This window comes from Sebastes umbrosus, chromosome 2, assembly GCF_015220745.1.
Source record: "Sebastes umbrosus isolate fSebUmb1 chromosome 2, fSebUmb1.pri, whole genome shotgun sequence".
Classification (NCBI taxonomy): domain Eukaryota; kingdom Metazoa; phylum Chordata; class Actinopteri; order Perciformes; family Sebastidae; genus Sebastes; species Sebastes umbrosus.
This window is the reverse complement of record NC_051270.1, coordinates 115,722-257,902: the sequence shown is the minus strand read 5'-3', so window position 1 is coordinate 257,902 and position 142,181 is coordinate 115,722. Positions and strand designations below refer to the sequence as shown.

The window sequence follows — 142,181 nt, the reverse complement described above, 5'->3', positions numbered from 1 at the left end:
TGATGGACGTGGGGTCCTACGACGAGGTGGGTGTGACTTATTTTAAAGACACAGTACTCTCCATGATTTTGTTAAAGAGCACAAGTTTCTTTCCTCCTGTTAACGTGTCATCGGCTGCAGTGACAAATCTGTTTCCTGTTTCTGTACCTTTACTTCCTGTTTTCCAGGACTCCTCAGCAGCCTTGCAGCTGCAGGGTCGGGCCATGCGTTCATCTCGTCGCTGCATCCCCCACCAGCAGTCATGTCTGGGTTACCCGCTGCCCTGCTGCGACCCCTGTGACACCTGCTACTGCCGCTTCTTTAACGCCATCTGCTACTGCCGCCGGGTCGGCCACGCCTGCCCACCCAGACGAACCTGATGCCGGGACGCCGTGAGGAGATGCGTTCAACATGTTGACGCTCTTTCTGTTACTCGTTGGATAAAATGTGCTCTTTGTGTAATAAATGACTGCTGAGGAAAACGTATATTCAGATGCCAGATTAACGTGTTTTGTGACCGTATTGTGTTTACTGACAACATGTCAACATGGTTATTAATTAATTAAGAAACTATGGACAATAATAGGATTAATCACGATTAAATATTTTAATTGATTGACAGCCCTAAGAAAAATACAATAAACATAAAGCAAGTTGAGCCTTCCACATCTCCCGTTAGTCATTTTCTCTGAGTGGTAAAGAACTGTATCATCTGCATACAGACGGATTATGCACTTTGACAGCTGTGTTGGAAGGTTATTCATTTATATGCAACTGCATGGGGTGAGTTTGGACAGAACATGTTCAACGTGAACAAATTGACTTCTTCCTTGTAGACAGGATTTCGTTGTTACAGAGAGAAGTAATGCAGCAGTGACTGGCTGTCTATTTAAAAGGTACTATATGTAACAATTTACGTGTTTTAATCGCTTTATATTGCCAATGTCTCTATGGATTGTAAAGTAACTTAAAAACAAAGACCTTCCCCCAACTTTCTCGGTTGCCTATAACAGCCTGTGGACTGATTTCTATGAAAAGGACTCTGGACTGTTTTGCCGGAAAAATCCAATGAATATGCCGTTTATGCACGCTCCCGAGTGTCTCACCTCTCTTGAGCTCCCAGAAAGCGCCAACAGTGTGCAGCTAATATAGCAAAATGCTGTCTCGAGTGCTTAAGCTAAGGTTGGCCAGCTTGCAGTAACTTACAGTAGCTATGCAGTATGGATCTGCTTGGTTGCTTCATAACATTAGTTGATAATGTAATTTACTAGATGTAAGCTATAGTTATTATCATGGAGCCAATGGTCCAAATAAAATACGGGAACATTACAGAGCATTATGAAAGGGATAATGCCCGACGAGGTGTCCATTATCAGGAATTAATGAACGATGTGTAGAGACGTCAGGATGCTGACTGCAGTTCTCCTTACGGCCACAGGTGTCATTAATAACAAGCATCTTCTGAAAGTTACATATAGTACCTTTAAGGCTGATTTAAAATCTTTACACACTGCGGAAGCTGTAATATTAATTTATGTAACATGTTCAAGAAGACAACATGTCAACATGCTTGTCAGGAAACACACAGAAATGAGTTGATGAGCTTTAGAGGTGTTGGTAGGTGTATTCTGAACTTTGAGCAAGGCTGTTTCCCCCTGCCTTTCTTTATGCTAAGCTAGGCTAACACATCCTACATTTGAAGGTGTCACTTTCAGAGAGTATTTCTTTACATTCAGTATGAACCAACATGAACAAATATCAACGGAAGATCTGTTTCAGAGTTTCTGGGTTTTTATTGATGATCAGGTTGAAACTGCTCAGTTGGCAGCGATGGTCTGATCCATCCAGGCGCGGAGCTCGGTGACGCGGGCGTACACGCCGGGCATTGTGGGAGTGCAGGTTCCACTGCCCCAGGACACGATGCCGACCAGAGTCCAGGCTCCAGCCTTCTGACAGACCAGAGGACCGCCAGAGTCGCCCTGAACAAAAACAAACAACACAATATTAACAACCCGACCTCAGGATCAACACGATTAACATCTGATTTACGTCTGCACCACCACCCACCATGCAGGAGGAGGCTCCGGAGGCTCCGGCGCAGATCATCAGGTTGCTGATCTTGTTGCCCCAGAAACGACGGCACTGCTCATTGGTCAGCAGGGGGAGGGCGGCCTGCTGCAGCAGGGCGGGGGTGTTGGGAGCTGCAACACACAAACACTTCAAACATCAGTCTGAGCTGGAGCTCTGCATGCTGCCCCCCTTTGGTCAAAGTATGTCATGGTGGATCCATCGTGGTCTGAAACACAACATGTTGGCTTTGTTGTGATCTTCTTGTGACTGGATCCAGTAACACCTCTGAGCCGGATCCAGTGACATCTCTGAGCCGGATCCAGTGACACCCCTGAGCCGGACCCAGTGACCTCCCATGACTTCCTTCCTTCTGACTAAGAAACCAATTCAGAATCTGATACTGATAACCATCACTGTTAAAACGTCTCACTGCTGCTTCCCTCTATAAGCCCCGCCCCCGCTCTCCTCTGATTGGCCAGGTGCTCTCACCGTTGTGGCGGGTCAGGCCCCAGCCGCTGGTCACACACTTCATGCCTCCGGGGAAGTCGTCTCCGGTCTCGGCCGCACACACTGGGGAAACACGCACGTTCATCTGGGCGGGGCTGGCCAGCTTGATGAGCAGGATGTCGTTGTTGATGGTGAAGCCGTTATAGCGGGGGTGCTTGAACACCTGAAAAGAAAATGACATCGTTATGATTGGCGAACACACATGATGAAGACGCCGCCATGAGACCAGAAGCTGATGGTCACCCACCTTGCCGACCTTCATGACCTGGATGTTCTCAGCGTTGGAGGAGCGGTCGTGTTCTCCGAGGATCACGCGGTGGGACGTCCTGCAGGGAAAAGGACATAGAAATGAGGCGGCCATTTTGTAAAAAAAAAACCCTGAAAGAGCAGGTGAAAGATCTACTCACTTGACATTGCAGTGAGCGGCTGTCACCACCCAGTTTTCATTGATGAGAGAGCCACCACAGAAGTGGAAGCCGGTGTAATCCTGAAACAACAACAACAAGAGTGAGACCACAAGTTTATTATTAACACAATCTGTGCATGTGTGTGTGTGTGTGTTTGTGTGTGTGTATGTGTGTATGTGTTTACCTGCAGGGACACCTGCCAGGGCCAGGAGTGAGGCACCGCCTCCTCACCGTTCACGATACGAGAGTATCCGGTGATGACGGGAGGGATGGCGGGAGAGCCGCAACCTGGTGACATCATCATGAGATTATTAACAAAAAAAATAAAAAAACATGGAGTCTCTGGTTTGATCACACACGAATGAATATATATATATATATATATATATATATTAAAATGTTGTTGCCATACCATTAAAATAGGTCATAACATGACGTATAATACCACATATAAATAAAATCACAAATCTGCCTCAGAGATCTTTACAATCTGTCCAACATAAAGCACGAAAATGTAAAACTCAACCAAAAAAAACCTTCATGTTCGAAACAAAAACTAATCACTGCTACAGATCACACAGTGTTAATGTTCCTATAAAACATATTTTACACAGAAAATAATAAAAATATAATATATATATATAAAGCAAAGTTGAGCTTTCCTCATCTAGTAGTAAAGAACTGTATCATCTGCATACAGACGGATTATGCACTAATTCAAATGCAAATGTAAATCTCAACAACAAAAAAACAAGAATTTGTTATTGATTTAAAATGTGTCTTTAAGGATTAATAAAACAGAAATAAAACTGTAAACTTAGTCACTTATTATATACACGTTATTAAAAAGGTCCATGCAAAAAAGGGGAATATTGATGATATCAGTTTAAACTGTTCCTGATGCTAAACTAAAGATGTTCTATTGATATTTGGTCCAAACATATTATCTAATAAAATTTAACAGAACTTATTACCATAACTATCATAGCTAACTAACATAAGCATGCTTCACTTCCTCAGCTGTTAGTCAGAGTTTTCTCACCGTAGGCGGCGCCGGCGAAGGCGAGGCAGGAGAGGATCCACAGGAAGGCCATGGCTCGATCATGTCGGGTCTGTCTGAGCGAGGAGCTTTTATACAACCAGGGCAGTGACGGGATTGGACGGGACAGGAGAGGACAGGACAGGAGGGGACATCTTATCAGAGACGGTGGGAGTTTGGACAGGTGGAGCTGACGCAGAGTTTTCCACCTGAGCAGGCTGGAACATGAAGGTTAGAGAGACGTTGGAATGACTCTAACATGTTAGATTACGTAAAGGAAAGAAAAACTATTCACAGCTCATAGAGATTACTTCTATAATTATGAATCTCTAATGCACCTAATCAGCAAGAGACCAGAGGCACGTAAGGAGAGGAAGAGGCCATCACTGAGGAAGAGGAGGTCGCATGCAGTAAAAGGACAAAGAAGAATAAAACGAATGAAGAAAACTTTCTTAGAAAATGTCTCTTTTTTTAGCATTTCAACAGGGCATCTCAAACAAGTGTAATACGTGCAGGTGCAGCCGGGTTTGTTATCTCTAGTAAAATAATCTTTGGAGAAAAGAATTCAATCCAGGCTGTGATGCATGCTTGCCTTTTTTTGGCATCTACAATAACTACAGTATATGTAAAGTAAGCATGCATTTATAATAGAGCTGTCAATCGATTAAAATATTTAATCACGATTTATCGCAAATTAATGACACATTTTTGTATCTGTTCTAAATGAACCTTAAAGGGAGATTAGTCAAGTATTTAACACTCTTATCAACATGGGAGTGGACAAATATGCTGCTTTATACAAATCTACGTATTTATTTATTATTGTAAATCAATTATCAACACGAAAAAATGCCATCAAGAACTCCCAGCAAGCATGCTGATGCTGTGGGAACCAACGCACGGGCATCAATCACGGGAACGTCCCACACCAACATACATGGACGTACTGAGGAGAGATGCTGGACAGTGCTGGCAGCTAGCCAGATGAATGGAGGACTAAGACAGCTGGAAGCTCCGCTTGAAAGCCCGTCTGAGATGACCCAATGATATCAATTCCGATAGTTGTATTATCACTTTCTAACATCCACTGCTATTGATTTTTGTTATTAAAGCTTTAAAAGCCCCGAAAGATCAGTTGCGTTCAAGGAATTAGTGGCGTTGAAATGAATTTGTGTTAATGCGTTATTATCGCCCTGATTTATAAGCATTGAAGATTAAAACTGCTAATTGACTGGTTGATGCAACTTGCTGTTTGTTTTTAAGTCTGCTACTTGTTTCTGTCATTTGAAATTTCTTAAGTTGTTTTTAACTTTTTGTATTACTGATATGATACTGATATTTCAGAGCCGTGGTCGGGGCCATAGATTCTAACTTACTGATATTTCAGAGCCGTGGTCGGGGCCATAGATTCTAACTTACTGATATTTCAGAACCGTGGTCGGAGCCATAGATTCTAACTTACTGATATTTCAGAGCCGTGGTCGGGGCCATAGATTCTAACTTATTGATATTTCAGAGCCGTGGTCGGGACCATAGATTCTGACTTACTGATATTTCAGAGCCGTGGTCGGGGCCATAGATTCTAACTGACTGATATTTCAGAGCCGTGGTCGGGACAATAGATTCTAACTTATTGATATTTCAGAGTCGTGGTCGGGACAATAGATTCTAACTTATTGATATTTCAGAGCCATGGTCGGGATCATAGATTCTAACTTATTGATATTTCAGAGCCGTGGTCGGGGCCATAGATTCTAACTGACTGATATTTCAGAGCCGTGGTCGGGACAATAGATTCTAACTTATTGATATTTCAGAGCCGTGGTCGGGGCCATAGATTCTAACTTACTGATATTTCAGAGCCGTGGTCGGGGCCATAGATTCTAACTTACTGATATTTCAGAGCCGTGGTCGGGGCCATAGATTCTAACTTATTGATATTTCAGAGCCGTGGTCGGGACCATAGATTCTGACTTACTGATATTTCAGAGCCGTGGTCGGGGCCATAGATTCTAACTTACTGATATTTCAGAGCCGTGGTCGGGGCCATAGATTCTAACTTACTGATGTTTCAGAACCGTGGTCGGAGCCATAGATTCTCACTTACTGATATTTCAGAGCCGTGGTCGGGGCCATAGATTCTAACTTATTGATATTTCAGAGTCGTGGTCGGGACAATAGATTCTAACTTATTGATATTTCAGAGCCGTGGTCGGGATCATAGATTCTAACTTATTGATATTTCAGAGTCGTGGTCGGGGCCATAGATTCTAACCTAATGATATTTCAGAGCCGTGGTCGGGGCCATAGATTCTAACTTATTGATATTTCAGAGTCGTGGTCGGGGCCATAGATTCTAACTTAATGATATTTCAGAGCCGTGGTTGGGGCCATAGATTCTAACATACTAATATTTCAGAGCCATGGTCGGGCCATAGATTCTAACTTACTGGAGTAATGAAGGTGGACGACAGGTAACAGCAGGTGTGTTTTCTGCGTCCTACAGAGAGAAGCCACGCCCCCGACCCCGTGCATGACCCCGCCCTCTTACCTGTCGACTCAATGGAGGATCACTTCCTGATGGACGTGGGGTCCTACGACGAGGTGGGTGTGGCTTATTTAAAGACACAGTACTCTCCATGATTTTGTTAAAGAGCACAAGTTTCTTTCCTCCTGTTAACGTGTCATCGGCTGCAGTGACAAATCTGTTTCCTGTTTTTGTACCTTTACTTCCTGTTTTCCAGGACTCCTCAGCAGCCTTGCAGCTGCAGGGTCGGGCCATGCGTTCATCTCGTCGCTGCATCCCCCACCAGCAGTCATGTCTGGGTTACCCGCTGCCCTGCTGCGACCCCTGTGACACCTGCTACTGCCGCTTCTTTAACGCCATCTGCTACTGCCGCCGGGTCGGCCACGCCTGCCCACCCAGACGCACCTGATGCCGGTACGCCGTGAGGAGACGCGTTCAACATGTTGACGCTCTTTCTGTTACTCGTCGGATAAAATGTGCTCTTTGTGTAATAAACGACTGCTGAGGAAAACGTATATTCAGATGCCAGATTAACGTGTTTTGTGACCGTATTGTGATTACTGACAACATGTCAACATGGTTATTAATTAATTAAGAAACTATGGACAATAATAGGATTAATCACGATTAAATATTTTAATTGATTGACAGCCCTAAGAAAAATACAATAAACATAAAGCAAGTTGAGCCTTCCACATCTCCCGTTAGTCATTTTCTCTGAGTAGTAAAGAACTGTATCATCTGCATACAGACGGATTATGCACTTTGACAGCTGTGTTGGAAGGTTATTCATTTATATGCAACTGCATGGGGTGAGTTTGGACAGAACATGTTCAACGTGAACAAATTGACTTCTTCCTTGTAGACAGGATTTCATTGTTACAGAGAGAAGAAATGCAGCAGTGACTGGCTGTCTATTTAAAGGTACTATATGTAACAATTTACGTGTTTTAATCGCTTTATATTGCCAATGTCTGTAGAGATTGCCTATAACAGCCTGTGGACTGATTTCTATGAAAAGGACTCGGGATTGTTTTACCGGAAAAAATCCAATGAATATGCCGTTTATGCACGCTCCCGAGTGCCTCACCTCTCTTGAGCTCCCAGAAAGCGCCAACAGTGTGCAGCTAATATAGCAAAATGCTTTCTCGAGTGCTTAAGCTAAGGTTGGCCAGCTTGCTGTAACTTACAGTAGCTATGCAGTATGGATCTGCTTGGTTGCTTCATAACATTAGCTGATAATGTAATTTACTAGATGTAAGCTATAGTTATTATCATGGAGCCAATGGTCCAAATAAAATACGGGAACATTACAGAGCATTATGAAAGGGATAATGCCCGACGAGGTGTCCATTATCAGGAATTAATGAACGATGTGTAGAGACGTCAGGATGCTGACTGCAGTTCTCCTTACGGCCACAGGTGTCATTAATAACAAGCATCTTCTGAAAGTTACATATAGTACCTTTAAGGCTGATTTAAAATCTTTACACACTGCGGAAGCTGTAATATTAATTTATGTAACATGTTCAAGAAGACAACATGTCAACATGCTTGTCAGGAAACACACAGAAATGAGTTGATGAGCTTTAGAGGTGTTGGTAGGTGTATTCTGAACTTTGAGCAAGGCTGTTTCCCCCTGCCTTTCTTTATGCTAAGCTAGGCTAACACATCCTACATTTGAAGGTGTCACTTTCAGAGAGTATTTCTTTACATTCAGTATGAACCAACATGAACAAATATCAACGGAAGATCTGTTTCAGAGTTTCTGGGTTTTTATTGATGATCAGGTTGAAACTGCTCAGTTGGCAGCGATGGTCTGATCCATCCAGGCGCGGAGCTCGGTGACGCGGGCGTACACGCCGGGCATTGTGGGAGTGCAGGTTCCACTGCCCCAGGACACGATGCCGACCAGAGTCCAGGCTCCAGCCTTCTGACAGACCAGAGGACCGCCAGAGTCACCCTGAACAAAAACAAACAACACAATATTAACAACCCGACCTCAGGATCAACACGATTAACATCTGATTTACGTCTGCACCACCACCCACCATGCAGGAGGAGGCTCCGGAGGCTCCGGCGCAGATCATCAGGTTGCTGATCTTGTTGCCCCAGAAACGACGGCACTGCTCATTGGTCAGCAGGGGGAGGGCGGCCTGCTGCAGCAGGGCGGGGGTGTTGGGAGCTGCAACACACAAACACTTCAAACATCAGTCTGAGCTGGAGCTCTGCATGCTGCCCCCCTTTGGTCAAAGTATGTCATGGTGGATCCATCGTGGTCTGAAACACAACATGTTGGCTTTGTTGTGATCTTCTTGTGACTGGATCCAGTAACACCTCTGAGCCGGATCCAGTGACATCTCTGAGCCGGATCCAGTGACACCCCTGAGCCGGACCCAGTGACCTCCCATGACTTCCTTCCTTCTGACTAAGAAACCAATTCAGAATCTGATACTGATAACCATCACTGTTAAAACGTCTCACTGCTGCTTCCCTCTATAAGCCCCGCCCCCGCTCTCCTCTGATTGGCCAGGTGCTCTCACCGTTGTGGCGGGTCAGGCCCCAGCCGCTGGTCACACACTTCATGCCTCCGGGGAAGTCGTCTCCGGTCTCGGCCGCACACACTGGGGAAACACGCACGTTCATCTGGGCGGGGCTGGCCAGCTTGATGAGCAGGATGTCGTTGTTGATGGTGAAGCCGTTATAGCGGGGGTGCTTGAACACCTGAAAAGAAAATGACATCGTTATGATTGGCGAACACACATGATGAAGACGCCGCCATGAGACCAGAAGCTGATGGTCACCCACCTTGCCGACCTTCATGACCTGGATGTTCTCAGCGTTGGAGGAGCGGTCGTGTTCTCCGAGGATCACGCGGTGGGACGTCCTGCAGGGAAAAGGACATAGAAATGAGGCGGCCATTTTGTAAAAAAAAAACCCTGAAAGAGCAGGTGAAAGATCTACTCACTTGACATTGCAGTGAGCGGCTGTCACCACCCAGTTTTCATTGATGAGAGAGCCACCACAGAAGTGGAAGCCGGTGTAATCCTGAAACAACAACAACAAGAGTGAGACCACAAGTTTATTATTAACACAATCTGTGCATGTGTGTGTGTGTGTGTTTGTGTGTGTGTATGTGTGTATGTGTTTACCTGCAGGGACACCTGCCAGGGCCAGGAGTGAGGCACCGCCTCCTCACCGTTCACGATACGAGAGTATCCGGTGATGACGGGAGGGATGGCGGGAGAGCCGCAACCTGGTGACATCATCATGAGATTATTAACAAAAAAAACAAAAAAACATGGAGTCTCTGGTTTGATCACACACGAATGAATATATATATATATATGTATATATATATATATATTAAAATGTTGTTGCCATACCATTAAAATAGGTCATAACATGACGTATAATACCACATATAAATAAAATCACAAATCTGCCTCAGAGATCTTTACAATCTGTCCAACATAAAGCACGAAAATGTAAAACTCAACCAAAAAAAAACCTTCATGTTCGAAACAAAAACTAATCACTGCTACAGATCACACAGTGTTAATGTTCCTATAAAACATATTTTACACAGAAAATAATAAAAATATAATATATATATATAAAGCAAAGTTGAGCTTTCCTCATCTAGTAGTAAAGAACTGTATCATCTGCATACAGACGGATTATGCACTAATTCAAATGCAAATGTAAATCTCAACAACAAAAAAACAAGAATTTGTTATTGATTTAAAATGTGTCTTTAAGGATTAATAAAACAGAAATAAAACTGTAAACTTAGTCACTTATTATATACACGTTATTAAAAGGTCCATGTAAAGCAGGTAATATTCATGATATCAGTTTAAACTGTTCCCGATGCTAAACTAAAGATGTTCTATTGATATTTGGTCCAAACATATTATCTAATAAAACTTAACAGAACTTATTACCATAACTATCATAGCTAACTAACATAAGCATGCTTCACTTCCTCAGCTGTTAGTCAGAGTTTTCTCACCGTAGGCGGCGCCGGCGAAGGCGAGGCAGGAAAGGATCCACAGGAAGGCCATGGCTCGATCATGTCGGGTCTGTCTGAGCGAGGAGCTTTTATACAACCAGGGCAGTGACGGGATTGGACGGGACAGGAGAGGACAGGACAGGAGGGGACATCTTATCAGAGACGGTGGGAGTTTGGACAGGTGGAGCTGACGCAGAGTTTTCCACCTGAGCAGGCTGGAACATGAAGGTTAGAGAGACGTTGGAATGACTCTAACATGTTAGATTACGTAAAGGAAAGAAAAACTATTCACAGCTCATAGAGATTACTTTTATAATTATGAATCTCTAATGCACCTAATCAGCAAGAGACCAGAGGCACGTAAGGAGAGGAAGAGGCCATCACTGAGGAAGAGGAGGTCGCATGCAGTAAAAGGACAAAGAAGAATAAAACGAATGAAGAAAACTTTCTTAGAAAATGTCTCTTTTTTTAGCATTTCAACAGGGCATCTCAAACAAGTGTAATACGTGCAGGTGCAGCCGGGTTTGTTATCTCTAGTAAAATAATCTTTGGAGAAAAGAATTCAATCCAGGCTGTGATGCCTTTTTTTCGCACCTACAATAACTACAGTATATGTAAAGTAAGTATGCATTTATAATAGAGCTGTCAATCGATTAAAATATTTAATCACGATTAATTGCAAATGAATGGCACATTTTTTTATCTTTTCAAAATGAACCTTAAAGGGAGATTAGTCAAGTATTTAATACTCTTATCAACATGGGAGTGGACAAATATGCTGCTTTATGCAAATCTACGTATTTATTTATTATTGTAAATCAATTAACAACACAAAACAATGTCATCAAGAACTCCCAGTAAGCATGCTGATGCTGTGGGAACCAACGCACGGGCATCGATCACGGGAACGTCCCACACCAACATACACGAGGAGAGATGCTGGACAGTGCTGGCGAGCTAGCCAGATGTATGGTGGACTGAGACAGCTGGAAGCTCCGCTGGAAAGCCCGTCTGAGGACGACCCAATGATATCAATTCCGATAGTTGTATTATAACTCTCTAACATCCACTGCTATTGATTTTTGTTATTAGAGCTTTAAAAGCCCCGAATGATCAATTGCGTTAAAGGAATTAGTGGCGTTGAAATGAATTTGCGTTAATGCGTTATTATCGCCCTGATTTATAAGCATTGAAGATTAAAACTGCTAATTGACTGGTTGATGCAACTTGCTGTTTGTTTTTAAGTCTGCTACTTGTTTCTGTCATTTGAAATTTCTTAAGTTGTTTTTAACTTTTGCTGAGGTTTTTTTATTTATTTATTTTATAGTTTTTTATGATTGCAGAACACCTCTGCTAGCGTAGAGTTAGAGTAGCTAGACTACATATATATAATATGATATAATATAATATAATATAATATATCAACCAAACACAACACACAAGAGTCTGTTGTACAGCACATTGATGAAAATGTTTATTTCTCTCCACGTTGTAAACATCTGTCAGCACATCCATGACTGAAAATCACAACAAAACTCTTTCTAAATAGAAAAAACAGCAAAAAACAGCAAAAAACATTTGAGCAGACAAAAGAGAAAACATGAATCATGAATTACAGTTTCTTTCATTACTGTAATACACATTTAAAAAAAAAAAAACAGGCCTCTGGCTTCCATTGAACAGGTACTCACCTGTGGTCTACCTGTGTTTACATCCTGATTGATGAGCCGACAGGTGGTGCACACATCTCATTTTGAATGATTTTGAAATGACAAAGGTACAAAGCAGAAAATGTGTGTAGAGTTTTGGAAACTTGAGCTGAGGTTTGGCTCTCTGAGTGTCGGGTCGGGTTCACACCTAAAGGTCCGGTTTGCATTCACAAACACAAAACTCAAACGGTCCAGAAATTGTAAACAAAAGTCAGGTGGTGGAAATGTCATTGGATTATTGTTTTATTACAGTTGGCAGGTGAAGAGACAATAGAGGCAATATACCGCTCCTAATTTTCTAGCTTAATGTCGTAAATCACGGAGCACCGTCAGGTTCTGTTCATGTTGGTGTTGATCTGGAGCTCATATCAGCAAACTTTAGTAGAGACGGCGGGCATCTCGAGGAAGACGTCGTCATCATCTTCGTCGTGAGTCCTGGTTTGTCCCCCGCCACTCAACATTTTGCTAGCAAAACAGGAAAAGGAAACGTTCTTTTAACCCAGAAAATGACCCATTAAATGGTACGATTCCTGTGATTGGTTCGAATGGTGTTCACACCAGAAAGGAACCGCCCCAGAGTTCGGAGAGACTGAGACCACACCTTCGAGGCGGACCAGGGAGCGGTTGTTTTGTCCGCATCAGGGTTCGATTCCTGCGTTCACACCAACCCAAACGAACCGCATCAAGGAGGGTAAACGCTCCAGGGTTCGATTCCTCCGGACTAAACGAGGCTGGTGTGAACGCGTCCTCAGTTTCAATAATGTGCTTTATGTGTCATTTTAGTGTTTTGTGTTAGTAAATTGAAAAAAAAACTTTGAGTCTGTTGTTTGTGCTTTTATGTGAAACCTTTATGCTGCCGTCTCGGCTCCCTCAAAAAAAAAGAGATTTTAAATGTCAAAGGGAATATCTTGGTAAAATAAAGGTAAATAAATTTAAATGGCACTAAAGCATTAAGGTTGAACCGGTTCTTATGTGTGAAAGGTCAGTTTGGTGGAGACATGTGTGAGTTTCCCAGCAGCAGAGTGTTTATCAGCTGCAGCTACCTGAACGTTGCTGCATCATGACCTCGACCTGCTGAGAAACACATGAATATGGAAACTGTCTGGATATTTATGAATATATACTTTAAGCCGGTGACAGGAAACAAGAACTTGTTATTAATGTAAAATGTGTCTTTAAGAATTAATAAATCAGAAATAAAACAGTAAAACTGGAAACCTTTAGTCACTTATTATATACACATATTATTAACAGGTCCATGTAAAACAGGTTACAGCGTAATATTCATGATATCAGTCTAAACTGTTCTTGATGCTGAACTAAAGATGTTCTATCGATATTCGCTACAAACATATTATCTAATAAAACGTAACATAACTGACTAACTAATGGGCACGTCCAACTGGTAAGAGGCCCCGGGGTAGACCCAGAACACGCTGGTGAGATTATATATCTGGTCTGGCCTAGGAACGCCTCGGGGTCCCCCAGGAAGAGCTGGAACACCTTGCTGAGGAGAGGGACGTCTGGAATACCCTGCTGAGCCTGCTGCCCCCGAGACCCGGCCACGGATTAGAGGAAGGAAATGGATGGATAAATAACTATCATAACTAACACAACTAACATAAATAATATAATTAACACAAATAACACAACTAACTAACATAACTTACATAACTAGCATAACTAACACAACAAACACAACTATACCTAACGCAGCTAACCTAACTAATGAACATAATTAACATAACTAACTAACTTGCTTGATTTCATATAAAGATCTGGTGGTTCACAATTTTGATGTCTAAATGTAAAACAGATTGAACAAATCTGAAAATCTATTCAAATGAATTAAAAAACAAAGAAAGAAAACTGACTCAGCGGAATAAACATAATGAATATTATCCTGTTTGTTTCATATTTTGTGCAAAATGCTTTTATTGTGAAGATATTTGTAACTTTTGTTTTGAAAAGATATATGTATCTTCACTTACTTTAACACTGATAATTCGGTGATAGTTATCATGATATAATATTTGTCCATCTCGTCCCTCATTAGTGATAGTTTAACACCTTTCCTGTTAGGAAACCACATCTCTTCACAATAAAGGCCTCTCTTCTTAAAATCAAATAATGAAGTAAGAAAAACACTTTCTATGACGCCCATGTCAATAATGCATTATAAATATACTTTCAATGCATTATAATCTGATTATAACACTGTATAATCATAGTTATCAGTACTCATAAATATTCATAATGATTTATAACAATAATCGTAACACATTATGAAGCATTTTATAATGACTTTTAATGTCAAGTATTATAATACTCAGCTGGTCACTCACTGACATTGTTTTAGAAGGATAATAGTGTATTATAATTCCCAAAGTTGTAATACATCATAATGTTTTTATAACGTATTATAATCACTGATTATAAGTTACTCTAAGTGGTCGTTGTTTGCTTTAAGGAAGGTTTAGTGTGTTGTATAATGGTATTTTGTTTCACTTTACTTAAAGCAAACAATGAGCAGAGTATTTACATATTTATATGTTTATGTATTTATGTGTTTTGTTTTGTTGCTGTGTGGAGCCGAGTTTCTGTTTCCTGTAGTACATTTTTATTTATGTGTTTCACCCCTCCAAAATAAAAGCCCCATAGAGTAACTGCTTGTTAACAGGAAACTCAGGTTGAGATTTGTTTTTTTCAAAGTAAAAGCCCCAGACTCTCATTATAAGTTAACAGGAAATTAGTGATGGACCTAGTTTTTCAAAATAAAAGCCCCAGAAGGTAACTAAATTAACAGGGAACTCAGGACTGACTATCCATAATGCCTCATCTACTTTTTTTCATGCATTTACAACTCTTATCTACTGATTCATACTCCATTTAAACCTTCAAATATTCCACATCTTTCATACGTCATCGGTGCTATTCAGGTTTTAAATCCAGCAACGCGGCGTAGCGTCAGCTTTTCAACATCCAGCATTCACACCGCAATTTCTTCAGAAACTGAATTCTCTAGTTGAGTTTGTTGTTAAGTTCTGTGTTTATATAGAACACAACCAGAAGACTTATAACAGTTGTAATTATCAGCGGTGATGTGGCGGCAGCACGTCGACACAAATCAAAACGTCAAACACAGTCAGTGATGTTCAGTGATTTTATTATCATTCACTGTCAACACACTCTGAGGTGGGACTGGTGGTCGGGGGTCGGGGGTCGGGGTTGGGGGAGGTCAGAGGGTTTGTAGCCTCTGAGCGTTTAGTTGGCGGCGAGGATCTGGTCGACCCAGCCACGGAGCTCGGTGACGCGGGCGTAGACGGCGGGAGTGGAGGTGGAGCAACGGCTGCTTCCCCAGGAGACAATACCGACCAGAGTCCAGGCGTTGTCCTTCTGACAGACCAGAGGACCACCGGAGTCGCCCTGAAAATACAACAGGTCCATTAATAAACAACAAATAAACAACAAATAAACAACAAATAAACAACAAAGGACGTAATAAAGAAAAATCATGAAGTAAAACAGTGATGAAAAAGATCTGAAAAACAAAAGTCAACGACAAATCAATCGGTGAGAGAGGTGAGACAGGTGAGACAGGTGAGACAGGTGAGACAGGTGAGACAGGTAAGAGAGGTGAGAGAAGTGAGAGAGGTGAGAGAGGTGAGACAGATGAGACAGGTGAGACAGGTGAGAGATGTGAGACAGGTGAGAGAGGTGAGACAGGTGAGAAAGGTGAGAGAGGTTAGAGATGTGAGACAGGTGAGAGAGGTGAGACAGGTGAGACAGGTGAGAGAGGTGAGACAGGTGAGACAGATGAGACAGGTGAAAGAGGTGAGACAGGTGAGACAGATGAGACAGGTGAGAGAGGTGAGAGAGGTGAGAAATGGAGACAGGTGAGACAGGTGAGAGAGGTGAGACAGGTGAGAGAGGTGAGACAGGTGAGACAGGTGAGAGAGGTGAGACAGGTGAGACAGGTGAGACAGGTGAGAGAGGTGAGACAGGTGAGAGAGGTGAGACAGGTGAGAGAGGCGAGACAGGTGAGACAGGTGAGAGAGGTGAGACAGGTGAGACAGGGGAGAGAGGTGAGAGAGGTGAGACAGGTGAGACAGGTGAGACAGACAGGTAGGTGGGCGGGGCCTCACCATGCAGGAAGTGGCTCCAGCTCCTCCAGCACAGATCATGACGTCGGAGATGTTGCTGCCCCAGTGTCTCTTACACTGCTCGTTGGACAGCAGTGGCAGAGCAGCCTGCTGCAGCTTGTTGGGAGTACTGGGAGCTGTGGGAGACAGTCAACACACACTCAGACACACTTCCTCCTCCGCTTTCAGAGTAAAAGCATTCTTGTTGCAGAGTTTAAGAAGCAGAAGGGCCTCTATTGGAGGATGTGTCGTGTCTCACCGTTGTAGCGGGTCAGACCCCATCCGGAGGTGACGCAGGTCATGCCGGCGGCGAAGTTGTCGATGGACTCGGCGATACAGACGGGGGACACATTGGTGCTCAGGCGGGCGGGGGAGGCCAGCTTGATGAGGGAGATGTCGTTGTTGATGGTGCGGGGGTTCCAGGCTGGGTGGGTGAACACCTTGGCGGGCTTCAGCATCTGGACGTCCTCGTTGGAGCCGTAGCCCTTATCGTGCTCTCCAACGATCACGCGGTGGTAGGTCCTGACAGGAAACAGGAAGTGTTTCTTTAAAGGGCCAGTTCGCACAAATCACACAAGAAACATGGAGCTGAGAGACGCAGACAGGAAGTCGGACTGAGTCACGTTGCGTTGAACTGACCTGACGTTGCAGTGAGCGGCGGTCACCACCCAGTTCTCGTTGATCAGAGATCCGCCGCAGAAGTGGAAGCCGTTGGATTGCTGAGAGAAAAAACAAACTGAACTCAGTCACTGAACAACACAAGAAGAAGAAAAGAATAATAATAATACTAATAATGTTATTATCATTATTAATTATAATTATGGCTCTTTCTTATGGAATAACGTCCATGTGGACATCAGACAGTCTAATAATGCATCCCCCCACCCCTCCAAAATAAAAGCCCCATAGAGTACCTGTTTCTAAACAGGTCACTCAGGTTGAGACTTTTTCAAAATGAAAGCCCCAGGCTCTCACTGTATGTTAACAGGAAACTAGGGATGGACCTTGTTTTTCAAAATAAAAGCCCCAGATAAACCAGCAATACAGCGTAGCTTCAATTTTTCAACAAACCTTGAAATATTCGACTTCTTTCATTATTATTATTATTATATTATTATTATTATTATATTATTATTATTATTATTATTATTATTACTATTATTATATTATTATTATTATTATTATTATTATTATTATTATTATTATTATTATTATTATTATTATTATTATTATTGTTGTTATTATTATTATTATTATTATTATTGTTATTATGATTATTATTATTATTATAAAGAAACAGAGCAGTTTGTGTTGAGGTCAGCTTACTCACCTGCAAAGACACCTGCCAGGGCCAGGAGTGAGGCACCGCTTCCTCGCCGTTGACGATGCGGGCGTAGCCAGTCACCTGGGGGGGGACGGCGGGGGTGCCGCAGCCTGAGAGGACGACAGGTGACGGATTTTAAAGGACTATTCTGCTCATATATTGTCTCAACCCTTTGTGTGACGTCACCGTGACGCTCTGCGACTCTCAACGTGAACGTCTACGGTCTTTGTTTCAGTCCGGAGGCCAAACTACCACACAGATGTTTCCAGATGTTTACAGATGTTTCCAGAGAGCTCATTGGTTGAACTGAAGTCAGTCAGACGTTTGTTTCAGAGCTGTGATCTCTCGTTTATTATCAGAGAGTCACGGATTAATCTGAACACTCTTCTGCTGTTGTTCTATAAACTAAAATATTAAAGAAGTGAATTTATCAGCAAATTTAGAATCAAAGAAACGGATTCAAAGTTTGAGTCTCACCGTAAGCGGCGCTGACGAAGGCGAGGCAGGAGATGATCCAGAGGAAGGCCATGTTGACGACGATGAGGACGATGATGTGTTGAACGACCGAGCTGCTCTTTTATCCCTGAACCCTGCCGGGCCTCAGCCAATCAGAGACAGCGGCCGGCGGTTTGTCCAGCTCAGCTGTCAGCTGGTTATCAGACCCGAGGAGGCGGCGGCGTTCTCACGGGTCACACGCCCCAACCTCCTGCCTTCTTTTTGGTTGATGATGACTGCAGCACAGGAACCAGTCAGCACATGTTGTTTTTATCCAAACTGAACTTTATTTAAATTCAGACTTCAGACCTCAGTTTTATGCAAACATAAATGCAAACTAATAATAATAATAATATTATAAAATAACACTGGAGGAATCAGCATAAATATTCATTAAACTGTCAAAATAAAAGTAGACATTGATGATGTGCTCATTCTGTTGTTTTAGAGTTTCTGATCATTAGAGAGGTCCAAAAAAATTTAAAACATTTTTTTTAAAAAAAGTTTTAAAAAGTTTTTAAAAAGGTTTTTAAAAAAGTTTAAAAACTGCTTAAAAAAGTTTTTTAAAAAAGTTTTAAAAAAGTCAAATAAAAAGTAAGAAAAATGCCCAAAAAAGAAAGAAAATTGTCCAAAAAAGTCAGAAAAAGGAAATAACAAGTCAGAAAATTGTCCAAAAAAAGGCAGAAAAATGTCAAAAAAGTAAGAAAAATGTCAAAAAAGTAAAAAATAAATTGTCCAAAAGTCAGTAAAAAAAAAAAAAATCAAAAAGTCAGTAAAAAGTAAATTAAAAAAAGTCAGAAAATCGTTCAAAAAAGCAAGAAAAAAAGTCTAGAAACGTCAGAAAAATGTCGAAAGAAAGTCAGAAAAATTTCCAAAAAAGTCAGGAAAATGTCCAAAAAAAGTCCAAAAAAAGATTAAAAATTTTTTTAAAAAAGATTAAAAAAAGTTTTAAAAAAGTTTTAAAAAAGTTTTAAAAAAGTTTAAAAAACTAAAAAAAAAGTCAAATAAAAATTAAGAAAATGGTCCAAAAAAAGCCAGAAATAAAGTCTAAAAAAGTCAGAAAAAGTCCAAAAAAGTAAGAAAAAAGTAAAAAGAAAAAATTGTCCAAAAGTCAGAGAAAAAAAAAAAAAGTCAGAAAATTGTCCAAAAAAGCCAAAAGTCTAAAAAAGTCAGAAAAAAGTAAAGAAAAAAAGTCAAACAAATGTCCAAAAAAAGTCAGAGAAATGTCAAGAAAATAAGAAAATTTTCTAAGAAAGTCAGAAAAATGGCAAAAGAAAGTCCAAAAAAAGTAAAAAAAAAAAAGTTTTAAAAAAGTTTAAAAAATAGTTTAAAAAACATTTAAAAAAAAATAAAAAGTTTAAAAAAAGTTATAAAAAAAGTCAGAAAATTATCCAAAAAAGCAAGAAAAAAAGTTTAAAAACGTCAGAAAAATGTCGAAAGAAAATGTCCAAAATAAGTTCAAGTTAAAAAAAGTTTTAAAAATGTTTAAAAAAAGTGTACATTTTTTTTAAAAAGTAAAAAAAGTTTTAAAAAAGTTTAAAAATCAGTTTTAAAAAAATAAAAAGTTTAAAAAAAGTTAAAAAAAAAAGTCAGAAGATTGTCCAAAAAAGCAAGTAAAAAAGTCTAAAAAAGTCAGAAAAAAGTCAAAAGAAAGTCCAAAAAACGTAAAAAAAAGTTTTAAAACAGTTTAAAATACAGTTTAAAAAACAGTTTAAAAAAAATAAAAAGTTTAAAAAAAGTAAAAGAAATAGTCAGAAAACTGTCCAAAAAAGTAAGAAAAATGTCAAAAAAAATCAGAAAATGGTCCAAAAAAAGCCAGAAAGAAAGTCTAAAAAAGTCAGAAAAAGTAAGAAAAAGTCCAAAAAATTAAAAAGAAAAAATTGTCCAAAAGTCAGAGAAAAAAAAAAGTCAGAATATTGTCCAAAAAAGCCAAAAGTTTAAAAAAGTCAGAAAAAAGTCAAACAAATGTCCAAAAAAAGTCAGAGAAATGTCAAAGAAAGTCAGAAAAAAAGTCAGAAAAATGTCAAAGAAAGTAAGAAAAATGTCAAAAAAATCAGAAAATGGTCCAAAAAAAGCCAGAAAGAAAGTCTAAAAAAGTCAGAAAAAGTAAGAAAAAAGTCCAAAAAAATAAAAAGAAAAAATTGTCCAAAAGTCAGAGAAAAAAAAAAGTCAGAAAATTGTCCAAAAAAGCCCAAAGTTTAAAAAAGTCAGAAAGAAGTAAAGAAAAAAAGTCAAAAAAAAAATGTCCAAAAAAAGTCAGAGAAATGTCAAAGAAAGTAAGAAAAAAGTAAAAAAAAGTAAAAAAAAAAAAAATTGTCCAAAAGTCAGTAAAAAGTAAATTAAAAAAAAGTCTGAAAATTGTCCAAAAAAGCCAGAAAAAAAGTCAGAAAAATGTCCAAAAAAATGTCCAAAAAAGTCAGAAAAAAGTCAAAAAAGTCAAAAAAAGAAGTCAGAAAAATGTCCAAAGAAAATTTTAAATAATCAGAAAAATGCAGAAAGCAGCATATGTGTCCACTCCCATGTTGATAAGAAGATTAAATACTTGACTAATCTCCCTTTAATAGTGTATTATAATTCCCAAATTTGTAATACATCATAATGTTTTTATAACGTATTATAATCACTGATTATAAGTTACTCTAAGTGGTCGTTGTTTGCTTTAAGGAAGGTTTAGTGTGTTATATAATGGTATTTTGTTTCACTTTACTTAAAGCAAACAATGAGCAGAGTATTTATATATTTATACGTTTATGTATTTATGTGTTTTGTTTTGTTGCTGTGTGGAGCCAAGTTTCTGTTTCCTGTAGTCAATTTTATTAATATGTTTTATGTAATAAACGTGTGTAGGCTACGTTGTTGTGTTTGGAGCAACCACAGCTTTTTGTCGTCAAGGAAACTAAAAAAACATTAGGCTGGTGATGTCATCAATCATGTGATGATGTTAAAAATTATGTTAATTAACGAGGTCAAAGGTCATGGCTCTCTGCTGTTTGTAATAAACAGCTGCAGCCCGTGCATGTGATACGAGCACACGGCACAAGCATCCTCGCGGGGGAGCATTTCTACTCTACGTCCCTGTTGACATCAGAGAGTCGAATTATGCCTCCCCTCCAAAATAAAAGCCCCAGACTCTCATTGTATGTTTACAGGAAACTAGGGATTTCAAAATTATAACCCCAGAAGGTAACTTTATCGACAGGGAACTCAGGACTAACTATTCATAATGCTTCATCTGCTTTTTCCATGCATTTACAAATCACCCACCCCTCCAAAATAAAAGCCCCATAGAGTAACTGCTTGTTAACAGGAAACTCAGGTTGAGACTTGTTTTTTTTCAAAGTAAAAGCCGCAGACTCTCATTATAAGTTAACAGGAAATTAGTGATGGACCTAGTTTTTCAAAATAAAAGCCCCAGAAGGTAACTAAATTAACAGGGAACTCAGGATTGATTATCCATAATGCTTCATCTGCTTTGTTCATGCATTTACAACTCTTATCTACTGATTCATACTCCATTTAAACCTTCAAATATTCCACATCTTTCATACGTCATCGGTGCTATTCAGGTTTTAAATCCAGCAACGCGGCGTAGCGTCAGCTTTTCAACATCCAGCATTCACACCGCAATTTCTTCAGAAACTGAATTCTCTAGTTGAGTTTGTTGTTAAGTTCTGTGTTTATATAGAACACAACCAGAAGACTTATAACAGTTGTAATTATCAGCGGTGATGTGGCGGCAGCACGTCGACACAAATCAAAACGTCAAACACAGTCAGTGATGTTCAGTGATTTTATTATCATTCACTGTCAACACACTCTGAGGTGGGACTGGGGGTCGGGGGTCGGGGGTCGGGGTTGGGGGAGGTCAGAGGGTTTGTAGCCTCTGAGCGTTTAGTTGGCGGCGAGGATCTGGTCGACCCAGCCACGGAGCTCGGTGACGCGGGCGTAGACGGCGGGAGTGGAGGTGGAGCAACGGCTGCTTCCCCAGGAGACAATACCGACCAGAGTCCAGGCGTTGTCCTTCTGACAGACCAGAGGACCACCGGAGTCGCCCTGAAAATACAACAGGTCCATTAATAAACAACAAATAAACAACAAATAAACAACAAATAAAGAACAAAGGACGTAATAAAGAAAAATCATGAAGTAAAACAGTGATGAAAAAGATCTGAAAAACAAAAGTCAACGACAAATCAATCGGTGAGAGAGGTGAGACAGGTGAGACAGGTGAGAGAGGTGAGACAGGTGAGACAGGTGAGACAGGTGAGAGAGGTGAGACAGGTGAGACAGGTGAGAGAGGTGAGACAGGTGAGAGAGGTGAGACAGGGGAGAGAGGTGAGAGATGGAGACAGGTGAGAGAGGTGAGAGAGGTGAGACAGGTGAGACAGGTGAGACAGACAGGTAGGTGGGCGGAGCCTCACCATGCAGGAAGTGGCTCCAGCTCCTCCAGCACAGATCATGACGTCGGAGATGTTGCTGCCCCAGTGTCTCTTACACTGCTCGTTGGACAGTAGTGGCAGAGCAGCCTGCTGCAGCTTGTTGGGAGTACTGGGAGCTGTGGGAGACAGTCAACACACACTCAGACACACTTCCTCCTCCGCTTTCAGAGTAAAAGCATTCTTGTTGCAGAGTTTAAGAAGCAGAAGGGCCTCTATTGGAGGATGTGTCGTGTCTCACCGTTGTAGCGGGTCAGACCCCATCCGGAGGTGACGCAGGTCATGCCGGCGGCGAAGTTGTCGATGGACTCGGCGATACAGACGGGGGACACATTGGTGCTCAGGCGGGCGGGGGAGGCCAGCTTGATGAGGGAGATGTCGTTGTTGATGGTGCGGGGGTTCCAGGCTGGGTGGGTGAACACCTTGGCGGGCTTCAGCATCTGGACGTCCTCGTTGGAGCCGTAGCCCTTATCGTGCTCTCCAACGATCACGCGGTGGTAGGTCCTGACAGGAAACAGGAAGTGTTTCTTTAAAGGGCCAGTTCGCACAAATCACACAAGAAACATGGAGCTGAGAGACGCAGACAGGAAGTCGGACTGAGTCACGTTGCGTTGAACTGACCTGACGTTGCAGTGAGCGGCGGTCACCACCCAGTTCTCGTTGATCAGAGATCCGCCGCAGAAGTGGAAGCCGTTGGATTGCTGAGAGAAAAAACAAACTGAACTCAGTCACTGAACAACACAAGAAGAAGAAAAGAATAATAATAATACTAATAATGTTATTATCATTATTAATTATAATTATGGCTCTTTCTTATGGAATAACGTCCATGTGGACATCAGACAGTCTAATAATGCATCCCCCCACCCCTCCAAAATAAAAGCCCCATAGAGTACCTGTTTCTAAACAGGTCACTCAGGTTGAGACTTTTTCAAAATGAAAGCCCCAGGCTCTCACTGTATGTTAACAGGAAACTAGGGATGGACCTTGTTTTTCAAAATAAAAGCCCCAGATAAACCAGCAATACAGCGTAGCTTCAATTTTTCAACAGACCTTGAAATATTCAACATCTTTCATAATTATTATTATTATATTATTATTATTATTATTATTATTATTATTATTATTATTATATTATTATTATTATTATTATTATTATTATTATTATTATTATTATTATTATTATTGTTATTATTATTATTATTATTATTATTGTTATTATTATTATTATTATTATTATTATTATTATTATTATATTATTATTATTATGATTATTATTATTATAATAAAGAAACAGAGCAGTTTGTGTTGAGGTCAGCTTACTCACCTGCAAAGACACCTGCCAGGGCCAGGAGTGAGGCACCGCCTCCTCGCCGTTGACGATGCGGGCGTAGCCAGTCACCTGGGGGGGGACGGCGGGGGTGCCGCAGCCTGAGAGGACGACAGGTGACGGATTTTAAAGGACTATTCTGCTCATATATTGTCTCAACCCTTTGTGTGACGTCACCGTGACGCTCTGCGACTCTCAACGTGAACGTCTACGGTCTTTGTTTCAGTCCGGAGGCCAAACTACCACACAGATGTTTCCAGATGTTTACAGATGTTTCCAGAGAGCTCATTGGTTGAACTGAAGTCAGTCAGACGTTTGTTTCAGAGCTGTGATCTCTCGTTTATTATCAGAGAGTCACGGATTAATCTGAACACTCTTCTGCTGTTGTTCTATAAACTAAAATATTAAAGAAGTGAATTTATCAGCAAATTTAGAATCAAAGAAACGGATTCAAAGTTTGAGTCTCACCGTAAGCGGCGCTGACGAAGGCGAGGCAGGAGATGATCCAGAGGAAGGCCATGTTGACGACGATGAGGACGATGATGTGTTGAACGACCGAGCTGCTCTTTTATCCCTGAACCCTGCCGGGCCTCAGCCAATCAGAGACAGCGGCCGGCGGTTTGTCCAGCTCAGCTGTCAGCTGGTTATCAGACCCGAGGAGGCGGCGGCGTTCTCACGGGTCACACACCCCGACCTCCTGCCTTCTGATTGGTTGATGATGACTGCAGCACAGGAACCAGTCAGCACATGTTGTTTTTATCCAAACTGAACTTTATTTAAATTCAGACTTCAGACCTCAGTTTTATGCAAACATAAATGCAAACTAATAATAATAATAATATTATAAAATAACACTGGAGGAATCAGCATAAATATTCATTAAACTGTCAAAATAAAAGTAGACATTGATGATGTGCTCATTCTGTTGTTTTAGAGTTTCCGATCATTAGAGAGGTCCAAAAAAAAGTCAAAAAAAAGTCTAAAAAAAGTTTAAAAAATGCCCCAAAAAAGTAATAAAAATTTCAAAAAAGTAATAAAAATGTCTAGAAAAAGTTTAAAAAAGTCAGAAAAATGCAGAAAGCAGCATATGTGTCCACTCCCATGTTGATAAGAGTATTAAATACTTGACAAATCTCCCTTTAAGGTTCATGTAGAACAGATAAAAAATGGGTGATTAATCGCGATTAAATATTTTAATCGATTGACAGTCCTGTATATATACATATATATATATATATATATATATATATATATATATAGATATAGTATGTATATCTATATATATAAACAGTATATATATAAAATCTGCAGTGCAATGCTTGATGAATATATACACAGTGTTATTACCAATCTAGACATAAATAAATAATTACAAAATTATATGATTTAATAAAATTTATGGAACATTTTATGAGTCTAAACCGCTTTTCTTCATCGCCCACAACTATGAGATATGACATTATTTCAAATGGAATTGTTTCATATACACATTACTGTACACCATATTAACATTATTTATTTATATATGTATATATATTGTTATTATACTGTGTATTCGTGGCTGTGTGTGTCCTTGTGTGTTACTGTGTGACATGTTGACACACTGATAACACACTGTTACAGTCAGCAGCCTGTTTGAATGTCGACATATGAAACATGAACAATGATCTGTACATAAATACATAAACATAAATACACAAAGAACTCATTCTTTTCAAAATAAAACATTTCTACAGTTTCAGTTAACAATGTAAAATGTGATTGTTCTAATAAAAAGACACTAAAGTTGTCACAATTATTAGAATTGATATTAGATTAAATTTAGATACAGAGGAGCTGTTTGTGTGTGTATATTATCAATCATTCATCTCTATTAACTTTTAAAGAAACTCAAGAAACGTTCATAATCTTCAGCTTTAGTTGCGGTTTGTGTCGGTGTCTGATTATTTATTAACAGAACTCCTGATACTTCAAGAGATTTATTCTTTATGTCGTTTATCTGCTTTGTTTAGAGGAGATCTCTCATATGTTATTATATTATTATTATTATTAATATTATATTATTATTAATAATAATTATCAGTCTGACGAGTGTGTTAGGTTAATACACCACAGCGTCTGAAACATGTTAAAACATTGAACACACTGAAGTTAGTGAAGCTTTAAAGTTTCTTTAAACAACAACTGTGATGCCTTCTGGGAAACTCTGCAGCTGACAGGTGGAGCTCAGCGGAGCCTTGTGATTGGTCAGTGATTGGTCAGTGATTGCTCAGTGATTGGTCAGTGATTGGTCAGTGATTGCTCAGTGATTGGTCAGTGATTGGTCAGTGATTGGTCAGTGTGAGGTTTCAGCTGCACTGAAAAGGAAAAATAAAAATGTTATAAAACTTTGTGACTGAGTTTACTTCCAGCTGCTCGTTAGTCTCATTTTTCAGTGAGTAATTTCATTAGTTGAGCAGTTTCCTCCGTTTCAGGAAGTGTAGAAATGGATGTGAGAGAAGAAGAAGGCGGATCGCTGAACCAACAAATGACACCGACATTTAATTTGCGGTGGAAACAAGTGAAGCGAGCTCACTCCACTGACACATTTCTTTGTCTTGTTTAAAAAAAATCAATGATGATTTCTACCACAGAACAGAGATGACACACCGACTCAAACTTCACTGAACAAACTCCACATTAAACATGTCATCTGATATTCAGCCCTATAATCTGGGCCGGATCAGGGCTTCGGCACAGAACGGACAGCCAGCGGACCGTGACGAGATATTTGCTGAATCTGACACAGAGTGTACTGGATTAGAATCACTGACTGCAACTTTAAGTTAAGTCAGGTCAAAGTTTGTTTTGTCTCTTGTGTGTGAAGATACTGGTATCATATGAAAATATAAAACCTGATGAATCCATCGGTACCAACCATGTCATACTAGCTGGTCATGAAGGAGGTTAAATAACACTCCAAACTTACACTAGATGTTGGCCTTTTAGTCTCCGCCCCCCGCTGCTGCCGCCTGATCTCATCTACTTTCCAGGCGAGGAGCAGTTCATCTCCAACCAGCTCCTTTACTCAGCTACATGGATGCACCTGGTACATAATCACCTGACCAACATGCTTACGATCAAACAGAAACTCCATCAATCATCCAACTATTTTCAGGCATCAAGAAGTGGAGATCTGGCTCCATCACTTATCCTGTAAGCACCGAGACAAATGAAGTCCATTCAATAAAATAATGACTAATATTTATTCCTCCGATAAGTTGCTAAGACGGCAGATTTAAAGTTGATCACAACAACTGCAGACGGAGATTGAAGCTACCGATCTTCTGTTTTTCCACTGTGTATACTCGGAGGCATTCTGGGAGGATTTGCAGAACTGGCTGTCAACCAGAATCCAACGACTTGCTCCTCTCACAGGAGAAAATATAGTGTTTGGTGTCAACATGAAGGACATTAAGAGTGACTTGATATTGAACAATCTGATACTGCTGGTGAAATGTTTCATCCAAATGGAGAAAAATGAAACCCCTGTTTTCTGTTTTCAGAAGGGACCTTGTGGACATCATCTCAGTGCTTTAAGACTAATGAAAGGACAACATGCAAAGCGTCTCCTCAGAGCTGATGAAGAACTGAACATATATGATGATGACCCCTAGAGCTATACTATGGAAGAGTGTAGTCGTATTGTTATTTATTGTTATTTATTTTTTCCTTTAATAATTTTCTACCCTCTTTTATTTTTGTTATAATATTATTTTTTATAATTTAACTTATCTGTCCTATCCTATTGTGCCTTGTATGTTAAGAAGTATTATTAAGTATGATGCCTTAATGTTTGTAAATGAATTATCTTCAATAAAAAAAAATTAATTACCCAGCTACAGTGATGTTTCACGTCTTCGTCCACATGAATTGTGGATTCACATTTATTTCTTATTCAAACTGTCTTCTCTGAGCCACAGCCTCACCAGCCCCCCCCCAACTTCAGCATCCGTCTTCATCATCCTCGTTCTCTCTCTGTTTTTTATTTCGTGGGAGTGTACAATAATCAGCAGTCTCCACTGGTAGAACATACAAACAGAACAGTACACTACAGCTTAGGGATGTCACGAGAACCGATACTCCGGTACCAACCCGGTACCAAAATTCAAAAAATGTGATGGTACTCGTTTTCTTCAGTACCGAACGATGCCTATAATGGTCTTTTGGTACCGGAGCGGAGGTACTGGAGATGCGATTCTTGCGGCTCTAATGGGGTCAGTATACGCTTACAAGTGTTCTCAAAGGAAGGAAGAAGAAGAACGCCGTAACAGCGCGGGAAAAAACAACAACACGAGACGTGAAAGATAGCAGCTGCTGCAACGCTACCGCCGCCTCAGAAACAAATAGCAAAAGTCGGGTATGGAAGAACTTTGCATTCAAGGCGGATTTACAAGGAGTAATAATAGATTTGCAAAAACCAGTAACGGTGCAGTAACGGTGCAGTAACGGTGCCGTCGTACTTTTCTTTCCAAAGGAGGAAATACTTCCGAATTAGCAAAGCAACTCAAAGACAGACATGGTATCGACTACTAGATTTCTGGTACCGTGACATCCCTACTACAGCTGCATGTTAATTCCAGATTTTTTGCCTCCTCGCTCCTCGCTCCTCGCTCCTCGCTCCTCGATCCTCCGTCTTGTGACCTGGAAATCGATGTCAGCGCTCCATCTTGGAGGACATCCCAGTTCCTAAAATGCATCTCGAGGAGTGAGGAGGCTTGCCGGAGGAGCCATTAGCGAGGATACACCGGTATATCCTTCACAGAAGTTTTCTTACCGACCGACACGCCTCCTTATTGGATATCACTTATTGATTGGACGCTGCTGCTTTTTGTTGTCCAGAGAAAGAGCTCCGCCGTCGGTCCAGTAGGTGGAGAGGAGGCTCAGGATTATCCATGATGGATAACAGTTTGTTCAAAGGAGGTTTGCAGCCAATTACAGATGCAGCCTTCTGACAGTTTTTCTTTTGCGATTGCTTACACACTTAATGCAGAATTTGGCTCATTGTGTCAAAACTCTGCACACAAGAAGCCAAATAAGACTCAACATTTGGAGATAAACATCTCACTTCTACGTCAGAATGAAAGTCTGCAATCTAAACCTCACAATCCTTCATCAATAACGACACACATGAACCATTTTAATGACTCTCAGAAAGCAGCAACACACGGATGTATGAACTCTGCTGCCTTTAGTACTTTGTTTACCTTTTTATTGTTCTGTGCAGTACAATACATACATTATACAATACATACATTATACAATACATACATTATACAATACATACATTATACAATACATACATAATACAATATATACATTATACAATACATACATTATACAATACATACATTATACAATACATACATTATACAATACATACATTATACAATACATACATAATACAATATATACATTATACAATACATACATTATACAATACATACATTATACAATACATACATTATACAATACATACATTATACAATACATACATTATACAATACATACATAATACAATATATACATTATACAATACATACATTATACAATACATACATTATACAATACATACATTATACAATACATACATTATACAATACATACATAATACAATATATACATTATACAATACATACATTATACAATACATACATTATACAATACATACATAATACAATACATACATAATACAATACATACATTATACAATACATACATTATACAATACATACATTATACAATACATACATTATACAATACATACATTATACAATACATACATTATACAATACATACATTATACAATACATACATAGTACAATATATACATTATACAATGACAGATTGTGTGGTTCTCATGTTCTGGTTCCTCATTTAAATCTGAGAGTCAATAAAGTGGTTTTACTTTGAAATCCCCTGACAGGAAATAGATCACAGTGTTTCAGCCAACTCTGTCTCAACTGTCTCCAGCAGTCTGCAGAGTCCAGACTCCGCTGCTGTGCGTCTTTGAACTGGATCATGGAACTGGTCTTTCAGTCAGTCTGCCGCGGTCTCCTCCAGCTCCTCCACCCTATGCTCTGCTCTAACCCTCCAGCTCCTCCACCCTATGCTCTGCTCTAACCCTCCAGCTCCTCCACCCTCTGCTCTGCTCTAACCCTCCAGCTCCTCCACCCTGTGCTCGGCTCTAACCCTCCAGCTCCTCCACCCTGTGCTCGGCTCTAACCCTCCAGCTCCTCCACCCTCTGCTCTAACCCTCCAGCTCCTCCACCCTCTGCTCTGCTCTAACCCTCCAGCTCCTCCACCCTCTGCTCTAACCCTCCAGCTCCTCCACCCTCTGCTCTGCTCTAACCCTCCAGCTCCTCCACCCTCTGCTCTGCTCTAACCCTCCAGCTCCTCCACCCTCTGCTCTAACCCTCCAGCTCCTCCACCCTCTGCTCTGCTCTAACCCTCCAGCTCCTCCACCCTGTGCTCGGCTCTAACCCTCCAGCTCCTCCACCCTGTGCTCGGCTCTAACCCTCCAGCTCCTCCACCCTCTGCTCTAACCCTCCAGCTCCTCCACCCTCTGCTCTGCTCTAACCCTCCAGCTCCTCCACCCTCTGCTCTAACCCTCCAGCTCCTCCACCCTCTGCTCTGCTCTAACCCTCCAGCTCCTCCACCCTCTGCTCTGCTCTAACCCTCCAGCTCCTCCACCCTCTGCTCTAACCCTCCAGCTCCTCCACCCTCTGCTCTGCTCTAACCCTCCAGCTCCTCCACCCTCTGCTCTGCTCTAACCCTCCAGCTCCTCCACCCTCTGCTCTAACCCTCCAGCTCCTCCACCCTCTGCTCGGCTCTAACCCTCCAGCTCCAACATGCTGCTGCTGGGAAACGACTCCTCCGGCTGGGCTGAACTCCCGGAGTCCAACCGGTCTGAGGCGGCGGGCGGTGGGTCCGGACCCGGACCGGAGGCGGTGGTCGTGCCGGTGGTGTTCGGGCTGATCTTTGTGGTGGGGGTGGTGGGGAACTCTCTGGTGATGGTGGTGATCGGGAAGGTGAAGTACAGCGGTGGAGGAGGAGGAGGAGGAGGAGGAGTAGGAGGGAGGCGCTCCGGCAGCCAGACCAACATCTTCATCCTGAACCTGAGCCTGGCGGACCTCCTCTTCCTCATCTTCTGCGTCCCCTTCCAGGCCACCATCTACTCTCTGCCGGACTGGGTGTTCGGAGCTTTCCTCTGCAGGTTCGGACACTACTTCTCCTCCGTCAGCATGCTGGTGAGCATCTTCACGCTGGTGCTCGTGTCCGTGGACCGCTACATCGCCGTGGTGCGCTCCAAGAACTCTCCGTGCGTCCGGAACCGCAGGAACGCGCTGGCCGGGGTGTGCGCCATCTGGGCGCTGTCCCTGCTGGTCTCGGTGCCGGTGGCCCAGCATCAGGTCCTCACCGACCACCCCAGCGCCCCCAACAGAACCTTCTGCTGGGAGCAGTGGTCCGGAGCCTCCAGACACACCTACAAGGTGACCGTCCTGCTGCTCGGATACCTGCTGCCGCTGCTGCTCATCAGCTGCTGCTACTCCAAGGTCAGTTACACCAAGGTCAAAGGTCAGTTACTCCAAGGTCAGTTAAACCAAGGTCAGTTAACAACAGGCTCATGTAACAGGATCATGTTGGACTCACAGCTGCTGTAAAACACGGACTGATAACAGAATAACAGAGCAGAGGGACCAAAGGGCGCACACGGAGTCCTGATGCTCATAAAACCTGTGCGTAAAAACCTGCTGCAGGCGCGCGGAGACCAACACTGACACACCGGTGGGAAGTTTCAAAATAAACTTACTATACTAGCTGCTTATAAAGTGATTCAAGAGTTGTACAGGTTCATATATATATATATATACAAATATATATATGTATATATATATACAGTATATATATATATACAGACTGAAAGCTGAGTGTACACAGTGAGTAGTGAGTTTTTATTATGTAGATGTAAGTAGGTTAGTTTTCGTGTAGAGCTCGGTGATATCGGTGATGATTGATTATCAGAAAACATTTTCAGAATACTCTTTTTTATTTTTTCTTGCACGTCTTTCTGACGGACAAATGATCAGAAGTATTACATATACTGTATATACAAATTGACAGGGACATTTGTGGTGCTGCTCGGCTCTGTCTCCCTGGCAACAAGGCTTTTTAGTTCCAGAAATAAAGGCTGCATCAGTTCTTCTTCTCTCTATGTGCTAGACTATCAGAATAAAAGTCTGAAGAGTCCTGTTCCTCCGTGCTTTCATTCTGAAAGGCATTCCTGACTTCCTGTGTCTCTAACTGTTGGACAACAACGCCCTCTGGACTTCTGTTCAGACAGACGCTGTCAGTCATCGTCTGTTATCGTCAGTCATCGTCAGTCATCGTCAGTCATCGTCAGTCATCTTCTGTTATCGTCAGTTGGTGTCAGTTATTGTCAGTTATCGTCAGCTATCGTCAGTTATCGTCAGTTTTTGTCAGTCATCGTCAGTTGGTGTCAGTCATTGTCAGTTGGTGTCCGTCATCTTCTGTTATCGCCAGTTATCGTCAGTTTTTGTCAGTCATCGTCAGTTGGTGTCAGTCATCGTCAGTTATCGTCAGTCATCGTCAGTTATCATCGTTAGTTATCGTCAGTTATCGTCAGCTATCGTCAGTTGGTGTCAGTTATTGTCAGTTATCGTCAGTCATCGTCAGTTATCATCGTTAGTTATCGTCAGCTATCGTCAGTCATCGTCAGTTATCGTCAGTTATCGTCAGTTGGTGTCAGTCATCGTCAGTTGGTGTCAGTCATCGTCAGTTATCGTCAGTTGGTGTCAGTTATCGTCAGTTGGTGTCAGTCATCGTCAGTTATCGTCAGTCATCGTCAGTTATCGTCAGTTGGTGTCAGTCATCGTCAGTTGGTGTCAGTTGGTGTCAGTTATCGTCAGTTGGTGTCAGTCATCGTCAGTTATCGTCAGTTGGTGTCAGTTATCGTCAGTTGGTGTCAGTCATCGTCAGTTATCGTCAGTCATCGTCAGTTATCGTCAGTTGGTGTCAGTCATCGTCAGTTATCGTCAGTAATCGTCAGTTATCATTAGTCATCATCAGTTATCGTCAGCTATCGTTAGTTTTTATCAGTTATCGTCAGTTGATGTCAGTTATTGTCAGTTATCGTCAGACATCGTCAGATATCATCAGCTATTGTCAGTTGGTGTCAGTCATCGTCAGTTATCGTCAGTTGGTGTCAGTCATTGTCAGTTATCATTAGTCATCATCAGTTATCATCAGTTATCGTCAGTTATCGTCAGCTATCGTCAGTTTTTGTCAGTCATCGTCAGTTGGTGTCAGTCATCTTCTGTTATCGTCAGTTATCGTCAGCTGTCGTCAGTTATCGTCAGTTGTTGTCAGTCATCGTCAGTCATCGTCAGTTGGTGTCAGTCATCTTCTGTTATCGTCAGCTGTCGTCAGTTATCGTCAGTTGTTGTCAGTCATCGTCAGTTATCGTCAGTTGGTGTCAGTTATCGTCAGTTGGTGTCAGTCATCGTCAGTTATCGTCAGTCATCGTCAGTTATCATTAGTCATCATCAGTTATCGTCAGCTATCGTTAGTTTTTATCAGTTATCGTCAGTTGATGTCAGTTATTGTCAGTTATCGTCAGACATCGTCAGATATCATCAGCTATCGTCAGTTGGTGTCAGTTATTGTCAGTTATCGTCAGTTGGTGTCAGTCATCGTCAGTTATCGTCAGTTGGTGTCAGTCATTGTCAGTTATCATTAGTCATCATCAGTTATCATCAGCTGTCGTCAGTTATCGTCAGCTATCGTCAGTTGGTGTCAGTCATCTTCTGTTATCATCAGTTATTATCAGTTATCATCAGTTATTGTCAGTTATTGTCAGTTATTCACTCTGTTGATTTGTATTTTTTTCAGGTTTTGTTTCATCTTTATAAAAAGATGAAGAACATGTCCAAGAAGTCTGAGCGCTCCAAAAGAAAGGTGCACTCTTCCTCCTCCTCTTCCTCAATATCCTCCTTCTCCTCTTCCTCTTCCTGCTGCTGTTTGTTGTTGTGCAGTGTCTGCTGTTGATGATGATGAAGATGATGATGAAGATGATGATGATGATGATGATGATGATGAAGGTGATGATGATTATGATGATGATGATGATGATGAAAGTGATGATGATGATGATGATGATGATGATGAAGATGAAAGTGATGATGGTGATGATGATGATGATGAAGGTGAGGACCTGTGAGGGGGTTTCTGAATGATCGAGTAATTGATCAAACAGCTGCTGCTCACAGGAAACATCCACACCCATCACAGCCAGCCCTCACTGAGTACTCTGAATCATAGTACTCTGGACTGTCTGGACTCTGAATCGTAGTACTCTGGACGGTCTGTACTCTGAATCGTAGTACTCTGGACAGTCTTTACTCTGAATAATAGTACTCTGGACAGTCTGTACTCTGAATCGTAGTACTCTGGACAGTCCGTACTCTGAATCGTTGTACTCTGGACGGTCTGTACTCTGAATCGTAGTACTCTGGACAGTCCGTACTCTGAATCGTTGTACTCTGGACAGTCCGTACTCTGAATCGTTGTACTCTGGACAGTCCGTACTCTGAATCGTAGTACTCTGGACGGTCTGTACTCTGAATCGTAGTACTCTGGACAGTCCGTGCTCTGAATCGTAGTACTCTGGAAGGTCTGCACTCTGAATCGTAGTACTCTGGATGGTCTGTACTCTGGACGGTCTGTACTCTGAATCGTAGTACTCTGGATGGTCTGTACTCTGGACGGTCTGTACTCTGAATCGTAGTACTCTGGATGGTCTGTACTCTGGACGGTCTGTACTCTGAATCGTAGTACTCTGGATGGTCTGTACTCTGGAAGGTCTGTACTCTGAATCGTAGTACTCTGGATGGTCTGTACTCTGGAAGGTCTGTACTCTGAATCGTTGTACTCTGGACGGTCTGTACTCTGAATCGTTGTACTCTGGACGGTCTGTACTCTGAATCGTTGTACTCTGGACAGTCCGTGCTCTGAATCATAGTACTCTGGACGGTCTGTACTCTGAATCGTAGTACTCTGGACGGTCAGGCCACCCTGCTTGACAGTGTGCAGGCGTCCTGTAACAGCAGACCTCAGATCAGTTGGCAGCAGCTCCTCGGGTCAGTGGAGCAGCAACAAAGGCTGCTGGGTAAATATTTAGACAGCGGGACTAAGAATAGAGGAGATTCCGTAAGAGTCTGAAGATACATTAACGTCGGTAGCTCTTCGTCGTCCTCCAGCAGCGTCTCCTGACAGTCCTGATGATGGTCGTTATGGTTCTTTATGACGCTGCCACATCACGTAAAAACACCAAACTGATGCTGAAGGTGAGTCCAGGTACAGTCACATGAAATAACACGTTGATTTAGTGTCTAAACCTGTGAATTCATCATGTGAGACTCCACACCATCAATATTTTACCCACTTTTATTTAGAAATATCCTGAAAGCAGCTGTAATATATTTTTACTAGGTCTGTCAAAATAACGCGTTAACGCAAATTTGTTTTAACGCCACTAATTTCTTTAACGCATTAACACAACTGGTGATTTTTAGGACTGAAACCTCTGAAGTGATGAACAGTTTATTTTTGTACTTCAGTCTGAAGTGTTGTCAGTGAACGCAGCACGAGTCTTTCTGCTCTCTGTTTGTAGTTCTGAAGTGGACGGACTCTCGTCCTCCTCGTCTCCTCCTTCCTCTGTTTGGTTTATGAACCTCTGAGTCATTCCTCGTCATCCATCAGACCACAGATCCACCAGCAGTTAAACCCGAGTCACACTCCTATATGACAGTATTGGAGGCAGGTGGCTCCACCCACTCCCATATGACAGTTTAGAAGGCAGGTGGCTCCACCCACTCCCATATGACAGTTTAGAAGGCAGGTGGCTCCACCCACTCCCATATGACAGTATTGGAGGCAGGTGGCTCCACCCACTCCCATATGACAGTTTAGAAGGCAGGTGGCTCCACCCACTCCCATATGACAGTATTGGAGGCAGGTGGCTTCACCCACTCCTATATGACAGTATTGGAGGCAGGTGGCTCCACCCACTCCCATATGACAGTATTGGAGGCAGTTGGCTTCACCCACTCCCATATGACAGTATTGGAGGCAGGTGGCTCCAACCACTCCTATATGACAGTATTGGAGGCAGGTGGCTCCAACCACTCCCATATGACAGTATTGGAGGCAGGTGGCTTCACCCACTCCTATATGACAGTATTGGAGGCAGGTGGCTTCACCCACTCCTATATGACAGTATTGGAGGCAGGTGGCTCCAACCACTCCCATATGACAGTATTGGAGGCAGGTGGCTTCACCCACTCCTATATGACAGTATTGGAGGCAGGTGGCTTCACCCACTCCCATATGACAGTATTGGAGGCAGGTGGCTCCAACCACTCCCATATGACAGTATTGGAGGCAGGTGGCTTCACCCACTCCTATATGACAGTATTGGAGGCAGGTGGCTCCAACCACTCCCATATGACAGTATTGGAGGCAGGTGGCTTCACCCACTCCTATATGACAGTATTGGAGGCAGGTGGCTTCACCCACTCCCATATGACAGTATTGGAGGCAGGTGGCTTCACCCACTCCTATATGACAGTATTGGAGGCAGGTGGCTTCACCCACTCCTATATGACAGTATTGGAGGCAGGTGGCTCCAACCACTCCCATATGACAGTATTGGAGGCAGGTGACTCCACCCACTCCCATATGACAGTATTGGAGGCAGTTGGCTCCAACCACTCCCATATGACAGTATTGGAGGCAGTAATTTCGTGGTAAACCGAGTTGTTCATCATAGTTGCCATGTGCCTCTTGTCTGTGTTTTCTAGTATCTGTAACCTGTAGCCTGTAAACTGGCTTCTGGAATGGGTTACTTGCCTGTTTGAACCTCTACCTGCCTGCATCTTTGATTGGTTTGATTGTTTGGACTGCCTCCCCGGTTTTGACCCTTTCCTGCATCATGATTCCTGTATATATACCTTCATGCCTTCCCTTGTTGCCCAGCTGGTTTTTATAGCGTTTCTTTTAAAGTGACGTAAACAGAGCGGTTGGAGGATTTGAGAGGTTTTGAGTGCTGAGAAACGTTTGTTTTGCTGCTGAGTGGAAGTTTGGAGCCTGAAGTCTCAGCTGTTTGTGTAGGAAGAAGAGTCTCTTTTTTAAACAGATTAAATATAAACGTGGACACAGACTGTGGATAAGTGGTGCAGTCGGGTCCAGAGTCTGTGGGTGGAAATGTGACGGTGTAAAAGTTGGATGTGGGGAGTTTGAGTCACAGTGAAGACAAAAGCAAACTCTTTTATTCCACAAATAGTCAAAGCTGTTTATGGACACAACCAATAAACTCACTGCCTGAAGCAAAGGTTCCAGGTTTCCTCATTCTTTATTTTATTATCATTATTCTAATGGAATTATTAAAAGTCACTTATTTTTAGCGTCTGACATGTTGGACAGAAGTTTACTGTATAGTTTTTCTAAAAATAAAAGTACACATTTAATGCCCAGAAAAGGATAGCAGCGCCCACCACAGTATTTTTGAATTATTATTGTCACACGGAGGAATTTTAACAATGAAACTGTGAAACTGCAGTGACACACTGTGTTTACTGATGTTGTGTTTTCATGAGAGCAGGCAGGAGAAGTCAAGGTATTTGTTAGAAAGGTCACACAGTTTAGACTTCATCCTCAGAAAAGAGGAAAACTTTGATCCTCGTTAGATTCCTGAGTGTAACCTGAAAAAATAAAACCTAAAAATAGGGACCTTTTGTCTGTGTAATAGTGTGTGATGGTGAAGTGAGCTGAACTATATATCCTGTTTATGTTTGGTTTCACTTCATTTCTGTAAAATTCAACCTGCTGCGGAGACGTGATCCATCACAGAGTTTAGTCAATTGTTTGCACAAGTTACTTTATCATCGTGTGGTGAGGCTGAAATATTTAGAAAAAAGAAAACAGAAAGCTCTTTTCTGTTCCTTTGATTCATAACGTGACAGTATAAAATGAATGTTGTCATTTCACTGGGGAATAGTTACGAATATTTGAGGAGTATTTGGGGAGTATCCAGGCAGTACTTTTGGATTATTCTGGCGATATTTGGGTAGTATTCGGGCAGTGTTTGGGGAGTATTCGGGCAGTGTTTGGGGAGTATTCGGGCAGTGTTTGGGGAGTATTCGGGCAGTGTTTGGGGAGTATTCGGGCAGTGTTTGGGGAGTATTCAGGCAGTGTTTGGGGAGTATCCGGGCAGTGTTTGGGGAGTATTCGGGCAGTGTTTGGGGAGTATTCGGGCAGTGTTTGGGGAGTATTCGGGCAGTGTTTGGGGAGTATTCGTGCAGTGTTTGGGGAGTATTCGGGCAGTGTTTGGGGAGTATCCGGGCAGTGTTTGGGGAGTATTCAGGCAGTGTTTGGGGAGTATCCGGGCAGTGTTTGGGGAGTATTCGTGCAGTGTTTGGGGAGTATTCGGGCAGTGTTTGGGGAGTATCCGGGCAGTGTTTGGGGAGTATTTGGGCAGTGTTTGGGGAGTATCCGGGCAGTGTTTGGGGAGTATCTGGGCAGTGTTTGGGGAGTATTCGGGCAGTGTTTGGGGATTATCTGGGCATTGTTTGGACAGTATTTAGGGAGGATCTCTGCAGTATTTGGGAAGTGCCCGTGCAGTGTTTGGGGAGTATCCGGGCAGTGTTTGGGGAGTATTCGTGCAGTGTTTGGGGAGTATTCGGGCAGTGTTTGGGGAGTATCCGGGCAGTGTTTGGGGAGTATCCGGGCAGTGTTTGGGGAGTATTCGGGCAGTGTTTGGGGAGTATCCGGGCAGTGTTTGGGGAGTATCCGGGCAGTGTTTGGGGAGTATTCAGGCAGTGTTTGGGGAGTATCCGGGCAGTGTTTGGGGAGTATTCAGGCAGTGTTTGGGGAGTATCCGGGCAGTGTTTGGGGAGTATTCGTGCAGCGTTTGGGGAGTATTCGTGCAGTGTTTGGGGAGTATTCGGGCAGTATTTGGGGAGTATTCGGGCAGTGTTTGGGGAGTATTCGGGCAGTGTTTGGGGAGTATTCGTGCAGTGTTTGGGGAGTATTCGGGCAGTGTTTGGGGAGTATTCAGGCAGTGTTTGGGGAGTATCCGGGCAGTGTTTGGGGAGTATTCGGGCAGTGTTTGGGGAGTATTCGGGCAGTGTTTGGGGAGTATCCGGGCAGTGTTTGGGGAGTATCCGGGCAGTGTTTGGGGAGTATTCAGGCAGTGTTTGGGGAGTATTCAGGCAGTGTTTGGGGAGTATTCATGCAGTGTTTGGGGAGTATTCGGGCAGTGTTTGGGGAGTATTCGGGCAGTGTTTGGGGAGTATTCAGGCAGTGTTTGGGGAGTATCCGGGCAGTGTTTGGGGAGTATTCGGGCAGTGTTTGGGGAGTATTCGGGCAGTGTTTGGGGAGTATTCAGGCAGTATTTAGGAAGTATCCAGGCTGCAGATTCGGACTGATCTTTCCTCTCTGTTGTATTGCAGACGGCTCAGACGGTCCTCCTGGTCGTCACTGCTTTCACCATCTGCTGGATGCCCCACCACATCATCGCCATGTGGGTGGAGTTCGGCACCTTTCCCCTGAATGACGCCTCCTTTGCCTTTCGTATCGTTTCTCACTGTCTATCTTACGGAAACTCCTGTGTCAACCCCGTCCTCTATGCCTTCCTGTCCGAGAACTTCCGTACGTCCTGCCGCCAGGTCTTCGCCTGTCGCTTCCTGTACCCGCCGCCACCCACGAGCAAGGTGGTTCGTTTCCGCATGGAGAACTTCTCCACCACGCACTCCACCACCAACATATTGATAACTGAGGAACGTGATCGGACACATAACAAGAACACGGTGATTTCCTGCAGTTGAAACAAAAGGGAGATCTATGTCTGAACAGATCAGAGGCTGATGGAGGAGTTTTCATTCGGTCACATGACAACATGACAGCATGTGATTGGCTGCTGACTGTACCTGAGGGCAGCCTGCACTCGTCTGGTTGTAGTAGAACAGAAAACGGAGGTTCATTATTGACAGAGTTACTAACTGAACAGAAAACTGCAGGACACATTGATTTGTGGACAAAGTCAGGATTTTAGAAATGAAAATATCAGCCCTGTTTTCAGTTTTGTTATAAACAGATTTATTCTCTTTTGAGAAATGGAAAATCATAGCTGCATTATTTTTATGGTTTTTATATAGTCAATTTGATCCACCCCGTAAAGAAAAACATACCATGTGAGGGGTTTAGCATATGTTTTACTTTATTTGTTATATGTTTAGTATATTTTTATTATGTTTTATATTCAAATCTGTGTGTTTTCTGTATTTCACCTGCTGAAAGACAGATTTCTCACGTTGATGGTTTTCACTGGACAGAAACGGATTGCTCCGTTCACGAGTCCACGTTCCAAAGCACAACAGTTTTAATTTCAGTGTGTATTTTCTTTGTATTTTCTGGGCAGTGAGGGTCTAAAGACGTCCTGATAGACTACATCAATTTGAGTACATTTACACATTTAATAACAAGTATGGAGGACCAAACCTGACTGATTGCACATAAATACATCAATGATCAAGTTAATTATTAGCATAAAAAAGTATAATACACACAAAGAAATTAAAATACATCATTAAAATGCACAAGTTCAGTTTTAAATTGACATGTTTATTTTTATTATAAAAGTGAAAGTGTCACCTCATTTATTTCCATTATATTTATTCATTTTTATGTAATAATGATGATTTCACAGATATTTAATGATTTTATTCAGTTTTTGTTTTTTTTCCTATTTCAGGGATAGAAACACTCGATCACAGACTGATCAATACGTTATCTAACTTCATATTAACCTTTCCAAAAATAATAATGGGAATTAGTTTAGTCGTCAGTCAGTGATGTGTTTGAAAACTACGTGATGTCTAAATATTTATCAGTTTAATTCACATTATATTAAATATTTATCTGTAACTGTGTCAATGAAATTATGTGAACTTCAGTTCTGATGAATGAATCTGTTCACTCAGGTTTTGTCATCCACAGTTAGTCCTCAATATTTTAATTAAAATATTAAATAAACTGCTTCATTCATCAGAAATTAGCACTTTAAACATGTATTTTTTTTTTTTAACAGATGGACGTTTTTGTATGAGTGATGATGAGAGAAAAGGTTTAATTACTCCACATTACCACATATAGACGGCTTCTTTGTGAATAAAACATTAAATAACTGTATTTTCTTGTGATCAACTGATTTTTATATTGTTTTTTATATAATAAACACAGGGAGACACATGCAAATAGAAATAGAATAGAATAGACCACCCGCAGGTCCAAAATATCTCTAGGATCTCACTGACATCAAGAGGACGTAACATCAGAACAACATGAAATATGAGCGCTATTTTCATTTTTGCTGCAGTAATCAATCTAAACACAGAGTACAGCTGAGGCTGATGGAATATGTCTTTAGTTCTGAAGCTATAAACCAAAGTATTGGACACATTAAAAGGTTGACCTGATGATGGTGCTAGATATTACAATTCATTTCATTTCATCACAATCCATCCGGTTAAAAAATTGTTAAGATGTTTCAGACAGATAAACATCCACAGAGACGTAATGCTAATATGGCTAACAATTAGGGCTGTCAATCCATTAAAATAGTTAATCGCAAATTAATCACACATTCTTTTATCTGTTCTAAATGAACCTTAAAGGGAGATTAGTCCAGTATTTAATCCTCTTATCAACATGGGAGTGGACAAATATGCTGCTTTATGTAAATGTATGTATATATTTATTATTGTAAATCAATTAACAACACAAAACAATGACAGATATTGTCCAGAAACCCTCACAGGTACTGCGTTTCGCATAAAGTAATGACTATGACTTGCCCCAAACTGCATGTGATTATCATAAAGTGGGCATGTCTGTAAAGGGGAGACTCGTGGGTACCCATAGATACCAGTATCTTCACTCTAGCTTTTAAACTGAGCCGCTACAACCTAAAATCACAAGTTGCGATAATGCGTTAAAGAAATTAGTGGCATTAAAATGAATATGCGAATAATCGTGATTAAATATTCTAAGCGATAGACAGCCCTAATAATTAGTATAATATAGGAAAGTGTATTGATTGTTTAGTTACTGCTATGATAATGAGTATAGTATATAGTATAGATTATGCTGTATACAGTTAATAGTGTGTACTTTAGACACACTGAGAGAGATTAATATCCAGGTGACTGCACTGCTGTCTGATATTCTTCATCCGGCCACCAGATGGAACCAAAGTAAAGACATAAATCCAACAGGAAGTTAACATCAGTGCTGTCTGCAGTCACAAGCGTGCTGTGTTGCACCTGTACTAGACATTCTGTTTAGTTTCACCCTCCATTCCAGGCATAACTATGGAGAACCCCTGTGTAGAGTATTTTATTTCCTCCCTAGCACAGGGCCTAAATCCTGGCTGCCCTGAACTCATCAGCAGGTTGAGTTTCAGTGAGTGCAGGAAAGAAATAGAATCGCTCCTCACTGACAGGTGTGATGCGCAGACCGCATCCAAAGACTCATTGTGGAAATGCTTGTCTCCTCCGTGTAGTTCAGACAGCTAACAAGAAAGCCATGCGTTACTTAGAAGACTTGCATTCAGCAGAGTCAGATGTTAGGGCTTAGATTAGAACATCTTTCCCCACCACAGTCTGTCAGCCATTGTGATTCTGGTTACTCAGATTCACTCTCCTCACTTGATGAGAGGTTAACTCCCTCTAATTGTGACATTTTACAGTGTAAAAATGAACTTGTCAGCGCTCTCTGCTGGACAAAGTCTTTACTGGTGACACTGTCTCAAAATTAAATTAATATCAGCTTGTCCTGCTTTAGCTCCAGACAGTTTAAGAAAAAAACAAAACAAGTTAGAAAGCTGTCCTCAATAATCACGTAACTGAGTGACGTGTGTCGTCTCTGACTCTGACTGGGTTCCTGAGGCTGGTTAGACCGGTTCTGACGTCACTCTGAAGTTCTGAGGATGTGACGGCGTCCTCAGATCAAATGTTCACAGACACCAGGACTGACGAGGAAGATGTGAGCAGCTCTCCTTCTCTCCCAGTGTTTCCTCGACACATGAAGGTGGAACATCTCTGTAACTTGACCTGAAGTGAGTTCAGCAGGTGAGAATCCTACCAGAGGAATCTGTCAGTGTTTGATGAACAGGATCACTTTGTGTTGTATCACTGTTTGACTGTAGAAATGTTTCTGCATCTGTTTCACAACATCTGTTTTATAACATCTGTTTTCTTAATAGTTTCTATCTGAGTTAAAGGAGAGCGGTTAGAGAATGATCTGCATGTCTTACTGTTAGTAGTTCTCAGGTAGAACAACAGTAGATTATAATCAGTGAAAAATGAGTGTCAGATCTGGTCGGACAGCTTGGATCAACTTGGCTGTGGCGCATTTGATCCAAAACCAAACCGTCCTCCACCACTGAGACAGACTTGGTTTGACTGAAAGCTGTTTGTCTCAGTCCATGTGTCAACTGTCCCAGAGGCTCCGAGTCCTCAGATGGACCAGCTCAGTGTGTCTGATGGAAAGAGAGCTGATTCTGTGTTTTCTACAGGATGTGGAATCAGAACTAATGTGTCCTGTGATGAACAGCTTGTTGTAGTGACAGAGTGCATGTCTCCCAGCAGGTGTGGACTCTGCTATGAATCAGTGTGAGGACAGAGAGGAGGGAGTCCCTCCCTCTAAAACCACTCAGACCAAAGCTCAGAGGTGAGATGAGGATCTCTAATCGTCCACGACTCTTCTCCATGTCAAATCATTATTCACATTCAAAGCTCTGTGTGTGTTGTGTCAGCACGTTCTCATTCACAGGGCGGCAAAAACACTTTGAGAAAGTGCGCAGTGTGGTGATGTTGGGGGTGTAACGATTCATCTACTACAACGATGTATTGATTTATATTCCTACGATCCAACTACATCGATAGGTACTCATTGAGTTGTCCTTCACGGGGGACGTATATCGATCTGCAAGATAAATAATATATTGTTTCGATACTAAGGACTTGCACCTTGTATTTAAGCACATCAAACGTTATCTGGATGTATTTTTTTAGCACTTTTAATGGTTAAACAATGTTAAATGTTACTCCGGTTCACCCACGCTCCCCGTGTATCACGTCATTGACATGCGTCAACAGTGCATCTCAGAAAGACGACAACAAAACAAAGCATGGCTGATGGCGAGGAAGAGCCAGACGAGCGTTTGAGGTCACTGTTTGCCGAATAGGGGCGTGATGCCAACGCCATGGGGCGTGATGCCAACGCCATGGGGCGTGACGCCAAGGCCAAGGGGCATGACGCCAAGGCCAAGGGGCGGGCTAATCCTTGGTTCCGCACGAAGAATCTGAATCTCTCAACAGTCTCGTTAACTTTTGGATTACAGTGTCCGTCAAATAGCGCCATCATTGAACTCACTGTTCTCCTCGCCGACGTGTTATCGCTCGTCAGCGTGTCCAGGAGCTCTCTTCCACTCTCTCCGATGAGGCAATAAAACAGCTTGACGTTTGTACTTTCCTCAGCATCGGGCACGGTAAGGTCCGTGTACAGTGAAAACTCCTCCTTCCAACTCTTCCATATCTTTGCAAGGTTGTTGGAGTCCAAAATCAGTATAGACGGAGGTTTCAGTCCTTCCATCCCGACGTCAGCTATGTTTCTCCGCTCACCGTGTTCGGTTAGCCAGTCGACTCTTCTAAGCCAATCTGCTAGCCAGCAGTACTCGTCTTCATTTAACGGCTACTAAACTTTAGCACCGCTGCCACCATGTTTCAATCTGTTCCGTTCTTCAGTAACCATACAGACTGGACGGTTAAAGCATTACAGCTGCTTACTTGTGACTTTATTCAGTACGACAGTCCACATGTTACTTCAGCTATAGCTAGCGTTACTTTGTCTGTGTCACACTCTAACTAAGGGGTGTCCAAACTACGGCCCGCGGGCCAACTGCGGCCCGTGGTCCATTTTTAACTGGCCCGCAGCAAATTCTAAAAATATAATGGAATGTGGCCCACACATGAAACTTGCACTTGAGTGTATTGTAGTTCTTAGTTTCACCACTAGATGGAGCTACTGCCTCCAACAAGGCAGATTCTCTGCAAAACACCATTAATCAAAGAAAAGGTTTGCCACGGATGACCAAAAATGTCAGAACCAAAGAAACGCCAGATAGCAAGTGAGTGCACAAAACTTCAGACACGGTGGGAAAATGCATATTTGTTCATAGAAGTCAAAGGGAAGTGTGTTTGTTTGATTTACAATGACACTGTTTCAGTGATGAAAGAGTATAATGTACGAAGACACTACGAAACCAAACATCAGACCTCCACGTCCTACACTGGTGCTGAGCGAGAAGAGAAAGTAAAGCTAATGGCAGCTAGCCTGCTAGCTCAACAACAGTATTTTATCCGCGCTAATAAAACTCAAGAAAAAGCTACAATAGCCAGCTACGAAGTAGCTCAACTCATCGCGCGACACGGGAAACCTTTCTCAGATGGGGACTTCATAAAACAGTGCCTCACTAAAGTCGCAGGAATAATGCGCCCAGAAAAGAATCATGATTTCAACAACGTGAGCGCGTCCAGAAACACAGTTGTGCGGCGAATCGAAGACTTGTCAGCTAACTTAAAGCATCAAGTGTCACATAAAGCTTGTGCTTTTCATTTTTATTGCATGTGATGAGATTACAGATGCCACAGACACCGCACAGCTGTTCATGTTTTTGCGGGGAGATGATGATAACATCTGCATTACGGAGGAGCTGCTTGATCTCAAGGGTCTCAAGGGCACAACAACGGGTAAGGACATGTTTGAAGCTGTGTCAGATGCAATTGAGAAGATGGGACTTAAATGGGACAAGCTGTGTGGAGTTACAACCGATGGGGCTCCAGCTATGACGGAAGAGCGCAAAGGAATGGCCTCTATGGTTTGCACCAAGGTGCGAGAGAGTGGAGGTGAGGCTGTTAAAATGCACCGTATCATCCACCAAGAAGCCCTCTGTGCCGAGACAGTCCAGCTTGGCGATGTGATGAACACAGTTGTGAAAACTGTCAACATAATTCGAGCACGAGGGCTCCACCACAGAGAATATCAAGCTTTCCTATCTGATGTCGATGCTGAATACGGGGACCTACTTTATCATTCTGACGTGCGCTGGCTCAGTCGCGGCTCCGTGCTGCAGGACCGACCTCTTCATGAACTGAGTGACCCTCTATGGTTGGCAGACCTGGCATTTCTAGTTGATCTTACTGGTCATCTCAACACACTGAACAAGAGCCTGCAAGGCAAAGACCAGCCTTCTGTGTGAAGCTTCGTCTCTTTGAGACACAACTACGTAACTTCAATGTTATGCACTTCCCCACGCTGTCCGAAATCAAAGCTGTTTTTCCAGAGGTCAACCTTTCTGCTAGAAAGGGGAAATATGTGTCTGTCATCACATCTCTCGTGACAGAATTCAGTCAGCGCTTCCAAGATTTTTCTGCCATTGAGAAAGAAATCAAGCTGTTCTCCACTCCCTTCCTGATGGATGCAGAAGAAGTGGAAGAGAGTCTGCAATTAGAACTTATCCAAATGCAGTGTGATGATTCTCTGAAGAATCAGCATCAGCTTCTCTCCCTACCTGACTTCTACCGGAGCTTGGAAGAGGCCAAGTTTCCTCTGATGCGACGCCACGCAAAACGAATGATGAGTCTGTTCGGCTCAACATACATATGTGAGCAAACATTTTCTCTGTTAACTCTGAACAAAAGCAGACTGAGAACCAAAATGACCGACAGCCATCTCTGTGATGTCCTCCGCATCTCAACCACCAAACTTACTCCTGACCTGCCAGCCATCCTTCAGTCCAAAGCGCAGCCTCACTGCTCCCACTAAGTGCAGTGCTGTTCCCATTATAGGTGAGTTCAAATATATTACACAGTATTCATGTGTTCACAAGCCCAATTACTTAATAAATTCAGTCAATTAAAGTTGATAACATTTTATCACAAACGTTAGTTGATTTGTGTCATGTTATCTGATTGGCAGCTTAGTGTTTCCTTGTGTTTCCTTTGTTTCCCTGCCCTTGTGTCTCCTGTTTATGTTTCCCTGTTTGTCTAGTCTGTCTGTGTGTTGAGAGGTGTGGCCTTCTGTCTCCTCCTCCTACTCCTCCTCTGGGCGGGCATGCAGGAGCAGCTGAAATCAATCACCACAATCACCAGCAGTATATCTACCCCGGTCTTCCTACAACTCATCGCCAGATCGTTCCGTCACCCACAGTGGTACATTCACTAAATCAGGCTCCTAGATTTTTGTACTCTTGTCTTTGCGGTTGCTCTTGTGTTTTCTTGGACTTGTTTGGACTAAAACCTCGTTTTTGTTGCTCTGTACTCAGGTCTGTTCTCCTGTCAGCTGTGGCTGCTTCCAGACCTGCCTGCTCACTCCTGCTCTCTGCTCCTGGATCAACCTGGAACCTTTTTTTGTTAAAATAAATATTCTTTTGTTCATACTTTAAAACGTCTCGTTGTGTGCTGCATTTGAGTCCATGCTGTTGTTTAATCCAGAACATAACAATTTGTTAACAACCCCAATAACTTATTATTAATATACCCGTCCCCTTGTCCCCTTATTGTCCCCCTGTATACAGGGCTGTGAAGGGGGATCACCATCCTGACTAAGAAGCTGTCTCAGGCTGATGTTAGGAGAATGAGCTGCCAACCCTTTTTGTAACAAAATAAATGAAAACACATTAATGGAAAGTTGTGATGTAGGATGTTTTTTTTCTTTAATCATATTCAAATATCAAGCATAATTTACCTCATTTGATTATTTGTGTTAACTTTAAAACACTAGAGGTGAGGCGATATACCTCACCTCTAGGGAGTGGCCCTCAGTGAAGAAAGTTTGGACATCCCTGCTCTAACAGTTCCCCGGAACAACAACTAGGAACCAACAATCCTATTGTTACACTGTTGACCTGCTATCTCCCCTAAAGACCCCCTGGCCCGCCTAAAGACCCCCTGGACCACCTAAAGACCCCCTGGACTCCCTAAAGAAGATTAAAACGGGTCTACTGGGGGTCTCAGAGGGTTAATTCAGCCTGTTCAAGCCAAGAGAGATTCTTATGAACACATCATGTTGATCTGTGACTGAAGACTGAAGCAGGGTGAGTGTTAATCCAACATTGTATTACTTCACTCTTAAAGTGTCTGAGTCAGTTTCCTCCCTGTGGACTGTAGAGGAGAGAAATGTTAGAATGAACTCAACAGTTTGATTCATCTGAGAACACAAAGTCATGACTGGCTGAATAATCCTCATTAAAGCTGCTGTAAGCCAAGAAAACAAGCAGAGAGGTAAAGAGAAGTGACCAGGTGGAGCGCTGGCTGCTTTATTATACTGTATAATGTGTGTGTGTGTGTGTGTGTGTGTGCGTGTGCGTGTGCGTGTGCGTGCGTGCGTGCGTGCGTGTGTGTGTGTGTGTGTGTGTGTGTGTGTGTGTGTGTGTGTGTGTGTGGGTGTGTGATAGAGAGAGAGGGTGTGTGTTACTTCTTGTTCTCTCAGTCTCGTCTGTGACTGAGAGAACAAACTTGTTTGTCTTGATTCTTGTGTTCTGAGCTCACAGTCAGTGTCCCTGTGTTACCTCTCAGACTGACTTCAGATCAGAAGATGATTGACTGTGAGGAGGAAGATGAGGACGGAGCAGAGTCTCTAGTCTCCGGTCGTCTGTCTATGAAGAGTGACGGGTCCATGTGGATTCCTCCAGGCTTCAGTAATGAACCTGGACCCTCAGAGTCAAAGTAAGAGAGCTGCTACTAACTCATTTATAGACTCATTTTTAGTTACCTCTGACAATACCATGTTTTCTGTTGATTTTGTTTTTGTATATTCAAATTTCTACACAAATGTATTTGCAGACTAAAATTTAACAGACTTTATGAAATAAGCTCGTCCTCTTAGTGTCTGTGACAGCTGTATGAAATAAGCTCGTCCTCTTAGTGTCTGTGACAGCTGTCAGTCAGCTAGAGAAGATGGAATCTAATCTACGAAAACAGCTACAAACTTTTAACCCTCGTTATCGTTGACAGTAAGGATGTTAATAATTAACCGTTTAACCGTTAACCGTCATTAAGCGTTTTAACCGATTAACGATATCGGTTAAAATAAATATTAAATAAATAATTAAAAACCTGAGCGGCTCGTCTCTTTAAGGAGAAAAGCTGGTCCACCTTAACAGCCCACCTTAAGAGGCAGAGCCGGAGTAGCAGGATACAGGAAGTCGGCTCCTGGGCGGTGAACTGGAGACTCAGTTGTCTGTTGTGCTCCTGCAGCTGGCGCGAGGCACAAATCTTGTCGGTTAACGGTTAATAATTGGTTAACGGTTAATAATCGGTTAACGAGGGTCGGTTATCGGTTAAGAACATTTTTGAAAATGAGCATCCCTAATTGACAGCAGCAGTAGTTTGTGTGTTTAGAGCGACCTTAATGACCTAAAAGAGAATTCATCAAGGATTCATGTGATGTGAATAAAATCATGTTGGTGTTTGCAGAGTTCAGTCCAGACAGAGAGCAGAGTCTCCAGTACCCAGCTGTCTGTCTGTGAAGAGTGACCGGTCCAAAGGTTATACTCCAGACTTCAATAATGAACCTGGACCCTCAGAGTCAGAGTAAGAGACTGTTTCTACTGTAAGCTGACCTGATGGATGATGATGCATTGAGGATGAAGACTAAATGTTCTGCTAACAGATTTATATTCCTCAACATGCAGCTTCATGTTGTACTAACTGAGCAAGAAGAAGTGTTATTTCTGGCTCCCATCTATGTCTGGATTATGAAAAAAAAGAGTTGCAGCTCAGGAAAATGACTTAAATTATTTTTTATTGTGCAACAGACAATAGTTTTATTCTTTCAGATGTTGAGAAGAATCTTAGTCATATAAGTCTGAACAAAAACAGATAAATGAGATAACATTTAGATAACAGAACTCATTTTAATTCAACCTGTTCAAGCCAAAAGAGATTCTCATGAACACATGAGAATCTCAGGAAGTCGGCTCCGGTCTCTCCAGCTCGCTTGAGCGGAGCGGAGGAGTTGTAGTTTCGTAGCATTTATTCAACAACAAATAAACTGTCCACACACTGCTACACCTCTCAAGGGTGACTGTGGCTCAGAGGGTAGAGCAGGTCGTCCACCAGTCGGAAGGCCGGTGGTTAGATCCCCGTCTGCTCCGGGTCGCATGTCGATGTGGCCTTGAGCAAGACACTTAACCCCGAACCTTTGAACCTAAGAGACTGTTTTTACTGTAAGCTGACCTGGTGGATGATGATGACGCATTGAGGATGAAGACAAAACGTTCTGCTAAAAAATGTATATTCCTGCAGAAAAAAGCAGCTAATTTTTGTTTATTAAAGCAGGAGAGTTGAAATAAAGGAACATCTTCATCACAGACTGAATGCTGAATTCACTACCAACACTTTAACTCTTCTCTGTGACCATCTGAGCTTCAGTGTCGGACAAGTCTGGATATTCTTCACCAACAATCAACACATGATTTTAGTAATAAAGTAATGTCTCCACAGAGAGAAGAAGAGGAGTCATGCTTCTGTGGAGGAGCTGCTGTCCAGATCCAGAACAAGACCTGGACCTCAGACAGCCAGTCAGACCAGCACTGTCCAAAGTAAGACTGTAGATGTGTCTGCTGATGTCTTCATGTCCTGAAACTTGTTGTTTTAATATCCTGACTATTGTTGTAACAACTGTTTCAGATCTTCTCCATCATACATATCTGCTCTGCATCACTTGTACTTTGTTCTCCTTTGAGAGAAAGTCTGAACCCAGAAGAAATAATGTTATATTTGTATGTTTTGTTTTTATGATAGCACTCCGTCTTTGCATCAACCAATCAGAATGATGTTTGTTCTCCATCTGCATAGATGCAGATGGAGAACTATTAATCTCTGTAAAGCAACAACATCACTGTTCTATCCCAGACAGACAGACACACTGATGAAAGGGGAGTTATCTTCTTGTCATTGTCGTATATCAATACATGCTCATGGAGGATCTCTTGTTGGGTCTCTAAACTATAGAGTACGGTCTAAACCTGCTCTATATGAAAAGCATCTTAAGATAACTTCTGTTATGATTTGACGCTATATAAACATAAAATGAACTGAACTGAACTGAACTGAACTGAACAGGAGCCACAGACTTTGAACAACATTATCTTTCCTGCTACAGTCTCCTTCTCTGACTTACAAACACACGTCTGGTCCTGCAGAGCGACACGTTGAAACACTATTACAAATAAATATAAATATCACGTTGACGTTAGTTTAGACTTCAAGAAGGGAAGATGACTTTATAACATTTACTTCTTTATATGTTCTTATATTGATTATTTTCATATTGGCATTAGAAATAATAAGTTTCTTTGTTTTGTCTTAAACTTTGTTTCTCTCTTTCAGCAGATAGAGGTCTGCAGGAGGTTGTAGATGAACATAAGATCAGTCTGAATAGAGGTCTGCAGGAGGTTGTAGATGAACATAAGATCAGTCTGAGGAGGAGATGTGAATGTGTGACTGAAGGAACTGAAGGAAGTGATGGAACAGGAAGTGGAACCCTCCTCAACAGGATCTACACTGAGCTCTACATCACAGAGGGACAGAGTGAAGAGGTTAATACCCAACATGAGGTGAGGCAGCTTGAGACAGCTTCCAAGAAGAAGACCCTCCATGACGCTCCAATCAAGTGCCACGACATCTTTAAAGCCTTACCTGACCAACAGGGACACATCAGAGTCGTTCTGACGAACGGCGTCGCTGGCGTTGGAAAAACCTTCTCAGTGCAGAAGTTCACTCTGGACTGGGCAGAGGGCTTGGAGAACCAAGATGTCAGTCTGGTGGTTCTGCTTTCGTTCAGGGAGCTGAACTTGATCAGAGATGAGCAGTACAGTCTTCTCATGCTGCTCCATGTTTTCCATCCAACATTACAGAAGGTCACAGCAGAGAAGCTCGCTGTCTGTAAAGTTCTGTTCATCTTTGACGGCCTGGATGAAAGCAGACTTTCACTGGACTTCAAGAAGAAGAAGGTTGTGTCTGATGTCACCCAGAAGTCATCAGTCAACGTGCTGTTGACAAACCTCATCCAGGGGAATCTGCTTCCCTCAGCTCTCGTCTGGATAACTTCCCGACCTGCAGCAGCCAATCAGATCCCTCCTGCATGTGTTGACAGGGTAACAGAAGTACGAGGCTTCACTGACGCCCAGAAGGAGGAGTACTTCAGGAGGAGAGTCAGTGATGAAGAGCTGTCCAGCACAATCATCTCACACATCAAGACATCCAGGAGCCTCCACATCATGTGTCTAATCCCAGTCTTCTGCTGGATCACTGCTACAGTTCTGGACCACATGTTGACTACAGACCAGAGAGGAGAGCTGCCCAAGACCCTGACTGACATGTACTCACACTTCCTGTTGGTTCAGACAAAGAGGAAGAAGCAGAAGTATGGTGAGGGACATGAGACGAGTCCACAGGAGCTGACGGAGGCTGACAGGGAAGTTCTTCTGAAGCTGGGGAGGCTGGCGTTTGAACAGCTGGAGAAAGGAAACATCATGTTCTACCAAGAAGACCTGGAGCGGTGTGGTCTGGATGTCACAGAGGCCTCGGTGTACTCAGGAGTTTGTACAGAGATCTTCAAAAGAGAGAGTGTGATCTTCAAGAAAACAGTCTACTGCTTTGTTCACCTGAGCATTCAGGAGTTTCTGGCTGCAGTCTACATGTTCCACTGTTACACAAACAGCAACACAGAGGTACTGAAGGACTTCCTGGGAGAAGACTTCAAGCACAGAGAGTCAAACCCAAAGTCTTCTCTAAAGAACATCTCTAAGTATTTTAGGAACAATGATAGTCATGGCCCATCTCTGGATGTCTTCCTGAAAAGAGCCATGGAGAAATCCCTTAAAAGTAAAAATGGCCACCTGGACCTGTTTGTTCGCTTCCTTCATGGCTTCTCTCTGGAGTCCAACCAGAACCTCTTAGGAGGTCTGCTCGGTCCGACAAAGAGCAGTTCAGGAAGCATCCGGAGAGCCATCAACAACCTGAAGAAGATGAACACGTATAAAACCTCTCCTGACAGAAGCATCAACATCTTCCACTGTCTGACGGAGATGAACGACCACTCGGTACATCAGGAGATCCAAAAGTTCCTGAAGTCAGAGAACAGATCAAAGAAGAACCTCTCTGTGATCCACTGCTCAGCTCTGGCCTACATGCTGCAGATGTCAGAGGAGGTTCTGGATGAGTTGGACCTGAAGAAGTACAACACAACACCAGAGGGACGACGGAGACTGATTCCAGCTGTGAGGAACTGCAGAAAGGCTCAGTAAGTCCAGATGTGATTAACATTGTAAATCAATGTATATTAGTAGTTTAGTTATTAAAATATACACACTATAAAATTCTAATTATCCTTCAAATGGTGTTCCACATGTTTATTACATAAAATATGTCAGTTCTTCAGCTGTTTCAAATGTTGAGCAAAAAATGTTGAACATGCAAACCTGGTAAAACACATGAAGGACTTTAGAGGTGGTTGAGGTTTTACACCAGCATTTTATCACAACATAGACAGATGCAGCCACCTAGAATTCCCCCCCCCCCTCCTCCGCGATGGGGCCCAGAACGATCCATGACGGGTCGGGGCTGGGACCATGCTGGGTCCTTGGCTCAAAAGAAGTCCCCTGTCATGACATAGTGAACGTGGGGCCGATTTGTCACGCCCCCATGGGGCTATATGTGGAAACCGGTTGCAGTGGTTATCAAAGCTGAAGCTGCCGTATACTGCACCTGAACTCAGCTGTTCTGTACTTACCATATTTGATGTGTATGAGGAAGTGTGCTTCCCACCCAGAGTTATTCTCATGTAATGATGATAATCATGATGATCAGGTCATGAAAATATTATGTTGTAGCTTTTTGTAAAACACGATTCAGATTGCTGTTTTTATGCATAAAGTAGTGAGACGGCTGAAGGAGACACGCCTCTAGTTACCTCCACCAAGGCCGAAGGCCGAGGGAGGAGGTTATGTTATCACTGGCGTTGGTTTGCAGGATCACTCCAAAAGTCTGTCTTAGTGCTAGAGCTAACCACTGCAGCACCCTGTTTGTTGGTTTGTTGGTTTGTTTGTTGGTTTGTTTGTTGGTTTGTTGGTTTGTTGGTTTGTTGGTTTGTTGGTTTGCTGGTTGGTTTGTTGGTTTGTTTGCTGGTTTGTTTGTTGGTTTGTTGGTTGGTTTGTTGGTTGGTTTCTTTGTTGGTTTGTTGGTTTGTTGTTTTGTTTGCTGGTTTGTTTGTTGGTTTGTTGGTTGGTTTCTTTGTTGGTTTGTTGGCTTGTTTGTTGGTTTGTTGGTTTGTTTGTTGGTTTGTTGGTTGGTTTGTTGGTTGGTTTCTTTGTTGGTTTGTTGGTTTGTTGTTTTGTTTGCTGGTTTGTTTGTTGGTTTGTTGGTTGTTTTCTTTGTTGGTTTGTTGGCTTGTTTGTTGGTTTGTTGGTTTGTTTGTTGGTTTGTTTGTTTTTTTGTTTGTTGGTTTGTTTGTTGGTTTGTTGGTTTATTTGTTGTTTTTTTGTTGGTTTGTTTGTTGGTTTGTTGGTTTATTTGTTGGTGTATTTGTTGGTTTGTTAGTTTGTTGGTTTGTTTGTTGGTTTGTTGGTTTATTTGTTGGTTTGTTTATTAGTTTGTTGGTTTGTTGGTTTATTTGTTGGTGTATTTGTTAGTTTGTTGGTTTGTTGGCTTGTTTGTTGGTTTGTTGGTTTGTTTGTTGGTTTGTTTGTTTTTTGTTTGTTGGTTTGTTTGTTGGTTTGTTTGTTGGTTTGTTGGTTTATTTGTTGTTTTTTTGTTGGTTTGTTTGTTGGTTTGTTGGTTTATTTGTTGGTGTATTTGTTGGTTTGTTAGTTTGTTGGTTTGTTTGTTGGTTTGTTGGTTTGTTTGTTGGTTTGTCCGTTTGCGGGATTACTCCAAAAGTCCACGATTGGATTTGAATGAAATGTTTTGGAGGGGTGTGGCACAATGAACAATCCATTAGATTTTTGTGGCAATCCGGATCATGATCCGGATTCAGTAATATTTTTTAATAACTCCGCTCAGCCTGTGCATTAACACCATAGGCTTTAGGACATGCGCAGTGTAACTGATGATGCGTCCATGACGCGTCACCCTGCCTCTTTCCTTCTGCCTGCAGAGAGAGAGAGAGAGCGGGGGGTGGAGGGGAACACTTGTAGATTCAGCGTTTTTTCACATTAAACTCTGTGAAATTTCAGGTGAGTTCGACCAAAGCTCACTTGTTGATTGTTGGAAAGAGTAACGATGACGGTTTAGGTTAGTTTTATTTAGTTTCTGTCAAGTTTGAATGAAGTGTTTTACGATGCTCCACTACGTACAGCTGATCTCAACATAAACAAAAATACAAGGCACCTTGGCAGAGGTCTGCGCTCTCCGAGTGCCATTCTAGTTATTGATTATACCGTCTATTCTGTCCATGAAAGCTCTTATAGATTATTCAACAGAATTAACCTACATGTAAATGAAAGCAATAGCCTTCAGGAGGGAAATTGATAATATAGTCTGCAGTAATAAATAACTGCTCTCGTCTGAACAGCTGATTTGTCACAGGCCGGGACAAACTGACACAAACTGATTTTTTTCACAAAAAAATAAACAACTTACTTTAAAATGTAGGCCTATCCAACGTTTTCCAAATCTACAACAAGGCACGAATAACTACGAATGTATCGCAGACAGCGTTACACAAAGTTTATAAAGCTTCACCCAATTCAACAACTCACAAAACGGCTAGACTTTGGGGGTTTCCTCGTAAGGATCCAATTGTTGACACTTTGTCATTTTCCTGGGCTTCTCTTTTGCCTTTCAGAAACCAGGTTTGTGAAAACGGGTTGGCACGCCCAAAAAATCCTGAACACAAAACTGGCGAAAAACAGTTTAACGGTCTAACTCCAAAATCCAGGACTACAATGTTCACAGCCTTTTCACACGTTTTCAGTGAATGCAGTCACGTTATTATTACATGAGTAGGTTCTGTAAAGTGTCTTAAATATTCACACATAGAGGTAATACCTGTTTTACCACTACGCTTAAGAGTTTAGAAATATAATCTGTATCATTTTCCAACGGAGATTTCTGAAGTCCTAGAGAATTGCTTTTATGCGATTATTACTATAATTTTCTTCATAATGGTTTCAGAGTCATTTCATAGTGAGCATGGAGGGTGTTAGCGGATGCTACACACCCTTAAATGAATTGGCTTTTAATTAGGGCCCGAGTACCGACAATGTAGGGCCGCGAGGACCCTAATGAAACTGTAGGAATTAATATTTTTCACACAAATTAATTGTATTTTTGAGGGCCTTAACATGCTCAAAAAGGTGTTAAACTTGTTAAAATGTGATGTATAGATAAAGGATTATTATTGTTAAAATTGAGTATGTAACTCATGCTTAAGCAGCCACTGTGTTCACAAGTGGCAATTATGGATTCATTTTGAATGATATAACATATAAAGTATCCTCTTTCATATAATCATACAGATTTTCTGACTGTGGAATCTCAGAGACTCACTGTGAAGTTGTGGCCTCAGCTCTGAAGTCCAACCCCTCCCATCTGAGAGAGCTGGACCTGAGAAACAACTACAACCTGAAGGAGGCAGGAGTAAAGCCGCTGTCTGCTGGACTGGAGAGTCCAAACTGTAGACTGGAGACTCTGAGGTCAGTTCACTGACTGTAGCTTATGAAGTTTTTTATAAATGAAACATTTTCAGCTGATTATAAATTATTTTTTATCTTCATCATTTATTCTTTATTCAGATTGAAGGACTGCAGGTTGTCAGAGATCAGATGTGCTTCTCTGGCCTCAGCTCTGAAGTCCAACCCCTCAAAATGTCTTTAAATTTTATGAAGCTTTATGATGCTTTTACTGACTGAAGAGTTTAAACTGAAGATGCTTTGATTTTATGACTCCACTATTCCTCAAATATTGTAGATGTCTTATATTAAATATCTTTTGTTCACATTTCCCCCAAATCCATCCTGACATTTTTGACATCTTTAGAAACTTTGAGATGTTGAGTTGAATCTTGAATCAGTTTCTGTGGTTTTTATTTGTGTTTGGCTGCTCAACATGAGTTTGTATAGATGGATCCACTGGTGGAGCTGTCAGAGTTTAAGAGGTGAAGTCACCACGTCTTTATTGAAGTAGCAGCACGTTGTCATTAATATTAATGAGAGCTCTGTTTCACTGTTTGTATTTGACAGTTTTTAACCTGCATCCTGTTGGCTTCAGGTGTTTGGAGTTTACATTTTCTAAACTTCTACGTTCTAAACCTTCTTCAGCTCTGAACACATTATTAAACATTGAATGATTTCAAGCTGGAATGTTGTCTTCTAAACTTACATCATTTATTCTTTATTCAGATTGTGGAGCTGCATTTTGTCAGAGATCAGCTTTGCTTCTCTGATCTCAGATCTGAAGTCCAACCCCTCCCATCTGATAGAGCTGGGTCTGAGATACAACAACAAGCTGTATGATTCAGGAGTGAAGCTACTGTCTGGTTTTCTGGAGAGTCCACACTGTAGACTGGAGACTCTGAGGTCAGTTCACTGATTCTCTGTTACTGTTATAGATCTTATATCTTTAATTAACAATTCAACCTGATTTATGTACAAACATAACTTACATCCATAAAGTTGTTAATGTCCTTTTCTTCATATTTTCATGTTTCTTGAACTAAATTCAGTCTGCAGTCACTAAAGACTTGTGTTTCTTAAAGAAAGTGTAGAAAATGTCCACTGTTAGTTGTTAAAGTTAATGAATGTTTATCATTGTTGGTAAATGGTCACATCTGGATACAGAAGATCCTCTCAACTAATATTGGTTCTAAATTGATCAAGTTTATTTCATGAAGTAGAAATATTTCTCTGGTTTCTGATTGTTTCAACGTGTTCCACAAATAATGTCTGATCATTGATACTGATCCTTCAGCACACACACATAGATGAAGACAGAGATCAGCAGCATGTTATTGATGTGTGTTGACATGAACAGCTGTATGAATGTGGTGGTGACATCTGGATGATGTCTGTAGAAGGCTGACATTATGATGATCCACAATAACACAATGACAAAGTCACTCTACTCATTTTAGGGAAAATATCATTGATTAGGACATAGTGATGTTGAGCTACACATTTAAAACCTGAACACATCTGATTGGATTATAAAGTGATTTTTATCTTCATCATTTATTCTTTATTCAGATTGAGGTGGTGCAGTTTGTCAGAGATCAGCTGTGCTTCTCTGGCCTCAGCTCTGAAGTCCAACCCCTCCCATCTGAGAGAGCTGGATCTGAGTGACAACGACCTGAAGGGTTCAGATGTGAAGCTGCTGTCTGATCTCGTGAAGAGTCCAGACTGTAGACTGGAGACTCTGAGGTCAGTAGAGGGTCGGAGTCGGTCCATGCTGGTTTCAGCAGTATTGTTGTGATGTGTTTCCTCAGTTAAGCTGTGAGAGGAGAACGGTGACACACAGAGAGAGAGAGAGAACAGTCAGCCAATCAGATCAGCCAGAAGCTCATCATGTGATCATGTGTTAGAGTTGATGTGAAGAAGATGTTGTTGTTGTGTTCATGTCTCCAGGAAATAAAGCTGGATTACAGCTGACAGCATCACATCATGTATAGAGACAGTGGTCCTCATCCATCAAACTGTCGTACCATCAAATCTGATCAGAAAGTCTCTGTTCTCTCATTGATCAGTTCATCTCTGTCACAGCTCTGAGATCAGTCTGACTGAAGCCTCAGATCACTGGCTCTTATTTCATAGAACCGTGGTTACATTTAGTAACCATGATGTGGTCTGCCCATAGAGCTATTAAAGGAGGGTAACGGGATGAGGGTGTGGAGGTTTAGTGTCTTCATTAACTCGTTCCAGTCACTAGGAGCAGCACACTGGAATGAGTGAGGACCAGAGGAGGTGCAGACTTTAGGAACGACCACACTGATGAATTAGCTAGAAGATAAATTGCGGTTCCTGTTGGAGATATTGAGTAGTGAGCGGAGATATGGAGGTTGGTTCTGCTAATGATAGTTTTATAAATGAACTGTGTGCTGCATCAGTGACTGACAGCTGATGAAGGGAGTCTCTGTAAACACTGATTCATGACTTCTGTTCTCTTCTTCTCTCATCAGATGGAAGTGGCCGTGGTTATCTCTGTGGGAGTCAGTGATGAGAAAGTGGATGTGCTGAGAGGATCAGCCGTGTCCTGATGATCCACAGAGGTTCACCACCTGGACCTGCATCTGATTTTGTCTTTTTTATTCATTCATATATTCTGAACCCAAAGTGCCTCTGCAGAATAGTTCAGTTCATGACAACAGAACTGTAGATGAACACATTTAAATAGATCTTTCTGCTTTGCTTTGTGTCACAGCTCCACCCTGTGGAACGATGGAGCTTTGCTGTTTATTTCCACTTATTTCTAAATAACAGTAGAAGTTAATAAAGTTACTCTTTTAAAACCGAGCCCTCAGAAAGAGCGCCGGGCTTTGATGCCCATTTTCGTAGCGGCCAAAAGGCGGTACTACAACTTCCGTGTCTGTCTCGTGATGCCATCGGGCCCAAAAAGACTTTTTCCCCGATGGATGAGGAAGATCACCGGATGATCCGGGTTCTTCATCACTCGGCAGTCGAGCCATTTTGTCTTCACGCTCCACTGAGACGCTCTCAGAGGAATGAACGGGAGTCTCCGACGCTGGATCCAGTTCTCTTTATACATCCATGATTAAAACCAATACCAGCCATTTCTCATATTATAGAAGATAAATATTTGCTTGTAACAAACAGAAAGAATGAGATAAACTCTGAATTCAGTCGAGGCTTCACTTCAGTTTCTCAACTGACTACAAACAGATTACGTCTGGATTTAGGTGTAAAGTCAGCAGCTTCATATTTAATATGTTTGATGTAAAATAAACAAACAGAACTGATTAACATGCGTACTCTAGATTTTATATTCACTAATCATGTACGTACAGGAGGATTCCAGTTTCATGTGTGACTGCCAGTTTTCACGTTACATGACTGAACGCAGACACATAAAGTCGCCCGTGGAGCTTCTTCCCTCAGAAATCCGTGTTGAAGCGGTCGTTCTCACCACCGTTCATGTTCTGTTGTTCCTGCTGGAGCTGCTTTCTGCCAGCAGATGTCACCGTTCCCTCTGTTTTACCACAAAGGAGGTTTATCAGAATGGATGCAGTGAACACTGAACTGATTCTTTCTGAAGTATGACCTGATTAGAGTTTGGTGGTCAAAGGTCAAAGGTCACTGTGACCTCACAAAACGAGAGTTACGTATGTAACTACGGTTCTATGAGTTCTGGATGACTGCCAGAGGCAGTGTTTAACACTGGATGTTATCCATCTCGCGCACGCGCAGGTCGAGTATTTAATATCAACAAAGTCACATGTGACCTGGGATGACGTAGTTTATATAAGCCCACGTCATCATCAGAGATGTCCCTCCAGAATCTTCTCACCAAGATTCCGAGTGACAGCCAACTCTGGCAGTCATCCAGAACTCATAGAACCGTAGTTACATACGTAACTCTCGTTCTATTTCGTTCTTCCTGACTGCCAGAGGCAGTGTTTAACACTGGATGACGACTACCAACGTAGTCACGAGGAAAATCCACCTCACCGGGAACGGCCTGTGGATTCCTGAAAGACCACCGATGCTACTGCATGGGGAGCAGTAACATTGACCCTGTAAAAACGGGCAAAGGTGCATGGAGTAGCCCAGCTGGCCGCAGCGCAGATATCACTTAGGGGGATCCCCCGTAGTGCTGCCCAGGAAGTGGAGACACTCCTGGTGGAGTGGCCTCTGATATTAAGAGGTAAAGGCAGTCCTGTTGACCTGTATGCTTCCTCAATGGCCTGAACAATCCACCTGGAAAGCCTCTGCTTGGACAGGGTGTGCCCTTTCCTATGGCCCCCATAGCAGACAAACAACTATCACAGCGGCGAAAGCTCGCAGTCACCTGTATATAATGCCTTAAGGCCCTCACTGGGCAGAGCAGTTCTGCTGACTTAGCATCTTCACCCTGTAGGCATGAAGGGTCATAAGCTGCCAGCTCAATGACCTGATTAGAGTGGGCCGGAGCCAACCTCTTCGGGAAAAATGATGGGTTAGGCCAAAGTGCTACCCCTGTGCCATCCGAGTTCCAGCGAATACACGTTCCACTCACTGACAAGGCGTGAAGTTCACTCACACGTTTTGCTGATGCCATCGCCAAAAGGAAAGCAACCTTTACTGAAGATCACTCCAGCCCCGACTGATCCAGAGGCTCGAAGGGGGGGAGACAAAGGGCTTCTAGCACCAGAGGCAGTTCCCACGAGGGAACCTTGACAGCCTGCGGGGGGTTCCGCCGCTGGGCTCCTTTAAGAAATCGGGTCACCAGAGTGTGAGACCCCACGGTCTGGTTATCCACTCTGACATGCCCGGCTGAAATAGCAGCTACATAGACCTTCAAGGTAGAAGGAGAGAGTTTTTTCTCCAGCAAAGACTGCAAAAATCTCAGTATTATTGGCACAGAGGCACTCTGAGGTATCTCCTCATGAACTTTACACCACTCTGAGAATATTTTCCACCTGTTGGCATACAGTGCCCTGGTGGAGGGTGCTCTTGAGTCAGAAATGGTTTGAATTACCGCCTGGTCACATACCCTTAGGAGTGGGTCCGGCTCCTCAGGGGCCATACCCAAAGCTGTAGGCGATCCGGGTTCGGATGCCAGATGCGGCCCCCCAGCTGTGAGAGCAAGTCTTGCCTCTTGGGCAGGCACCATGGAACTCCGTCCAGAAGCCTGTGCATCCCCGGAAACCAGGGTCTCCCCGGCCAGTTTGGGGCGACCAACAGGAGTCTGTTGTTGCCGTGCTGTATTCTGTGTAGCGTTACTGCTATCAGTGGGAATGGTGGGAAGGCATAGAGGAGGCAATCTGGCCATGGGTGTGCCAGGGCATCCTGTCCCAACGGGCTTGCTGTCTCCGTCAGGGAGAACCAAAGAGGGCAGTGCGTTGAGGCTTCTGAGGCAAACAGGTCCTCTGCTGCGCCATATTTGCGCCATATCTCCTCTACCACCTCTGGGTGGAGCCTCCACTCGCCCGCGGGGGGTTTCTGGCGGGAGAGAAAGTCTGCCACCACATTCTGTGGCCCTGGCAGATACATGGCCCTGAGGCTGGAAAAACAAGGGAAAGCCCATACCAGAAGTCTCCGTGTCACCTGTAGCAACCGGGTTGATCTGGTGCCCCCTTGCCGGTTTACATGGTAGACAGCTGACTTGTTGTCGGACCGTACAACAACATGCCTGCCTCTCAAATGTGGTAGGAATTTGCGAAGTGCCAAATATATAGCACGGAGCTCGAGCACATTTATGTGCTCCGCCGCTTCCTGTGCTGTCCAGAGCCCCCTTATCGCTCTGTGCTGCCATACTGCCCCCCAGCCGGAGGGCGAAGCATCGGTCACCACCACCTCGCGACGTGAGGGAATCGAACCCAATGAGATGCCCCTGGCCAGATATGCCCCGGCTCTCCATGGCCGCAATGCAAGGAGGCATCGGCTGGACACCCTGACTCTCTTGGATCTGTGGGACTTTGGATCTAATTGGAGACAATTGATCCAAATTTGGAATGGCCGTAAGTACAGGAGGCCCAGTGGCACTACTGATGTTACTGACGTTAACATACCTAACAGCCTGAGAAACAGGCTGTAACTCAACCTCCTGTTCTTCCGGAACCGGAGGAGGAGCTGGAGTATGGCGTTTACTCGTCTTGGTGTTGGGAAGGCCAGCATATGGCGGGAGTCCAGAGTTAAACCAATGAACACTACCCTTTGGCTGGGTATGAGACAACTCTTGGCATGGTTGACGGTAAGGCCCAACCTCGTCACGTGATGCAGAAGGGACGCAGTGTCCCGCTCTGCCTGTTCCCTGGTCAGAGCACAAATTAGCCAATCGTCCAGGTATGGGAGGATAAGCATACCCCTGGCCTGCATCGGGGCGAGTGCCGCCCTCATGCACCTTGTGAAGACCCGTGGGGCAAGGGAAAGACCAAATGGGAGCACCTTGAATTGGAAGGCCTTGCCTTCGAATGCGAAGCACAGGTACTGCCTGTGAGATAGTGCTATTGGGACGTGAAAGTATGCGTCCTTCAAATCGATGGATGTGAACCAACTGTGCCGTGTCACGTTTTGGAGCACATCTGCTGTACTCAGCATGTGGAAGGGCAACACCTTCAGAAATGTGTTCAGCCCTCGTAAGTCCAGTATAGGGCGAAACCCACCCTCTCTCTTTGGAATCAGAAAATAAACTGAGTAAAACCCACCTTGCTGTGTCTCTTGCCCCAGCTCTTCGATGGCACCCTTCCCCAGGAGGGTGGATATTTCTTGTCTGAGTGCCTGGGACTTTGTGGGATCTCTGACCGTGGTCAGTCTGATCCCACTGAAAACTGGGGGCCGGCGTCGGAATTGGAGATTGTACCCTTGGGAAAGCGTAGCCACCACCCAAGGGTCTGAAGTGCTGCTTTCCCAGCAGCTGAGTTGCTGCTGGGAGAAGCGTCCGACTGCCGGCCCCGGGGCATCAGGATCTTCCCCTCTGGCCCTTTGGGTACCTGGGGGGGCGATACCCTGACCCCCGACCCCTTCTCGCTTGAGGCACCGGCCGTGCCGGAGCCTGCGAGGTCCTCGGGTACGTATCAGGACGAGCTGGAAGCCGAGGGCGACTGGTACCACCACCCTGTGGGGGCCGCTGTCGCAATAAAGGCGTAGGTTCCCGGAAGCTAGCAAACTGCTGCCGAGTCTGGTTCGCCTGGATTCCCCGCTCCAAGGCCTGCTGTGCTGCTGGGCCAAACAGCTCCCCCGGAACCACGGGGAGAGTGCGGAGGGCTCTCCGGCCCGGCTCCGAAAGCGGAGATTGGGCCAGCCATACCTGCCGGCAAGTCAGCGTAAGGGTCGACGTTAGTCTGCCAAGCTCCCTTGTGATAAGACCGAACGCCTGCAGGGATGCATCACTGAGGCTCTGGACGGAAGCATCCATGCCAGCAGCTTGCAGGGACTGGGACAAGGATAGTATCAGGTGGGAAAGAGAGTTTCCAAGACGGCCCATGCGTGCCGCTGTTTCATAAGCCTTGACTAGAAAGTCGCCTGTGATGCGACACTGGGGCCTGGGACAGCGAGCATCAGGCGTCAAGACCTCATTGGGAGACACAATAAGGGCGGCAATAGATGGCTCCACTGCTGGCATCTTACCCAGTCCGTAAGTGTCAGCATTCTGCATTGAAGCTAAGGCCCTGCCGTCAGTGGTGTGGTGGGAAAGCGATTTCGGGTCTGGCCAGCATTTGTGGAGCTCCTCAATGTATGGCTGGGAGGGTGGAACAGAGAAACCCGCCAGGGGCGGGGCCCACCTAAAAAATGCACTGGATGAGGTGCCCGCAGTCGGGGCCTCATCCAAGCCTAAGCGTGCCAGAGCCATACAGACCACTGGCTTAACTGTCGCTGGAGCAGACTCTGAGCCTGCCCTGGACCCACTTCCTGACTGCTGGGAACAGGTGTCAGAAGCGTGGGAGGAGGCTACTAGCTCTCCCTGTCCAGGCCGGTCCTCACAGAACTGGCTACAGGAAGCCCTCGTAGACAGGGCATCCTCATCCCATCCCGGTGGGGTAGGTGTCATAGCCTGCGGGCTGTCATTCTGGGTTGCGTTCACCCTGCCTGGCTGAAGGTTAAGGAGCAGCGCTTTAATCTCAGCAAACTCTGATGTTAGCGTGTCGACCTTAGTTGCCAAACAGTCCACTTTCCGTGCCTTTTTTGTAGGTGGGGCCCCCTTAGGTGGGGCGCGTCTCCGCCCACTCCGTGCATTTGAAGGTACACCCGATAGGGGCAACTGGAACTCGAGCTGCTCTTCTAGCTCAGCTAATCGAGCTATCTTCAGCTCCCGTGGCATAAAACTACAATTCATGCACTGACTGTCGGACAGCCCCTCCCTCAGGTGTACAACACCGAGGCATGTGGGGCATTCATCATGGCCATCAGTAGCTAGCAGTGGAGCCATGCAGGCATGGCAAACATGCTCACCTAACATGGTGCTGCTGATATTTATAATAATTCTTAGTATTAATTTTATACTCTTATATTTAATTAAATAATGTATTTATCTTACTAATATAATGTGTTTACTTAGTTATGCAAATCATTGGTTACACTGGAGTGAAAGCACTCTCTAGTAACAGAGAGAAAAAAAATTACATCAATTTGCTTAACAGCAAACTGTCTCAGTAACTAGACACTAGCTTTGTGACACACACACACACACACACACATGCACACACTCTTTTTGGTTTGTTTAGTTTAGTTATTTAGTTAGATTAATATTGTGTTTTAAACCTTTATCATCTTGTAAATAAATGTTTAATGTTGTACAAGAGTGAATAATGCCAACCTCTGCTATCTTGAGAAATACATTCCTTAAACTGTAACTTGCTATCGATATGGTGATTTATGGTTATAGTTATTCATTTAATTAATCATAATAAGTTCCTAATTGATAGTTTAGTATACTTAATTAGACTTATTTATGAGACTACATTTTTCTTATAGAGATTTGAGGTCTCGCTTATTTTTGCCGCGAGCCGCACACGTCGTCTCACAGCAACAACAGACAGTGAAGGTGATCTATTGACTGTATTGACATGATATCAGCTACATTAATACAGTTTCGATGTCGATCTGTAGAATATGTTACGGAGATGAAAAAAAATAAAGATTTATTTTTAAATCAACACTTCCTGCTTTAATTTTAAAATAAAAGCCCTTGGATAGAATTCCTTCATTTGTTAAAACACAAGGCTTTTATTCTGAAATATGAGCAGTCAGTGCTGTGGAACTTGCAGTGACTTAGAGAGCTCCATGAATTGATAAAGTACGGGGTTTAAATCAACACTTCCTGCTTTCATTTCAAAATAAAAGCCCTCGAGCGTTTTTTCTGTGGACAGAATTCCTTCATTTGTTAACACAAGGCTTTTATTCTGAAATATTTGCATGACAGTGTTGTAGAACATGCAGTGACTTGGAGAGCTCCATGAATGAATATAGTACAGAGTTTTGATTGTGGATTATTACTATTATTTAAAAATTACCACACGTTACTTAACCTTTCTCTGTCTAAAATAAATATAAATGATATTTATAAAGAAATGAAGCGGAGTATCATGGATGTATCATGCAGCCACCACGCGATGCAGCCGCCGCGTGCTCCTGACGTTCCTGGTGTGTCCGGGCGCTTACACCAAATTCACAGCAGAGCAGTGGCGAAGTGCGGCCTGCGGCGAGCTGCCAGGCGACGTCTATGAAAAGCTGCAGCGGTTGCTCCTGAGCTCAGCAAGTTGTGGCCAGAGAATAGCTGCAGCCATTCAGTAAATGCATCCTGTGACTCCTGTGACATGTTGACCTGTGTTACAAAGCATTTCTTCCCACCGAAAACACATGAACATGCCATCCAGTCACACTGCCTGGTGTGAATTTGGTGTTACGATGGTTTGTGTTCATCGGAGGTTTCCCCTCCTTCACAATGTCCTCCAGGCAGAGGCAGAGTACTTCCTGTACCACACTGTGATACGGTTGGATGATTCTTTTAAATCCATACATGTCATTTCGCCTCACAAAGTCATAATCATGAGTTTTATGTTGTTACATGTTGCACCACAATAACATCTCAACCCAGTCGCCAGGAAAAATGATACTATTGTACGTTTCTGCAAACCACGGGACATGTTGAATGTCGACGTTTCATAAATACATTTCTCGTATCGCGTTGCAGAAACACACAATGACACATGGTTAAAGTTGTGAAACGGTTAGGTTTAGGCAACAAATCTGCTTAGTTAATGTTAGAAAAATATCATGGTTTGGCAAAATAATAACGTAACAACCGTGACAACGTAAATAAATTAACAGGACAAACATTCAAATGAAATGTTCAGACGAAGGCTGTGACGTGTAAATAATAAAATAATTAATCAACTCTAGCAAGTTTTCTCTTTTGAGCTTTCAGGGTGTTTTCAATAGTAATAATAATGGTCCAAAATGATGTGAAATTGCATTTTCAATGCAGTGTTAAGTCAAATTTTCTTGGGGAAGGACCCTCAAAGACAATATATCTCCTAGTATCTTTTGAGAAATTCAGACAGTAATGATTGCTGATACCAGCCGATACACATGCCAACATGTGAAGAATGGGAGTACTAGCACTTATTTTCTTCTACTTCAAGATCTGATCAAAACTATTACAGATTTGATAAATAACATGCCAGCTTCTTGGACTTTTATTAGACACAAATGAGACTCAAACTATTAAAATCAGAGAGGTGTGGTCGAGCTTCATCAGACTTCTTCTGTCACTTCTCATAATAACATCACTATATAACAACATTCATCATAATAACATCACTACATAACAACATTCATCATAATAGCATCACTATATAACAACATTCATCATAATAACATCACTATATAACAACATTCATCATAATAACATCACTATATAACAACATTCATCATAATAACATCACTACATAACAACATTCATCATAATAACATCACTATATAACAACATTCATCATAATAACATCACTATATAACAACATTCATCATAATAACATCACTACATAACAACATTCATCATAATAACATCACTATATAACAACATTCATCATAATAACATCACTACATAACAACATTCATCATAATAACATCACTATATAACAACATTCATCATAATAACATCACTATATAACAACATTCATCATAATAACATCACTATATAACAACATTCATCATAATAACATCACTACATAACAACATTCATCATAATAACATCACTATATAACAACATTCATCATAATAACATCACTATATAAAGACATTGATCATAATAACATCACTATATAAAGACATTGATCATAATAACATCACTACATAACAACATTCATCATAATAACATCACTATATAACAACATTCATCATAATAACATCACTACATAACGACATTCATCATAATAACATCACTATATAACAACATTCATCATAATAACATCACTATATAAAGACATTGATCATAATAACATCACTACATAACAACATTCATCATAATAACATCACTATATAACAACATTCATCATAATAACATCACTATATAACAACATTCATCATAATAACATCACTATATAAAGACATTGATCATAATAACATCACTACATAACAATATTCATCATAATAACATCACTACATAACGACATTCATCATAATAACATCACTATATAACAACATTCATCATAATAACATCACTATATAAAGACATTGATCATAATAACATCACTACATAACAACATTCATCATAATAACATCACTATATAACAACATTCATCATAATAACATCACTACATAACGACATTCATCATAATAACATCACTATATAACAACATTCATCATAATAACATCACTATATAACAACATTCATCATAATAACATCACTACATAACAACATTCATCATAATAACATCACTATATAACAACATTCATCATAATAACATCACTATATAACAACAGTGATCATAATAACATCACTACATAACAACATTCATCATAATAACATCACTATATAACAACATTCATCATAATAACATCACTATATAACAACATTGATCATAATAACATCACTATATAACAACATTCATCATAATAACATCACTATATAACAACATTCATCATAATAACATCACTATATAACAACATTCATCATAATAACATCACTACATAACAACATTCATCATAATAACATCACTATATAACAACATTCATCATAATTAGCAGGTTTGTTCTTCAGTCTGTGTCACAAAAAAACTCTGAATCAGCATTTTATCAGTTGATTTTATCTTTTTCTGACCTTCTGACACTTCCTGCTTTTACCCTGTTGGTGATGTCATTGATGATGTCATGGGATAGACCAAATATGGGGGGGGGAGGAGATTTACTTGAAGATATCATGTTGATTAAGATGAGTCATGTTTAAAGCGTTCACACAGAAAACAATGGATGTTGATGTATTTCGTGTTTGAACTGTTGATGTTTGATGATTAATGTCACTTCCTGTCACCCACCTGTGTCAGGTGTTTAGAGCCAGACACACCTGAGTGAAGTTTGGTCCTGGCTGAGATCAACATGTGCTCCAGGTTGAAGGGAGTATTTAAGCTGCTGGTCTGTTTCAGTCCAGAAGAACATGTATTTAAACAGTAAACATCAGGTGAAGTGATGAGGCTGGATGCAGGTGTTTCATATAAAGAGAATAATGAAAGTGCTTCAGGTGCTTCAGGTGGTTCAGGTGGTTCAGGTGTACCAGGTGAGTTGCTTTAACTTCTTTACTCGAGTTAGTTAAAGTGTTTTCAAAGTCCCTCAGATGCACTTCTCCTGTCTGTGGACCCAATATAGCGTCACCCATGTCCTCTACTGGGCGACCAAAACCACATGACCATATATATCTACTGTATGTGCTCCACTGGCTGATATGTGGCCGTGTGTGTTTTGACGGGTTGTCTTTTATATTTTAAAATGGTTTTCTGCCCAGACTACAAGCTGCGGTCGGACAGTTCCCAGCAGCCTTCAAAGAATTTACAGGAAGTCACAGAGATAGTTACTTCCTGTTAGATCAGAAATGTATCCGGCGTTGGATTCTATCCTTTATTATCATTATTATTATCAACCACACCAGACGTGTTTGTTAACAGATGAAACCTTCATTGCACAACATGAGACTAATATCCTATAATCTAGCGTTAGATATATTACACAGAAAGTTGTGACTTTCTACAACACGTGGTGTTCGCTGTCAAAACTGAGAGCCAATCAGCTCTTTGATCAGGCGACAGCCAGGCGTTTCCCATCATGCCCCTGGGTCTTGCAGTCGGTGGAGAGCAGCTGCGGCACCTGGCTTTAAAAACTGCGGCCCGCCGCCTCGATCTCGTGAGGTCGTCGTTGCCCACGTGGTCACGACGTCAGAGCAAGTCGGCATCAAGTCGGACACAAATCTAACCAGCATGCATTGCGCGGTGATCGCCGGTGATCGATTCTGCGCCGGCTTGGTGGTTTAATTAATTAATTAATTAATTAATTAATTAATTAATTAATTAAACTAAATTGTGAAAGGGTTTAGAACATTATGATAAAAGAATATGATGGTCATTCCCATTAATCGCAAATTAATCTCACATGTATTATCAGTTCTAAATGAACCTTAAAGGAGATCAGTCCAGAATTTAATCCTCTTATCAACATGGGAGTGGACAAATATGCTGCTTTATGTAAATGTATGTATATATTTATTATTGTAAATCAATGAACAACACAGATCAATGACAGATATTGATCCAGAAACCCTCACAGGTACTGCATTCAGCATAAAACAATATGCTCCAATCATAACATGGCAAACTGCAGCCCAACAGGCAACAACAGCTGTCAGTGTGTCAGTGTGCTGACTTGACTATGACTTGCCCCAAACTGCATGTGATTATCATAAAGTGGGCATGTCTGTAAAGGGGAGACTCGTGGGTACCCAGAGAACCCATTTACATTCACTGATCTGGAGGTCAGAGGTCAAGGGACCCCTTTGAACATGGACATGACCGTTTGTCCTCTCCAACATTTAGTTTATCACAGCAGCTTCACCTCGCCGTCAGACAGCCCTTCACTGACGGGGAACTGAAGCCGTTATATCGCTCTCTTCAAAGCCACCAGACTCCATTCACAAAAACAGTCATTTGACCTCTCAGAACACGAGAGTATTCACTCAACCCCACTTCAGAAAATCTGAACTAACCCATTCAGTTATTTTTACACAGCTCACGTTGACTCGGCTAGTGCTAGCGTTCACATTATTCATAACCTGATGGATTAGCTCACTGTGCTAACCTTCGTCACTGCTTTCTGCTAACAGCTGAGTGGACATCTATATTTGAAATAAAACTGAAAAGAACGCAGACGGACCTGCAGTGTTAGGAACTGAATTCCCCTCAGAACTATAGAGAGAGAAGGGCCTTTGAGCCAGGCATTAACCCCTCAACTGCTACTGTAATCCCGACGGTTTATAATCTGACTCATATAACAGTGTTGTGTGATTACAGCTGAGTATCACTTTAATCCTGCAGCTTCATTAATAATCTACAGTCCAACATTCAATCACATTTATTTCATATTAAATTCAGCAATCAAATAAAGAACACGTTTTCACATCACTGTATTTATGAGGACCGTACCTGGATTCATTCAGTTCAACTTTATTGTCGTTATGCTGGTGCACAACGACACACAGAAATGTCCAAAGAGTTTATTGTTCATCACAGGCCGTTTCAGTAGAATCTGACAATACAATAGAAATAATTTGGTTTTACTTTAGTACGTCTCTTTGTAGGAGGACGTTTTACTGGCGTCTGGTCGTCTCTTTCAGTCCAAAATGGCGGAGTGCTGCTCTGCTGCTGGGAGCCGACGTTGACGTAGAACCAACGGTTGGCTTTCACTTCTTTGTTATATACGTCCTTTAAAACGTCTTCTCCTCAGACGTCTTCGTCTCTTCTCCTCCAATGTCTTCGCCTCTTCTCCTCCGACGCCTTCGCCGTGACGTCGTCGCCTCTTCTTCTCCGACGTCTTCGGCTCTTTCTCCTCCGACGTCTTCGGCTCTTTCTCCTCCGACGTCTTTTCCTCTTCTTTTTCTCAGACATCTTCGTCTCTTCTTCTCTGACGTCTTCTCCTCTTCTTCTTCTCCGACATCTTCGTCTCTTCTTCTTCTCCGACTTTTCCGTCTCTTCTTTTTCTCCGACTTTTTTGTCTCTTCTTCTTCTCTGATGTCTTTGCGTTTTCTTCTTCTATGACGTCTTTTCCTCGTTTTTTTCTCCGACATCTTCTCCTCTTCTTCTTCTCCGACTTTTTCGTCTCTTCTTCTTCTCTGATGTCTTCGTCTCTTCTTCTCTGACGTCTTCTCCTCTTCTTCTTCTCCGACTTTTTCGTCTCTTCTTCTTCTCTGATGTCTTCGTCTCTTCTTCTCTGATGTCTTTGCCTCTTCTTCTCTGATGTCTTTGCCTCTTCTTCTTCTCCGACATCTTTGTCTCTTCTTCTTTTCTGACATCTTCCACCTCTTTTTCTTCTCCGACGTCTTTGCCTCCGCGTCTTCTCCTCTTCTTCTTCTCTGACGTCTTCGTCTCTTCTTCTCCGACTTCTTTGTCTCTTCTTCTTCTTTGACTTCTTTGTCTCTTCTTCTTCTCTGACGTCTACTCTTTTTCTTCTCTGACGTCTTCTCCTGTTTTTTCTCCGACGTCTACTCCTCTTCTTCTTCTCCGACATCTTTGTCTCTTCTTTTTCTCCGACTTCTTTGTCTCTTCTTCTTCTCTGACGTCTTCGCCTCTTCTTCTTCTCTGACGTCGTCCATTTCTTCTCTGACGTCTTTGTCTCTTCTTCTCTGACGTCTTTGCCTCTTCATCTTCTCCGGAGTCGTCATCTGTTCTTCTTTCCAACGTATTTGCCTTTTCTTCTTCTCTGACGTCTTCCGCCTCTTTTTCTTCTTCGACGTCTTTGCCTCTTCTTCTCTGACGTCTTTGCCTCTTCTTCTTCTCCGACGTCTTCGTCTCTTCTTCTTCTCTGACGTCTTCCACTTCTTCTCTGACGTCTTTGTCTCTTCTTCTTCTCTGACGTCTTCCGCCTCTTTTTCTTCTTCGACGTCTTTGCCTCTTCTTCTCTGACGTCTTTGCCTCTTCTTTTTCTTTTTCTTTTTCTTCTTCTTTTTCTTCTTTTTCTTCTTCTCCAGCGTCTTCATGTCTTTATTTTAAATTACAAATCAATATAAAGTTAATCCCAGACCTGTTGAGATGAACTCAGTGATATTTCAGTGTTGTCTCTCAACGTGACATCAGAGCTGCTCATCTTTTATTATTATAATTATTATAATGCAGCTGTATTTCAATGAATCGTGAATCTCTGTTTCTCTGCTCTCTGTCGTCCTAAAGTGGATTTACCTCCAATCACCATTTATTAAATCTCCATCCATTAAAGAGCACCGCCCTCCGTCCTCAGCGGCGTCCACTAATCCTGATTACAGGGGGGGAGAGAGGACGGGGTCTCCGCCTGTCACATCCCATCCCACCGAGAGACGCCTGAACGCATCACACCACTGCAGGCTGGGCCACAGGAGACAGGAGACAGGAGACAAGAGACAAGAGACAAGAGACAGGAGATGGAGGGAGAGAGAAGACGGGGTCTATGTCTATCTAATACCACCAAGAGACGCCTGAACGCATCACACCAGTGAAAGCTGGACAACAGGAAGTCCACAGGGACGAGACAGAGGAGATAGGAGACAGAGGATGAAGGTGGAGGACAGCTGAACTCTACCATGGACAGCAGAGGGAGGAGAGGAACTAACGGATCGTTCAAACGTTCGTCCATCAAACGCAGCGCATCGTCCGCATCACAGAGGGTAAGACGGGTTCAAACCCTCAAAACTTTATTTACGATTCTAGCAGAAATCACAAAGTGTCCACAGATCCAGAGTCACTTCATATGTCATGTGTCAGATCAGATGTGAAAACAGTTCAGTGTAAACGCATTCAAGACAGACAGACTGAAACCTCTGGAGGAGGTTTGAGACTCATTCCAGATGTGTAAAGGTGTAAATGCATCCGTCGTCTTAAGACACATCTGTAATGTTTCCTCCTCCTACAGTGTAACACCGCTACGTGTCCTCCTACAACGGCTCCTATGATTAAAAAAGAAAAAAAGTTGCTCCTCATTTTTTGTGCGTTCTCCTACGAATGTCCAGCAACACGTCCCAATTACAGGAAACTACTAAAGCTGGGCATACACTGTCAGTTTTAGAGATGTCCTACTCCTACTGTACGATTTAGATCGTTTGCGATGTAAAGCCAAAGCTCACGACTTGAGTGATCACGCTGTACGGTCCGATCGTCAACCGCGACCTGAGTGATCACGCTGTACGGTCCGATCGTCAACCGCGACCTGAGTGATCACGCTGTACGGTCCGATCGTCAACCGCGACCTGAGTGATCACGCTGTACGGTCCGATCGTCAACCGCGACCTGAGTGATCACGCTGTACGGTCCGATCTTCAACCGCGACCTGAGTGATCACACTGTACGGTCCGATCGTCAACCGTGACCTGAGTGATCACGCTGTACGGTCCGATCGTCAACCGCGACCTGAGTGATCACGCTGTACGGTCCGATCGTCAACCGCGACCTGAGTGATCACGCTGCAATATCGGTACTTCCTGGTTCATGATTATGTAGATCACATCCGAGTTGATTTTGTGGGATATATATATACGCATATATATATATCTACTGTATATATATGAATTACGGTGCTTTACTGTTAGTCGGTCTCTCTGTGACCAGCCTGAACCGGGTCAGTCAGCAGTCTGTGGGCTCCTGAAGGAGTCTGAGCTCAGCTGGATTTGATCTGATACTCTGATATTAATATTAAAAGTCTAAAATGATGCAGAATAACGTTCTGAACGTGGTTCCATCACTGAAACCATCAATGTCTCGTGTCTGTGGGGTCTAGTATAGATCTAGTTCTACTCTGGTTCACAGTCTACTCTGGTTCTCTCCTTCTTCTTCTTCTTCTTCTTCCTTCTTATTTCTCCTCTTTCTCGTCTTCCTCCTTCCTCCTCTTCCTTCTTCTTCTTTCTCCTCCTCTTCCTCCTCCTCCTCCTTCTTCCTCCTTCTTCTTCTTTTCATTCTCCTTTTTCCTTCTTCTTCTTCTTTCTTCTTTCTCCTCCTCTCCCTCCTTCTTCTTCTTCTTCTTTCTTCTTCTCCTCCTCCTCCTCAGATCATGTGATCTGACCAGTTTGGGGGGTTATTTGACCCTCCTCCTCCTCCTCCTCTTCCTCCTCCTCTCCCTCCTCCTCTCTGCCTCCTCCTCCTCTTCCTCCTCCTCCTCCTCCTCCTCCTCCTCCTCCTCTTCCTCCTCCTCTTCCTCTTCCTCCTCCTCCTCCTCTTCCTCCTCCTCCTCCTCCTCCTCCTCTTCCTCAGATCATGTGACCACTTCGGGGTTAATAATTGACTTCATGTGATTTTGCTCCACAAACACGATCAGTTGTTTCTCCTCTCAGACGAACATGTGACTGAACTCAGTTTCCTCTCTTCACTCCGAGTTACTATCAGTTATGAACTGATCCGGGGATCAATAATCCCGCTGCAGAGCTGAAACATCCTCCTCTTCATCATCTTCATCGGACACATTTATCAATAATGATCTGACCAGAAACATGAGCAACACACATCAATGCTATAAACATCTGTAAAGTCAACTCACACCGTCACCGTTAGCCTGTTAAATGATCGCGTTGCTGTATCGAGCCAAACTGGGTCCAGACTCTCGTCCTCTCTGATTGGTTGGGAGCTTCAGGTCCACTTCCTGTCTCTGTAAAAAAATAAAAGCCTGTGATATAACGGCTCATTACGCAAACAAGTTGTTCCTCTCAACATTAATCTCATTTAATAATCCTGATAATCCAAAATCCTGCTGGCCTCACTCACACTCTCTGTTCACTGTTGAGTCGTCTTTAATCTGTCGCCGTGTTTCCATTCAGCTCATTTACAACAACACACGCTTCACGTCTACGAATTGTTGAAGTGTTGATGGTGGAAGTGTTGATGGGTTGAAGTGTTGAATTGTGATGGGTGGAAGTGTTGATGGGTGGAAATGTTGAATTGTGATGGATGGAAGTGTTGATGTGTTGATGGGTGGAAGTGTTGAAGTGTTGATGGTGGAAGTGTTGAAGTGTTGATGGGTTGAAGTGTTGAATTGTGATGGATGGAAGTGTTGAAGTGTTGATGGGTGGAAGTGTTGAATTGTGATGGATGGAAGTGTTGATGGGTGGAAGTGTTGAAGTGTTGATGGGTGGAAGTGTTGAAGTGTTGATGGTGGAAGTGTTGAAGTGTTGATGGGTTGAAGTGTTGATGGGTAGAAGTGTTGAAGTGTTGAGGGTTGGAAGTGTTGAAGTGTTGAGGGTTGGAAGTGTTGATGGATGGAAGTGTTGATGTGTTGATGGGTGGAAGTGTTGAAGTGTTGATGGGTGGAAGTGTGGAAGTGTTGATGGGTAGAAGTGTTGAAGTGTTGAGGGTTGGAAGTGTTGAAGTGTTGAGGGTTGGAAGTGTTGATGGATGGAAGTGTTGATGTGTTGATGGGTGGAAGTGTTGAAGTGTTGATGGGTTGAAGTGTTGATGGATGGAATTGTTGAAGTGTTGATGGGTGCAAGTGTTGGAGTGTTGGAGTGTTGAGGGGGTGGAAGTGTTGAAGTGTTGATGGGTTGAAGTGTTGATGGGTGGAAGTGTGGAAGTGTTGATGGTGAAAGTGTTGATGGGTGGAAGTGTGGAAGTGTTGATGGGTGGAAGTGTTGAAGTGTTGAGGGTTGGAAGTGTTGATGGATGGAAGTGTTGATGTGTTGATGGGTGGAAGTGTTGAATTGTGATGGATGGAAGTGTTGATGGGTGGAAGTGTTGAATTGTGATGGATGGAAGTGTTGATGTGTTGATGGGTGGAAGTGTTGAAGTGTTGATGGTGGAAGTGTTGAAGTGTTGATGGTGGAAGTGTTGAAGTGTTGATGGGTTGAAGTGTTGAATTGTGATGGATGGAAGTGTTGAAGTGTTGATGGGTGGAAGTGTTGAATTGTGATGGATGGAAGTGTTGATGGGTGGAAGTGTTGAAGTGTTGATGGGTGGAAGTGTTGAAGTGTTGATGGTGGAAGTGTTGAAGTGTTGATGGGTTGAAGTGTTGATGGGTAGAAGTGTTGAAGTGTTGAGGGTTGGAAGTGTTGAAGTGTTGAGGGTTGGAAGTGTTGATGGGTTGAAGTGTTGATGGATGGAATTGTTGAAGTGTTGATGGGTGCAAGTGTTGGAGTGTTGGAGTGTTGATGGGTGGAAGTGTTGAAGTGTTGATGGGTTGAAGTGTTGATGGATGGAATTGTTGAAGTGTTGATGGGTGCAAGTGTTGGAGTGTTGGAGTGTTGAGGGGGTGGAAGTGTTGAAGTGTTGATGGGTGGAAGTGTTGATGGGTTGAAGTGTTGATGGGTGGAAGTGTGGAAGTGTTGATGGTGAAAGTGTTGATGGGTGGAAGTGTGGAAGTGTTGATGGGTGGAAGTGTTGAAGTGTTGAGGGTTGGAAGTGTTGATGTGTTGAAGTGTTGATGGGTGGAAGTGTTGAAGTGTTGAGGGTTGGAAGTGTTGATGTGTTGATGGGTGGAAGTGTTGAAGTGTTGATGGTGGAAGTGTTGAAGTGTTGATGGTGGAAGTGTTGAAGTGTTGATGGGTTGAAGTGTTGAATTGTGATGGATGGAAGTGTTGAAGTGTTGATGGGTGGAAGTGTTGAATTGTGATGGATGGAAGTGTTGATGGGTGGAAGTGTTGAAGTGTTGATGGGTGGAAGTGTTGAAGTGTTGATGGTGGAAGTGTTGAAGTGTTGATGGGTTGAAGTGTTGATGGGTAGAAGTGTTGAAGTGTTGAGGGTTGGAAGTGTTGAAGTGTTGAGGGTTGGAAGTGTTGATGGATGGAAGTGTTGATGTGTTGATGGGTGGAAGTGTGGAAGTGTTGATGGGTAGAAGTGTTGAAGTGTTGAGGGTTGGAAGTGTTGAAGTGTTGAGGGTTGGAAGTGTTGATGGATGGAAGTGTTGATGTGTTGATGGGTGGAAGTGTTGAAGTGTTGATGGGTTGAAGTGTTGATGGATGGAATTGTTGAAGTGTTGATGGTTGCAAGTGTTGGAGTGTTGGAGTGTTGAGGGGGTGGAAGTGTTGAAGTGTTGATGGGTGGAAGTGTTGATGGGTTGAAGTGTTGATGGGTGGAAGTGTCGAAGTGTTGATGGGTGGAAGTGTTGAAGTGTTGAGGGTTGGAAGTGTTGAAGTGTTGATGGGTGGAAGTGTTGATGTGTTGAAGTGTTGAGGGTTGGAAGTGTTGATGTGTTGATGGGTGGAAGTGTTGAAGTGTTGATGGGTGGAAATGTTGAAGTGTTGATGGATGGAATTGTTGAAGTGTTGATGGGTGCAAGTGTTGAAGTGTTGGAGTGTTGGAGTGTTGATGGGGGTGGATGTGTTGAAGTGTTGAAGGGTGGATGTGTTGAAGTGTTGATGTGTTGAAGTGTGAAAGTGTTGATGCGTTGAAGTGTTGAAGCGTTGATGTCTTGAAGTGTTGAAGGGTGGATGTGTTGAAGTGTTGATGTGTTGAAGTGTGAAAGTGTTGATGTCTTGATGCGTTGAAGCGTTGATGCGTTGATGCGTTGATTCGTTGAAGCATCGACGTGTTGAAGTGTTGATGTGTTGATGCGTTGAAGCGTTGATGTCTTGAAGCGTTGAAGCGTTGATGCGTTGATGCGTTGAAGCATCGACGCGTTGAAGTGTTGATGTGTTGATGCGTAGAATTTTGGAAGTGTGGATGTGTTGATGTGTTTAAGTGTGAAAGTGTTGATGTCTTTTAGTGTTGAAGTGTTGACGTGTGGAAGTGTTGACGTGTGGAAGTGTTGACGTGTGGAAGTGTTGATGCGTTGAAGTGTTGATGTGTTGAAGTGTTGAAGGGTGGATGTGTGGAAGTGTCGAGGTGTTGAATTACATGAAGCACGCCGATGACTTTCCGAACTCCTTTAATATTTTACATCTTCTGTTTGGAAGTCATTATTCTCGTGTGTTTAATCATCATATTTATTACATGATCACTCTGTAGCGATGCTCTCATACTCGGTTTACAGTCCGTGATCGCTCTCGTCAATATTTATTGATTACCTGCACCAGAGACGTGACATCACATCGTCTGTGCTTATTATTGTTTCCTTAAGAAAAAGGACAACAACAACCTAAACCACAACAAATAAAACAATATGTAAATAAATGTATAACAGATAGTAATTGTAAATTGAAAAACAAATTATTCAAAAACAAATGAGAGGAAAAAAAGGTTATAATAATAATAATAATAATAATAATAATAATAGTAATAATAATAATAACAATAATAATGAATACATAAATAAATAAATACAATTATAAAATTATATATCAACCTGAACTGCAACAAATTAAACAATATGTGCATATAACAGATAGTAACTGTAAATTGAAGAACAAATTATTTTTTAAAAAATGAGAAAAAAAAGGTAATAATAATAATACAAATAATAAACATAAATAAAGAAATAAATACAATTACAAAATAAAAAATATATAATAGATTCTTTTTTTAAATGATGAATAAATATAACAATAGTAATGATGATAATAATAAATAAATAAATTAATAAAATAAATTCACACACCAGATTCCCAGCACCTTTAACCCCGGGGTCATGTGACCGTATCTTAACGCGAAACAGAAAACATTGTTTTTTCATGCACTGGTCAATTTCGAGATTTTGCTTCCATAACATGTCTTCTTTCAGGATAGTGGGAAGAAACATTTATTTTACTACTTCTGTAGATTCCTCCCATTCTTTCAACCGTTAGGTAATGCCTCATTTGCATATTTAAACATAACATTTCAGAAAACTCGTAATACAAAGAATAATTATCTTAATGTCAGTATTCAACTGGTGAAGTTTAACGGTGATATCTACTAGTTGATATGTTTAAACTATATTCTGAAGGTTTGTACATATCATTTACAACATTTTATTCCTAAAAACATGGCAATCTTTTTTTCTTTTTTTTTATGGCTGACCATATATTCTGATGTATGGGGTGGTATAAAGAGATATCCTCATGTAAAAACCTTCAACTCTAACATGTTGACAAAATGAGACCAGGATTTTGAACTTGGCTTTATCGCCTGAGATATTGATGTTTAAAATGTTCTGCTCATAGAAAACTGCTGCAGATCAAATCAAGCGCTTCCTAAACTAACAGCCAGCAGCTGGCGATCCAGATGTTTTGGCTTCACTTTTAGATATTTACTATACAACCCATGTGTTTATGATCAAATTAAGAACATAAAATAGTTTATCTGGCTCTTATTGTTACTAATTTTGCTCTCAAAGTGCATCCAATGGATTCATTTAACTTTAAAATGTAGTTAGCAAATAGATATAAGAACTGGACTCATTCAGGACCGAATCTAACAAAAATGAAAAGTTCTTGTTCTCCACCAGAATTACTGAGAATTCACTGAAACAACATTTAACCTCCAGGAGTTAGAATACACTCGACCAGTGAAATGAATGAATACAACGTGAACAGCTGGGAGGAGACCACGGGGAAGACCCAGGACTAGGTGGAGAGATTATATCTCTACTCTGGCCTGGGAACGCCTCGGGATCCCCCAGTCAGAGCTGGTTAATGTGGCCCGGGAAAGGGAAGTTTGGGGTCCCCTGCTGGAGCTGTTGCCCCCGCGACCCGATCCCGGATAAGCGGTTGAAGATGGATGGATGGACAACGTGAACATTTTGAGACGTTTCTGTTAAAAAATCAGATGAGCTCTGGAGGACGTGTTGAGCTGTTGGCTGTCTGGAGGTTTGTGGGGATTTCTCAAAGCAGATTTGTTGAGGCCCGGCTCCGTCCGTGAATGAAAACACTCGGCGGGTCATGAGACTCCCAGAAGGATTACCTCGGACCGGAGTCATGAGACCGGCTGCAACAAAGAGCCCTGCTGCCTCACATGCTCGTCATATGAACCCGCTCAGCTGCATGAAGTCAACTCCTTTCTCATCTCTGAGCTACACCAACGCTGCACACTGAGCCGGGTCCTAGGAGAGCTGTTGGGTCCTCGGAGAGCTGTTGGGTCTTCGGAGAGCAGCCGGGTCCCAGAGAGCTGTTGGGTCCTCGGAGAGCAGTCGGGTCCTCAGAAATCAGCCTGGTCCTCAGTCCTCGGAGATGGCCCGGTCGGGACCAGTTTTAGGACCGAGCGAGACGTCTGGAGGTTCAGGTACAGACGGAGTCGTCGCTGCTGGGGGCGTTCATATGGACCCATTTGAAGGCACCAATAATCACAGAGTCTAGTGAAAGTGCCGTTGGATTCTCTGAACACCACGGTTGTCTTTTCCTGAGTCCTTCTGAATTCTCCTTCACGTCTTTCCTTGACCTCATGACGTTTTCCATCGAGGTCGAGGAGAAGAAGTTAGGAGAAGGCTTAACTTTTTGATTTTTTCGACTGCAGCCCTGTTTGCTTTCTGGTTCAACCTCTACTTCTTCTTCTACTCTGTTTACTGGTAGATTACAGCCTTGCGTAGCCTAAAGCGGCAATTACTGACCAAACTACGTAGCCTGGTTTATTCGTTTTAAACCGGTTGAATGAAACACGCCTAATTCACGTTTATTTTTTGTGACATTTAAAAAATTCACTCAAAATTCGCTTTATAATTGAACAGAAACTAAAACGACTACAGCGACTACAGCGACACACAGAGTCATTAGTCTGGATTGAAACGCCCATTTAAAGGACACTTGTGTGTGTTTGCTCTGCAGCAGCAGCAGCAGCAGCAGCAGGATCAGCAGCAGCAGCAGGATCAGGATGGGACGGGGCGATAAGAGGATTTCATGCATAAAGAAATAGAAAGCTCCACTCTCCCAGTAATTAGCCAGATACATGCAGCCATGAACAGTTTATAATGACGGTTTAATTTGGAGCTGCAGCTTAAATGATCGTTCAGAGATTTAAAGTTCTGCAGCAGAGTCGGATTTGGAAATATGCAAAGATTATTTTCAATAATGTTTTAAACATTCCATGTTTATTAGCTAACAGGGTGACAAGTTATTTACGGTGTAACTTCCTGCAGTGAATTGTGCCTGCGTCGTATGAATCAGTACATTTAATATAAATACTAACCGGTTCCTACCGGTACCTAACGGGGAACAAGGGAGCAGCTTTAGAGGAACTATGAACTGAATGATACTGTACCTTCGGGGTTCAACACGCTGTTCTCATCCACCGTTCGTAGCTATACCTATAAGTAATGCACTGTAATTCATATTCAGGAAATCAATTCACATTTAATCCACGTAATTGTCAACCAGGAAGTATAAAGAGCGTCAAACGCCCAACCGGACGGAGGTCGGGTCTAAAAACACTGAAACCAGAAGTCAGTCTTGATTTATGCGTCACGTAATCACACCATAAATCGCGGGCGGTTTTATGAAGTGTGACCGCCAGCAGTCTTCTTCTTCACTGCCTTTGAGGTCGTATTGTCGTGTTTCTTGGCGTGTTAGCGCCGCCTGCAGGTCAGAGAGATAACGTGAGGCGTGGTTGGCAGGAAGGTGAACGGCGTCCTCGATGTGTGATACGAACAAAACGAGGACTCGCTCACCAGAGACATTCTTTACTGCTGCAGACTGTCCGTCACACGTCTCTTCATTCATTCTGATTAAATCTAGTTTAGAACATTTCATTTAGTCTTCAGATGAAACGGAAAGTTCACTGAAGAAATGAGTACTGAAAGTGGGATTGATTGATTGATCGATTGATTGATTGATTGATTGATTGATTGATTGATTGATTACGTTTCCCCTAAACAAAAGTTCTGAGACTTGATTAAATGTCCAACATTTCAGTGTCCGTAATGTGAACTGACTCAGATTTGAGTAGTCCTGATGTTTCCTTCCTGTTTGTGTTCAGACTCAGAGAGCGTGGATCGAGAGGACTTTCCAGAAGAGAGAATGTGTCCAGATTATTCCCAGCAAAGACGCCAGCAGGTCCGGACAGCCTGGACGGCTTCCAGAGTTTCATATACTCTCTCTTGTTTCCTGTCGTCTCTCTGCCGTCTGATTTAAAGCGTTGTCTGTCTTTATCGTGTTGTTGTTGTTGTTGTTGTTGTTGTTGTTGTTGTTGTTGTTGTTGTTGATGTTCAGGTGCGGTTGTGGTCAGCCGGTGTCGCAGCACACCTCGGTCCCTGCGGGGGCCAAAGAGGAGGGGGCCCCTCTGGTCCAGCTGGAGGTCCAACCTGCAGAGAGGTGGAACCCCCTGAAACACACCCAGACCTCGTCCACCGACTCCTACGGGGTCATCGAGTTCCAGGGAGGAGGACACGTCAACAAGGCCTTGGTGCTTTTATACTTTACTTTAATATATATATATATCTATATATATATATTATATATATAGATATATATATCTATATATATATATCACATGGAATGTTTGTTATTTATCGTTTAATGTGTTTTAGCATTTAATAGTTGATGTTTAATACTTCATATATTATGTGTTTAATCTTTTTAAATATTGTTAATATATTTAATATTTAATATTAATTGCGTGATGATTAGTATTCAACATTTAATTTTAAATGATTAATATTTAATATTTAATGTTTTAGCATTCAATAGTTAATTTTTAATATTTGTGTTTAATTTTTTTTTATATTTTTGATTTTTTTATATTTTAATGTTAATATGTTTAATATTTAATATAAATTTCATGATTAATATTTAACATTTAATAGTTAATATTTGATGTGTTTAATCTTTTAGATATTTGTAATATTTTTAATGTTAATATGTCTAATAATTAACATTAATTACGTGATGTTTAACAATTGACATTAAATGTTCAATATTTAACATTTAATGTTTAAAAATTGAATAATTAATGTTTGATATTTAATATTTGATGTATTTAATCTTTTAAGTAATTTAGTACTTTTTAAATATTTAAATATTTTTAATGTTTTAATGTTTGATGTTTTTATTAAATGATTATATTAATTGACATTAAATGTTTAATATTTAATGTTTTTTAATGTTTTCAGCATTTAATAGTTAATTTATAATATTTAATATTTGTGTTTAATTTTATTTAATATTTTCACATATTTTGATATTTTGAATGTTAATATGTTTAATATTTATGTTTTAATATTAATTGCGTGTTGCATGTTTGATATTCAATGTTTAATATTTATGTTTTAATATTAATTGCGTGTTGCATGTTTGATATTTAACGTTTAATATTTAATATTATTTAATGTTTCTGTGGTACACCAACACCAGCGGATCAATAACAGTTCCTCCTCTTTTCACTCTTCCTCCTCTTCCTCCTCTTCCTCCTCCATCCTCCTCTTCCTCCTCCTGCTCTTCCTCCTCCTCCTCCTCTTCCTCTTCCTCCTCCTCTTCATCCTCCTCCTCTTCCTCTTCCTCCTCCTCCTCTTCATCCTCCTCCTCTTCATCCTCCTCCTCCTCCTCGTCTTCCTCCTCTTCCTCCTCCTCCTCCTGCTCTTCCTCCTCCTCCTCCTGCTCTTCCTCCTCCTCCTCCTCCTCCTCTTCCTCCTCCCCCTCTTCCTCTTCCTCCTCTTCCTCTTCCTCCTCCTCTTCTTCCTCCTCTTTCTCTTCCTCCTCTTCCTCCTCCTCCTCCTCCCCCTCTTCCTCCTCCTCCTCCTCGTCCTCCTCCTCTTCCTCCTCCTCCTCCTCTTCCTCCTCCTCTTCCTCCTCCTCCTCCTCCTCCAGTACATCCGTGTGTCCTATGACTCTAAAGCGGACCACCTGCTCCACCTGATGATGAAGGACTGGCAGCTGGAGCTCCCCACGCTGCTGATCTCGGTCCACGGCGGCCTGCAGAACTTCGACCTGCCCCCCAAACTGAAGCAGGTTTTTGGGAAAGGCCTGATCAAAGCCGCGGTGACCACCGGAGCCTGGATCTTCACTGGAGGAGTCAGCACCGGTACAAACCAGACCTTTTACCTTTCACCGTGTTGATCGGAGACTAGTGTTGAACTCTGGACGGAGCCAGGCTAGCTGTTTCCCCCCGTTTCCAGTCTTTATGCTAAGCTAAGCTAATCCAGCTCTGTTCTCATCAGACAGCTGAACATCTGGAACAAACAGAAGAGCAGGACGACTGACGGCGACTAAATTATAATTCATTTGAGCAAAAAGATGTAAAATGTTACTGATGACCACTTCAAGTCCTTTTAGTTTTTCAGTTTAAAACAGAATCCACATCAGTTCAGACGGCTTCAGCTTCATAGACCCTTTTAGTGATGACGTCATGATGAGGTCATAACGGTGCTAGCTGGAGGCTAAACAAAGGAAAGACTGGAGGCTAACGGCTGCTGTTAGCAGAAGGCTAAACTATTAGCAACCCTTTCTCTCCGTCTCTGAAACGCTTCTCTGATGTCGTCCGTCTCTCTTTGTGACTGACTTCACTGAAGGATAGTTAACTAGAGACATCCAACAGAGGACGGCGCCGGGTCACGGTCCCTCTGCCTCACTCCTCGCCGCCAGGAGACCACTTCACCTGCAGTAGTCTCCAGCGGCGTAGCGGTCTAATCTGGTCCCGCTGGTTCATGTTAACGTTCCCAACTACCTCTGGTGATCCTGGAGAGAGAGTGACGGCACATGTTGAGAGGAACCAGGATGTTCTTCAGACGTTGTTAATAAAACAAGACAACCATACTTGCCAGCGTTAGCTAGCGTGTTCATGGCTACTAACAGAGTAAGGAGGTCGATAGACGTAGCGATGGATGATGTTTGTGTGGTGATCACGTCTTTCTACTGAAACCTCTTCCTCTGACTGGATCCTGATCTCCGTGGCGTTTCAGGTGTGATCCGCCACGTTGGAGACGCTCTCAAAGATCATTCGTCAAAGTCCAGAGGGAAAGTCTGCGCTATCGGCATCGCACCGTGGGGCATCGTGGAGAACAAGGAGGACCTCATCGGGAGAGACGTAAGACAAACCAGAACCAGACCGAACCAGAACCAGACTGAACCAGAACCAGACCGAACCAGAACCAGACTGAACCAGAACTAGACTGAACCAGAACCAGACTGAACCAGAACCACACTGAACCAGAACCAGACTGAACCAGAACCATACCGAACCAGAACCACACTGAACCAGAACCAGAACAAACCAGAACTAGACCGAACCAGAACTAGACCAAACAAGAACCAGACTGAACCAGAACCAGAACCAGACCGAACCAGAACTAGACCGAACAAGAACCAGACTGAACCAGAACCAGAACAAACCAGAACCAGACTGTACCAGAACCAGACTGAACCAGAACCAGAACAAACCAGAACCAGAACCAGACCGAACCAGAACCAGAACAAACCAGAACCAGACTGTACCAGAACCAGACCGAACCAGAACCAGACCGAACCAGAACTAGACCAAACAAGAACCAGACTGAACCAGAACCAGACTGAACCAGAACCAGAACAAACCAGAACCAGACTGTACCAGAACCCGACCGAACCAGAACCAGACCGAACCAGAACTAGACCGAACAAGAACCAGACTGAACCAGAACCAGACTGAACCAGAACCAGAACAAACCAGAACCAGACTGTACCAGAACCCGACCGAACCAGAACCAGACTGAACCAGAACCAGAACAAACCAGAACCAGACTGTACCAGAACCAGACCGAACCAGAACCAGACCGAACCAGAACCAGACCGAACAAGAACCAGACTGAACCAGAACCAGACTGAACCAGAACCAGAACAAACCAGAACCAGAACCAGACTGTACCAGAACCAGACCGAACCAAAACCAGACCGAACCAGAACCAGACTGAACCAGAACCAGAACAAACCAGAACCAGACTGTACCAGAACCAGACCGAACCAGAACTAGACCGAACAAGAACCAGACTGAACCAGAAACAGACCGAACCAGAACCAGAACCAAACGGAACCAGAACCAGACTGAACCATAACCAGACTGAACCAGAACCAGACCGAACCAGAACCAGAACCAGAACAAACCAGAACCAGAACCAGAACAAACCAGAACCAGACTGAACCAGAACTAGACCGAACCAGAACCACCTCTGTAAGCTCTTCACATTCTGTGATAATGTTTTTTAAACTATAATTCTGGCCACATCTGTCACAGTGCACCTTTAACGGGCTCATGTCCCCCTACAGTACCAGCACAGACCACTAGAGGTCCACAGGAAACTGCTGTTATACACACCGACACTCATTGTTTAATAAATCATTAATATAAAGACTGAAAACAAAGAGTCTCGAAGCAAACAGACGAAACTCTGTTGTTTCCTTTATAACAGCTGCAGTAGCACTGCCGCCGTTTTGGAACAAACAATTAACTTTCACTTCTTATCAATAAACGTTCTTTGATTAAAACTCTCTGTTCTTGACTTGAGCCTCCGTTGTGACTCCTCCCACCTCCGATTGGGCCAATCACGTGTGTGCGTTCCAGGTGACCCGGCCCTATCAGACCATGTCCAACCCGCTCAGCAAGCTGTCGGTCCTGAACAGCAGCCACTCGCACTTCATCCTGTCTGATAACGGGACCAGCGGGAAGTACGGCGCCGAGGTCCGACTCCGGCGGCAGCTGGAGAAACACATCGCTCTGCAGAAGATCAACACGCGTGAGTCACACACCTGGGACACCTGTCAGCCAATCAGGCGCTTCATCTTTCTTCAGGTCTTCGGATGAAACGTTTTGGACTCCTGGTGGCACCATCATGTGACCAATCATGTGACCAATCATGTGACCTGTGGGTTTCCCTTTGTCATCCTATGCCTGGAGATGTCTGTAAGGCAGGGACAGCAAAGGGAGGCTCAGCCGTCACTCACTTCAACCACAGAAGAACCACAGAAGAACCACAGACTGCTAACCAGAGACACCAGTTAACCAGTTAATGACTCCCTGGTGATCAACAGAATATCATTAAACACAGTCAGTTTATTAGATATACAGCTGCGTAAACATGCTAGCAGATTAGCTCGCCATCCGTTGTGTTACGGCTCCCCTTCGTTGATCACGTGACCGTCGGTCATGAACCCTGAGTGTGTTTCCTGTGCGTCAGGTCTGGGCCAGGGCGTCCCCGTGGTGTGTCTGATCCTGGAGGGGGGTCCTAACGTCATCTCCATCGTGTTGGAGAGTCTGAAAGAGGAACCTCCGGTCCCCGTCGTCATCTGTGACGGCAGCGGTCGCGCCTCCGACATCATTTCCTTCGCACACAGATACTGCGGGGATGACGGGTGAGTGACGGTTCGGCGTTCTCAGAGATCAAAGCTCTCGTTACATCACGTGACCGTCTGGTGGTTTTGTTTTCTTTTCAGGTTGCTGAGCGACGGCGTCAAAGACCAGCTGCTGGTCACCATCCAGAAAACCTTCAACTACAGCCGCAGCCAGGCGCAGCAGATCTTCCTCATGGTGATGGAGTGCATGAAGAAGAGAGCTCTGGTAGGTCAGACGGACCGCTTCATTCAACCGCCATCTTCAAACCCGCGCAACAATAAAACCGCCGAGTTCATTCATCACTCGTCCTGTCGTCTGTGTGTCACATTCATCCTCATTCTCTGTCATGGTTTTCCTTCGAACACATTTATTTGTCGCAGGTCAGAGGTCAGAGGTCAGAGGTCACAGGTCACAGGTCAGAGGTCACAGGTCGCAGGTCAGAGGTCGGGGTGGTTGGAGGGTGTGATTAGCTTTAAATCAAAGATAGTCAGAGGATATTTTACTGAAACTCTGTGTCACAAAAGCTCAGTAATGAAAACCCTTCAATCCCACTCCGACCCGTAGACTGCATATAAAAGAGAACGTAGTCACCGTGATGTCACCGTGATGTCATCGTGATGTCACCGTGATGTCACCGTGATGTCATCGTGATGTCACCATGATGTCATCGTGATGTCACCGTGAGGTCATCGTGATGTCACTGTGATGTCACCCATCGGTTTGAGGACTGTCGTTTTGAAGCCTCGTCTTTGGCATTTTGGCCGTCGCCATCTTGGTTGTTGTTTTTTTTGGAACCTAAAGTGACCATGTTTGGAAACCCGGCGGAGGCAGCTGCTGTTACGATAAGTTAACCTTCTTTACGTAAAAGTAGCATACTTCAACTTTATCTTATGAAGTTTACTTAAGTACACTTTATGTAGTAAATATACTAATGTCAATGTACTAGTAGTATACTTGTAAGTGTACTACTTCAATACTTTTTAGTTTATAAAAATATACTTTGAAGTGTAAGAACAATAAACTTTGTGCACACAACTAGTTTACATCTAAGTTGTATTTTGTACTGTAACTATACTATGAACAATACTCCAAGTGAACTTAAAGGTATACTGTTAGTTTAATAGGCTTATACTTGTAGCTCACTTTTTAGTTTATGAAAGTAGACTTTGTATACTTTAACCTGTAGTACTTAGCCAGTGATTTATGTATTACATAAAGAGACTTTTGTTATTTGACTTGATGTTTTGTGATGATAAAAAAATAAATTAATTTTTCTAACACGGTGAATCCAAAAATGTAGAAAATTCTTGATGAACTGAAGTAAATTCATCTCAAAACATTTGTTTACAAACTCTCACACACTTTAATAGGCGACTCTATCCAACAATGAGCACAACTACAAGCCTAGTTCACCTTTCTGTAGGCCTATACGGAAAGAATACTTCATTATACTTTTATTAAGATGCATCAAACAATCCGGAGGAATCAGGCCGAAGAATCAGCTTCATTCTGGTGTTGTGTACCCGGAATTAGCAGCTAACGCTAGCGCCAAACAGCAAGCTCGGGTGTCAAGGTACATCTGTAATTCTCATTACTGTGATATTAATCGGACACTAATTTTAAAGAGCAACAGTCGACTACTTCTGGAAGTACGTGGATTGGAACACACTCCAGCTCTATTTAACATCATAACTACGTCAACGAGCGCATCAGCAACGCCTCACTGGCGACATATGAATGTAGCTTTACAGTCTTTTAATACGGTGGTTCCCGACCTATTGTCAGTGTGTTAAATGAGTAGTATTTTCTTTTTTATTAAATCAACATTCTTTAATGAATATAACTCGTCAGTGTTGCCTCTCTCTGTGAAAATGTTGTTTTTGAAAGGCTAAACGCCAACAAATATGGATCAAAGCAGAATATTTCCTCAGATAAAAACTAGGGCTGTCAAAGATCACGTGATAATAACGCGTTAACGCTGAAGGGAAGGGACATGACGGCGATCAACCTTCATTTGTTAAGGTAGCGCGAACACTCACAGGCACAAAATAATTATTAGACGTGAATAAAACAAACATTTAGACACGAGAGATGAATGCGTACAAACTTGTCAAAATGAAAGTCCAAACATACGTCAGATTACATTGAAGTCTATGGGATCTTCCTATATGTGGTGGTCTGATGTCCGCTTGCTACACCGGAACCCCAGACAGACAGTATAAACCCTTTGACCCCAGATTAGATGGCAGCTCCCGTATGGGGGATATTTAGGCTTCACTTCGGTTCAGCGGGAGGAAGTGGAGACGCGTCGGTCATCTTTACATACAGTCTGTGATCTAAAGCAGCAGGCTGTAAAAGCAGCAGCAGCAGCGTGGACCTGCCGACTGTAACATTAACATAATGACCACGGTTTTACCTTTGACCCCAAAACTACGCCGCTTAATGGAGATTGATCCGTTACCCTCCGCCATTTATTTAATCCCACAATCCTCTGCTTCTTCCTGAGGACAGCTGCAGCATTCAGATCAAAATCACATCAATTCACTTAAAATGATTTGTTGTCAGATTAAATGTTTCTGCACAGACCTGAAAGCAACACTGACTGTTCACTGGTCAGTACGTTGATATCACTCGATATCAACATACTGACAGTAACTCGTCTGTTACTGAGTCAGAACGTCTGTGAAACATAAGATAAGGTGATTCTTTATTGAGGGGAAACTAAGGAGCTGCAGCAGCATAAAGACAGAAAGAAGTAGAGATACTATAGAAAATAGAATAAATGAATTAATGAATAAATCATATGAATGAATAAATAAATAAATAATACAAATAAATAAAACTAATAATAAAGATAATAATGGGTATATACAACTAGAATAAGAATAGAAGTAAAAGTAGAAACTCTATAAGAGCCGTTAAAGACAGTTATCAGTGACAGTGGAAGTTAATAATCAGCGTACAATTCTTTGGTCTCTAATACACCTAATATTATAATACTCCTAATATTATAATACTGTAATAGTCCCAAAACTCCCAGTACTTCAATACTCTTAATTTGGGCTTTCAAAGTTAATACAAATTCGTTTTAACGGCACCAATTTCTTTAACGCATTAATGCAATTTTTGATTTATTTAGGTTGTAGCGGCTCAGTTTTAAAGCTAGAGTGAATAATACTGGTCGCCTGAAAATTGTCAGAAAAATGTCCAAAAACAAGTCCCAAAATGTCAGAAAAACTTCTAAAAAAAAGTCTAAAAAATGTAAAAAAAAAAAAATAAAAAAAGTCTGAAAAAAGTCTGAAAAATTTCCGAAAACAACGTAGAAAAATGTAATTTAAAAAAAAAAAAAAAGTCCCAACATATCCGAAGAAATGTCTAAAAAAAGTCAAAAAATGTCTGAAAAAAAGTACCAAAATATCTGAAAAACATCTTAAAAAAAGTCAGAAAAATGTCCAATAAAATGTCTGAAAAAAAGGCAGAAGAAAAGTCTGATGCTGGTATCATATGAAACTAGAAAACCTGATGACTCAATCGGTACCAATCATGTCAGGCTAGCTGGTCATGAAGGAGGTTAAATAACACTCCAAACTGACACAACATTTTTGCGAGGTAAACTGTCAGAAAAATGTCAGAAAAAATGTTTTAAAAAAGTCCAAAAAAATTAAGAAAAATGTTTAAAAATGTCCGAAAAAAGTCGGAAAATTGTCAGATAAAAAGTCCCCAAAATGTTTTAAAAAGTGAAAAAAAGTTAAAAAAATGTAAAAAAAAAAAGCAAAAATAATGTCCAATAAAAGTCAGAAGAAAGTCTGAAAAATACTAGCTTGTCATGAAGGTGGGTAAATAACACTTCGAAGTTACGCTAAATGTTGGAGAGGAAAAACTGTCATGTCCGTTTTCAAAGGGGTCCCTTGACCTCTGACCTCCAGATCAGTGAATGTAAATGGGTTCTATGGGTACCCACGAGTCTCCCCTTTACAGACATGCCCACTTTATGATCATCACATGCAGTTTGGGGCAAGTCATAGTCAAGTCAGCACACTGACACACTGACAGCTGTTGTTGCCTGTTGGGCTGCAGTTTGCCATGTTATGATTGGAGCATATTGTTTTATGCTAAATGCAGTACCTGTGAGGGTTTCTGGATCAATATCTGTCATTGTTTTGTGTTGTTCATTGATTTACAATAATAAATATATACATACATTTACATAAAGCAGCATATTTGCCCACTCCCATGTTGATAAGAGGATTAAATACTGGACTAATCTCCTTTAAGGTTCATTTAGAACTGATGATGTTTGATTAATTGCAGTTAAATATTTTAATTGATTGACAGCTCTAGATGACAGTGTAATGTGTGTTGTGTTGTGTTGTGTGTTGTGTGTTGTGTTGTGTAGATCACAGTGTTCAGGATGGGCTCAGAGGGACAGCAGGACATAGAGATGTCCATCCTGACGGCTCTGCTCAAAGGTAACAACACAACACTGTAATCATGTTAATCATAGGGTAATACTGATTAATGAGGTCAAAGGTCACCTGTGTTGTTTATTGGTGTGATTTCAGGTACGAATGCGTCGGCGTCTGATCAGCTGAGTTTGGCGCTGGCCTGGAACAGAGTGGACATCGCTCGCAGTCAGATCTTTGTGTACGGTCACCACTGGCCTGTGAGTTTACACGTGATTACATTTCATCTAGATGACATCATATCAATCACAAAAAAGTATATTCTGTGTTCTTCTTATTGTAAACAAATCCCATGAAAAACTAATAATGAATTGATCCTCCTGAACGTTCTCACTCCCAGCTTGTCTAACACTGCCGAACCGGCAGCGTTATCTCCCAACCATGGGACCACTATTGGTGCCCCGTGTGAGGCTAAAAGTAACGTTGACTTATTTTGTCACGGGACTCGTCAGTATCGCACCCCTTGAGTCACATGAGTCGTTAGTATCATCAATCCCCTGAGATCCGTGAGTTATTAGTCAAATGAGTCATTAGTATCATCAGTCACGTGAGTCACTAGTATTGTCAGTCCCGTGAGTCACGTGACTCGTCAGTATAGTCAGTCGCTTGAGTCATGTGAGATGTTAGTATCGTCAGTCCCGTGAGTCAGTGAAGTTAACGTCAACCACGATTGTTTCCTAACCATAACTAAGTGGTCGTGTTGCCTAGACCTAACTTCCTGTGGAAACGGAAGTTTATTTTGAAAGCACTGACCGAGCGGCAGTATTTGATGAGCTGGGAGTGAGAACGTGTTGGTCCTGCTGCCACTAACACTCACTAGAGCACCAAATGTGGATTAATCCGCCGATGAAAAAAATCCCCAACACAGTCTCTGTTTCTTCCTGTTGGTTTGATGAAAACTACGGTGAGCAGCTGGATGAAAGTAAGGGAAGTAAGACGACCAGAAACCGTCTTTCCCTCCGTTAACAGATCAGTTGTCCCACAGTTAAAGAAGCCAAACTGACTGTATGTTGCTGGTGTTTCTGCAGCCTGTGAGCTCTTCACCCACCGACCGGCCCAAAAGTCCGGTGGTCCAGCGACCGCCAGCGGGAGGAGGAGGGAAAGGGAAAGCCCGGGGGAAGAAAGGGAAAGGAGGCAAAACCAAACCTGAACCACCTGAGGAGACCGACCCCAGGAAACTGGAGCTGCTCAGCTGGGTCAGTCACTAACATCAGGATCCATGACATATATTCAGAGCCTCATAACTCAGACACCCCCGCTGGGACTGATGATGATGATGATGATGATGATGATGATGATGATGATGATGATGTTGCGACAGGTGAACTCTCTGGAGCAGGCCATGATGGACGCTCTGGTGTTGGACAGGGTGGACTTTGTCAAACTGCTGATCGAGAACGGAGTCAACATCCATCACTTCCTGACGATTCCTCGCCTGGAGGAGCTGTACAACACGGTGAGACGCACCTGAAGACACCACGTAGTCCTCAGTGTCCTCGGTGTCATCAGTGTCCTCAGTGTTATATATCACATGAGAGCTAATGTCCAGCTGGCGGGTCATTGTTGTGAAATAAACCCCGACAGGGCGTTGTGCATCGCCCAACAATGACCCGCTAGCTGTACATTATCACGTTTATTACACGGCTACTTACTGAAGGTTGAATATTTATCTGCACATCTGTACTGTAGCCTACAGCTGCTGACCTACTTACCTACTTTACAACACATCTGTATCATTTCACTTGATAATGAAGTTAATTTAATATGAATATTTCTTATTTTTGTTTTGTTAATGGTCCATTAAAACAAATTCGTATAGCTGATATTACCTTATTATATCAGAGTGATGTTTAAAAAAGCTTCTTTTATATGAACGGCGTTTCTCTTGTTTGTTGTGAAGACGAGTTATGAAACAAAAGCTTTGTGCTTTAACCTCCATATTCTCATCGACATGTTTATCTGCAGCTTAACATCCATCAGCGATGCTCTTCATCTTCTGTTATATCACCGCCGGCCTCTAATCTTTATCTGCGTGCCTCTAAAACCAGCTCTTAAAACATCATGTGAGTCACGTTATTGTCAGATTATAAAGAGAAGCTCTCTGCCGCCGTCTGTGTGTCACCACACGTATTATATTGTTATTATTATTATTATTATAATGTTCACACACTCAATTCATCTGCTTGTGAAGTGCAACAAGTCCAATTAGAGCAAACACATGAATCAGTAATCACTGTAACAGCTGCAGCGTTAATCACACACAGTTCTAATATCACGGTTTAAGCACAATAATACTGCATTTATACACCTAGCACAAATATCGTCTATCAACTATCAATTTATACTTTCAATAATAAATAATGATCCAAAGCAATTTGTAATAAAAGAAGATTTTCATTGAAATAAACGTCTGTTATGAGTCATTACATCTGTCGGTGAAGGAGAGTAACACGATAGGGACTGAGCCTAAAGTATTGTAATATTTATATATTTGCAGTATTACAAACTCTCTCTGTGGGGATATTCCTGAAAAAGAAGATGCTGTTTTACAGTTTTTTTTTCTCCATTGCATACACACTTCAAAAAAATGGAACCGTGTTGAAATGAAATATTTATGAAAATATTTTCCTAAACCTTTCTTGATTTCACATTTGTCCCAGACGTTTCCAGGCCGGTTTTCCACGACCGTACGAACCCTGTTTTTGTTGTTGTTGTTGTTGTTGTTGTTGTTTACTCTTCATCCGTTTCCTGTTTGTTTTGCTGTTTGTGTCCTGTAGAAGTTGGGACCGGCCAACACATTGCACTTTGTGGTCAGAGACGTGAAAAAGGTGAGTTTTGTGTATTTAAACATCTTTAATCAAGAATAGCTCCACAACTAGCAGGTCTACCTGCATGATCGTGGTCTCTATGGATGGGTAAGACCTCAGAGAATTCATCCCCAGTGTCAGTAACACTGTGACTCTTACTATGCCTGAGTAAACTGTGTTATGACAGTGGATAACACCATTCAATTGATTGATTCAATGATGCTATGCACAGAGATGACCACTGAATTCATTCAGCAACTCCTCGACTACAACTGAGCCAAAGCAGATACAAATAACACAAAGCACATAGATTCTACAAAGGTTTTAGTCAGGATAGGACCAGGAGGACTCTCCATTTGGACACTTGGATACCCAAAGTGTGCCAAATGTGGTTTTCTACCTCTTGAAAGGGAATCTGGCTCTAAGATACTCCTGATATCCACTACAGGAGGCTACGTGCACACAGTGGAACCTATGGCCATGACATTCACCCTGTGCATCATCACATTCTACCATTGTGCATCATCACATTCTACCATTGTGCATCATCACATTCTACCATTGTCCATCATCACATTCTACATTGTGCATCATCACATTCTACCATTGTGCATCATCATATTCTACCATTGTGCCTCATCACATTCTACCATTGTGCATCATCACATTCTACCATTGTGCATCATCATATTCTACCATTGTGCATCATCACATTCTACCATTGTGCCTCATCACATTCTACCATTGTGCATCATCACATTCTACCATTGTGCATCATCACATTCTACCATTGTGCATCATCACATTCTACATTGTGCATCATCACATTCTACCATTGTGCATCATCATATTCTACCATTGTGCCTCATCACATTCTACCATTGTGCATCATCACATTCTACCATTGTGCATCATCATATTCTACTATTGTGCTCAGTATAACATCAATAGAAAACAACTAAATTGTATAATTTTGACTCCAAATGGAGTAGTTTTATTATAATAATGAAATATAATCAAGTAAACTTAGATAATAACAAATAAGATCAATAACAATGTAAATAAGATAACAAAAAATAATCCAACGTCAAGTATAAACATTCAATATAAAAATATTATAAAATAAAAATACAATCTGTCGTGTGTTGATTTTGTAACTAAATATATTGAAATCATTGTCCAAAAAACATTGTTTGGACCAAATCCACGCAGAGCGTTGTTTTAGTCGCGTTAAGGTCTCGACTTTTAAAGACTATTCAGAATAAAGACCAATACAGCATTTTATGAAGTTTTAAAGGCAGTGCTTTAACTCACAGCTCAGCTGAACCGGTACCGGGTCCGTCGGGTAAAAGAGGTTAAAGGATTTTGTTTGTCATCAAAGAAAGAAGCTGATTTAAAAAAATGTATTTCTGTAAGTCGACTTATAACAACCTGCAAACATCTCAGCCACACTGGAGGACACCAATCAATCAATCAGTCTATCAGTTCTGAATATCAGATGGATTTTATATTACATGACTGTTCCTTAAAAACAAACCTTCTTCCTTCAGGCTTATATTAACGCTTTGTTCCCCACAATAACAATAGTAATAATAATAGCATTAGTAATACTGACAGAGTTATCCAAATTTACGCCGTTTTCCCGTCATGTTACCCATTAACAATAATATAGTTATTCATAATCATTAAATAGATACTAATATAATAATTTCACTTGTGAGTAATTACAAATGTAATTAGTAATAAAGTATAATTTATTTATTAACTCGTCTCCTTCCTCTGTACAATCCTTTGTGTTCCAGGGTAATCTCCCTCCAGACTACCAGATCACGCTGATCGATATCGGCCTGGTGCTGGAGTTCCTGATGGGTGGAGCGTACCGCTGCTACTACACCAGGAAGAGCTTCAGGTCGCTGTACAACAACCTGTACGGCCTCAAGCGAGTGAGCAAACTGCCACTGAATGTCCACGTTAAAAAACTACAGCGTCAGGTTCAAAACAACAAAGTCCTGTTAAAAACGACAGCACCAAGTTAAAAAACTACAGCGTCAAGTTCAAAAACTACAGCATCATGTTCAAAAACTACAGCGTCATGTTCAAAAACTACAGCGTCAAGTTCAAAAACTACAACGTCACGTTAAAAACTACAGCGTCAAGTTCAAAAACTACAATGTCCCGTTCAAAAACTACAGTCAAGTTAAAAAACTACGGAGTCAAGTTAAAAAACTACAGCGTCAGGTTCAAAAACTACAGCGTCATGTTAAAAAACAACAGCGTCAAGTTCAAAAACTACAACGTAACGTTAAAAAACGACAGCGTCATGTTAAAAAACTACAATGTCCCATTCAAAAACTACAGAGTCAAGTTAAAAAACTACAGCGTCAGGTTCAAAAACTACAATGTCCCGTTCAAAAACTACAGAGTCAAGTTAAAAAACTACAGCGTCAGGTTCAAAAACTACAATGTCCCGTTCAAAAACTACAGAGTCAAGTTAAAAAACTACAGCGTCAGGTTCAAAAACTACAGCGTCATGTTAAAAAACAACAGCGTCAACCTCAAAAACTACAGAGTCACTTTAAAAAACTACAGTGTAATGTTCAAAAACTACAGTGTCATGTTAAAAAACCACATCGTCAAGTTAAAAAACTACAGCATCACATTCAAAAACTACAGCGTCACATTCAAAAACTACAACGTTAAGTTAAAAAACTACAGCATCAGGTTCAAAAACTACAGCGTTGCGTTAAAAAACTAATGTCACATTAAAAAAAACGACATCGTCACATTCAAAAAGTTGCTTTTTAAAGATCCTGGACATGAAGAATCAACTCAGTGATCATTCGAGCAACGATAGACGATTTAATTGACGTGTGTTTTTAAAAACGTATACAGTACATTTCTGGAATAATAAACTGATCTTTTCATATTTTGTTTTACAGCCTAAAGCTCTGAAACTTCTTGGAATGGAGGTGTGTTACATCTATTTTAAATATTCCTGCTGTATATCTGATTGTGGACTCGGTGTCTGATGTGTGGACTCATGTGGACCGGTTCCTGCAGGACGACGAGCCCCGTCCGAAGGGTAAAGGAAAGAAGAACAAGAAGAAGGAGGAGGAGGTGGACATCGACGTGGACGACCCAGAGGTCAGCAGGTTTCAGTACCCGTTCCACGAGCTGATGGTGTGGGCCGTGCTGATGAAGCGCCAGAAGATGGCGCTGTTCCTGTGGCAGCGGGGGGAGGAGGCCATGGCCAAAGCGCTGGTGGCCTGTAAACTCTACAAGGCCATGGCCCACGAGTCGTCCCAGAGCGAGCTGGTGGACGACATCTACCAGGACCTGGAGAACAACTCCAAGTAAGTCCCACAGACCCAGAGACCAGGTCCTGTTCAGACCAGAGAGCCCCACATAGAAAGGGTTACCAACACATCTTATTTTCTGCCTGTGTTCTTTTGCTGTCATGTGATCATCAGCCAATCAGAGTTAAGAGTCAGAACAACATTCAACACAACATACTGATAAAACTATCACATCCTGTAAATAAGAACAAGTTATGTGGAGCGACACTGGAGCCTGAACTACAGCGTCACGTAAAAAACTACAGCGCCACGTTTAAGAACTACAGCGTCACATTAAAAAACGACAGCGTCACGTTAAAAAACTACAGCATAACGTTAAAAAACTACAGCGCCACGTTTAAGAACTACAGCGTCACATTAAAAAACGACAGCGTCACATTAAAAAACGACAGCGTCACGTTAAAAAACTACAGCGTCATGTTCAAAAACTACAGCTTAACGTTTTAGAACTACAGCGTCACGTTAAAAAGCTACAGCGTCACATTTAAGAACTACAGCGTCACATTCAAAAACTACAGCGCCACGTTAAAGAACTACAGCATAACGTTAAAAAACGACAGTGTCACGTTAAGAAACGACAGCGTCACGTTAAAAAACTACAATGTCATGTTCAAAAACTACAGCTTAACGTTTTAGAACTACAGCGTCACGTTAAAAAACTACAGCGTCACATTTAAGAACTACAGAGTCAAGTTCCAAAATTACAGCTTCACGTTCAAAAACGACAGCATCACGTTTAAGAACTACAGCGTCACGTTTAAGAACTACAGAGTCACGTTTAAGAACTACAGTCACGTTCAAAAACTACAGCATCACGTTAAAAAATTACAGCTTCATGTTCAAAAACTACAGCGTCACATTCTAAAACTACAGCATCACATTCAAAGACTACAGCGTCACATTTAAGAACACACAGCATCACATTCAAAAACTACAGTATCACATTTAAGAACTACAGCATCACGTTCAACAAGTACAGCGTTATGTTTAAGAACAACAACGTCACGTTAAAAAACTACAGCGTTATGTTACTGCAGCACCACGTGAAGTCTGACAGTGTCGAGCTGAGTCTCACATGTCCTAACAAGGACACCGTACTGAGGATTGAGACGTAGATTAGGACACGTTTTTAGATCACTAGCTGTAACACAGCTGACGTTGTGTTTCATATAGAGATGGTGAACGACTGACAGGAAGTGTTCGGTGTTCCGGCATCTAGTGATTGAACCTCACATCCGCTGCGTCTCTTCTGTTGCAGGGAGTTCGGCCAGCTGGCCTACGAGCTGTTGGATCAGTCGTACAAACACGACGAGCAGGTGGCGATGAAGCTGCTGACGTACGAGCTGAAGAACTGGAGTAACTCCACCTGTCTGAAGCTGGCGGTCGCCGCCAAACACAGAGACTTCATCGCACACACCTGCAGCCAGATGCTGCTGACGGACATGTGGATGGGATGTCTGAGGATGGGCAAGAGCAACAGCCTCAAGGTAACCACAATACAGCACTGGGGACTCTGCAGGATCTGGACTGGACCCTGCAGGACCTCGGGAGAAGCTTCAGTTGCAAAGAACGGATATCGGCGAGAAGTGAAAGTCAATAGTTGGTTCCATGTCAACATCAGCTCCCATCAGCAGAGCTATGCTTCCGCCATTTTGGACTGAAAGACACGGCAGTAAAACGTCCTCCTTCAAAGAGACGTACAAAAGTACAACTACATTATTTCTATTTTATTATATTCTACCGAAATGTCCTATGTTGAACAATAAAATATTATAAATATAACATGTGTTCTCAGTCCAAAATGGCGACAGCGGCTGCACCAGAGTTTCGTCTCTTTGCTTCTAGACTTTGTCTTCTAAACTCACCGCTAGACAGCGCCACACACTGGACATTTTAAAGTCATATCATTTCACATGAAAAACAGCTGGCTGATGTGATAACGAGATGATTTCTGTCTCCAGGTGATTATCGGGATCATTTTCCCTCCTGCGATTCTCCTCCTGGAGTTTCGTCTCGGAGACGAAGCTTCGTATCATTCGTCCAAAGAGAACGACGACGACAAAACTAAAGACGAAGACACCAAATCCAGCAAGGTAACAACCCGACCGGCGGAACAGCTTCAGCCTCATTAACTTCAGCTTTATTAGTTTACGGCCGTGTGAGTGATTAAGAGTTTGTTTCAGGACGCCGTCTCTAACGTGGACGCTATGTCAAAGAAAGGAGACGAAGAAGAAGAACAGAAGAAACACAAGAGGAAGACTCCCATCGGGAGGAAGATCTACGAGTTCTACAGCGCTCCTTACACTAAGTTCTGGTTCAACACGGCAAGTTATTAAATATCATATCCTGTAATATCAACTCCAACTACGTTGACTACAACGATTGACTACAAGCGTTTTCCCCCCCGAGTGTGAACGCACGCAGTAATTTTTCCATACAAGTAACCCGTCAATAATATAATATATAATATATGATGTGGTGATGCTGGTTGTTTAGTTGTTAAACATTATACAGTGACACATGGTTGTGAAACACACACTCTTCCTCCAGCCAGCTGTGGTTAGCATAGCTTAGCATAAAGACTGGAAACAGAGGGAAACAGCTAGCCTGGATCTCTCAGATGATAAAAGTGATTTATAGTTTGTTACGTTAGACCAGATGAAATGTGTGAAACCAACGGTGCAGTTTTCTGATATTGAAGTGACTCCAGGAGATATGTATTTATACATAAATGTGTATTTTTACACAAACACTGTTTATAGTAACAAATAGCAGCTATAAATACAATACCGGTATGTGATATGTTTTTATACTCTACCGTATAAATAATAATAATAATAATATGACATAACAGAATACAACAAAAGACAAAATATAGAAAGATAATGCCATGTGTTGTTATGTTAGTAGTAGGGTAGTAATAGCATTAAAACCGGTGTTAAAAAGACAGAGTTCTGTACCATGTGAAGTAAAATGAGAACGTGTACTAACCATCTGTGGATTTGTGTGTGTCAGATCTCGTACTTGGTGTACCTGATGTTGTATAACTACATCATCCTGGTGAAGATGGAGCGATGGCCGTCTCTGCAGGAGTGGATCGTCATCTCTTACATCATCACTCTGGGACTGGAGAAGGTCCGACAGGTAAACGCTGGTCGACACACCACGTTTTACGCATTACAGCTGATAACGCTGTCCCGACCGACGGCGTCGTCATTGTAGCATAGCACCCCCCTCAGCTCAGGTTAACTCTGTTATCTCTGTCAGCACTTTCTCCATCGTTGAGAGGCAATAGAAATGCTCCCAATCTGGTATTTAGCACCTTTAACAACATTGATGTCGTGTTAGTTTCATGTTTGCACAATACTCATCAGTTAAACCCGCCCCCTCCCGTCAGATCCTGATGTCGGAGCCAGGGAAGCTGAAGCAGAAGATCAACGTGTGGTTGGAGGACTACTGGAACATCACCGACCTGGTTGCCATCTCCTTCTTCCTGCTGGGGTTACTGCTGCGGCTGCAGAGCGAGCCCTCCATGGGCTACGGACGCGTCATCTACTGCGTCGACATCATCTTCTGGTACATCCGGGTCCTCGACATCTTCGGGGTCAACAAGTACCTGGGACCCTACGTCATGATGATCGGCAAAATGGTACCGCATCACATATATGATGATGATGAAACCCTGTTTATATTTAATAAGACGTCCATGAATAAGGACATAAATGTCTCCGGTGTGGTCGTCCTCCAGATGATCGACATGCTGTACTTCGTGGTCATCATGCTGGTGGTGTTGATGAGCTTCGGCGTGGCTCGGCAGGCCATCCTCCACCCGGACGAGGAGCCAACATGGCGTCTGGCCAAAAACATCTTCTACATGCCGTACTGGATGATCTACGGAGAGGTGTTCGCTGACTCCATAGACCGTAAGACTAGAGTTCATAGTAAGACTTCCAGTCGGTCAGCTGTCTGTCCTCACCCCTGTCCGCCTGTCCTCACCCCTCCGTCCTCACCCCTCCGTCTTCACCCCCTGTCATCAACCCTCTGTCCTCAACCCCCTGTCCTCTCCATAGACCGTAAGACAAGAGCTCATAGTAAGACTTCCAGACAGTCACCTCTCTGTCCTCACCCCTCTGTCCTCACCCTCACATGTTTCACTTTCTTTATAATTATCACTCAGTGTTTCAGACATGAATTCTTCTTCCTGCTCTCTGACTGATCATGTTCTTGTTATTGATTATTGATTATTGATTATTTTCTGTCTCTCCTCCGTTTCTCTTCCATCGTTGACGGACAGTTTATGCGATGGAAATCAATCGTGAGTGTCTCTGACTGTGAACGTAGAAGTGGTCGTCAGTATCCGGCCAAAATGTTACCGTTAGATTAATTGTACCAGAATTAGTTCAAAGATAATTTTCAACATTCTCCAGGGTTATGAGATGACAACGTCATACTCGTGTGTTGTTTTGTGTCTCAGCTCCGTGTGGAGACAACTTGTACGATGAAGACGGGAAGAAGCTTCCTCCCTGTATCCCCGGAGCCTGGCTGACTCCGGCCATCATGGCCTGCTACCTGCTGGTGGCCAACATCCTGCTGGTCAACCTGCTGATCGCTGTCTTCAAGTCAGTATATTCACCACCAGGTCCTGCTGCTGATGCTATACTACACACCTCAAACACAGACCTCTGATCCTGCTGCTGAGGCTATACTACACACCTCAAACACAGACCTCTGATCCTGCTGCTGAGGCTATACTACACACCTCAAACACAGACCTCTGATCCTGCTGCTGAGGCTATACTACACACCTCAAACACAGACCTCTGATCCTGCTGCTGATGCTATACTACACACCTCAAACACAGACCTCTGATCCTGCTGCTGAGGCTATACTACACACCTCAAACACAGACCTCTGATCCTGCTGCTGAGGCTATATTACGCACCTCAAACACAGACCTCTGATCAGTTACTCTTCCCATATCGTGCTCATTCTCAGGTTTATACTTGTATTTTATGTTTCTACTAGAACATGTTTACATGCTGTAAGGTTAAAAAAAAACTTTATTTCTTTCATACTGTCTGTCTGAATATACCTGTGTTCACCGTCTGTCTGAAACGCTCCATTTTAGTGCATTTCAACGGAATTGCGACGGAAATGCGTTGCTAGGCAACAGTTTAGGTCCATGTTTTACTTCCTGTCAGCTGATGTTATTTACATACACTGTCACAGGAAATAAACTGGGACACATTTAGAATGTTTAAAACCGTGTAATGGTCTAAATATTGACTATTTGTGACATCACAAATAGACAGAAACCCTAACGGCTCGTTTCAAACGCACAATTTCTGAATACGGGCTGTGTGTGTTTCTCTGTTTAACAGTATTTATAAAGCACTTAAACCTGCTTTATGATATAAAAGACATGAAAATCTCACTTTTTACAATATGGGACCTTTAAACACACCGCAGCACAGATAAAACATCTGTAGGAAAACAATTCCAAAAATATATGAATCCTGGAAGTTTAGTTTCCGTATCTGTAGTTCTGTTCTGTTCATAAGAAATTTAAGAAAAAATACCAACATAATGAAGAAAAGGAAAGATGAAAAAGTGAACCCATTTTACTCAAAATGGACTTATACTTAATCAGTAGTCGCCCGACAAAACATCTCAGATACCGGTTCAGACTACAGGATATCAGCCTGATTACAACCCAACGCGGCCGTCGTAGGGTGTCGATGCGGATCGGGAACGATAAATGAGTGTCGTGTGCGACAATCGATGGTTTTATCTCGTGTAGCGTGTCATAGTACACGACAACCGACGCCGCGTCTGGGACGCCTCACGACGTCCCGTCAGAAAGTCTAACATGCTTAATTTTTTATTTTTTTTTGCTTTCCACGACGTGCTCCGTCACGGCCGTGAATCTGACCGGCTGAGCTCAGACGCACACAGCTGTAAACAGAAGGCTACTTATTATGCAGAATGATGTCATCGGACCTTCAACTGCTGCCGGACCTCGTGGTAGTATATTCAATCTAGGTTGTGTCGGAGTAAAAAACACCACCGCTGTTGCGGTGACTTTATTCTCATAATATTATGACTTCATTCTCGAAATCTCCGATTTTTTAATTTTTTCTAAATGTGGCCCTAATACTCTGTCGTACCATCGTACCATCGTACCATCGTACCATCGTACCATCGTACCATAGACCTACAACAATGATAAATAAAAATGAAAATGTAAACAAAAAAACAGTTATTCATTTCCATTTTTTAAAGTCCACAGGAAGCCACTGGAGAGGAGTTAAAGGGCCTCATGTGGCTCCGGAGCTGCAGGTTGCTGACCCCTGCCCTGGAGCCTCGTGAGCCCCTTTACATGGTCGGGCCCCTTTACATGGTCGGGCCCCTTTACATGGTACCCGGTAAGCCCGTATATATTAAGACGGCGGTGCCGGGAGAGTGTGTGTTGTCGGAACAGGGGACCGACGTGTAGTCCGTCACGTGTCGTGGCCAAGTCACGACAAGAATTTATGACTCTCAGTCGTCTAATCTGACGTAGTGACCATCAGAACCGTCAAAGATATCCTGTAGTCTGATCCCGGCATAAAAGCATTGAATGCATATAAAATATATAAATATGACAGCTCCGCAAAAGTGAAGCCAGAACATCTGGATCGCCCCCTGGTGACTGGCTGCAGTATAGCTCATAACATGAGAATGGGCCAAAGTCAAAATGAAATATATTTTTCCCAAAGATAGTTTCAGTTATTTTTGGTATTTCTTATCACGCTGACGTTTGTTGAAGTGTTAATTCTTCTGATAAGTTTGGTTTAAATGAGTTATGTTTTGCTATAAAAAGGAGGTCATGATGGACAGCCGTGATTCTCTCTCATTGACCAGCTGTGGTCGCGCTCGGCTCGTCAACTGAGAGAGAGACAGAAAATCTGAATCCGTAAAAGAATAAATGTTAAATGCAAATTTGTCAGAGAAAATCTAACCAGTCTCCTCTTCCTCTCCACAGCAACACGTTCTTCGAGGTGAAGTCAATCTCCAACCAGGTGTGGAAGTTCCAGCGGTATCAGCTGATCATGAACTTCCACGACCGTCCCATCCTGCCTCCCCCGCTCATCGTCTTCCCCCACATCTACATCGTCCTGAAGAGGCTGTGCTGCCGCTGCAGACGGAGGACGGAGGGAGATCACGACGACCGGGAGAGACGACTCCGTAAGATCCGGTTCACCGATGTGACGGTCCGTCTCACTGCGGCGCCTCCGACTCTACAGAGATTAAACTGTGTTTGTTTCCTCAGAGCTGGTGCTGAGCGCTGACGAGCTGAAGAGTCTGCATGAGTTCGAGGAGCAGTGTGTGGAGGAATACTTCAGAGAGAAAGACGACGAGAAACAGTCGTCCAACAACGAGAGAATCCGAGTGACGTCTGAAAGGTCAGGAAGACACACTCGTATAAAACCGATCTATATATACTCTCTTTATAGACTCATATTTGTCTAATTAATATGTATACTGAAGTCATAATATAGTATGACATAAAAATATCTTAACATAGTATGTCATAAAAAAAATATCATGAAAACATCTTAGTAAAGTATAACATAAAAAAGCCATTAAAAAATGTCTTTTCCTGTTTAGTGGCTGATCTAAACCACACAGTGATGGCTGTGCAGAGAAAAGACTGAATTATTGCAGATTATTCTATTAATATAAAGTAAAACTGGATAGGCAAAAAAAGTCATAGTATAGCATGTCGAAAAATATCATGGAAAAAAATCATAGTATAGTATGTCGAATAATTTAATTAAAAAAAGTCATAGTATAGAATGTTGGAAAAAAAAATTCAAAAATTCTCATGAATAAAGGTCATAGGAATGTAGGACATTTTTTACGAAAAAAGAATCAGGAGTTTTATTTGCCATTTGCACCTAAGCACATTGGAATTCTGAGCAGTTTACACCGAGTCAGCTTTAAGAAAAGAAAAAGTAGAAAAGGCACAAGGTAATTACAGTACAAAAAAATAAGTAGCACATTCAACTCAACACAATAAATAAATAAGGAAATAAAACATAAAACACCCTCAGTATAGTTAATAAATATACTGAACTACCCTCTGCATAGGCCCGAGACCCCCACAATACAAATATACTGTATGTTCCATGACATTATTAAAAGAACTTATAGCTCTCATAGAAATATTTAAAAAATGTCCTCTCAGCCTGGTTAGCGTTCCCAAACCACACCGTGATGTCGCTGGTGAGGATTCTTTCAACAAGTCCTCGGTAGGCCACGATGAGGGGCTGACGTCTGAGTCCGGCCGTCGTCAGCAGCCTAATGAAGTGTAGCCGTCGCTGAGCTTTCTTCACGGTTTCAGCAGTGTTTTTGGCCCAGCTCAAGTTGTCAGTCAGATGAAGGCCGAGGAACTTCAATCTGTCAGCCCGCTCCACCTATGAGTCCTGGATGATGAGAGGCTGCGGAGGGGGGGCTCTCTCTCTGGACTCCACAATGAGGACTTTTGTTTTTTAATGTTGAGAACAAGGTCGTCACATAAGGATCGAACCCACAACCTCCAGTATTCCAACCAGATATCTACACCCTGAGCTATTTCACAGGTCATATCATAGCATGTAAAAAAAAATAAGAGTACAAAAAAGTCAACGTATAGTATGTAGAAAAAAAAGTAATTGGATATTATCCAGAAAAAAAATCATAGTACATATAATATGGGGGAAAAAGTCATAGTATGTTGACATTTTTTTTTTTTTTTCATGGTTTATTTGATAGGGACGAGTACATAGACAACTTAAAAACGGCTATCCGATGCAAGTATCATAGTGCTTATAGCGGATGCTAGAAAGGCTTTTTGTGAAAATAAGAGATTGAAACAGGAATGAGTACAGGAAAAATAAATAAATAGAATAAGTGATAGCAAAAGTATGTCGAAAAATTTCATCAAAAAAGTCATAATATAGTATGTCAAAAAAGTCCTAAACATGGTGTGCAGATGAAGTCACACACGTAGGAGTAAAACAAATAAAAACAACATATTTATGGTGACATCCTGCCGTCTGCTTCCTCAGAGTGGAGAACATGTTCATGCGTCTGGAGGAGGTGAACGAGAGGGAGCACTCGATGAAGGCGTCCCTGCAGACGGTGGACCTCCGCCTGGCTCAGATGGAGGAGTTCTCTGGCCGGATGATGAACGCTCTGGAGAAGCTGGCGGGCGTCGACCGGGCCGAGCTCGTCCGCATGCCCTCTAGAGGGTCTGTCTGCGAGCCGGCCGCTCTGCTGCGTCACGGCAGCGTCAACAGCGCCGACGGATACAGTCTGTACCGGTACCAGCTGGAGCACGACGACAGGACGTCGGTGTCCGGAGACATGGAGGGAAATGACAGGAGGGTCCAACTGAGTCCAGAGAGACGAGGGGGAAACACAGAGGGAGGAAACACATCAGGTAGGACAAGTCACACGACACATTACACCACGTTACAAGACTTTACATAACGACATGTGAAAACAAGACAAAACATGATATGAGTAGCTATACCTGCTAAAGGTAATGCACTGTAATTTGTAATCCACGTAATCGTGAACCAGGAAGTATAAAGAGCGGTGGACGCCGTGTAGGGAGGAGGTCGGGGTGGATGGGCGGGTCTTAAAACACCAGACTGTCACCAGGAGACCACTATTGGTGCCCCGTGTGAGGCCGGAAGTCAACGCTGATTATTAAGTAGTTATGTTAACCCAAACCACCATCTTTTCCTAACTAAGATGTTTTGTTGCCTAAACCTAAACAAGTTGTGTCCTGTGAAGACGGAAGTTTATTTTGAAAAAATGTCCAAAAATTTCCGACAAATGTCCGAAAAAAAGTAAAAAGATGTCCAAAAAAAACAAAACTGAAAAGTGTCTGAAATATGTCCGAAAAAGGTCAAAAAATTGTTGGAAAACAAAGTCAAAACATTTCCAAAAAAGTCAGAAAAATTTATGAAAAATGTCCAAAAAAAGTAAAAAAAAAAAAAATCATAAATGTAATAAATAAATATGTAGTAAATAAGTGGTTATAATAGTATGCATATTTATAATATGCATTATATATTATATATATTCTTTTCGGACACTGTAACTCTTGTTTTGTTTGTTATTATTTTGTATCTGTTTTTATTTATTATATGTTCGAAATAAAGTCTTTCATTCATTCATAATATACATAACAATAGAAGCATATACAATAAAGAAAGTCTTGATGAAAATGAACAGCTGTTGTGTAGCGGGTTAACGAGGCGTTCTCTCTGACATCTGAGGCTCAGACCGTACATGAATATTCAGTCAGAGTGCTGAACGGCTAAATGATGCTGCTGACGGTGACTAGCACGGCCAGCTAACGTTAGCTTGAGTTATACAGTCACACATTAACGTTACAGCAGCATCAGACTAAACCTCAGCCTACAGATCAAACAGTTGGTTTCTAACAGACAGCATGATGTTGATGTGAACTTCCTGTTTTCAGGTGACGTGAAGGAGTTCGGGTCGACTCTGGAGGTGAGAGGACCGAAGGAGAGGACTCAGTCTCTGTCCAACGTCGACATCCTGATCTCCCACTGCGACCCCGACCACAGACCCCCCCACGCCGGCGCTGCTCGGTCTGATGTGACGGACGCTAACGTGGAGAAACCGGCAGAGAAAACCCGGCTGGAGGCGGCGGTGTCCTTCCCTCTGGAGAGGTCAAAGGTCACACAGTATTTATCCTCTCCGACCCTCAGCAGCCCCCCTCATCCCTCCCCCGGCGTGACAGTGGAGAAGAGCGGAGGCAACGAAACCAGACAGGAAGTGGAGGAAAGAGCGTCCGTGCCGTTCGGCAGGGAACAAGGGGATGAAGCGGTGGACGGTAACCATGGTGATGGAGGGGAGGAGGAGCCTTCAGAGGAGCTGCTGGTGGGGGAGGACAGGATGTACCCGACGCTACGCTCCAAGAGTCTGTACACCAACCCGAGGAAGATGAGGACGAAGAAGAAGGAGAGCGAGGATAAGCCTCGCTCGGCCGGCAGTGTCAGAGACCTGGTGTCATCGTTTAGCGGGGGGGCGGGAGGGCCACGGTCCAGAGACCCTGACTGCTGATCCTGAAGGACTGAGGGGATGTCAACTCACTGTGTTTCAGTTCACAACACAGGCAAAAACCACCACAGAGAGACTCAAAACCACCAGAAAGAGACTCAAAACCGACACAAAAAGACTCAAAACAACCACAGAGACACTCAAAACAACCACAAAGAGACTCAAAACAACCACAGAGAGACTCAAAACAACTACAAAGAGACTCAAAACAACTACAAAAAGAGACTCAAAACAACCACAGAGAGACTCAAAACAACTACAAAGAGACTTGAAACAACCAGAAAGAGACTCAAAACAACCACAAAGAGACTCAAAACCGACACAAAAAGACTCAAAACAACCACAGAGACACTCAAAACAACCACAGAGAGACTCAAAACAACTACAAAGAGACTCAAAACAACTACAAAGAGACTCAAAACAACCACAGAGAGACTCAAAACAACTACAAAGAGACTTGAAACAACCAGAAAGAGACTCAAAACAACCACAAAGAGACTCAAAACCGACACAAAAAGACTCAAAACAACCACAGAGACACTCAAAACAACCACAGAGAGACTCAAAACAACTACAAAGAGACTCAAAACAACTACAAAGAGACTCAAAACAACCACAGAGAGACTCAAAACAACTACAAAGAGACTTGAAACAACCAGAAAGAGACTCAAAGCAACCACAAAGAGACTCAAAACCGACACAAAAAGACTCAAAACAACCACAGACACTCAAAACAACCACAAAAAAAGAGACTCTAAACAACCACAAAGACACTCAAAACAACTATAAAGAGACTTGAAACAACCACAAAGACACTCAAAACAACCACAAAGACACTCAAAACAACTACAAAGAGACTCAAAACAACCACAAAAAGACTCAAAACAACCACAGAGAGAATCAAAACAACTACAAAAAGACTCAAAACAACCACAAAAAGACTCAAAACAACCACAGAGACACTCAAAACAACCACAAAGAGACTCAAAACAACCACAAAGACACTCAAAACAACTACAAAGAGACTTGAAACAACCACAAAGAGACTCAAAACAACCACAAAGACACTCCATGGCTGTAGGATATTTGTTGAATTACAAATAGCAGCTATTTATTGATATTGTTTCTTATTAGAATAATTACAGTTGTTTATTTCACATTCATTTATTACAGTGAATTAACACTATAACTATTAATAATGTAGTTTATCATTGTAGAGAACCAGATGTGTCTGAATCTGTGTCCTGTCTGTCCCATCTACTGTTTGTTGTAAAATGAAAGAACATAAATATCCTGATTGTTTGTAATGATTTTATTAACAATGTCGGAGGTCTGACGGCTAAAGCGATCAGTTATATAAGTTATCAACGGTGAGCAGGATGTTTTTGATTTGATGAACTCTTCAAGACTTTCTTGTAAATGATGTAAAGCAGAGATGCGACATTAAAGTCACATCTGGTAGAAATAAAAACCTGACAGCAAAATACCAGTACATTTAAACAATCAGCTTTCCGCTGTTCTGTTCAGTCTGAGTATATATAATACAAATATTTCAGTAAACCTCTGACAGGGATTAAAGGGAATGAAATCTACCTCTGCACGGAATAATTTCTACTGAAAATAAAACACTGAATCATCACTTCTCTGAACGTCTTCATGTCTTTTCCTCTCATCATGTGTGTGAATCACATGTAAAAGTCTCTGTAGAGCTAATTAAAGGTCAGTAAAATATACGACAAATATTAAAAAATTATAAAATATATAACAAATATTAGTTTAAAATTAAAAGAAATTCAGCATAATATCTGAAAAATATTTGTACCATATCTGGTGAAAATGAGTAATTTATTTAAAGACAAAATAAAATATCCAAAATATATAAGTAAAATATTTAGTATTAATAGAAAAAATATGAGTTAAATGTCCGACAAATATTAAGAAAATAACCCAAAGAATTATCAGCGAAATACCCAACGTCCAACGGTAAAATATCTGACAAATATTCCGTAAATATCAATATAATATCAGACAAATACCGAACAAATATTAGTATAATATCCAACAAATATCACTGAAACATCCCACAAATATTAGTTTAATATCTGACAAATATCATTAAAATGTCTGACAAATATTTAAAAAATGATCCAACAAATGTCAGTAAAAAATGCGAAAATATCTGGCGAATATCAAAAAATTATCTGACAAATATTAGTAAATATATGTGAATATATCAGCACAATATCTAGAAAAATCAGTAAAACATCCAACAAATATCAGTAAAATATTTTACAAATATTACTATAATATCCCACAAGTATAAGTAAAAGAAAAACTAAAAAATATATATATATAAAATATCTAACAAAATGTTATTAAAATATCCGAAAAACTATCACTAAAATATCTGGCGAATATTAAAAAATGATCTGACAAATATTAGTTAAAAAATTGTTAGTTAGTACAACAGCCAACAAATACTGGTAAAATATCCGACTATTATTAGCATATTGTTCAAAAATTAATATTAAAATATATGAAAAACATCAGAAAAACATAAAATTTAAATAAATATATAGAATAAAACATCAGTAAGACTTGAAAAGTAGTAGTTTCTGTTAGCTAAGCTAGCTAAGCAGCCGGCCGTCCGACCAGCGGGCCGGAGGCCAGCGGGCCGGTGACCAACGGGCCGGAGGCCAGCGGGCCGGTGACCAACGGCAGCGCTGTAAAGATAAACTGAGGGCGTATAGATCTCTGGATGTCTCTAGTTAACTATCCTTCAGTAAAGTCAGTCACAAAGAGAGTCGGACAATATCAGAGAAGCGTTTCAGAGACGGAGAGAAAGGGTTGCTAATAGTTTAGCCTTCTGCTAACAGCAGCTAACGGCTCACGTTAGCTGCTGTTAGCAGAAGGCTAAATATTAGCATCATTTCCTCTCCGTCTCTGAAACGCTTCTCTGATATTGTAGCTCTAGAGCTCCAATCACAGTTACTCATCTCTAATGTCTGAGATCTGGATTCAGCCAACAACACAGAGGACATTTAGATGTGGAGCTTTAGCCCACTGATAGCGTTAGCCTCCAGCTAATGTTAGCCCACTGCTAGTGTTAGCCTCCAGCTAATGTTAGCCCACTGATAGTGTTAGCCTCCAGCTAATGTTAGCCCACTGCTAGCGTTAGCCTCCAGCTAATGTTAGCCCACTGCTAGCGTTAGCCTCCAGCTAATGTTAGCCCACTGCTAGCGTTAGCCTCCAGTCTTTCTTTGGTTAGTCTCCAGCTAATGTTAGCCCACTGCTAGTATTAGCCTCCAGCTAATGTTAGCCCACTGCTAGCGTTAGCCTCCAGTCTTTCCTTTGGTTAGCCTCCAGCTAATGTTAGCCCACTGCTAGCGTTAGCCTCCGGTCTTTCTTTGGTTAGTCTCCAGCTAATGTTAGCCCACTGCTAGCGTTAGCCTCCGGTCTTTCTTTGGTTAGTCTCCAGCTAATGTTAGCCCACTGCTAGTATTAGCCTCCAGCTAATGTTAGCCCACTGCTAGCGTTAGCCTCCAGTCTTTCCTTTGGTTAGTCTCCAGCTAATGTTAGCCCACTGCTAGCGTTAGCCTCCGGTCTTTCTTTGGTTAGTCTCCAGCTAATGTTAGCCCACTGCTAGCGTTAGCCTCCGGTCTTTCTTTGGTTAGTCTCCAGCTAATGTTAGCCCACTGCTAGCATTAGCCTCCAGTCTTTCCTTTGTTTAGCCTCCAGCTAATGTTAGCCCACTGCTAGTATTAGCCTCCAGCTAATGTTAGCCCACTGCTATTGTTAGCCTCCAGCTAACACCGGGACCTCATCATGACGTCGGATCATGAACTGTAATCATTATAAATACTGTAAAACATATAATAATCTAAACTTGATTAAGTGATATTCATGCAGGTTGTCGACTGTGAAAACAAGATGATTTTTCTGCTGTCGAACACTCGTAAAACGTTCGCTTACCTACGAAAAGAGCAAAAATAAGAAAACGCCAGTGACTCCCAGACAAAACTAAGAGGAAATGTGTTTGTAAATCTCTTCCTGTAAATAAAGACTGAAGGAGTTTCTACCTGATGAACTTCTGGACCGACGTCGGTCTTTCAGGTAACCCTGACGACCGCTCACATCCTGCTTCGTCTTCCACAGCCGGATGGAAGAAACCTACGAAGCCGTCAAACAAAGAACAGGAAGTGAGTGTTATAATGTCGTAAAGCGACTCAGTCGTTATGAATATCACTTTAAACTCACCTTTCCTGCATTTACTCTCTGTCTTATTTCTGCAGCTGTGAGATCATCGGTGCAAACGATGAGTAAAGGTGATGTCATCATGATGTTCTGTTGTCTGAGTTCTGAGCAGATAAAGTTTCCAGGTGGAAACAGGTTAAAGGTGTTTTAAACTAAACCTTAAAATCAGCTAAACAATTCCTCCATGTGGGAGAAAGTCTAGTATCACCGTAAGGACCAAGAACCGTTAACGGGAGAAACTGGGTTCTAAACAGACTACAAGAGAGAGAACAGGAAACATTTATTTAGTCTTTATTCATTCAATAAAGTAACTTCCTCTGAAGCTACGGTCCAGTTTCTGCTCCTGCATCAACTCCAAACACTTTAAAATAATTATATATCGCAGAAGAACAACGAGGATGCAAAATGTAAATATATAAAAAAAAGAAAAACAAAGAAACAAAATCAACATGGATACAAAAAGCTGCTGAAAGAAGAAAGAAAATCCCCCAAAACCACCGAAGCTCAGAGAAGTTACTGAGAATTAACAAGAAGAAACACTTTACATACAAACTGAAGCTCTACTCAGACTGGACGGCAGGAATGACATCATTCAGGACATTGTAACCATGGTAACATGACGGGGGGGGGAATAAATCTGAGATTTAGAGAATAAAGTCGTAATATTACGAGAAAAAAAGTAATATAAAAAATAATAATATTAAATATTTGTAATATTAAAAGTAGTAATTTCACCTGTTATTTTCTTTTTTTTCTCGCAAAGTTATGACTCTATTCTTGTAATATTACAACTTTTTTCTGGTAAAGTTATGATTTTATTCTCGTAATATTATGACTTTATTGTCGTTATCTCAGATGTTCTTTCCCTCAATATGGTCCTAATACTCCGTAGTACATTGTCTCTTTGGCCCTCACTGCATTAGACTTATATACTATATTCTTAGACTATAAACTGTGTTACCTTCATCACAATGATCACATGTTTTGCGGCTCCAGACAGATTTTTATTAAAGTAAAGGTTGTCGACCCATGGTCTAGGCGTACTATATTCATTCATGGAGCTCTCCAAGTCACTGCATGTTCTACAACACTGTCTTGCACATATTTCAGAATAAAAGCCTCGTGTTAACAAATGAAGGAATTCTGTTCACAGAAAAAACGCTTGAGGGCTTTTATTTTTAAATGAAAGCAGGAAGTGTTGATTTAAAAATAAATCTTTACTTTTTTTTCATGTCCGTGACATTTTCTTCCGATACAGACATATAAACTGTAGTCATGTTGCTGATATGACGTCATTATACAGTCAATAGATCACCTTCACTGTCTGTTGCTGCTGTGAACCGCGCTGCTCGCGGGAAAAATAGGCGAAACCTCAAATATTTAGAAGAGACGCAGCCGAGCCGCGGGCGGTGTGGCTGCTCTAATCTGTAAACACGGACGCCGAAAATAAAAATAAAAAACAACTGGTAACGCAGCCGCCACGTGGGTTCGAGTTTGTCAGTCGCAATGGAACAAACTACAGGATGGTGGAGGGGGGGGCGGGGGGAGGAGGGGGTTCCATCATTAATTTTATTATTTCGAGCAAATATGTATAACTTTGTATTGCCTATAATGGTCTAATGATGCCAATTGTGCACTTGTGCTTCATCTTAAATTTAAATAATTCATCATTATGATTATTATGATGATGATGATCATAATTGTGGTGTCCCCTCTGGCACAGCGCGTGATGGTGGGAGCGGCGGCTCTACAGAAGACGCAACCTGCCAAAATAAAAAATAAAAACGCAGCAAATTACACGAAATCCCACCGACAGAATGAACCCAACACACTGACTTTCTTCTGTATCGTCTCCTCCTGCTGGAGATAAATTAACAGAAAGCAGCCGGTACCGGAGGTTACGGGAAAGACAGGAAGCACAACTTTCAGCTCAACAGAAAAACCAGAGAAAAGTCCCGTTAGAGAAATAACGCAGCCCGGTGCGGTGTTGGTGCTGGAGCTGAGGAGAGAGCAGCCGGTGCTGGTGGACGGTGAACCTCTAAAAACGTCCCGAAACTGCATTTCAAAACGGCGTAACCTCGGCAACACGTCTACCCATCCTCCGGTGAGCTGTCTGTGGGCGGCGTGCGGCGGTGAGGCTCCTCGGTGCAGCAGCAGCCAGACGGCCGCCTGGCCAGGAGGAGGCGGTGAAGAAGAGAGAGTCGGTGTGGTGAGATAATTCTGATAAATCGTTAATTCATCTAAACTGGTTTAACCACACCCCCATTTAATCACGTGTTTACTGCGACCGAAAAAGGGACGCCGAGGGGTCACAAAGGGTCGGTACGACGAGAGGATAAAACGCAGCAAACGGCGCTGCTGAGACGGTTTCATCACTGACAAACATCCAACGTGTTTATAGAGTCTGTAGTTCTGATCTGACTGAACACACACACACACACACACACACACGGAGGGGTCAAAGTTCAAGGTTTGGTCCAGACTAAGTGCTGTAGAGAAGCGGTGCTACTACTTCCTCGCTACTTCTCGGCCTTCGTCTTGTGGTCGTACGTCCCGGCGTTCTTGTACGCTCCCACGTAGCCCGTCTGCTCCACGATCTCCTCGCGGCCCTCCCGACCTTTGCCCTTGCCGCACTCGTCGAAGCGCCCCTTGTGCGACCCGGTGTAACGGGACGCGTCGGTCAGGCGGTCCAGCGCCGCCGCCTTTGCCACTTTCTGATGGAAACACAAGACGACAGGAAGTAAATAAGACTCCATACTGCCGCCAAAAGGTGAGAATATGCTGCCCGCTCACTTTACCTTCATATACGTCTACTTTCTCTTTACATTTAAGTGTGTATATATATATATATATATATACACATACATACATAAACAGAGAAATATATACATATATTAATTTTTTTCTGACTTTCTTTTTTAAAACATTTTTCAGAGAAAATAAGCTTCATTGAGGTTAAAAATAATCATTTCATTGTTATTTTATACATTTAATGTATATTAAATATACTGATGTCTGTCTGCTTCATTCAAACATGATCAAACATGATGAATGATGTTCATCTTTAATATTCAGACGCTCGCTGTCGCATCACCTCCGGCTCTTCTTCGTGTTTCATGTTTCAGGAAACGAGTCCAGAGCTGCTCCACAGACGCTCCTCTCACTCTGCTCATTAAACCTGAGAGCGCTCTGTGGATGTTTGGACGCTCATCAGACGAGTTTATTATTATTATAATGATGAAGTCATCAGAGTCTGAGCCAAGAGGTGAGGCAGTCTGGATCCTCTTCAGATCATTAAACACTCTTCAGTCAACACGCAGAGAAGATCCACTAAACACTCATCAGACTGAAATACTCACATCTAAAATGGTAGTTAGGATGTAATAGGATATAATGTGTGAAGAGGAATTGTGTAACATCATCAATCAAAGGTCCTCATGGGGGAAACTACACATCAACCTTCACTTAGATGAATAGAAGACTGAACGGATGAGCCCGGTTGTCCTGAACTGGATATATACGTTAATCAAAGAAAAAATAATTTTAAGAAATCACCGCCACTGCTTCAACTCCATCCTATATATTATATATAATATATACCTTAAATTAGCCAGGTTGTATTTGATCCATCCTGGGACTCTCTTGTTCAGCTTTTAAATGATTTACCATCAGTCTGAACAGGGTGTGAAGTTCACATGTATGCAGATGATACGGTAATTTATATACATGTTAAAACCACAGAACAAGCAGATTCAGAGCAACAATAATAAATGTCACTAAATGGATTTGAAGATTCACACCTATTTGTTAACGTTAATAGGTTTGTTTGCATGTTTTTTTTACAAAGATCAACAAGTTCTCACTCCCAACTCGTCAAATATTGCCGCTTAGACATCGGAGACCGGCACACAGGGTACCCCTCTAGCGTTACTTCAGGACGGACCAGTGACGGCGTGTCAATTTACGCTCGTTACATGCATGGTGTCCTTTCAAAATGAACTTCACAGGAAGTTAGGTTAAGGCAACCCAACCACTTAGTTAGGGTTAGACGTTAACTTCACTGACTCACAGGACTGACGATACCGACGAGTTATGTGATTAACCACAGACATGACAAAATAAGTTAATTTTAGCCTCACATGGGGCACCAATAGTGGTCTCCTGGTTGAAAGTCTGGTGTTTGTTTGACCCGTCCACCACGCCTCCCTATTAATATTATGTCACTGCTCTGACCGTTGATTAACGCCGCGGGTGGGTTTACATTGGAGTTAGTTGAAAGCCCGGTTCCCAGGATCGCGGGTCTCAGAGGGTTAAAGGCAACAAACTTTATAAGAAGACTAACATTTTGACGCCTACTGCGTCTTCATCAGAGTCGATTGAAGACGCAGTTGGAGTCGAAATGTTAGTCTTTTCCTTAAACTTGCCTTAAATCCGTGTGCTCCGGTGTGCTTTGGATCTCTGAAGCCTCTAGTTCTATGTCGGTAAACTTTATCAGTTATAAGACAGTTTGTGTTTAATGTCAAGTTAAAACATCAGACTGTAAATATGTAAATTAAAAACTGTCCACATCAGCCTCGTGGTTGGTGGAGAACAAAGCGACGGTTTTCAGATGAAAAGCTTCTCGTCTCACCGTCACTCCAGCGTTGGTGGGCTCTCGGCCTTCAACCAGCTTGAAGATGGACTCCAGCGCCTCCTCTTTACTTTGACCTTTGAACCTCTTCGGGGCCAAGTCCTCCAGAGCTCTCTGAAACTCCTCGTAGGTGATGACCCGAGACGTCTTCTGTCTTCACACAGAAACACAAAAACACTGAACTGGAGTTACTGTGAACTATATCACTGAAATCATTTCAGAATCTATCAACCAACCATTTTGTCTTATGAATCATTTGTTTGCTGAAGAAGCCTAAAGGTTTGTGAACCTCTGAAATAGAGTACTAGGTGACAGCGGTATACTGGTGTCCTGGCGGTGTCCTGGTGTCCTGGCGGATGCAGACTGCAGACTCACTTGACTTTGGAGAAGACGATGTCCACGTCGGTGCCGGTGACGCCCTTGCCGTCGATGATCTTGCAGTCTTTGCACAGTTTGGCCCAGTTCTTCCCGTTCAGCTCCTTCCCCGTGGCCTTCGTGTCTCCGTGGACGGCGAACTTCTTAAAAGACGTCAGCAGCTGCTCCATGTCCGCGCTCTCCGCCATAACGGCAAAAAATATCTGCAGAACAAGACGAATGAGAAGAAGAAAAACACAGCTGATGACATGTTGAAGGAACTAAAAGAGGAGAAGAAGAAAACTGACGAAGCTCCAGACTTGTTTTTAGACCCGTCTGATCACAGCGATGTTGGATCCAGAACAGAAAGTAATTTTAAAGGCGACTATCATTCCTTTGTTCAAAGAATCGATCCATTGACAGATACCGACCATCAGAGCTCCTCATCCACTAATTAACCAAGAATCTCTAGACCCTTTTAGTGTGGAAGCCATGATGAGGTCACAGTGTTAGCTGGAGGCTAACACTAGCAGTGGGCTAACATTAGCTGGAGGCTAACCAAAGGAAAGACTGGAGGCTAACGCTAGCAGTGGGCTAACATTAGCTGGAGGCTAACGCTAGCAGTGGGCTAACATTAGCTGGAGGCTAACGCTAGCAGTGGGCTAACATTAGCTGGAGGCTAACGCTAGCAGTGGGCTAACATTAGCTGGAGGCTAACGCTAGCAGTGGGCTAAAGCTCCACATCTAAATGTCCTCTGTGTTGTTGGCTGAATCCAGATCTCAGACATTAGAGATGAGTAACTGTGATTGGAGCTCTAGAGCTACAATATCAGAGAAGCGTTTCAGAGACGGAGAGGAAATGATGCTAATATTTAGCCTTCTGCTAACAGCAGCTAACGTGAGCCGTTAGCTGCTGTTAGCAGAAGGCTAATCTATTAGCAACCCTTTCTCTCCGTCTCTGAAACGCTTCTCTGATATCGTCCGTCTCTCTTTGTGACTGACTTTACTGAAGGATAGTTAACTAGAGACATCCAGAGATCTATACGCCCTCAGTTTATCTTTACAGCGCTGCCGTTGGTCACCGGCCCGCTGGCCTCCGGCCCGCTGGTCACCGGCCCGCTGGTCGGACGGCTGGCTGTTTAGCTAGCTTAGCTCGCTAATTCCACCATGCTACAGGAAATGAGTCCAACAGAGGACAGCGCCGGGTCGCGGTCCCTCTGCCTCACTCCTCGCCGCCAGGAGACGACTTCACCGGAAAGAGAGCAGGCGTTAGCTAGCTAGCTGGTCAGGAGACTGACAATCTAGCTAGCTAACTAGCCAGTTAGCTGCTAATTCCAAAACCTCCACAGAGACAATATGAACGGTGGATATTTCTGTCTGTACGTTTAATTTTAAATGTTTTACAAATAAAGATCCTGCAGCAGAAACTCCTGAGTGTGTGTGTGTGTGTGTGTGAGTGTGTGTGTGTGTGTGTGTGAGTGTGTGTGTGTGTGTGTGAGAGACATGACCTCACTCTGGTTTCTCAGACTTGTGTGACTACACACACACTGATGCAATCCCTAACAGTGGTTGTCATGGTTACTGAGTCACCTACATGTGATGTACTTCTGACTATCAAACACCCCAACCAATCAGAGACGGTGTGGGCGGGACTAAAGTTAGTGATGTTATTAAGTAGCAGAGCTCACCTGTCCGTCTCTCTCTCTCCTCACCTGTCCGTCTCTGCTCACCTGTCTGTCTCTCTCCTCACCTGTCCCTCTCTCTCCTCACCTGTCCATCTCTCCTCACCTGTCCGTCTCTCTCTCTCCTCACCTGTCTGTCTCTCTCCTCACCTGTCCGTCTCTGCTCACCTGTCAGTCTCTCTCCTCACCTGTCTGTCTCTGCTCACCTGTGCGTCTCTCTCCTCACCTGTCTGTCTCTCCTCACCTGTCCGTCTCTGTCCTCACCTGTCCGTCTCTCTCCTCACCTGTCCCTCTCTCTGCTCACCTGTCTGTTTCTCTCCTCAACTGTCTGTCTCTCTCCTCACCTGTCTGTCTCTCCTCACCTGTCTGTCTGTCTGTCTCTCCTCACCTGTCCCTCTCTCTCCTCACCTGTCTGTCTCTCTCTCCTCACCTGTCCGTCTCTCTCCTCACCTGTCTGTGTCTCTCCTCACCTGTCTGTCTCTCTCCTCACCTGTCTGTCTTTCTGCTCACCTGTCTGTCTCTCTCCTCACCTGTCTGTCTTTTTGCTCACCTGTCTGTCTCTCCTTACCTGTCCGTCTCTCTCCTCACCTGTCTGTCTCTCTCCTCACCTGTCTGTATCTCCTCACCTGTCTGTATCTCCTCACCTGTCCGTCTCTCTCCTCACCTGTCTGTCTCTCTCTTCACCTGTCTGTCTCTCTCCTTGCCTGTCTGTCTCTCTCCTTGCCTGTCTGTCTTTTTGCTCACCTGTCTGTCTCTCTCCTCACCTGGCCGTCTCTCTCCTCACCTGTCTGTCTCTCTCCTCACCTGTCTGTATCTCCTTACCTGTCCGTCTCTCTCCTCACCTGTCTGTCTCTCTCTTCACCTGTCTGTCTCTCTCCTTGCCTGTCTGTCTCTCCTCACCTGTCTGTCTGTCTCTCTCTCTCCTCACCTGTCTGTCTCTCTCCTTGCCTGTCTGTCTCTCTCTCCTCACCTGTCTGTCTCTCTCCTCACCTGTCTGTCTCTCTCCTCACCTGTCCGTCTCTCTCCTCACCTGTCTCTCTCTCTCCTCACCTGTCTGTCTCTCTCCTTGCCTGTCTGTCTCTCTCTCCTCACCTGTCTGTCTCTCTCCTCACCTGTCTGTCTCTCCTCACCTGTCTGTCTCTCTCTTCACCTGTCTGTCTTTTTGCTCACCTGTCTGTCTCTCTCGTCACTTGTCCCTCTCTCTCCTCACCTGTCTGTCTCTCTCCTCACCTGTCTGTCTCTCTGCTCACCTGTCTGTCTCTCTTCTCACCTGTCCGTCAGGCTCTTGTTTTGTTTTTGCATCATTTTAAACGTTTATGTGAAATAAAGTAAATATTTTTTATATTTTATTCATAAAAATGATCAATAACAATAATGATAGTTAAAGGTTGAAGTTCGTTCTCGTGTAAAAACTCTAAATTTTGGTTTGTTTGGAGTCTGAGACCTGAAGACGGACTTTTGTCTTCACCTGGACATATAAACACTAATAGCTGACATCATGAATAATCAATAGAAACGATCGTTAATAACAGAAATAAAGCTGATGTTGTATTTCTACTGTTTCCAGTCTGCAGAGTCTCAGACTGTGTGTTCTGTTCGGGTGTGTCAGTGTCCAGATATGACATCATTAAACATGAAGACATGTTTTGCAGATTAAATCTTTTGTGTACTTTATGATGTTCGTGCACAGAAATCTGTACCGTAAAAACACACTGATATTAGAATTATTATATACAGTATTTATATATATGTACAGTATTTACTCCAGCGTGCATGTACAACCACAGCTGAAACTATTAGTTGATTCAGTGAAATGATAAAATAATAATTGATGAATATTAAATAGATTTGAATAGATGAACTGGTTTTAGCTTCATGTGAACCTGCAGCTGTAATTTAAACACTTTTCTGTAACATTCATACGTCTGAAGATCTTTTTTATAGTTTGTGAGTTTTTCGTGACTTTTGATTGAAGCTAAAATCACCTGACACGACTTCACGAAACTGTTATAAAACAATTCAAACTCAGAACTTTAGAGACGTTTTCTACTAATTAAAACTAAAGGTAATTCTTCAGTTAGAGATTAAAACACTGTCTTACCTGTCTGTCCTCTGTCTGTCCTGTCTCGTCTTCTTCACCTCCGTCTCTCTCTCTCTCTTCTGGCCCTCAGCTGTGGTCGCTGGGTTGCAGTGAGCTCTGCAGCTCTGCAGCGCTGAGGGCTTGTTATCGTCTGTTTACCCCGTCGCCATGACGACGCCCTGTCCCACATCAGGGGAGGGCAATAAAAACGAGGGAGGAGGAGGAGGAGAGGAGAGGAGAGGAGAGGAGAGGAGAAGAGAGGAGAGGAGGAGAGGAGAGGAGATGAGAGGAGAGGAGAAGAGAAGAGAGGAGGAGTGTTGGTCCTCCAGCAGGGCGTCCCATGTATGCTGTTGGAGGTCAGAGGTCAGAGGTCAGAGGAACACATGTCGTGTTTCAGGAGCAATAAATCATTACAGCATAAATATTTATACACACAGACTGAACTGAATGAAGTACAAATATATATCAAAACAGGTTAGAGACAGCTGATAATTATATTTAATAAAGTTAATACACCAAAGAGACTCAAAACAACCACAGAGACTCAAAACAACCACAGAGACTCAAAACAACCACAAAAAGACTCAAAACCACCACAGAGACTCAAAACAACCACAAAAAGACTCAAAACCACCACAGAGAGACTCAAAACCACCACAAAAAGAATCAAAACCACCACAGAGAGACTCAAAACCACCACAGACTCAAAACAACCACAAAAAGACTCAAAACCACCACAGAGACTCAAAACAACCACAAAAAGACTCAAAACCACCACAGAGACTCAAAACAACCACAAAAAGAATCAAAACCACCACAGAGAGACTCAAAACCACCACAAAAAGACTCAAAACCACCACAGAGACTCAAAACAACCACAAAAAGAATCAAAACCACCACAGAGAGACTCAAAACCACCACAAAAAGAATCAAAACCACCACAGAGAGACTCAAAACCACCACAAAAAGAATCAAAACCACCACAGAGACTCAAAACAACCACAAAAAGAATCAAAACCACCACAGAGAGACTCAAAACCACCACAAAAAGAATCAAAACCACCACAGAGACTCAAAACAACCACAAAAAGAATCAAAACCACCACAGAGAGACTCAAAACCACCACAAAAAGACTCAAAACAACCACAGAGAGACTCAAAACAACCACAAAAAGACTCAAAACCACCACAGAGAGACTCAAAACCACCACAGAGACTCAAAACAACCACAAAAAGACTCAAAACCACCACAGAGAGACTCAAAACCACCACAAAAAGAATCAAAACCACCACAAAAAGAATCAAAACCACCACAGAGAGACTCAAAACCACCACAGACTCAAAACAACCACAAAAAGAATCAAAACCACCACAGAGACTCAAAACAACCACAAAAAGACTCAAAACCACCACAGAGACTCAAAACAACCACAAAAAGACTCAAAACCACCACAGAGAATCAAAACCACCACAGAGAGACTCAAAACAACCACAAAAAGAATCAAAACCACCACAGAGAGACTCAAAACCACCACAAAAAGAATCAAAACCACCACAGAGACTCAAAACAACCACAAAAAGACTCAAAACAACCACAGAGAGACTCAAAACAACCACAAAAAGACTCAAAACCACCACAGAGAGACTCAAAACCACCACAGAGACTCAAAACAACCACAAAAAGACTCAAAACCACCACAGAGAGACTCAAAACCACCACAAAAAGAATCAAAACCACCACAGAGAGACTCAAAACCACCACAGAGACTCAAAACAACCACAAAAAGAATCAAAACCACCACAGAGACTCAAAACAACCACAAAAAGACTCAAAACAACCACAGAGAGACTCAAAACCACCACAAAAAGAATCAAAACCACCACAGAGAGACTCAAAACAACCACAAAAAGAATCAAAACCACCACAGAGACTCAAAACAACCACAAAAAGAATCAAAACCACCACAGAGAGACTCAAAACCACCACAAAAAGACTCAAAACAACCACAGAGAGACTCAAAACAACCACAAAAAGACTCAAAACCACCACAGAGAGACTCAAAACCACCACAGAGACTCAAAACAACCACAAAAAGACTCAAAACCACCACAGAGAGACTCAAAACCACCACAAAAAGAATCAAAACCACCACAAAAAGAATCAAAACCACCACAGAGAGACTCAAAACCACCACAGACTCAAAACAACCACAAAAAGAATCAAAACCACCACAGAGACTCAAAACAACCACAAAAAGACTCAAAACCACCACAGAGAGACTCAAAACCACCACAGAGACTCAAAACAACCACAAAAAGAATCAAAACCACCACAGAGACTCAAAACAACCACAAAAAGACTCAAAACCACCACAGAGACTCAAAACAACCACAAAAAGACTCAAAACCACCACAGAGAATCAAAACCACCACAGAGAGACTCAAAACAACCACAAAAAGAATCAAAACCACCACAGAGAGACTCAAAACCACCACAAAAAGAATCAAAACCACCACAGAGACTCAAAACAACCACAAAAAGACTCAAAACAACCACAGAGAGACTCAAAACAACCACAAAAAGACTCAAAACCACCACAGAGAGACTCAAAACCACCACAGAGACTCAAAACAACCACAAAAAGACTCAAAACCACCACAGAGAGACTCAAAACCACCACAAAAAGAATCAAAACCACCACAGAGAGACTCAAAACCACCACAGAGACTCAAAACAACCACAAAAAGAATCAAAACCACCACAGAGACTCAAAACAACCACAAAAAGACTCAAAACAACCACAGAGAGACTCAAAACCACCACAAAAAGAATCAAAACCACCACAGAGAGACTCAAAACAACCACAAAAAGAATCAAAACCACCACAGAGAGACTCAAAACCACCACAAAAAGACTCAAAACCACCACAGAGACTCAAAACAACCACAAAAAGACTCAAAACCACCACAGAGACTCAAAACAACCACAAAAAGACTCAAAACAACCACAGAGAGACTCAAAACCACCACAAAAAGAATCAAAACCACCACAGAGAGACTCAAAACAACCACAAAAAGACTCAAAACCACCACAGAGACTCAAAACAACCACAAAAAGACTCAAAACCACCACAGAGAGACTCAAAACCACCACAGAGACTCAAAACAACCACAAAAAGAATCAAAACCACCACAGAGACTCAAAACAACCACAAAAAGACTCAAAACCACCACAGAGACTCAAAACAACCACAAAAAGACTCAAAACCACCACAGAGACTCAAAACAACCACAAAAAGAATCAAAACCACCACAGAGACTCAAAACAACCACAAAAAGACTCAAAACCACCACAGAGACTCAAAACAACCACAAAAAGAATCAAAACCACCACAGAGACTCAAAACAACCACAAAAAGAATCAAAACAACCACAGAGAGACTCAAAACCACCACAGAGAGACTCAATACAACCACAAAAAGACTCAAAACAACCACAAAAAGACTCAAAACAACCACAGAGAGACTCAATACAACCACAAAAAGACTCAAAACAACCACAAAAAGAATCAAAACAACCACAGAGAGACTCAAAACAACCACAAAAAGAATCAAAACAACCACAGAGAGACTCAAAACCACCACAGAGACTCAAAACAACCACAAAAAGAATCAAAACCACCACAGAGACTCAAAACAACCACAAAAAGAATCAAAACCACCACAGAGACTCAAAACAACCACAAAAAGACTCAAAACCACCACAGAGACTCAAAACAACCACAAAAAGAATCAAAACAACCACAGAGAGACTCAAAACCACCACAGAGAGACTCAATACAACCATAAAACGACTCAAAACCACCACAAAGAGACTCAAAACCACCACAGAGAGACTCAAAACAACCACAAAAAGAATCAAAACAACCACAGAGAGACTCAAAACAACCACAGAGAGACTCAATACAACCATAAAACGACTCAAAACCACCACAAAGAGACTCAAAACCACCACAGAGACTCAAAACCACCACAAAGACACACAGAACCACCACAAAGACACACAGAACCACCACAGAGACTCAAAACAACCACAAAGAGACTCAAAACCACCACAAAGAGACTCAAAACAACCACAGAGAGACTCAAAACAACCACAGAGAGACACAAAACAACCACAAAAATACTCAAAACCACCACAAAAAGACATAAAACAACCACAAAGAGACTCTGTGAGACCGTTCAGACTCAGACCTGCTGATCTGGTCTGACTGGATTCTAGTGGATCGGTTAACCTGAGGAACAGTAGATCTGTGTGTGTGTGTGTGTGTGTGCGTGCGTGCGTGCGTGCGTGCGTGCGTGCGTGTGTGTGTTCAGTTTAAATAACAAACTGGATCCCACACATCCCACATCCCATCATCATGTAATCTGTCGTCACGGCAACAGGAACACAAACAGTGACAACATGTGTACCCGTGTGAGACAGGAAGTACTTCACCGTGAGGGGACACAGGAAGACGTCAGTGTTGAAGTACTTCTACTGTGTTTCTCTACTGTATACTTCTACTGTGTTTCTCTACTGTACTTCTACTGTGTTTCTCTACTGTATACTTCTACTGTGTTTCTCTACTGTATACTTCTACTGTGTTTCTCTACTGTACTTCTACTGTGTTTCTCTACTGTGTACTTCTACTGTACTTCTACTGTACTTCTACTGTGTTTCTCTACTGTATACTTCTACTGTGTTTCTCTACTGTACTTCTACTGTGTTTCTCTACTGTGTACTTCTACTGTACTTCTACTGTACTTCTACTGTGTTTCTGTACTGTATACTTCTACTGTGTTTCTCTACTGTACTTCTACTGTGTTTCTCTACTGTGTACTTCTACTGTACTTCTACTGTGTTTCTCTACTGTATTTCTACTGTGTTTCTGTACTGTATACTTCTACTGTGTTTCTCTACTGTACTTCTACTGTACTTCTACTGTACTTCTACTGTGTTTTTACTGTGTGTCTCTACTGTACTTCTACTGTTTTTCTCTACTGTACTTCTACTGTGTTTCTGTACTGTACTTCTACTGTGTTTTTACTGTTTCTCTACTGTACTTCTACTGTGTTTCTCTACTGTACTTCTACTGTGTTTTTACTGTGTTTCTCTGCTGTACTTCTACTGTGTTTCTCTACTGTACTTCTACTGTGTTTTTACTGTTTCTCTACTGTACTTCTACTGTGTTTTTACTGTGTTTCTCTGCTGTACTTCTACTGTGCTTCTCTACTGTACTTCTACTGTGTTTCTCTACTGTACTTCTACTGTGTTTTTACTGTTTCTCTACTGTACTTCTACTGTGTTTCTCTACTGTACTTCTACTGTGTTTTTACTGTGTTTCTCTGCTGTACTTCTACTGTGTTTCTCTACTGTACTTCTACTGTGTTTTTACTGTTTCTCTACTGTACTTCTACTGTGTTTTTACTGTGTTTCTCTGCTGTACTTCTACTGTGCTTCTCTACTGTACTTCTACTGTGTTTCTCTACTGTACTTCTACTGTGTTTTTACTGTGTTTCTCTACTGTACTTCTACTGTGCTTCTCTTCTGTACTTCTACTGTGTTTCTCTACTGTACTTCTACTGTGTTTCTCTACTGTACTTCTACTGTGTTTTTACTGTGTGTCTCTACTGAACTCTAACCAGAGATCCTCTCTGATTGAAGACGCTCCACTCTGTATCGCCACCGTACAATGAGAGTGTTTCTGTAGTTCAACAGCTCGGACAGAGTGAGACCTGTCTGTGACCAACACTCTCTCTCTGAGGACACGGCAGGATATGACCTCATGTCAGCAGGAAGCAGCTGTCAGTATGACATCACATGCTGTTGTTCAGGGCGGGAGCGTCTCCTCACATCATCATCATCAGGTCTAGAGCTGGAGTGAATCCTGGTATCATCTGGACCTATAAACCTGATGAATCCATCGGTACCAACCAGGTCTGTCATGTCTATGTTCAAAGGGGTCCCTTGACCTCTGACCTCAATATATGTGAATGTGTGAGGGCTTTTGTCCAAAAAAATGTCAGAAAAATGTTCAAAAATGAATGAAAAAAAAGTCAGAAAATTTTGTGCAAACATGTCAAATAAAAGTTAGAAGAAATGTCCAAAAAATGTCCAGAAAATGTCAATTTTTTTTTTTTTAAAGTAAAAAAAAAAAAAATGTCCAAAAAAGTCCCAAGTAGTCTGAAAAAATGTATGAAAAAAATCCAAAAAAGTCTGAAAATATTAGAAAAAATAGTCAGAATAATGTCCAAAAACAGTCTGTAAAATACTAGCTGGTCATGAAAGAGGTTAATTAACGTTCCAAAGTTACGTTCAATTTTGGTGAGGAAAAACTGTCTTGGCCGTTTTCAAAGGGGTCCCTTTAAGGTACATTTAGGACAGAAAAATATTTGATTCATTTATATATAAATATATATATATAAACACTCTGCATTCCAGTTTAACGTGTGAAGACGTCACAGACTGTCTATAACTATATAGATATATATATATATATATAACAAAACTGTCTATAACGAGAGGACGTAACCTCTGGGTCTGAGAAGTGAACCTTAACCCTGCATCCTGTCTACCAGCCAGCAGGAGGCGACTCCTCCGGTTGAAGTCAAACGATCATCCGTGTGCGTCACATTCAGCGTGAATATCGCCGCGGCATAGCGCCTGCATTCGTCTACGTATGACCGAGCCCCGGTTGTAATGTTTTGTTTTTATGGTATCTACGGCGATATTATTGAATTTTGTCAGACTTTTTTTCAGACATTTCTTCTTTTTTTTTTACATTTTTCAGCCTTATTTTCAAACTTTTTTTCAGACTTTTTTTTCAGATCTTTTTTTTCGGACATTTTTTTCAGACATTTTTCAGTTTGTTTTTTTTCAGGCTTTTTTTTCAGACTTTTTTTCAGACATTTTTTCAGACTTTTTTATCAGATCTTTTTTTTCAGACTTCTTTTCCTGTCATTTTTCAGATATTTTTTTCAGACTTTTTTCAGATATTTTTTTGCAGACTTTTTTTGTCCGACATTTTTCAGATCTTTTTTTTCTGACTTTTTTTATCCGACATTTTTCAGATCTTTTTTTGCGGACATTTTTTTCAGACATTTTTCAGTTCTTTTTTTCAGACTTTCTTTTCAGAATTTCTTTCAGACTTTTTTTCAGATCTTTTTTTTCTGACATTTTTTTCAGACTTTTTTTTCAGACATTTTTCAGACTTTTTTTCAGACTTTTTTTTCAGGCTTTATTTCAGACTTTTTTCAGATTTTTTTTTCAGACATTTTTCAGATTTTTTTTTCAGACTTTTTTCAGATCTTTTTTTTCGGAGTTTTTTTATCCGACATTTTTGAGATCTTTTTTTGCGGACATTTTTTTCAGACATTTTTCAGTTCTTTTTTTCAGACTTTTTTTTCAGAATTTTTTTCAGACATTTTTTCAGACTTTTTTTCAGATATTTTTTTCAGATCTTTTTTTCGGACATTTGTTCAGACATTTTTCAGATCTTTTTTTGCAGACTTTTTTTGTCCGACATTTTTCAGATCCTTTTTTTCAGACTTTTTTTTCAGACATTTGTTCAGACATTTTTCAATTTGTTTTTTTTCAGCCTTTTTTTCAGAATTTTGTCAGATTTCTTTTCAGACTTTTTTTCCAGACATTTGTTCAGACATTTTTCAGATCTTTTTTTGCAGACTTTTTTTGTCCGACATTTTCAGATCTTTTTTTTCAGACTTTTTTTTCAGACATTTTTCAGTTCTTTTTTTCAGACTTTTTCTTCAGACATTTTTCAGATCTTTTTTTGCAGACTTTTTTTGTCCGACATTTTTCAGATCCTTTTTTTCAGACTGTTTTTTCAGACTTTTTTCAGATCTTGTTTTTTGGAGTTTTTTTATCCGACATTTTTCAGATCTTATTTTGCGGACATTTTTTTCAGACATTTTTCAGTTCTTTTTTTCAGACTTTTTTTCAGAATTTTTTTCAGACATTTTTTCAGACTTTTTTTCAGATATTTTTTTCAGACATTTTTCAGTTCTTTTTTTCAGACTTTTTCTTCAGACATTTTTCAGATCTTTTTTTTCAGACATTTTTTTCAGACATTTTTCAATTTGTTTTTTTTCAGCCTTTTTTTTCAGAATTTTGTCAGAATTTTTTTCAGACTTTTTTTCCAGACATTTGTTCAGACATTCTTTTCAGACTTTTTTTTCAGATCTTTTTTTTCAGATTTTTTTTGCAGACTTTTTTTGTCCGACATTTTTCAGATCCTTTTTTTCAGACTTTTTTTTCAGACATTTGTTCAGACATTTGTTCAGACATTTTTCAGTTCTTTTTTTGCAGAATTTTTTTGTCCGACATTTTCAGATCTTTTTTTTCAGACTTTTTTTCAGACTTTTTCTTCAGACATTTTTCAGATCTTTTTTTGCAGACTTTTTTTGTCCGACATTTTTCAGATCCTTTTTTTCAGACTTTTTTTTCAGACATTTGTTCAGACATTTTTCAGTTCTTTTTTTCAGATCTTTTTTTCGGACATTTTTTTCAGACATTTTTCAGTTCTTTTTTTCAGACTTTTTTTTCAGACATTTTTCAATTTGTTTTTTTTCAGACTTTTTTTCAGAATTTTGTCAGATTTTTTTTCAGACTTTTTTTCAGACTTTTTTTCCAGACATTTGTTCAGACATTTTTCAGATCCTTTTTTTCAGACTTCTTTTCCTGTCATTTTTCAGATATTTTTTTCAGACTTTTTTCAGATATTTTTTTGCAGACTTTTTTTGTCCGACATTTTTCAGATCTTTTTTTTCTGACTTTTTTTATCCGACATTTTTCAGATCTTTTTTTGCGGACATTTTTTTCAGACATTTTTCAGTTCTTTTTTTCAGACTTTCTTTTCAGAATTTCTTTCAGACTTTTTTTCAGATCTTTTTTTTCTGACATTTTTTTCAGACTTTTTTTTCAGACATTTTTCAGACTTTTTTTCAGACTTTTTTTTCAGGCTTTATTTCAGACTTTTTTCAGATTTTTTTTTCAGACATTTTTCAGATTTTTTTTTCAGACTTTTTTCAGATCTTTTTTTTCGGAGTTTTTTTATCCGACATTTTTGAGATCTTTTTTTGCGGACATTTTTTTCAGACATTTTTCAGTTCTTTTTTTCAGACTTTTTTTTCAGAATTTTTTTCAGACATTTTTTCAGACTTTTTTTCAGATATTTTTTTCAGATCTTTTTTTCGGACATTTGTTCAGACATTTTTCAGATCTTTTTTTGCAGACTTTTTTTGTCCGACATTTTTCAGATCCTTTTTTTCAGACTTTTTTTTCAGACATTTGTTCAGACATTTTTCAATTTGTTTTTTTTCAGCCTTTTTTTCAGAATTTTGTCAGATTTCTTTTCAGACTTTTTTTCCAGACATTTGTTCAGACATTTTTCAGATCTTTTTTTGCAGACTTTTTTTGTCCGACATTTTCAGATCTTTTTTTTCAGACTTTTTTTTCAGACATTTTTCAGTTCTTTTTTTCAGACTTTTTCTTCAGACATTTTTCAGATCTTTTTTTGCAGACTTTTTTTGTCCGACATTTTTCAGATCCTTTTTTTCAGACTGTTTTTTCAGACTTTTTTCAGATCTTGTTTTTTGGAGTTTTTTTATCCGACATTTTTCAGATCTTATTTTGCGGACATTTTTTTCAGACATTTTTCAGTTCTTTTTTTCAGACTTTTTTTCAGAATTTTTTTCAGACATTTTTTCAGACTTTTTTTCAGATATTTTTTTCAGACATTTTTCAGTTCTTTTTTTCAGACTTTTTCTTCAGACATTTTTCAGATCTTTTTTTTCAGACATTTTTTTCAGACATTTTTCAATTTGTTTTTTTTCAGCCTTTTTTTCAGAATTTTGTCAGAATTTTTTTCAGACTTTTTTTCCAGACATTTGTTCAGACATTCTTTTCAGACTTTTTTTTCAGATCTTTTTTTTCAGATTTTTTTTGCAGACTTTTTTTGTCCGACATTTTTCAGATCCTTTTTTTCAGACTTTTTTTCAGACATTTGTTCAGACATTTGTTCAGACATTTTTCAGTTCTTTTTTTGCAGAATTTTTTTGTCCGACATTTTCAGATCTTTTTTTTCAGACTTTTTTTCAGACTTTTTCTTCAGACATTTTTCAGATCTTTTTTTGCAGACTTTTTTTGTCCGACATTTTTCAGATCCTTTTTTTCAGACTTTTTTTTCAGACATTTGTTCAGACATTTTTCAGTTCTTTTTTTCAGATCTTTTTTTCGGACATTTTTTTCAGACATTTTTCAGTTCTTTTTTTCAGACTTTTTTTTCAGACATTTTTCAATTTGTTTTTTTTCAGACTTTTTTTCAGAATTTTGTCAGATTTTTTTTCAGACTTTTTTTCAGACTTTTTTTCCAGACATTTGTTCAGACATTTTTCAGATCCTTTTTTTCAGACATTTGTTCAGACATTTTTCAGATCTTTTTTTGCAGACTTTTTTTGTCCGACATTTTTCAGATCCTTTTTTTCAGACTTTTTTTTCGGACATTTTTTTCAGACATTTTTCAGTTCTTTTTTTCAGACTTTTTCTTCAGACATTTTTCAGATCTTTTTTTTCAGTCATTTTTTTCAGACATTTTTCAATTTGTTTTTTTTCAGCCTTTTTTTCAGAATTTTGTCAGATTTCTTTTCAGACTTTTTTTCCAGACATTTGTTCAGACATTTTTCAGATCTTTTTTTGCAGACTTTTTTTGTCCGACATTTTCAGATCTTTTTTTTCAGACTTTTTTTGCAGACATTTGTTCAGACATTTGTTCAGACATTTTTCAGTTCTTTTTTTGCAGACTTTTTTTGTCCGACATTTTCAGATCTTTTTTTTCAGACTTTTTTTCAGACTTTTTCTTCAGACATTTTTCAGATCTTTTTTTGCAGACATTTGTTCAGACATTTGTTCAGACATTTTTCAGTTCTTTTTTTGCAGACTTTTTTTGTCCGACATTTTTCAGATCCTTTTTTTCAGACTTTTTTTTCAGACATTTTTCAGTTCTTTTTTTCAGATCTTTTTTTCAGATCTTTTTTTCGGACATTTTTTTCAGACATTTTTCAGTTCTTTTTTTCAGACTTTTTCTTCAGACATTTTTCAGATCTTTTTTTTCAGTCATTTTTTTCAGACATTTTTCAATTTGTTTTTTTTCAGCCTTTTTTTCAGAATTTTGTCAGATTTCTTTTCAGACTTTTTTTCCAGACATTTGTTCAGACATTTTTCAGATCTTTTTCTGCAGACTTTTTTTGTCCGACATTTTTCAGATCCTTTTTTTCAGACTTTTTTTCCAGACATTTGTTCAGACATTTTTTTGCAGACTTTTTTTGTCCGACATTTTCAGATCTTTTTTTTCAGACTTTTTTTCAGACTTTTTTCAGTTCTTTTTTTCAGATCTTTTTTTCAGATCTTTTTTTCGGACATTTTCTTCAGACATTTTTCAGATCTTTTTTTTCAGTCATTTTTTTCAGACATTTTTCAATTTGGTTTTTTTCAGCCTTTTTTTCAGAATTTTGTCAGATTTCTTTTCAGACTTTTTTTCCAGACATTTGTTCAGACATTTTTCAGATCTTTTTTTGCAGACTTTTTTTGTCCGACATTTTTCAGATCCTTTTTTTCAGATTTTCTTTTCAGACATTTTTCAGTTCTTTTTTTGCAGACTTTTTTTGTCCGACATTTTCAGATCTTTTTTTTCCGACTTTTTTTTCCGACATTTTTTCGGACATTTTTCAGATCTTTTTTTTTCGACATTTTTCAGATCTTTTTTTTCAGACTTTTTTTCAGACATTTTTTGTGGGACATTTTTCAGATTTTTTTTTTCGGACATTTTTTTCAGACATTTTTTCAGACTATTTTTTCAGATCTTTTTTTTTCGACTTTTTTTTCCGACATTTTTTCGGACATTTTTCAGATCTTTTTTTTCAGACTTTTTTTTCAGACATTTTTTGTCCGACATTTTTCAGATCTTTTTTTTCGGACATTTTTTTGTCCGACATTCTCAGATCTTTTTTTCAGACTTTTTTTGTCCGACATTTTTCAGATTTTTTTTTTCAGTCTTTTTTTGTCCGACATTTTCAGATCTTTTTTTTCAGACTTTTTTTCAGACATTTTTCAGTTTGTTTTTTTTCAGACTTTTTTTGTCCGACATTTTTCAGATTTTTTTTTTCGGACATTTTTTTCAGACATTTTTCAGATCTTTTTTTGCAGACTTTTTTTGTCCGACATTTTTCAGATCTTTTTTTTTCAGACTTTTTTTACGGACATTTTTCAAATCTTTTTTTTCAGACTTTTTTTTCAGACATTTTTCAGATCTTTTTTTCAGACTTTTTCTTCAGACATTTTTCAGATCTTTTTTTGCAGACTTTTTTTGTCCAACATTTTTCAGATCTTTTTTTTCAGACATTTTTCAGTTTGTTTTTTTTCAGACTTTTTTTGTCTGACATTTTTCAGACTTTTTTTTCCGACATTTTTTCGGACATTTTTCAGATCTTTTTTTTCAGATCTTTTTTTTCAGACTTTTTTTGTCGGACATTTTTCAGATTTTTTTTTTTGGACATTTTTTTCAGACATTTTTTCCGACTATTTTTTCAGATCTTTTTTTTCAGACTTTTTTTTCCGACATTTTTTCGGACATTTTTCAGATCTTTTTTTTCAGATCTTTTTTTTCAGACTTTTTTTTCAGACATTTTTTGTCGGACATTTTTCAGATTTGTTTTTTCGGACATTTTTTTCAGACATTTTTTAGTTCTTTTTTTCAGATTTTTTTTTTCAGACTTTTTTTCAGACTTTTTTTTCAGACTTTTTTTTTAGACATTTTTTCAGACTTTTTATCAGATCTTTTTTTTCAGACTTTTTTTTGGACATTTTTCAGACTTTTTTTTCAGACATTTTTTCAGACATTTTTTCAGACTGTTTTTTTCAGATCTTTTTTTTCAGACATTTTTCAGACTTTTTTTTCAGACTTTTTTTGTCCGACATTTTCAGATCTTTTTTTTCAGACTTTTTTTCAGACATTTTTCAAATCTTTTTTTTCAGACTTTTTTTTCAGACATTTTTCAGACTTTTTCTTCAGACATTTTTCAGATCTTTTTTTGCAGACTTTTTTTCAGACATTTTTCAGTTTGTTTTTTTTCAGACTTTTTTTGTCTGACATTTTTCCGACTTTTTTTTCCGACATTTTTTCGGACATTTTTCAGATCTTTTTTTTCAGACTTTTTTTCAGACATTTTTCAGTTTGTTTTTTTTCAGACTTTCTTTGTCTGACATTTTTCAGACTTTTTTTTCCGACATTTTTTCGGACATTTTTCAGATCTTTTTTTTCGGACATTTTTCAGATCTTTTTTTTCAGATCTTTTTTTTCAGACTTTTTTTGTCGGACATTTTTCAGATTTTTTTTTTTGGACATTTTTTTCAGACATTTTTTCCGACTATTTTTTCAGATCTTTTTTTTCAGACTTTTTTTTCCGACATTTTTTCGGACATTTTTCAGATCTTTTTTTTCAGACTTGTTTTTCAGACATTTTTTGTCAGACATTTTTCAGATTTGTTTTTTCGGACATTTTTTTCAGACATTTTTTAGTTATTTTTTTCCGACTTTTTTTTCCGACATTTTTTCGGACATTTTTCAGATCTTTTTTTTCCGACATTTTTTCGGACATTTTTCAGATCTTTTTTTTCGACATTTTTTCGGACATTTTTCAGATCTTTTTTTTCAGACTTTTTTTTCAGACATTTTTTGTCAGACATTTTTCAGATTTGTTTTTTCGGACATTTTTTTCAGACATTTTTTAGTTATTTTTTTCAGATTTTTTTTTTCAGACTTTTTTTTAGACATTTTTTCAGACTTTTTATCAGATCTTTTTTTTCAGACTTTTTTTTGGACATTTTTCAGACTTTTTTTTTCAGACATTTTTTCAGACTGTTTTTCAGACTGTTTTTTTCAGATCTTTTTTTTCAGATTTCTTTTTTCGGGCATTTTTTTCAGACATTTTTCAGACTTTTTTTTCAGACTTTTTTTCAGACCTTTTTCAGATCTTTTTTTGCAGACTTTTTTTGTTCGACATTTTTCAGATCTTTTTTTTCAGACTTTTTTTGTCCGACATTTTTCAGATCTTTTTTTTCAGTCTTTTTTTGTCCGACATTTTTCAGATCTTTTTTTCGGACATTTTTTTCAGACATTTTTCAGATCTTTTTTTCGCACATTTTTTTCAGACATTTTTCAGTTCTTTTTTTCAGACTTTTTTTCAGACTATTTCTTCAGATCTTTTTTTTCAGACTTTTTTTTCGGACATTTCTTCGGACATTTTTCCGATCTTTTTTTGTCCAACATTTTTCAGATCTTTTTTTTCAGACTTTTTTTGTCCGACATTTTTTCAGATCTTTTTTTTCAGACTTTTTTTTCGGACATTTTTCAGTCTTATTTTCAGACATATTGACATTGTTCAGACATTATTCCGCCTTTTTTTTCGGACATATGTTGGACGTTTCTTGGGCAGCTCTGGGTTCCGAGAAGTGAAGCCAACGCTGAAGAACCTTAAACATGCTTCCTGTCCAGCAGCCAACAGGAGACTCCTCCGGTTGGAACCTTCAACGTGTCCGAGGTTTAACAGAAACATACGCTGTTAATGAGTTCTGGTCCCGTTTAGAGTCAGACAGACCATAAAGCTGGGGGGGCGCTGTAGGGCGGGGCTACCTGGTGATTGACAGGTCATTCCCACGGCAACCGTAGCATGTTAAGGCGTTAACACGGACAGATGACCTGAAGCATCAGAAGGTCAAACAGCTCAGTGGAAACCAGTAAGAGACTGCTGCCAGGGAACACACACGCACACACCTGTGAGAGTGTGTGCGTGTGTGTGTGTGTGTGTGTGTGTGTGTGTGTGTGTGTGTGTGTGTGTTGGTGACATACTTCTCGTTGCCGCTCCTGTTTGATCGACGCTGTTATGATGTTGTCGTGGCTGGTTGCTGCGGTAACCCCCCACATCTCAGAGGGATGGTGACATGCAACACACACACACACACACGCACGCACACACACGCACGTTATCAGAATGATCATCTTTCATAATAAAAGCCCGACCTGCTGCTGATAAATCTTACGCTTCATTCTTTAACGACACTGAACTCGTCTGAGCCAGCTGATGATGTCATCACACTAACGAACTAATTAACCCCTCGAGCCCCCGCACTCGCCAACCTGGAGACCTCAAACAAAAGGGAGGATTTCTAAATAAAAGCGTGGGGGGGGGTCTTATTTCAACTTTGACCTCGGCTGCCGCTGACCTTTCAGCAGCTGTTGTTGTTGCACAGTGAATGGCGTTGCTGGCGCTCTTTTTGAGGTGAGAGGTTGCGTCCTAATTTAACGTGTTATTTAGTAGCTAAAACAGTACGTGGCATATTTAAATATTTCTGTGTCTTCTGGTGAAATATTACAGGATGCAACGCTGGACACTACCTGTAGCATAAATATCCCACAATGCAATGCGGTAGTGACGACAACATTCATAACGGACAGCTCTGTGACATCTTTGATTCTCACAAACCGTCGTTTTGGTCTCATGAGGTTGGTTACCATGGTTACACGTTTCCAACCGGCGAGGAGGCCTTCTCAGGAAGTGACGACGTAAATTACTGCTCAGTGCGTCCGAAGAGATCCATACGACAGGACACCATGTTCAATATGTAGCGCAGAATATGAGATTTCGGACGAAGCCTTTTGTTGTCTTATATCGTAGAAAACAAAACGTTATAATCTCTTCAGCTGGCGTTAAACCACAGACCTGATTTCAGACATCTGACTAAAAACCCGTTGACTTCCAGACGAGGGAACAGGAAGTGACATCATGCCGACTCATCCCTGCAGCTCTTCCATGAAAACCACATGCTCCCTCTCTGCAGCATCCTCCGTGAACGTCATTTAAATTTAACGTTTCTACGCCGATGACATCCGACAAGTCTAAACATGAGATTTAATGATTATTAGAAAATACAGGTTTTCTTCAGAGATGTTCTGATACCATTTTTTCCTTCCTGATACCGGTTCCGATACCTGAACTTGTGGAACCGACTCCGATACCGGCGTGATAAAATACCGTATAATCTCGTATAGTTTGGGGACGGCCGTTTCGGACATGTATTAGCGACCTGGCTCCAAAATGCTCCATTGAGCAGAGAAATCCAACGTTTGGTTGGTCGACCAGAACAAAACATTTTTTTTCTTTTTTCTGGAAAGGTTCCATCGGAACATCCGGCGATTTTTGTTGATTGATCCTCTGAGTTACAGACGTCTCTTTACCAATGGAAGTCTATGGGAAAAAGTATTTTTGGGCCCGATGGCATCACGTGACGGACACAGACGCTGTCGTACTGCCGTTTGGCCGCTACGGAAGTTGGGATCGACGACCGACCGGCGCTCTTCCTGGAGGGGGTTGATTCCACTGTGAAATATCACCACATGGCTGACATGCTCCTCGCTCTGACTACCGTTAAACTCTCCACCAGCGCCGCTCTGTTGGTGTTCGCTATCGTCACGTGACAAACTGCCTGCAGTCAGTTCTTCTTCTCTGCTCTGAAACAGTAGTAGCCAGTGATACCTCCAGGGCTGCTGTTTTGGAGCGGAGAAGAAGAAGAACTGATTTCAAGTTAAACAAGTTGATTTTTTTCTGGGTTAATAAATGATGGTCTCAGCAGAGACTGGCGTACTCGCCGATACAACGATTCTGAATTTTGGGCGGTATCGGACGCATTTCCAATACTGGTATCGGTATCGGTATCAGAACAACGCTAGTTTCCTTGCCGGTGATGCCTCAGACCGGTGCAGCCGCTACGTCGCCATCCTCGCTACCGATTACCATCACTCATCCTGAGGAAGGATCAGAAGTTTGGATATGAAAGTAGAAGAAAGTGATCAGTTTTCATCGTTTTATTGTTAAACAGGTAAAATCAGGAGTAAAAAAAATGAAATAAGAAGCGTGTCAGAAGAAGCTGAAACATCCAAACACAGACCACCAAACTCAGGAACAGTTATACATTCAGTAGAAACCCTCTTCCTCTCGGAGATCAGCAGGTTAGCTTAGCTTAGCATAAAGACTGGAAACGGGGGGAAACGGCTAGCCTGGCCCGGTAACAACATCCGCCTCCTATAGCTCCTCTGAACCGGATCAACGTGTTTCAGCTGGACTAATCTTAAAGTATAAAAACAGCAGTTCACTGTGCTACGGGGGGGGGGGGGGGGGGGGGGGGGCATGTGTCTAGCTGCTTCCAGTCTTTATGCTAAGCTACGCTAGCTTCATGTTTACTGGACAGACATGAGAGCGGTATCACTGCAGGAGGAGTTCTCTAAATGTTGAACGGTTCCTTTAACGTGATTCAACCCTGGCAGCGGGGGGGCGCTACACGACAACAACTTCACAAGATGTGATCGGCTGAAAAGGGAGAAGTGATGCAAAAATTAGATAACGCTAGCCGTGAGCTAACGCTAGCAGTGGGCTAACATTAGCTGGAGGCTAACACTAGCAGTGGGCTAACATTAGCTGGAGGCTAACGCTAGCCGTGAGCTACCTTTAGCTGGAGGCTAACGCTAGCAGTGGGCTGACATTAGTTGGAGGCTAACGCTAGCAGTGGGCTAACATTAGCTGGAGGCTAACACTAGCAGTGGGCTAACATTAGCTGGAGGCTAACACTAGCAGTGGGCTAACATTAGCTGGAGGCTAACACTAGGAGTGGGCTAACATTAGCTGGAGGCTAAACAAGGGAAAGACTGGAGGCTAAAGCTAGCAGTGGGCTAACCAAAGGAAAGACTGGAGGCTAACGCTAGCAGTGGGCTAACATTAGCTGGAGGCTAACCAAAGGTAAGACTGGAGGCTAACGCTAGCAGTGGGCTAACATTAGCTGGAGGCTAACCAAAGGAAAGACTGGAGGCTAACGCTAGCAGTGGGCTAACATTAGCTGGAGGCTAACCAAAGGTAAGACTGGAGGCTAACGCTAGCAGTGGGCTAACATTAGCTGGAGGCTAACCAAATGAAAGACTGGAGGCTAATGCTAGCAGTGGGCTAACATTAGCTGGAGGCTAACGCTAGCAGTGGGCTAACATTAGCTGGAGGCTAACGCTAGCCGTGAGCTACCTTTAGCTGGAGGCTAACGCTAGCAGTGGGCTGACATTAGTTGGAGGCTAACGCTAGCAGTGGGCTAACATTAGCTGGAGGCTAACACTAGCAGTGGGCTAACATTAGCTGGAGGCTAACACTAGCAGTGGGCTAACATTAGCTGGAGGCTAACACTAGGAGTGGGCTAACATTAGCTGGAGGCTAAACAAGGGAAAGACTGGAGGCTAAAGCTAGCAGTGGGCTAACCAAAGGAAAGACTGGAGGCTAACGCTAGCAGTGGGCTAACATTAGCTGGAGGCTAACCAAAGGTAAGACTGGAGGCTAACGCTAGCAGTGGGCTAACATTAGCTGGAGGCTAACCAAAGGAAAGACTGGAGGCTAACGCTAGCAGTGGGCTAACATTAGCTGGAGGCTAACCAAAGGTAAGACTGGAGGCTAACGCTAGCAGTGGGCTAACATTAGCTGGAGGCTAACCAAATGAAAGACTGGAGGCTAATGCTAGCAGTGGGCTAACATTAGCTGGAGGCTAACGCTAGCAGTGGGCTAACATTAGCTGGAGGCTAACGCTAGCAGTGGGCTAAAGCTCCACATCTAAATGTCCTCTTGCTGTGTTGTTGGCTGAATCCAGATCTCAGACATTAGAGATGAGTAGCTGTGATTGGAGCTCTAGAGCTACAATATCAGAGAAGCGTTTCAGAGACGGAGAGGAAATGATGCTAATATTTAGCCTTCTGCTAACAGCAGCTAACGTGAGCCGTTAGCTGCTGTTAGCAGAAGGCTAATCTATTAGCAACCCTTTCTCTCCGTCTCTGAAACGCTTCTCTGATATCGTCCGACTCTCTTTGTGACTGACTTTACTGAAGGATAGTTAACTAGAGACATCCAGAGATCTATACGCCCTCAGTTTATCTTTACAGCGCTGCCGTTGGTCACCGGCCCGCTGGCCACCGGCCCGCTGGCCACCGGCCCGCTGGCCGGACGCAAGGCTGCTTAGCTAGCTTAGCTCGCTAATTCCCCCATGCTACAGGAAATGAGTCCAACAGAGGACAGCGCCGGGTCGCGGTCCCTCTGCCTCACTCCTCGCCGCCAGGAGACGACTCAGAGAGTTATTCTGCCTCC

The 142,181-nt window shown here is 41.6% G+C and overlaps 11 protein-coding genes across 12 annotated transcripts; 4 read left to right on the top strand and 7 right to left on the bottom strand.

The window, feature by feature from the left end:
• Positions 1-1,752: 1,752 nt before the first annotated feature.
• Positions 1,753-4,125, bottom strand: LOC119501004 (chymotrypsin A-like). Its single transcript, XM_037791077.1, has 7 exons — positions 4,006-4,125; positions 3,148-3,251; positions 2,964-3,043; positions 2,804-2,882; positions 2,539-2,719; positions 2,047-2,180; positions 1,753-1,958 (listed from the first exon to the last, which is right to left on the bottom strand). Exons 1-7 carry the CDS (start codon positions 4,055-4,057, stop codon positions 1,797-1,799), a joined length of 792 nt encoding a protein of 263 aa, XP_037647005.1. The 5' UTR covers positions 4,058-4,125; the 3' UTR covers positions 1,753-1,796.
• A 2,388-nt stretch (positions 4,126-6,513) lies between these two features.
• LOC119500842 (agouti related neuropeptide) lies at positions 6,514-8,147 on the top strand. Its single transcript, XM_037790796.1, has 2 exons — positions 6,514-6,606; positions 6,747-8,147. Exons 1-2 carry the CDS (start codon positions 6,565-6,567, stop codon positions 6,936-6,938), a joined length of 234 nt encoding a protein of 77 aa, XP_037646724.1. The 5' UTR covers positions 6,514-6,564; the 3' UTR covers positions 6,939-8,147.
• A 139-nt stretch (positions 8,148-8,286) lies between these two features.
• Positions 8,287-10,611, bottom strand: LOC119500846 (chymotrypsin A-like). Its single transcript, XM_037790810.1, has 7 exons — positions 10,545-10,611; positions 9,682-9,785; positions 9,498-9,577; positions 9,338-9,416; positions 9,073-9,253; positions 8,581-8,714; positions 8,287-8,492 (listed from the first exon to the last, which is right to left on the bottom strand). The coding sequence occupies exons 1-7, from the start codon at positions 10,594-10,596 to the stop codon at positions 8,331-8,333; spliced, it is 792 nt and encodes a 263-aa protein (XP_037646738.1). The 5' UTR covers positions 10,597-10,611; the 3' UTR covers positions 8,287-8,330.
• A 4,791-nt stretch (positions 10,612-15,402) lies between these two features.
• LOC119500011 (chymotrypsin B) lies at positions 15,403-18,263 on the bottom strand. Its single transcript, XM_037789375.1, has 6 exons — positions 18,197-18,263; positions 17,726-17,829; positions 17,035-17,114; positions 16,655-16,917; positions 16,399-16,532; positions 15,403-15,679 (listed from the first exon to the last, which is right to left on the bottom strand). The coding sequence occupies exons 1-6, from the start codon at positions 18,246-18,248 to the stop codon at positions 15,518-15,520; spliced, it is 795 nt and encodes a 264-aa protein (XP_037645303.1). The 5' UTR covers positions 18,249-18,263; the 3' UTR covers positions 15,403-15,517.
• Positions 18,264-21,990: 3,727 nt separating this feature from the next.
• Positions 21,991-24,585, bottom strand: LOC119500004 (chymotrypsin B). Its single transcript, XM_037789362.1, has 6 exons — positions 24,449-24,585; positions 23,978-24,081; positions 23,272-23,351; positions 22,892-23,154; positions 22,636-22,769; positions 21,991-22,267 (listed from the first exon to the last, which is right to left on the bottom strand). Exons 1-6 carry the CDS (start codon positions 24,498-24,500, stop codon positions 22,106-22,108), a joined length of 795 nt encoding a protein of 264 aa, XP_037645290.1. The 5' UTR covers positions 24,501-24,585; the 3' UTR covers positions 21,991-22,105.
• A 6,190-nt stretch (positions 24,586-30,775) lies between these two features.
• On the top strand, positions 30,776-41,247 carry galr1b (galanin receptor 1b). Its single transcript, XM_037759981.1, has 3 exons — positions 30,776-31,575; positions 33,932-33,997; positions 39,550-41,247. The coding sequence occupies exons 1-3, from the start codon at positions 30,871-30,873 to the stop codon at positions 39,922-39,924; spliced, it is 1,146 nt and encodes a 381-aa protein (XP_037615909.1). The 5' UTR covers positions 30,776-30,870; the 3' UTR covers positions 39,925-41,247.
• An 11,739-nt stretch (positions 41,248-52,986) lies between these two features.
• LOC119478275 (ribonuclease inhibitor-like) lies at positions 52,987-59,393 on the top strand. The gene is made up of 7 exons (XM_037752905.1): positions 52,987-53,012; positions 53,125-53,200; positions 53,400-53,467; positions 56,682-56,858; positions 57,564-57,740; positions 58,407-58,580; positions 59,336-59,393. Exons 1-7 carry the CDS (start codon positions 52,987-52,989, stop codon positions 59,391-59,393), a joined length of 756 nt encoding a protein of 251 aa, XP_037608833.1.
• A 2,325-nt stretch (positions 59,394-61,718) lies between these two features.
• LOC119478267 lies at positions 61,719-65,241 on the bottom strand. The gene is made up of 2 exons (XM_037752891.1): positions 63,983-65,241; positions 61,719-63,942 (listed from the first exon to the last, which is right to left on the bottom strand). Exons 1-2 carry the CDS (start codon positions 65,239-65,241, stop codon positions 61,869-61,871), a joined length of 3,333 nt encoding a protein of 1,110 aa, XP_037608819.1. The 3' UTR covers positions 61,719-61,868.
• Positions 65,242-69,448: 4,207 nt separating this feature from the next.
• On the top strand, positions 69,449-110,077 carry LOC119477271 (transient receptor potential cation channel subfamily M member 1-like). The gene is made up of 29 exons (XM_037751265.1): positions 69,449-69,585; positions 73,238-73,707; positions 82,838-82,914; positions 83,071-83,263; positions 84,664-84,877; positions 85,755-85,879; positions 87,386-87,557; positions 87,999-88,173; positions 88,255-88,378; positions 92,550-92,622; positions 92,716-92,816; positions 93,645-93,812; positions 93,938-94,072; positions 95,394-95,444; positions 97,226-97,366; positions 98,363-98,392; positions 98,484-98,776; positions 100,038-100,266; positions 100,741-100,872; positions 100,963-101,103; positions 101,795-101,923; positions 102,177-102,428; positions 102,528-102,702; positions 103,074-103,094; positions 103,254-103,398; positions 105,805-106,007; positions 106,093-106,225; positions 107,873-108,246; positions 109,300-110,077. The coding sequence occupies exons 2-29, from the start codon at positions 73,624-73,626 to the stop codon at positions 109,905-109,907; spliced, it is 4,698 nt and encodes a 1,565-aa protein (XP_037607193.1). The 5' UTR covers positions 69,449-69,585; positions 73,238-73,623; the 3' UTR covers positions 109,908-110,077.
• LOC119478250 (vicilin-like seed storage protein At2g18540) lies at positions 71,779-72,138 on the bottom strand. The gene has a single exon (XM_037752857.1). The coding sequence runs from the start codon at positions 72,136-72,138 to the stop codon at positions 71,779-71,781; it is 360 nt and encodes a 119-aa protein (XP_037608785.1).
• A 5,763-nt stretch (positions 110,078-115,840) lies between the features above and the next one.
• tppp3 (tubulin polymerization-promoting protein family member 3) lies at positions 115,841-123,216 on the bottom strand. 2 transcript variants are annotated; one of them, XM_037751279.1, is made up of 4 exons: positions 122,926-123,216; positions 119,164-119,366; positions 118,789-118,942; positions 115,842-116,872 (listed from the first exon to the last, which is right to left on the bottom strand). In XM_037751279.1, the coding sequence occupies exons 2-4, from the start codon at positions 119,349-119,351 to the stop codon at positions 116,678-116,680; spliced, it is 537 nt and encodes a 178-aa protein (XP_037607207.1). In that variant the 5' UTR covers positions 119,352-119,366; positions 122,926-123,216; the 3' UTR covers positions 115,842-116,677. The 2 variants fall into 2 exon arrangements, with proteins under 2 accessions (XP_037607217.1, XP_037607207.1); XM_037751289.1 differs by lacking the exon at positions 122,926-123,216 and having other exon boundaries at positions 115,841-116,872.
• Between the last annotated feature and the right edge of the window lie 18,965 nt (positions 123,217-142,181).

Excerpts from the sequence above, each read along its gene's own strand:
- LOC119478275 (XM_037752905.1), top strand. The coding sequence starts at position 52,987 with ATGATAGTCATGGCCCATCTCTGGAT. Across the intron at positions 53,013-53,124 it reads GTCATGGCCCATCTCTGGAT|GAGGTCTGCTCGGTCCGACA; the intron begins GTCTTCCTGAAA and ends AGAACCTCTTAG. Across the intron at positions 58,581-59,335 it reads TGTAGACTGGAGACTCTGAG|ATGGAAGTGGCCGTGGTTAT; the intron begins GTCAGTAGAGGG and ends TTCTCTCATCAG.
- tppp3 (XM_037751279.1), bottom strand. The coding sequence starts at position 119,351 with ATGGCGGAGAGCGCGGACATGGAGCAGCTGCTGACGTCTTTTAAGAAG. Across the intron at positions 118,943-119,163 it reads ATCGTCTTCTCCAAAGTCAA|ACAGAAGACGTCTCGGGTCA; the intron begins GTGAGTCTGCAG and ends TTCTGTGTGAAG. Across the intron at positions 116,873-118,788 it reads CCACCAACGCTGGAGTGACG|AAAGTGGCAAAGGCGGCGGC; the intron begins GTGAGACGAGAA and ends TGTTTCCATCAG.
- LOC119500842 (XM_037790796.1), top strand. The coding sequence starts at position 6,565 with ATGGAGGATCACTTCCTGATGGACGTGGGGTCCTACGACGAG. Across the intron at positions 6,607-6,746 it reads ACGTGGGGTCCTACGACGAG|GACTCCTCAGCAGCCTTGCA; the intron begins GTGGGTGTGGCT and ends CCTGTTTTCCAG.
- galr1b (XM_037759981.1), top strand. The coding sequence starts at position 30,871 with ATGCTGCTGCTGGGAAACGACTCCTCCGGCTGGGCTGAACTCCCGGAG. Across the intron at positions 31,576-33,931 it reads TCAGCTGCTGCTACTCCAAG|GTTTTGTTTCATCTTTATAA; the intron begins GTCAGTTACACC and ends TATTTTTTTCAG. Across the intron at positions 33,998-39,549 it reads CTGAGCGCTCCAAAAGAAAG|ACGGCTCAGACGGTCCTCCT; the intron begins GTGCACTCTTCC and ends GTTGTATTGCAG.
- LOC119501004 (XM_037791077.1), bottom strand. The coding sequence starts at position 4,057 with ATGGCCTTCCTGTGGATCCTCTCCTGCCTCGCCTTCGCCGGCGCCGCC. Across the intron at positions 2,883-2,963 it reads GCCGCTCACTGCAATGTCAA|GACGTCCCACCGCGTGATCC; the intron begins GTGAGTAGATCT and ends TTTTCCCTGCAG. Across the intron at positions 1,959-2,046 it reads CCGGAGCCTCCTCCTGCATG|GGCGACTCTGGCGGTCCTCT; the intron begins GTGGGTGGTGGT and ends GTTTTTGTTCAG.
- LOC119478267 (XM_037752891.1), bottom strand. The coding sequence starts at position 65,241 with ATGGCTCCACTGCTAGCTACTGATGGCCATGATGAATGCCCCACATGC. Across the intron at positions 63,943-63,982 it reads GCGAACCAGACTCGGCAGCA|CGGCCCCCACAGGGTGGTGG; the intron begins GTTTGCTAGCTT and ends TTATTGCGACAG.
- LOC119478250 (XM_037752857.1), bottom strand. The coding sequence starts at position 72,138 with ATGTCGGAGAAAAAAACGAGGAAAAGACGTCATAGAAGAAGAAAACGC.
- LOC119500846 (XM_037790810.1), bottom strand. The coding sequence starts at position 10,596 with ATGGCCTTCCTGTGGATCCTTTCCTGCCTCGCCTTCGCCGGCGCCGCC. Across the intron at positions 9,417-9,497 it reads GCCGCTCACTGCAATGTCAA|GACGTCCCACCGCGTGATCC; the intron begins GTGAGTAGATCT and ends TTTTCCCTGCAG. Across the intron at positions 8,493-8,580 it reads CCGGAGCCTCCTCCTGCATG|GGTGACTCTGGCGGTCCTCT; the intron begins GTGGGTGGTGGT and ends GTTTTTGTTCAG.
- LOC119500004 (XM_037789362.1), bottom strand. The coding sequence starts at position 24,500 with ATGGCCTTCCTCTGGATCATCTCCTGCCTCGCCTTCGTCAGCGCCGCT. Across the intron at positions 23,352-23,977 it reads CCTGGCAGGTGTCTTTGCAG|CAATCCAACGGCTTCCACTT; the intron begins GTGAGTAAGCTG and ends TTTTTCTCTCAG. Across the intron at positions 23,155-23,271 it reads GCCGCTCACTGCAACGTCAG|GACCTACCACCGCGTGATCG; the intron begins GTCAGTTCAACG and ends GTTTCCTGTCAG.
- LOC119500011 (XM_037789375.1), bottom strand. The coding sequence starts at position 18,248 with ATGGCCTTCCTCTGGATCATCTCCTGCCTCGCCTTCGTCAGCGCCGCT. Across the intron at positions 17,115-17,725 it reads CCTGGCAGGTGTCTTTGCAG|CAATCCAACGGCTTCCACTT; the intron begins GTGAGTAAGCTG and ends TTTTTCTCTCAG. Across the intron at positions 16,533-16,654 it reads GGGTCTGACCCGCTACAACG|CTCCCAGTACTCCCAACAAG; the intron begins GTGAGACACGAC and ends TGTCTCCCACAG.
- LOC119477271 (XM_037751265.1), top strand. The coding sequence starts at position 73,624 with ATGGACAGCAGAGGGAGGAGAGGAACTAACGGATCGTTCAAACGTTCG. Across the intron at positions 88,379-92,549 it reads GCATGAAGAAGAGAGCTCTG|ATCACAGTGTTCAGGATGGG; the intron begins GTAGGTCAGACG and ends TGTGTTGTGTAG. Across the intron at positions 102,703-103,073 it reads GTTCGCTGACTCCATAGACC|TTTATGCGATGGAAATCAAT; the intron begins GTAAGACTAGAG and ends GTTGACGGACAG.